The sequence below is a fragment of the Pleurodeles waltl genome, chromosome 3_1 (genome assembly GCF_031143425.1).
Source record: "Pleurodeles waltl isolate 20211129_DDA chromosome 3_1, aPleWal1.hap1.20221129, whole genome shotgun sequence".
Lineage (NCBI taxonomy): Eukaryota > Metazoa > Chordata > Amphibia > Caudata > Salamandridae > Pleurodeles > Pleurodeles waltl.
In genome coordinates, this window is record NC_090440.1 from 474,436,651 (window position 1) to 474,580,829 (window position 144,179).

Here is a 144,179-nt window from a genome sequence, read left to right on the forward strand (position 1 = left end):
GAGGACTGCGGGGAAGCTAAGGAGCACATCTACAGGCCAGTACATTGCGGTAAGGAGGGGTGATCCGGAGGGGGTAGCTGCACCTATGTGACCGGGACATTACTGGTCCTCTGGGCCCCTCCCTCCCCCCACTGCCTCATCAGTCCCACAACAGTCCTGTGCCCCTCATTGTGGAGGCAAGCAGCGCTGGAGGGCTCATGCCCAGTGCGTGCCGCAGACCCCTGCAGTCTTCGCCTAAGTAGCTCACACGGCGCCGTCTGCTGGCGCGCGCCGTGGGGGCTTGGACCGCACCTGGGCCCCACGGACTGTACATGAACAGCAAGCATCTAACTTCCCGGCGCCAGCGCAGTGACTGCCCGTGGCCCCGGGCATCGGCTCCCCTTCTAGAACTTTCCGGGCTGTGCTGCCCGCCTCGGTCGTCGACTGCGCCCCCCCTTTCATCGGGGACGCCCCCGACACCGGGCCCCCTGACACCTCTGAGGGTGAGTGCACTTTATTCCAACTGACACGCTACATTTCCCCCTCCAGGCGCACCACTTATAGTCACATGGGGTCTCAATGTTGGACGGACGCGAGGCTTGGCGGCAGTAGCATCTACCACTGACCACGCCACCACAGACACTGGTCACGCAACAACGGGAATAACTTTTCCTCGCTCCTGTCGGTCAATCTCACACTCCTAGCGCCAACGCGCACACCATATTGGGGACACAAAGCAAACGGCTAAGTTGCCGAATCGAAAGCACCAAACAGTGTGAAACAATTGCACGCAAGGTAACCCCGGGTCAGCCAAAATGGCCGGCAGAGCCAAGTCAGCCAAGAACCAGGACCGTAGCACCCATGGATCAACACCTATAGACCAGCAGCCCAGCCCGTCCCTACAGTCACTGGAAAACACCCTCATGTCGCACTCTGCTCAGTTCGAGAAAATATTACAGGCGATTATGGACACTAAATCATCGCTAGAAACCAGAATCGACGCAGTTGCACAAGACTTAAATCTCCTGCGTGTAGACCATCAGAATTTAGCTGAGCGAGTGAAAACGACTGAGGACGAAATATCCGAATTAACCCCAATGGCCCAAGGAAACCAAAAACAGATTCAGCGCATGGACGCGGAGCTGAAAGTGCTCTGGAGGAGATCGGAAGAAATGGAGAGCAGGGCACGCCGCAATAACGTACGATTCCTGGGTTTCCCAGAAAGCATGCGGCAAACAGAATCGTAAATTCCCCTGGAGCAGTGGCTAATCAAGAATGTGTTAAATGGGGCTCCATCCAAGTTTTTCTCCGTGGAAAGGGCATATAGAATTCCGGGCAGACCACCGGCTCCTGGTCAGCCACCCAGCCCGCTGATCGCCAGATTCCTGAATCATAGAGACCAGGATGCAATACTACAACAATTCCGCAATAAAGGCCCATTCAAGTTCGAAGACTCGACTATTAACGCATACCCAGACTACACACAGGAGGTGCAGAACCAACGCAACTCCTACGTTAAAATCAAACAACGCTTGCGAGAACACAACATAAAATATGCCTTGCTCTTCCCGGCGAAACTAAGGGTAGTAGCGGAGGACCGCATTCACATATTCACCAATCCTGAAGATGCTTGGACATGGCTGCATGCCAAGTGCCTAGCTCGCCCGCAGGAAGAGGCGGAAGTGGATGAGGAATGGCAAACTTCTGCCTCAAGGAAGCGATCCAAGAGACGCGCTGGGGGCCAGCCCAATGACTGGCAGGCGGCAGAAGAAAGAGCAAGAGTGCTGAAAGAGACGCCTCTACACATGCAAAGCAACTTTGCAACTGTTAGGACACCCCCAGAGCAGGGCTCGGAATCCAACACGGCCAGTGCCACATCTACAATAACTGGAGAGCTGGACGGGCCAAAGGTCACCCCCAGGTCCGCAGATGAACTTTAAGTCGCATATACCTACTCCGCTGGCCCGCCGGCTTCAAAGATGCTCAAAGTTCGAAGACCTCCAGGGACTTTGGGGCGCTGTTGTGGACCGGAGCGAACGCTCCCCCGGCATTGTGTATCTTCGATATAATAGCAAAGCTAAGTTATAGGGGGTGCGCGGGGGATAGACTGCGGGTGGCGTTGGAGGGAGTGGTCTCGCATCCCGGGGGTGCCCAATGGCATTAGCAGACTAAGGGGGTCATTCCAATATTGGCGGGCGGCGGGCGCCGCCCGCCAAGCGGAAACCGTCAATTGGCCGCTCCGCGGTCAAAAGACCGCGGAGGCCATTCAGACTTCCCCACTGGGCCGGCGGGCGCCCGCCAAGGGCGCGCCCGCCGGCCCAGCGGGAAAGGCCCTGCAACACAGAAGCCGGCTCCGAATGGCGGTGTTGCAGGGGTGCGACGGGTGCAGTTGCACCCGTCGCGATTTTCACTGTCTGCTATGCAGACAGTGAAAATCATGCTGGGGCCCTGTTAGGGGGCCCCTGCACTGCCCATGCCAGTGGCATGGGCAGTGCAGGGGCCCCACGACACCCGTTCCAGCCATCCTGTTTCTAGCGGTGAAAACCGCCAGAAACAGGCTGGCGGGAAGGGGGTCAGAATACCCATGGCGGCGCTGCTTACAGCGCCGCCATGGAGGATTCTCCCAGCCGGGGCTAATCCGGCGGGAAACCGCCCGGAAACCGCCAGACCCGGCTGGGCGACCGGAATTCCACATGAAGTACCGCCAGCCTGTTGGCGGTGCTTCCGTGGACAGCCACCCTGGCGGTCTATGACCGCCAGGGTTGGAATGAGGCCCTAAGTCTGCGGAAAGATGTGAGCCCCTTGTAAGAGCCACATCTGGAAGATATGAGAATCCCAATATGCAAATCCAACCGGATATGGGTTAGTTCATGTGTGTTTAGGTTTAGTAGTTTTATGCTAGTTGTAGGTAGCAACGGGGATCCATCATGGGGAGTTGGGGTTTGTAGTTTAGCAGTAATGCATGTATCGGAATCACTCAAAACACAAAATAAACAGCTGTACTTGCTATATCTAACAAATAGCAGCTGCAGAAGGGTAGTGACCAGGTGGGCCAACACCAAAGCTCAGATCTTAAGCGCAGAGACTTATCCCCCAAACTACGTATGATGCCTCCCGGTATAAACAAAAAAAACAGTATATTATAGTGACATGGAATGTTAGGGGCCTGTGGGCACTGAGCAAGCGGACCAGAGTACATGCACGGCTAAAGCGACTAGGAGTGCACATTGCCATATTACAAGAGACACATATGCTAGAAGGGGACTTACGTGACCTGCGCACAAAATGGGGAGGCCTACTGATAGGCACAACGTACTCAGCCTACGCGAGAGGGGTGCTGGTTTGGATAGCAGCGGGAGTCCCATTCCTATTAACGGCACATAAAATAGACCAAGGAGGAAGGTACGTAGTAGCGGAGGGCAGATTAGATGGCAGGCAAATAGCAGTGGTTGGCATATACGCTCCAAACAGTGGTACTACGGGATTTCTCAGCACCCTCACTCCAACATTATTGTCTCACCCCATGGCCCTGGCCCTCTGGGGCGGCGACTTCAACAGCACACCATCTGCAACATTGGATGGATCCCGTACCCAAGCGAGCTCACCAGTAAATAGGAAACCCACAGGCCCCCTACAGGACTGGGCAAGCGTAATGAGTCTACACGACATATGGCGACTAGGTCACCCAAAGCAAAGGGAATACTCATTCTACTTAGCACCACACAACACCCACACTAGAATAGATATAATATGGGGCACCCGAGATATAGGGGCACTGGTCAGCGAGTCGGAATATTTAGCAAAAACTCTGTCGGATCACGCACCACTGAGAGTAACACTGAACTGGGGTAGATCACGCCAGGCGATTCCCACCTGGCCGTGCCAAGCGGAAGCACTTCAGGACCAGGCATTCACCGAAACATTGAAAGAATCTATAAGTCAATACTGGGATATAAATGCCATGTCTGCAACAACACGCGCGACAGAGTGGGACGCCCATAAAGTGGTAGTATACGGAGTATGCATATCCTCCACGTAGGGAGTGAGACGCTCTTTGCAGGCGGAGACCGGCAAACTAGAGAAGGAACTTAGAGCAGCAGAAATAACGGTAGCACTAGGGGAAGTCCCTCACACTGTCCTAAAAGAGAGGCGCTCAAAATATAATGACGCCGACAGCAAACTCCGTTGTCATGACTATAACTATCACCTAATAAGGCTGCAAACAGAAGGGGACACATCAAGTAGAATGTTAGCTTGGCAGCTCCGCGAGGACAGACAGCAATCTCCAATAGGGGCCATACGCATGGGTGCTCACGCTATGGCCACCATGCAGGCAGAGATAAATGAGGCATTTAGGAAATATTATTCAAACTTATACACCAAACGCACCTCATGCACTGCTCCACAACTTGAGGCTTTTCTCGCAGACTCCCTACTGCTGCAATTATCACAAATAGATAGAGAAAGAATAGAAGCCCCCATGACAATGGATGAAATAGAATTAGCCCTTGCACAGCTGCCTAGAAATAAAGCGCCTGGCGCAGATGGCCTCCTGTCGGAATACTACAAAGCCCACCTATCTTGCTTGAAACCTCATCTTTTAAGGGTGTTTGTAGAGGCGTGGACTAATGAATGCCTGCCCACATCCCAAAGAGAAGCTATGATAGTGGTACTCCCTAAACAAGGTCGTGGTCCCACAGATGTCAAATCCTATAGACCACTATCACCTCTAAACGTAGACTGTAAAATACTAGGCAAAATACTAGCTAACAGATCAGCCCCCCTCATGCACTCATTGATACACACAGACCAAAATGGCTTCATTCCAAGGCGCAACACCTTTCTAAATATTCGCAGACTACTGAGCATAATGGGGGATACTCCCCGTGACACACAAGAGGAAATAGTGCTTTCATTAGATATTGAAAAAGCCTTCGATACGCTCGAGTGGGATTACCTCTTGGCTACAATGGCCCGCATGGGATTAGGACCCAACTATATCCGCTGGGTCCGGACACTGTATTCCAGCCCAAGTGCAAGGGTGGGGTGATTTCCGACAGCTTTTCGATTTTCCGGGGCACTAGGCAGGGCTGCCCTTTATCTCTGTTACTGTTTGCTATAGCAATGGAACCTCTAGCGGCAAGAGTACGCCTCATTGAAGACGAATGGGGAATAACCAGGAACGGGCTCTATCACACGATCTCGCTATATGCAGACGATGCCTTAATATATATCCGAAATGGCTGTGCACTCGTTCCCTTAGTGATATCCTTATTGGCTGAGTTTGGAGACCTGTCAGGCCTAGTAGTAAATTAGGAAAAGTCCTCTGGCAAAGCGGTCACCCGTGAATCAGAATGCTCCTCAGATAGGGCGTCTAAAGTGGTGTCCGGAAACGTTCAAATACCTTGGGATAAACATATACCACAACACAGAAGACCTGAGAGATGGAAACTTGGGGAGGGCGCTGACCTCCATAAAAGGCTCACTGCAGTTCTGGAACAAGCTCCCGCTCTCGCCACCGGGCAAGGTGGCGATCGCAAACATGTTGATCCTACCCAGACTGCTATACTACTTCGCGGCCCTACCGATAACCATTCCCAAAAGCTTTTTCCGAAACTTGAACACAGCGTTGCTGCAGCTCATTTGGGGAGGAGGCAGAGCACGTGTGTCCCTAGCCACGCTACAACGGCCGGTAGATGTGGGCGGGCTGGGAGCCCTCAACTTCGAACGCTATTATGCAGCTGCACAGCTGCAGTGGGTTCAAAATGGATCCACAGGCCAGCGCAGGCAGAATCCACATGCTTGGAGTCCTGGTTGAAGGGGACCCCCCTGATAGGGTGGCTGACATCTAAACACCCTAAGTCGGAACACGTTAGCCCACTGCTTGCGGTGGCACACACGTGCTGGGCTAAATTTGTGCAAAGTGGAGCGGACAAGCTCCCCTATTCCCCACATATACCATTGGACTACCTAATGGGGGGGATTACAGCTGGAATGCAGGCGTCGCGGGCATGGATGGAGGCGGAAATACAGACAGTGGGCGACTGCTTCGAAGATGGCAAGCTTATGTCATTTGAGGCTGTTCAGGCCCTCACAGAGATAAGCCCCGGCCAGTTCCTGACATACCACGCCATATGCCACGCAATAAAAAAGATGTGGGGGGCAGGCACCTCGGAACCAGTGGTCTCCCCTGTGATACATCATCTCTTACAATACAACGACCAAATAAAAATAGTATCCAATTTGTACAAAATCCTAAACAAATCTCCCGAGCCACAAGCGGAGAAAGCCCGGGAGAGATGGAACACTGTACTTCCCACCCGAATCCTACAGGCGGACTGGCCAAAAGCCTTGTATCACGCCCGTGGCGTCTCAAGAAATCCAAGATTCAGGTACACTCAATTTAACTACATGCACCAAACATACTTATCCCCTGCCAGGATAAAGCGAATGTTCCCTGGCTCTGAAGCAGTATGCCCCAGATGCAAAGCAGCGTCAGCATCCTTCTACCACATGGTATGGGACTGCCCCAACGTACAAACAGCCTGGTTGGAGGTGGTACGGGAGATCTCCGAGTTAACGGTGCTTGAGATAATAGCAGACCCCGGGTCTTGTTTATTGGGATTAAGGGAGAGACCTAAAAAACAAAAACACCTGCATAAATTCATAGATCTTGCCTGTTTATTGTATAAAAGATTGATAGCGATGCATTGGAAAGCCTCCAGTGCTCCTGATCGTAAATCTGGGTACACTCTAATACTGCGGTGGGCCCGCACTGAACACCAGGTACTAAAGAAACTGACGTGTGAGGGGCGGTACCACACAGGTTGTACCACCTGGGACACCCTGGTAACTAAACTTGAAGCCAAAAACAATGATATGCCCCCATGAATCAGTGAATACATACCTGTAACAAGCGCAATATAAATCTCCCCACACTTCCCACAATAGAGGCACAGCCTGCAGGGGGGGCAGCCACAACAGCACCAATATCTCCCTCCCCCCTTCCTCCTGTATTTATGCCCCACCAGCTCTCTAACGCAGGATCACCAACAATGCACAGGGCATGGTACCACTTCGGGAGCCTCCCGCGCCCACTAGCCTAAACGGGGCCCCTGGCAGAAAGCAAAGCACACAGGCCCGGTAGCATATGGTCCACGCTGGTCACGTGCGAACACCCCCAAAGATAGTCTACACACGTTAAGCTTCAGGCAATTGCAGCAAGAAATGATACTGTAGGATTGGTAGTGTTCCGAGATGTGTTCAAAAGGGGGGGGGGGTTTGTGGTTGTTAAATGGTTTTAATACTGGATAATGCTTTAAGTGATCCTGCTGCTGTTAATTGAACAATTTGTATCTCATACTTGAAACATAAAACCAATAAAAATATATATTTATTTTTTATCATAAACTTTATCACTCACATGCATCAACATGAATAGGTCTCTTTTTCTGTCTTGATATAATTACGATTTCACGTATAAGTGTTCCAACTGTGCACATCGAAGGAAATTTATGCAATGTTATTGTTTCTTCCCCAACACTCTCTCCTTACTTTTGAGCCAAATCCCAAAAATAATGTCTCACCAGTACTACACTCACTTTGGGTAATGTCTTTGAAGTTTTAGCAGACAAATATCTTACTCATGCAATCATACTACCTCATTAGTTCAGCCTTCTTCAATCACATACCTGCAACACACTTGATCAAGATTTCACTTTTGCTTAACAATCTCTATTTTCATCTGTAAAAGTTTCCCGCCAGTATGTGATGAGGTACAAAAGACTGAATTATTCCACTCCCTAGAGTAGTCCTCAAAAGGTGTTCCTGTAAATAAGTGCCTTCCTGCTGCTCCCAAAAAGTACTTTTGACTAGGGATACTCTTTGTGGCTACGTAAGGTTGCCTCCTTCACAAAAATAACCATAAACTACTTTATTAAAATCTCTTCATATTTTTATGGAAGTATAGTAATGTGCACCAATATATATATATAAAAATCCAAATAAAAGCACCACTTCTGTGCCTGCAGGTAGAAGACAATCTTGGTGCAGGTTCAGAGCACTATGTCCAATTCATCTGTTATGTGCATAGTTATAGCATGTAAACTGAAATTAAATGATCATTGTCAGTAAATACTTCATGGAGATGTTTAAAAGCTTGGGTGAGATGATAGAGCCTTGATGGTCCCCTGCATTTGTGAAGTCTGGCTTGGATGAGAAAGGGGGAGTATAGATGCCATTTGTTCTGTTTTGAAGGTTGAATGTGATCGAAGTCCCCTCTATGCTGGCTTTGTCAAGTCTTTGTATTAAAGTGTTGAAGGTAGCTGAGAGGTCCAAGAGAAGTTGTGCAGTGACCCCATTCCATTCTACTGTGCATCTTCCTGGGTGTAATCCTGTTTGGTAATCTGAAAGTATGGAGTTATCTTCAATGAACTGTGACATCTGGTCAAATGCTGCTCTTTCTATTGGTTTGCCCAGGAAAGGCCCATTTGTAATTGGAATGCAGTTATACGGGTCGTGCAAGTCCACGTTTTTTTTTCTTTAATAATAATGGGCACATATATGTATTTTTTACGTCTTCAGGAAATATTCATGTAGTTAAAGAATTAGTGATGATTCTTCTTACTGGTGTGGTAGCCAAGGTAGTCAAAAGTATGTTTTCGAAGATGTGTGGTGGACAACTATCAGAAGGGCAGCTTGGTTTTACCAGATCCACAAATTCACTGTGTGATACTTGTTTGAAGGAATGCTGAGGCTGGATTAGCCTACTCTGGGAGTCGATTTTTGAAAATGGGTTGAAGTTGGTGGTTTTCCTTTGTTTTAAATAGAAATGTGATGTGTCTGCTTTGATTTGATAGGTTGCTAGTGAGTTCCTGAGTAATGGGATGAGTTCCCTCTGTGCATTTAGCTTTACGAAATTCAGTGACAGTTTTATAAAATTCTTTATTTTTACATTTAGCATTTTGAATTCTGTCTGAATAGTATCTCTTTTTTAGGTTTTTTGATTGTTAATTTTTATTTCTCCAAGGTGTTTGTTTTCTTTTGTCCTGTTTTGTTGTTATTAGTGGTATTAGGATATCAAAAGCTTCCTGCGGACACTCATAAAGTTTTTGATTGTGTCTATATCTGTTTTGGATGTTAAATGAGTTTCTAAGTTATCAAAATTGAGTTTGTCAATAGGAATATGCATGTAAGGTGGTTGTGGGTCTGTTTCTTTGCAGTGCTATAAGTTGGAAAGCTAGCAAACGGTGGTCTGTCAATGTGACTGGAGTAATCTTTTGAAAGATAACTAGCACTAGATTTGCAAAAATGACATCTAGACACCATCTGACAGTTGGCATACTGGTTCCTGTGTCACACAGAACCTTCATCGTCTGCCAGAATTTCGTAGGCCACTGCCTGTACATTTTAGTGTTATCAGGCGTATGAGCTTTTGGTACCATCACTTTATCCCCTAGGGCCACTGGGGTTACCTCGGCACAATTTCCAATGCTAACTGTGCTATCAATCCTTGGAGTCGGCCTACTGGTGGGGGGCTTTGTCTTGGGACAGAAGGTATTCCGGCTCTTGTGCTCTGACTGGAGACAGTCACAGCACCAGAGGTTGGAACGGCCCCTGGGGATTCTTCACACTAAATGTTCCCCTCCTGTGGTCTGAAGAGAAATGAGACTCCCTCCCCTGTGAATTTTCCTGGTGACCTACCTTGTGTTATCTTTGTCTCCCACTTCCTTTTGCTCGGGGGCAGTAGCACTTTCCTGTTGCCCCACAAGGTACCTTAATTAACACTCTGTTGCTGATCTGGAGCTCATATTCTTTCCCAAGCTCTTTAGGTACAGTGACACTGGTTTCTATAAGGTGGTGGTTTAACTCTGTTAAACAAACACTTAAAATGTTTTTTTGTTTCTTTGCTGCCCTTCACCAAACCATCAGCACCACTGTGACTGCTTCTGGTTATCCCTGAACCACAGGCTATACTAAACAGATGTCAAACCAAAGTTACATATAAGGTCTATCTTCATGGGGCCATACTTCTCATGGTCAGCTACTTCTAGGGCCAGTGGGGTATACCTTTCCGCAATGGACATGTGCTTCCACAGACTAGCGCCCCTGCCTTTCTCTGGGACTGTATGCGTATGTCAGGCCACCTTATGTGCTGAAAACCGCTTATCTATATCACCCCACACCGCATAGCTAGTGCAGTATGTACTCGCGTTCAAAATCGCACAAGAGCGGCACTGTGCGGTTCACATGGGCGTTGCTATCTTGTTTTTCACTATGTTTATGCTAATTATTCAACTTCAATCTGTCCCCAATCTTTTTAATCCTACACCCTACACTTAGGGGGTCATTACGACCCTGGCGGAACAAGTCCGCCAGGGCCGTGGGACGCGGTGGCACCGCCGACAGGCCGGCGGTGCCCCGCGGGGCATTCTGACCGCGGCGGCTCAGCCGCGGTCAGAGAAGGGAAACCGGCGGTCTCCCGCCGGTTTCCCGCTGCCCCAAAGGAATCCTCCAAGCTGCGCCGGCATGGGGATTCCGACTCCCCCTCCCGCCATCCAGTTCCTGGCGGTTCTCCCGCCGGGAACCGGATGGCGGGAGGGGGAGTCGCGGGGCCCCTGGGGCATGGGCACGGCAGGGGCCCCCATAAGAGGGCCCCTAAAAGTATTTCAGTGTCTGCAAGCGTCAAAGCGGAAAACTCGGAATACCCTCCGCGGTCTTACGACCGCGGAGCGGTATTTCTGAGGGGGGAAGCCTGGCGGGCAGCCTCCGCCGCCCGCCAGGCTCGGAATGAGGGCCTTAATCTACGACAATGTTTTCATTCATTGTATTGGTGTGCCTTCTTTATAGCCACACCAACCAGTGGAGCCGGCTCAAGTTCAACCACTGGAGGAGCACATGGAGCAGGGGGGAGAAAACGTGGCAGGGACGGGTGCTGGTCTCTTCTATCTGCAGCTCAGCAAAAGCACACATAGGGGGTCATTCTGACCCTGGCGGTGTCACCGACCACGGGAGCACCGCCAACAGGCTGGCGGTGCTCCCTCGAGCATTCTGACCGCGGCGGTTCAGCCGCGGTCAGAAACGGAAAGTCGGCGGTCTCCCGCCGACTTTCCGCTGCTCGGGTGAATCCTCCATGGCTGCGGAGCGCGCTCCGCAGCCATGGGGATTCTGACACCCCCTACCGCCATCCTGTTCCTGGCGGGTCTCCCGCCAGGAACAGGATGGCGGTAGGGGGTGCCGCAGGGGCCCCCGTAAGAGGGCCCCACAGAGTATTTCAGTGTCTGCAAAGCAGACACTGAAATACGCGACGGGTGCAATTGCACCCATCGCACCTTCCCACTACGCCGGCTCCATTCGGAGCCGGCGTCCTCGTGGGAAGGTAGATTTGCCCTGGGCTGGCGGGCGGCCTTTTGGCGGCCGCCCGCCAGCCCAGGGCAAATCTCAAAATACCCTCAGCGGTCTTGTGACCGCGGAGCGGTATTTTGACGGGGGAACATTGGCGGGCGGCCTCCGCCGCCCGCCAATGTTAGAATCACCCCCATAATGTACATTAAAAATGATGGCTTGATGGAAAAGTGAAAGAATGGAAGGTTACAAGAAAGGATGGGTGAAAAGAGTTAAAGGAAAGGACGTGTGAGTGGATGAAAAAGGATGTGTGGGTGAGTACTGGTATTGGGTAAATGGATGGATGAGTGAAAGGATGATTGAAAAAAGGGTGGATAGTGTGGGTACTGAATGGATGGATAATGGATTGTGAATTTTGGTGAAAGACTGGATGAGAGAAGTTAATGCTTAAATCATGGTGGCTATGGATGTAAATGGGGTGGAATGAAAGTATGATTGGATATTTGTTTGGGTCAACAAAGAGGGGACCTCTTCTTCTGTAGAGAGATCAGTGACACCCTTCTATTCTTGTATAGCAAAAGCTTTACCTACATGCCTAATCCATCTGCCTTACTTTGCAGTAGAGTAAGTCAAGTTTCTTTACTTTCCTTACTGCCCAGCAAATCAATTGATTGGAAAGAATTAGTGGTGGTGGGTGAAACCAGTAAGTAAAGTGGGACTAGTAAGTGCTCGATTTGATTTCAAGTTTTGCGAAGGGGATACCCTGTGAGAAACATGTCAAATACAATCTATATAGCCAATGCTTTTACCTGTAGTGCAGTGCATTGTCCCCCTAGGGCTACTTACGGCAGACAGGATAAAATAAATTAACATTTTATACATGACACTTGTGATGTATCTCATTTATTCATCTGCCTCTTTGGAGTCAGGGTAGAAACTAAACTAAGAGACAGGCTTGTGGGGAAGAGCAGGGCCACTGGAATTAAGGACAGCAACAGCCGCCCAAGCTAAAGTAGTAGCGACATACCATGCCTCTAATTATTGGCACAACAACTTGTATTCCATAGTGCATAATGCCTTACTCATCATAATGAGAGGTAGTTCATTTGTATTTTCCACTAAAAGTGTCCATAAATAAAAAAAACTTTAAATCTGGTCTTAATCTGCCTTAATTCTTTTCTGCCAGACAGTGCTTAAGATAGTGGCCCTGTGACGCTCCTAATCATAAATAATCACATCAAATTCCAAAGTCCCTAGCGGGCCAGCAATGTAGTGCTACTGTGACACCCCTATCTATCATTTGAAGAAGTGTTCGTTCAGAGCATTGTTTACAATTTGTCTTTTGTTATTCTTCTTTTTCTTGATATTGCTACTCCTGCCCGATGACCACTACCAATCAGGCAGGAGATAGTGGCTCATCTGCAGCAGCAGAGGCTGTGGAACATTCAGGCATTATACCAGTGCCTGGTAATCCAGGAGGAGGAAGAGGCTGAAACAGCTGCTTCCGACCCAGGACCTAGCAGAGCAGCACACCAGCCCCCTGCCTCTCGGCCAGTACATCACCAGCGCCAGCAGTCAGGGTCCCTGACTGCACCTGCTGCTGTACCCTCCTGCTCCACCAGAGCAGTGCTCCGATGCATCCTGCAGTGGATAGACCAGACAGAGAGCCAGCTCACCAGCATTCAGCAGAGCCTCGACTAGCTCCATACCCATGTTGACAGTGCCCGTTTTAAGCCCTTTTTTATATTTTTTGTTTTAGCAGGAGGGACTTGTTGTGGGTGGATAGGGTCAGGAGGGAATTAGGCTGCACTTTGGACTTTTCGTTGGACTTTTTGGAGATAGGCTATTTGTTTGGGGGAAAGGAGTGGGACTGTTGTGGGTGGAGAGGGAGAGTTTTCTGTTTGTAAATAATAAAGGGGATATTTTTTTACTTCATTTACATCTCAAATCTTTATTTTTGCGTTTTACACTTTTAACTTGCATTGCTGTCTTTTAGTGTAGCCTGCTATTTGTAATCTGCTACAAAAGTGTATGTAATTTACGTAGACACTTGCTCTATTGCCCTCTGCAACTAATATTGACCACTAGGGGATGATTGCCCTTGCCTATTTTGCCTACGTAAACCCAGAACAAAGAGACAACATCTCCTTCAGTAGGAGTTAAATATTAACTAAACAAGTTCACTTCAATCCATAGTTCATCTTTTAAGTGAATAGATGAAGAGAGAGAGTCTTCTCACTGCAGGTTTTTTTCCCAAGAAGGCATCTTAAGGGGGTGGTAGGTAGGTACAAGTCGTAGCAGGCTAGCATGCTAAGAGGGAAGACAGAACTTCACAGTAAGTGCCACTTCTACCTATGCAAACTCCAACTACAGGATTAATTAAAGGGTTATCCATCACTGTCAACTCGATTGAAAGAAAACAGAGAGCAGAGAGTTAGTGGGTCATCATCATATTATCATAACTTTAGGAAGAGTGAGACTGGACTACCACAACAACAGTATTTGACACACAGTAAAGAAGACCTGATATGATTATAAAATTAAACAACATTATTTTTTTCTGAGCATTGGTGAGGAGCTGTAAGTGGGCTGAGACTCAAGAGTGTTTCGACCAGGTTAAGTGTTTATGGAACACACACACAAGGCATGAATGAATATGTTCATGGGGACAGTGTGGAATATTGCTCAGGCAATAGAAAGTAGAAGGTCATGTAGTAAGTTGATATTGCTTTCACCACATCCGCCCTAGCACATGTGTGATTCATTTATGGTGTAAAATTAGGACACACCTCAATAAATCACACAGCCCAGGGGAAAAGGGTCAGGGGTTCAATTAATGGATAGGAAAGTGGATTTGGGGAAAGATGTGACAAAGACAAACTATACAAAAGAAAACACTGCAGTATTCACTGGGGCGATGAGCAGCACGCCATCATCAATCTGTTGTGGAAAGAAATGAAGGAATAAGTAAGCATGACACAGTTCAATACATTTATTGGAAACAGTTCTTCTTCCCCAGAGAGGCCCCTGATAGTATATCCTAAGTGTTATGTCTTCTTGTTTTGAAACATGGAAGAATAAATGTAACCCACCCTATTCTAAAAATTATGATTATTAAAAGGAAAATGATACTGTATTGCCAAATTGGGTGATGCATCTTCATTCTTCTTGAAATGTCCATCACTCTGCTTCCTGTCTGAACCTGTCCGGTAGGTAAGATGGAATCTTGAGCTTTTTCATGCAGGAGAGGACTAGGAGAAGGTCTGTGTGTTAAAAAAAAAACAAATAGCTGTATTATAGAGCAAAGAGAAAGGACGAAAGAAAGCTAGGGAAGCTTCATGAGGAGTCAGGAGTGCACAAAGAAGACTCAGAGGCAGAGCAAGAACATAAGACGAGTTTCCCGTTTGAGCAAGCAATGCAGCACAAACATACTCAGCAGCATTTCCAAATCAACTCACCTGTCTCCAGTTTACAGAGATGAGTGTGTCATAGGCCTCAGAGTCTTCATGCGTTCTCTTTGAAGTCGAAAACGTTCTCCTTTCTAGTTGTTGAGGTAGTCCCGCCCTGAGTCCTTCTATCTTCCTTCTCCAGATTCAGAGTAACTCCATCCCAGTCCCAAACAGAGCAAGGAAGACCTGTGAAGTGCACTGCTGTTAAAGAACATGTTAAGAAACACAACTGGAGTATTTTTTGTGTAGATTTGTGTTTGGTAACTAAAGTGGCTGGTTTGTTATGAGGAACCAAAAAAAAGGAGCATACCCTGCAGGTAAATTTCACTACTTTTGAAAGGCCAATCATTTTGAGGAAAAAATGACTGCCCATCACCCTCCAAATATTGCAAATCATCGGAAACAAGGTTACAAATTTGTTAAACTCCCTACCTCACTGTCAGCCACCACATACATCAGTCATCACTCACAAATTCACAATCACAATCAATCAATATATCACCACTCATTGGTGCAATAGTTATTTAATTACCTCTTCCAATCCAAGAATGGTGATTAAACAAAATACCTCCTCTTTGAAGGTATCCACATATTGGAAGTAGGCATTAGCATTGGCAGTCTTTTAATCAATTATCTTCCATTGCAGCTCTCTAGATTATATAAAAATAGGATAGGCAATGGCATGTGAGGGAGGCAGGTATAATCTCCAATATCCTGAAGGGTATGTGGGGACTTCTTCCCTGCACACGGGACCAACTCCAATTCAGGATTGTATGCAACTATAAAATCAATGGTGGGGCAGCATAAATCGACACTAGAATAATATTGCACTAGCATATTTTTCTTTTTTTTTTGTAAAGAAAGAAAGACAAAAAGAAGCTGAAGGAGAAATAATTAAAAAGGTCTATGGTAGCACTGACATACTCAATACAGTAAGTAGAGGTCATCCTCAAACTCTGGTGGTTCTCCCAGATGTTAGTCAACCATTCTCTTCTTCCTCCTGTGGTGTTTTAGGAACTGTGTAATCAGGTGGTATAAATGCTGGTTCATTTTGATCCTCAATCTCTCAACATTTGGAGGTGAGAGACTGGTCCTTCTCACTGAAACAACTGCACCAGCTGCACTGAACACACTTTTAAGCACACACACTGGCTACAGGGCAAACCGAAAACTTTATTGCCAGCCTACTGAGCTCTGATCATTGTTGCATCTTACTACACCAATACACCAATGGATTTTGATCTGCATGCACCTCTTTCGGGTCATCCAGATACTCCTGGAACATCCTCTGAATCGTCATTGGTGCTGCCACCTGCTCAATTACTTTTTTCTTCATGACTGTACTGCGCTTAAGACATGTCACTCGAAACCAAGACAATGCAGATGTGGGGTCTGATTCCTCTGTTGCTGTTGTCGCCGGTTTTCTTGTTGGTGGGATTAAGCGGATGTTAGGCAAGACTGCCCTCTCTGGAAGTTGAAAGCGGCACTGCAGAACTGTGGAGTGGGACTCTAAGTTCCAGCTGTTCTTCTTCCACTTCTCCTGTTTGCTCACCAATGCACCTCTTGTGTTTCAAAACAACCCCCTGCAGAAAAAGGAATGATAGTGGAAAGAGTATTTGTTGTAGTGTGGATCACTGGCACAGATGTACTCTTTGGATGAGATGATGTTGTTTTGTAGTATTGCATTACAAGTCAAGCGATAGCTTAGGCTACTAACCAAGGCATGCGCTTGTGGGTTTTCGTTCACACACCCAAATATGAACATTTCAGACACTTTCTTTAGCTGCTCCTAAAACAGATGCAATAATGGGTTAGCTTTGCCCATTTTACTGTCCTCCTTGCTAACTTCCAGCGTGAAAACCTGAAAAGGGAGCAGCATCTGTGTGAGGCATTTGACTAGGCCCCATTTGCGTGCATCCATGATCATACCTTTCCAAAAATTGCATGAGCTCCTCTTTGAATGACAGTTATTGATCTGTTTGTACTGCTCAAACAAATGTTGCAACAAATATTAGGTTGAGCTCCAATATGTTGGCACCTCGTGTATCAGGGCTTTAACTGGTACTCTGTTATAATGCTGAATGATTTGCAACTGTATTCGTGCTTTGAAAGAATGGCTGAAATGAGTGCTGATGCCATAGAAGGTGATCAGTATGTTGCTGACTACGTCTTCTTTTTTAAGAAAGTCTTGCATAACCAGGCTGATGCATTGCGCCAAACACAGGACCCTGAAATAGCCACCATCTGCCATCACCTTGACTATGTTACTGCCGTTGTCTGTGGCAACAGATCCAACTCAAAGTCCTCTATGTCCCAGCCATTCAGATACCTTGCTATTAAATTCCTCCAAGATGTTTACAGCTACGTGGGATTTCTCCTTGGTGAACATGGCTACTGTTGCATGCCGCTGAACGCTTCTTCTTCAGTAGCTTTTGCTTTATCCTCACAAAAGAGATCCAGTGTATAGTGATGCACATGTAATCAGTCATGTGGCAACTGGTCCACATGTCTGTTGTCAGGTGGATAGTGTGGACAATACATTGCTGCTAAGCTTGTCCAACCAATTGCAGCACTTCGTGATGCAGCACTGGAACGGCAACTGTGGCAAAATAGGTCCATCTTGGAACCCTCCATTCGGGCAGAGGGCTGCCACAAATGCTTAGAATCCCACTCTTTCCACAAAAGAAAAAGGGAGCAGGAACCAGCTCTACATTTTTTGCCAGCTTCCCATTGTACATAGGTGCCATTGGGTGGTTGCAGTCATAGTGCCCGTCAAGCCTAAACATGACTGTAACTGTAGCCTGGATTTTCTTCTTTTGTGGGGCCACTGACACAGGCGACTTTTGAGATGTAGGTAGTCGTAGACTCAATGAGCATCGTGATGGTGCAGTCACCATATGCTGTGGTGCTTTCATCTGACTTTGAGTCTTTCTGTGCCATTGTGATGTCGCTGAGGTGGGTGATTCTGGTGCACTGTTGGGGACTGGGCTGCTTTGCATGAGGATGTCACCCTCTTCTTCCTCACCTTCCACCGTGATTTGACCAGTTGTAGCTGATTTGACCAGTTGTAGCTGATGTTTCCTGGGTCTCTTTACCTTTACTACCACAATCACGTTCCTCCTCCCACCGGATTGGGCAATGGTTTTTTTCGTATGGTGTGTCTATTCTTCAAATCTCCAGAACCATAATGTGAACCAGGCTTACCTCAACGGACACTTGCATGGCAAATGGAGCACATGGCAATGTTCTCCTCCTGTTTCCTAATTGTAAAAAGTCCCAAACTAGGGAAGAGTACTTTCTTTTTGGGCCACTGCCAATGTCTGAAGAATAAATTGATGTAGGTGGGTGTGTCAATTGCCTCTCTGCAGTGCGTACTTCTACTGAGGTGAGGCCTTACATATATGGGAGCTGGCAGTGCTGTTTGTGCCACATCCCTCGGAGCAGGTTGGATAGTAATGTTGGACTCCTCTGTACCATCTTCCACAATGACTGGCTCATTGTCATCATCCTATTCTTCATCATCCCCTTACATAATTCTGAGGCTTTCTGGAACTTTTCTTTTCCCTTACCTCTCCTGGCATCTCCTGGACTCTGCTGGGGTCCACTCCATGTCCCTGACATTGTCATCAGAAGTGGTGATTGGAGAAGATGGTAGAGTAGCACCCTTGCTTTTTCTTGCTGGATATCTGGGTGCAATTGTTTCTAAAAGATGAGGTTCTTGCTCAGCAGGAAGCTTGACCTCCTGTTCTGCTCCATCTTCAGGAAGATCTGGCTGCAGCTGCTGTCTAGTTTGCTCTGTTTCCTGAAGCAATTGGGTACTACTATGCAAAAGGGACAAATCCAATTCAACTTTACTGCTTGTAATCGTTGACATGATTGCATTGGCTGCCTCACTAACAGACATGGTCTTGGGATGAGGTGGTGCTGTTGATACAGACTGGTGCTCCCAGGTTCCTGTCCGGAGACCAGTGAGGCAGGTACACATCTCCCGAAAAAGGTTCCATTGCCATGCCACTGGCAGAAAGATGCTTCTTCTCAATGGCCACTTTCTTGGGAGCAACTTTCTCTGGGGCCATCTTAAACTCTGCATTGGCAGTGGCACTAAGATGCACAAGTGAAAGAGTTTTGTGCTTGTGGACCAGAGTAACTGTAAGGACTTCTCTTTGGCAATACTGCTGGTGATGTGAAGACTCTTCTCTTGTACACCTAAAAACAATCAAGGAAGAATAGCATGTAGTTAGTGAAATGTGGCATTGTTCCAGGTTGAAAATAGTACAGAGAAATGAAATCTTAGTGCAATTGGTTACCTATGTAATACTCCTATTTAATCAAACATCGTAAAGGCAAACCACACCACCACACCACAAAACAATACATTTCAAATCAGACAGCACAACAAGGAGATCTAGGCCCGTATTTATACTTTTTTTAGCGCCGCATTTGCGCCGCTTTTTGACGCAAAACGGCGCAAACCTACAAAATACAATGGTATTTTGCAAGTTTGCGCCGTTTTTGCGTCAAAAAACGACGCACATGTGGCGCAAAAAAAGTATAAATACGGGCCCTAGTGCTTTATCTCCATCTGTTTTAAAGAGGACACATGGAGTAGTCAAACAGTGGTGCATGGGTAAATGGAAACATCCTTTAAATGTCATATGGCAGCAAAGTGGTCCAGGGGAAATGGAAAAATCATTAACAAAATGTATTATGCTGTTGATTTGTCTGCCATGCTCCACAGCCAGGGTGTCCTGGGGGAAATGAAATTACACCTAAGAAATTGAATGCTATATTGCAGCTGTGCGTGTTTGGTGGATGGATGGAGGAATGGAATGGGTAGGATGGATGTGGGATGATGGAGCAAGGCAAAATGCAGATAAAAATGAACATAAAAATAGAAAATGATTTAAAAAAAGTAAAATAAATAAGAAATACATAAAGTAAAATTTAAAAAAAAAGTAAAAAAAAAAAAGTTATACAAAAACGAAATTATAAAAATAAATTACAAATGAAATAAAAATGGCATAAATATTCAAATTAAAAATAAAAATGTAAAAATTTAAATAGAAAAAATAAAACACTTAAAAAACTAATAATTACAATGTTTGTATGTAAGCCTATGTCAAAGATACACTTGCTTCATGCACGAAATGGCTGCCAGCCAGCCACATGGTCAAACAACAAGTTACGATAACAAGGAACCAGGAGGGGGCATGGTGAACAAAGAACACTTGCAATCCTATGGCAAGAGATATATGCTGTATGGACAAAATGGCTCCGGCCCGCCACATGGTCGTACAACAACAACAAGGAGCAAGGAGGCATGTCAAACAAAGAACACATGCAAGCCTATGGCTTGGACACTGGCTGGATGGACAAAATGGCTGCCAGCCAGCCACATAGTCAACCAACAACAAAAATAAGCAAGGAGGCATAGCAAACAGAGAACACATGCAAGCCTATGGCAAAGAGAGGGACACTGGCTGCATGCTCAAAATGGCTTCCAGCCACATGATCAAACAACAACAACAAGGAGCAAGGAAGCATGGCAAACAAAGAACGCATGCAAGCCTATGGCAAAGGGGCACTGGCTAGATAGACAATACAGCTGCCAGTCAGCCAAGTTTCCTTAAAAAAAAGGTGAAAAATCAATGAAATGCTAAATTAATTATAACTAGGGCCATGCTTAAACTCCATCCCACCCAACACTATAAAATTTAAAAATAAAATATCACATTAAAGTAAAAGGAAATACTGGTGCATTCCCAAGCAAACAAACACAACACCCTTATACAATTGTTTTTTAAATTACTTGTGTGATTCAACAAAAACAAAGGGCCAGATTTACAAGGCCCTAGCGCCTCCTTGCGCCACACTAGCATCATTTTTTTTACGCTAATGTGGCTCAGGGAGGCAATTTTTGCAGCACCAAATTTACAGAGTGGTGCAATGCATGCATTCCGCTAATTTGTGACCCCTTGTGTCACATTCTGCTCCCCCCAAGCATAATGAATGCAAGGGGGCATTCCGGCATTCCGGCAGTAGGAGGCCCAAAATAATCTTTACAATATTTCACTGCACTATTTTCAGCATCATTTTTAATGCCTGCTCAAAGCAGGTGTTAAAATGAAGCACCCATTTTACTCAAAGGGCCTCCTTGCACTTTGCAGCACTAGCATCAACATTTTTGACTTTAGTGCAGCAAGGCGCCATAATAGCATGAAAAATGTTGACGCTATTGGCCTAACGTGTGCCATGATGCGCCATATTGTAAATATGGCACACCCATGGTGTCAGCAGGTGGGGCAGGACGGATGCAAGAAAACTGGTGCATCAATTTCTTATAAATCTGCTCCAATGTCCTTATCCAAAGGTATAAAGACAAAAAGAGTGATCCTTCCACCTTGAAATCCAAGTGGAAGGTGACTAGGAGATGGACAAAGCACAGGGAGGAGCCTGTTGGACAGGAACAGGAAGCTGGAGTCTCTGACACACTTCCTTCCTGTTTGAAAAATAAGGCTTCACAAACTGAGAAACAAATTGCAGGGTCCATTGGAGAAGAAAATGTAGTCAAAATCTCTTTTTAGCTAGATTTAGTGACTCTGGAGCAGAAGATTTACTTCAGAAGTGACTTTGTGCTCGAAAGGGGCCTGTTTTGGCTATCTGGGTGGCTGTAGGCAATGCAAGAGAATACACAGTCTTGTGCTGATTTTCTAGTAGCCCAGGCCCAGGAGTATTGACATGCTCACGAGTGAGTGCCAAAACCCAGTCTCATGAGTGCGAACAAACTCTGCTCCGTGTCAGAGTGCAGTATTCGGGAACTCTGCGCTATTCTAGGTAGTGGGAAGTGTCTGAATTCCTCAAACTCCGCTGGTGGAGCAGAGTTCTTCACCCTGGCCTACTCCTTTTTTCTTTCCTCAGCACTTCATTGTCACTGTCACTATCTTCACTGGATTCAGAAGCTTTCTGGGACTTCAAGTTCATCTTCCACTGGCTCATCTTTTAGGCCAACAGGGCCTTCTTTTCCTTTAAGTCCAAGCTCATATTTTTCTTCTCAAGAGCGAAGGCCAGCCTTTTCTCTTTAGCAGCCAGGGCCAGCTTTATCTCTTTTAAGGCTATAATAGCCAGTCTAAGCCCTCCCTGCCTGTTTGTCCTTCAGCTCTCATAAAGAAAAACTGTGGGCTAATACACTGCTCTCTGCCCATGATAATGCAAGTGTGACTGCTCCTGTTGTTACACACTTCTCTGGCCCCGGAATTTCCTCAGTGTTGTCCTTTTCTCCCACTTCTACCTCATCCACATACTCCTATGAGGTAGATTGTAACAGTTGGAACTTCCTCCTTTTCTGTACTCCCTGCTCAGCCTTAGGCACCTTTCTTTGAAGATCTGCCTCAGCCATGCCATGCTAAGGTTCTTCTTTCAAGTCAAATCTAACTCCATGTTATCACAAACTTAAGGTGTAAACATTGAGTTAAGGAATACATTTAGAAAAAATCTAAAATGTCCCAATACAAACCAAAAGCCAATTTAAATTTCAAATTGTAATTTTTTTGCTGTCAATTTAAAAAGAGAGTTGTAATTTCAAATGTAATGACTTAGTGGCTCTGTAAAAATGCAAGTCCCGGATCCCACTGGCGAGCATGTCACGGGGCACTCGTCGCTTACGACTCAGGCCAACTGAAACTGCAGAGTGGTCTCGATCCTTCTAGGTTCTGCCTTGAAAAAGGTAAGGGCGGCCCTTTCTGGTAGCCACAGTGCTGCTGACAGTGTGACGTCAAAAGGCAGTCTGTGCCCTCCAAAAGGAGTCCCAGAGGAAAAAACCCCAAAGGGAAAAACCTCAATGGCTGGAACTCCCTGAAACAGAGAATAAGCACAAGTCTTCCAATAAAAAGAAAACAAGTACTGGAAGAAACTGGAACAGTCGAAGAATAAGGCTGGAGGAAAAAACAACTGGAGCGTGATCACCACCAAAGAAAGTGTTGCAGCGCAAGGAAAACAGGAGTCCCACTCCTTATATACCCTAAAACAAGAAGTGAAAAAATACGCCATGTTGGAATGGGAAAGGAGAACCATAGGAGAACATAGATGAAAGCGCCATTTTAGAAAAAGATTCTAATGCATGCAGGGAAAGAGGTAGAAGAAAGGCATGCTGGGAGAAGAAGAACGTGGCTCCTATTTGTAAAAATAAAGGAAAGAAGAAAAGGTGAAAGAAGAGAAAAGAAGAGAAAGAAGAGGTAACACCAGGTAAGTGAGGGTTTGGGGAGTTCCCACTCCTAAATTCGAGGGTGCGCCGCGCCCTGAACTCCCAGAGGCCCGATGCCCAATCTAGGGCCTCCTGCGAGAAAATAATGGAAAAAATGGGCACGGCACACCCTGCGGCTGAGAAAATGGACCACAGCTCCAGGCGTGTCCCAAGCCAATCTTTCCGATCGGGCTGCGGCAAGCCGCGGTGCAACAGAGCATAAATCAAAGAAATGGGCTGTTAGGTGAGGGGGGTGAATGCTAACCTCAAGAACAAACACAATCCTTGTTAATGTCACTAAATTGACATCATCTCATCCCCTGGTAGCTATGGCACAGAACAGAAAGGCTTAACTTAGGACAATATGTAAAGCATTTTTGTAGTGCCAAAAGAGAAGTAAAGTCAAAACACAATAAAAATCCCAAACCAAAACAGGAAAAAAAGTTAATTTTAATACAGAAAAATGATGCTAAAATGGCAAAAATTCTGTAAAGGAAACCAGAGAAATTATGTTTTTAAGTTTTAAATGAAAATAGTGTTAATATTGTTGACAACTAACCATGGTCAACTTGTCATTATAGATTGGGACCTAGGTGTAATTTGCAGCCAACCATAATGGAGTGTGGGTTGGATTCAGGGACCAGGTTTGACTTTGTTGCATTATTATTATTATTATTATTATCATTATCATTATCATTATTATAATTTGTATCTTATAAAGTGTGCAGCTACCCAAGTGGGTTTCTTGGCACTAAGCCACATAAAGTGAAGTGCCCCTACTCTAAACCTAGTAAAAAAGCCAGGTCTTTAAGTTCTTGCAAAATGCCCTCAAAGACGGACTTTTTCCCAAGGTCTCTGGCAGATCATTCCACAGCTTGGGGATTAGGTAAGCAAAGGAGCTGCCCTCCAAACGTGCTCAGTGAATTTTTGGCACTTTGCAAAGGGACTCAATCAATCAATCAATCAGTGTATTTGTATAGTGCGCTACTCACCTGTGAGGGTCTCAAGGCGCTTTGAGGAAGGGGTGGAGGCTGCTACTGCTTGAACAGCCAGGTCTTGAGGAGTCTCCTGAAGGGCAGTAGGTTCCACGTCTGCCTTAGGTAGATGGAGAGGGTGTTCCAGGTCTTGGCCGCTAGGTAGGAGAAGGATCTTCCACCGGTTGTTGTCTAGCGGATGCGTGGGATGGTGGCGAGGGCGAGGTTGGTGGAGCGGAGCTAACGATTCAAGGTGTAGAAGGTGAGATGATCATTGAGGTATGCTGGTCCGTCGTTGTGGAGTGCTTTGTGGGCGTGGGTTAGGAGTTTGAATGTGATCCTTTTGTTGACGGGAAGCCAGTGTAGGTTTCTTAGGTGGGCTATGATGTGGCTGTGGCAGGGGATGTTGAGGATGAGGTGTGTGGAGGCGTTCTGTATCTGTTTCAGTCTTTTCTGAAGAACTGCAGTGGTTCCCACGTAGAGAGCGTTGCCGTAGTCCAGTCTGCTGCTGACGAGGGCCTGGGTAAACGTCTTTCTGGTTTCGGTAGGGATCCACCTGTAGATTTTGCAGAACATGCAGAGGTTGTTGAAGCAGGAGGACGAGACGGTGTAGACTTTGTTGGGTCATGGAGAGCAATGAGTCAAGGATGAAACCCAGGTTGCGGGTGTGGTTAGTGGGCATTGGTGCGGTTCCCAGCGAGGGCGGCCACCAAGAGGCATCCCAAGTGGACGGGGTGGGGCCAAGGATGAGGACCTCTGTCTTGTCTGAATTTATTTTAGTCAACTGTTCTTCATCCAGTTGGCGATGGCCTGCATACTCTCGTGGAGGCTGGTTGTGGCTGTGGCGGGTTTCTTGGTGATGGAGAGGATCAGCTGGGTGTTGTTGGCATAAGAGATGATGTTGAGGTTGTGAGAACGGCTGATTTTGGCGAGCGGTGCCATGTAGACGTTGAAGAGAGTCAGGCTGAGGAGGAGCCCTGTGGTACGCCGCAGATGGTCTTGGTGGCTTCAGATAGGAATGGAGGGAGGCGGACTCTCTGTGTTCTGTCTGTAAGGAAGGAGGTTATCCAGTCCAGAGCCTTGTCGCGGATCCCTGCGTCATGGAGGCATGTGTGCAGGGTGTGTTGGCAGACGGTGTCGAAGGCGGCCGAGAGGTCCAGGAGGATGAGGGCTGCAGTTTCGCCTTGGTCCATGAGGGTCTGGATGTCATTGGTTGCCGCGATGAAGGCGGTCTCGGTGCTGTGATTGCTGTGAAAGCCGGATTGGGAAGGGGCCAGAGTGTTGTTTTCTTCCAGGTGGTGGGATAGTTGCATGTTGACGATCTTCTCGAGCACCTTTACTGAGAACGGAAGCAGGGAGATGGGCTGGTAGTTTTTGAGGTCCTTAGGGTCCGTCTGGGGTTTCTTGAGGAAGTCATTGATCTCGCCCTGCTTCCAGCTTTCCGGGAAGGTGGCTGTCTCGAAGGAGCTATTGATGATCTTATGGAATTGGGGGCGATGATGGAGATCACTCTGTTGTTGATGTAGTGCAGGCAGGTGTCAGATGGAGAGCTGGAATGAATGGTGTTCATTACTTTGATGGTGTTGGCGCCGTTGACGTGTGTCCAGGAGAGCAGGAGGTTGTTGTGGTTGGGGGGTGAAGAGTCGGAGGTATTGGTGGCTGCTGGTGGGGTCTTGTTGTTGAAGCTGTCGTGGTGTTGTGTAGCCATTTTAAGTATAGCTCCATGCACGTTAGTTTAACATGCTAGGCCGCTGTGCACTTTGCCCTAGATATATTTTATTCAGCCTTGCACTGTTATTTTACAATAACCAGTTTTTACGGTCTTGTTTTAATTCTTCTATCACACTGTTTAGCTTAGTTCAGCACTGTGCTCTCAAATAATGCATTCTTGATCGCCCTGTGCTTCAGTCAAGGCTACAGTCTGGTACATTGCCGGTAAACGTGGTAGAAGTTTAGTCTCCAGCATTAGTAGAAAATACACATCCTTACGTAGGGACATTTTCTTAGAGCATCTGCGTGTTAGTTATAAAAACACTCTCTAGTCCTAGTACACGTCAAGAGGGAGATTCCAGCCAGGGAAGCATAACTGTATGCTGAATGCCCCGTTGCAGATGCTGATGCAGATTACAGGCCTTTGCTCAGGTATGAGGGTTGATGTCCTCCCGGGGGAAACCTGAAAGGCAGGCTTAGAGCTTAACATGCTGTGTTCAAAATATAACTTACAGTGAAAATAATCTAGCGGCACTGTGATAGCCTTATTCTTGTACTTCACTCTCATCGTTACTATTTTAATATTACTGTGTTGTGTAGTTCTGGTTATTGCAGCTCATACTTTGCTATCCAAAATGCAGTTGTTTTATTAAACCAATCTTTAAAACTTACACTGCCTTTAGCGTCATTTATATGAGACTGTACTGTGAATGAGAGAACCGGTTGTGACCTGAGTGACCACGACTTCCCTGAGAAGTATTGACATGTCATGCGCTCGGCTGCCCAATTGTCTCTGCCATTTGGGGGAGATGAGGCACTGCTAGTAAGCCGGAGCAAAACCTGGATTTGGAGTGACAAGTGTCATCCACCGTGGGTCAGACTCAGTCCCCCACACTGTGGACGATCTTGCTGCTCAAAATCAAGTAGTCTCATTAAAATAATGAGAGCCTACGCAACAGTGGATGTCTGTGATCTTGCGGTGAAAGAAGGTGGCGAGGGAGTAGCAGTGGTCTTGAGAAGGTGGGATGTCGCTGGTGCTGGGGTTCGAGAGTCCCTTTACGATGTTTAAGAGCTCTTTGCTGTTGTGCGCGTTGTTGTCAATGCGTTCCTTGAAGGAGGGTCTCTTGGTGGCCCGGATGAGCTGGTTGTGCATGCGGATGGTGTTCTTGAGTGCTGTGTGGGTGGCTGGTGTCTTTTCCTGGCACCACTTCCTCTCGAGTTTGCAGCAGACTTGTTTGGATGTCCTGAGGTCAGTGGTAAATCAGGTGGCCTTTCTGATGGTGCGGTTGTGGGATGGTTTTTTGATCAGGGCGAGAGTGTTGGCGCAGTCGTCGATCCATTGCCTGAGGTTTCAGGCAGCTTAGTGGGAGTCGGTGGAGTCAACTGGTGGGGTTAGGACGAGGGCGGAGATCAGCTGGTCGTTGGTGATCTTGTTCCAGCTGCAGTGGGGGATCGATTGAGGGTGGTAGTGGGTGGTGGGTTTATTGAAGGTGAAGTGGAAGCAGCGGTGGTCGGTCCAGTGAAGATCAGTGGTGTGGCTGAAGGTGATGTGTCTGCTGGAGGAGAAGATGGGGTCGAGCGTGTGTCCGGTGGAATGGATGGGAGATGTGATGAGTTGATTGAGTCCGAGGTTGGCGAGGTTGGCGAGGTTGGCGAGTAGGGTGATCGAGTTGCTGTCATTAGTGTTTTTGAGGTGTAAGTTCATTTCCCTGAGGAGGATGTAATCTGTAGAAGCAAAGGCTTGAGTGCTGATGATGTTGGCGATGGAGTCACTGAACTGAGGTCGAGGTCCGGGGGGGTCTGTAGATGAGGGTACCCCTGAGGGTAGTCTTGGGGTCAGGATTCTGATGGTGTTCCTGTGGACGATGGTAATGCCTCATGCCGGTCTGTTGGTGCAGTCTCTGCGGGTGATCTTGTAACCATCTGGGATGGCTGTGGAGATATCGGGAGCTGAGGATGGGTTCATCCAGGTCTCTGTCAGGAATGCGATGTCCGGGGAGGAGGAGACGAGAAGGTCCCAGAGCTCGACGGTGTGCTTGTGAACGGAGCGGGTGTTGAGAAGGATGCACCTGAGGTGGTTGCGTCCGGTTCTGGCGGGTGAGGTGGTGGTTCAGTGGGGGGAGAAGTTTCAGCTCTGGCAGGAGAAGGGACCGTGGGCAAGCTTTGGTGAGGCCTGGAAGCAAGTGGTAGAGTGGCCGATGTTGAGGGCATTGGCGTCATAGTGGCGCCTGGTGATGGGGGGATCTCGGTGGCCAGGGTGATTGGCGCTGGGCGCGGTCTAGGCGCGGACAGGTGCAGACGGGCTTGTCTCTGCAGGCCGCCATTAAGAGGGGGAGGTGGGAGGGAGGAGCACCTGGGAGGTGGGAGGGGAGCACAAATGGGTGCACAAGGGGGGTGGGGCTGCAGGGGCCGCAGTGGCAGGGGAACCACAGGGGGAGCCCAAGGAAAGGAAACAGGGTGAAAGAAAACAGAGGAACAGAGAAAAAGGCACAAAGGAAACAGAGCAAGAAAAACAGAGAAGCAGTGACAAAAAGAACGTGAAAAACAGTTACAAGGCAAACAGACAGATAATACTTATGGCACCACTAGACCACCAGGGATGAGGTGCAGACGGGGGCCTGCGGGTGGAGGAGGGTCTCGAACTCAGAGTAGCAGCTGCAAGGGTGGGGACAGGGACGCGGGCACAACAAATGAGCTGTGCGGCGCGGGGAGCTTCTCCCGACCAAAAAAGCAGGTCAGAGGTTGCTCTCCTCACCGCGCAGTGGCCGCCATTAAAAGGGGGAGGTGGGAGGGAGGAGCAGCTGGGAGGCGGGAGGGAAGCACAAATGGGCACGCAAGGGGGTGGGGCTGTGTGGGATGGAGCGGCAGGGGAACCACGGGAGAAGCCCAAGGAAAGGAAACAGGGCGAAAGAAAATAGAGGAACAGAGAAAAAGGCACAAAGGAAACAGAGCAAGAAAAACAGAGAAGCAGTGACAAAAAGAACATGAAAAACAGACACAAGGCAAGCAGACAGACACTGCTTACGGCACCACTAGACCATCAGGGATGAAGCGCAGGCAAGGGCCTGCAGGTGGAGGAGGGCCTCGCTCGAACTCGCAGTAGCAGCTGCGAGGGCGGGGAGAGGGGCGCGGGCACTATGGTGGAGCTGTGCGGCGCGGGGAGCTTCTCCCAACAAAAAAAGCAGGTCAGGGGCTGCTCTCCTCACCGCGCAGTGGCCGCCATTAAGAGGGGGAGGTGGGAGGGAGGAGCAGCTGGGAGGCGGGATGGAAGCACAAATATTCGTGCAAGGGGGGCTAGGGCCGCGGGGACGCAGCGGCAGGGTAACCCCGGGGGAAGTCCAAGGGAAGGAAACAGGGCAAAAGAAAATAGAGGAACAGAGAAAAAGGCACAAAAGAAACAGAGCAATAAAAACAGAGAAGCAGTGACAAAAAGAACGTGAAAAACCGACACAAGGCAAACAGACAGACAATTCTTATGGCACCACTAGACCACCAGGGATGAGGCACAGACAGGGGCCTGTGGGTGGAGGAGGGCCTCAAAATCACAGTAGCAGCTGCGTGGAGAGGGGCGTGGGCACAACGGTGGAGCTGTGTGGCACGGGGAGCTTCTCCTGACCAAAAAAGCAGGTCAGAGGTTGCTCTCCTCACTGTGCAGTGACCGCCATTAAGAGGGGGAGGTGGGAGAGAGGAGCAGCAGGGAGGCGGGAGGAAATCACAAATGGGCACGCGAGGGAGCGGAGCTGCGGGGGATGGAGCGGCAGGGGAACCCCGGGGGAAGTCCAAGGAAAGGAAACAGGGCGAAAGAAAACAGAGGAACAGAGAAAAAGGCACAAAGGAAACAGAGCAAGAAAAATAGAGAAGCAGTGACAAAAAGAACATGAAAACAAGACACAAGGCAAACAGACAGACACTGCTTATGGCACCACTAGACCACCAGGGATGAGGCGCAGGCAGAGGCCTGCAGGTGGAGGAGAGCCTCGAACTCGCAGTAGCAGCTGCGAGGGCGGGGAGAGGGACACGGGCACAATGGTGGAGCTGTGCGGCGAGCTTCTCCCAGCCAAAAAAGCAGGTCAGGGGCTGCTCTCCTCACCGCGCAGTGGCTGCCATTAAGAGGGGGAGGTGGGAGGGAGGAGCAGCTGGGAGGCGAGAGGGAAGCACAAATAGGCGCGCAAGGGGGGCAGGGCCATGGGGGACGCAGCGGCAGGGGAACCCCGGTGGAAGTCCAAGGAAAGGAAACAGGGCAAAAGAAAATAGAGGAACAGAGAAAAAGGCACAAAAGAAACAGAGCAAGAAAAACAGAGAAGCAGTGACAAAAAGAACGTGAAAAACTGACACAAGGCAAACAGACAGACAATACTTATGGCACCACTAGACCACCAGGGATGAGGCACAGACGGGGGCCTGTGGGTGGAGGAGGGCCTCAAAATCGCAGTAAAAGCTGCGGGGAGAGGGACGTGGGCACAGCGGTTGAGCTGTGCGGCGCAGGGAGCTTCTCCTGACCAAAAACGCAGGTCAGGGGTTGCTCTCCTCACCGCGCAGCAGCCACCATTAAGAGGGGGAGGTGTGAGGGAGGAGGAGGTGGGAGGGAAGCACGATTGGGCACGCAAGGGGTGTCAGGCCGGGGGGGATGCAGCAGCAGGGGAACGACAGGGGAAGCCCAAAGGAAAGGAAACAGTGCGAAAGAAAATAGAGGAACAGAGAAAAAGGCACAAAAGAAACAGAGCAAGAAAAACGGAGAAGCAGTGACAAAAAGAATGTGAAAAACAGACACAAGGCAAACAGACTGACAATACATACGGCACAAGTAGACCACCAGGGATGAGGCGCAGGCAGGGGCCTGCAGGTGCAAGAGGGCCTCGAACTCACAGTAGCAGCGGCGAGGGCAGGGAGAGGGACACGGGCACAACGGTGGAGCTGTGCGGCGCGGGGAGCTTCTCCCAACCAAAAAAGCAGGTCAGGGGCTGCGATGCAGAATGAAGCAAGCTAGAAAGCTGGTAGAGAATCACCAGATCTTGTACATATCATGATGCAGAGTCAGATCTGGGACTTATGGCCTGATTTAAAGTTTGCTGTTTGGGGATTTACTTTATCAGGGTATGGAGTAAAGTAGTCATATTTTGAGAGGTCCACTGGCCCAGGGGACAACTTTAGAACAAGAAGCAATTGATGTCACCGGGGTTCCTATCAATGCATTGTTCCTTTGACAGACCACTCTGTCAACATGTTGCACCTTCAGAGGTTTATGTCAGTGGCTAATGCATATTATACTCCAGAGAGTTCAGGCATTGAAAAGGTAACTTTCTAAAAGTAGATGTTCTCAATATTTATAAAACATCCGACCTCACTGTTGATTTGGGCTGTTAATAACAGTTGAAAAGAGTTATTGAATGATGTTCCACAATCCTTGCCAAAAATAGCGTTATTGAACTTAATATTATATCCAGCTATTTCTCTGTGGAACAGGCAGCCTTCCGACCGTGAAAATAGCTGTTAGGTGCTAGAAACTGTAAGAGCACGTTTAACCTTAACTTTTTTACATGTCCTACTTTTCAATACTGTGCACCTTGTCATCCGTCAACAGGGTTTCATCTGTCAAACTTGAGTTCTTAAACTGCTCCTGTTAGGCTACACTGGTAGACTTTAAGCCATGTTTGCAATGCAACTATTCTGAATGGCACAATAAATGTTGCAGTCTACTATGGTATTTGATATACAGGCCCTGGAAACACCTTGTGCCATATACTAGTGACTTATAAGTAAGTTAAATAAGCCAATTAGGGTTTGCCAATTAAACCATGTTTAAGGAGGAGCTCAGGCACTACTTCTGGTTTGCAGCGGAAAGGTGCACAGAGTTCACAGTCAGCAAAAAAGACGAGCAAACATCTGGGGGTACACCACACAAACATGGTCAATCCCTATGAAAATATAAAAAATAGTGGTTAATCAAATTTCTATCTGGCCCCAATACACAGATATCACAATTAATATATAATATTGCTTCCCAGTGTTTTACTTTGGGCCAGTCAGCCTGGCTACACTGAAAATAGCTTTTGGGTTCTAGTTCCTGTAAGGTCATGTTAACTTTAAATTTCTACATGTCCTATTTTTGAACACCATTTGCCATGCTTTGTGTGCTCAAGGCCTACAAATAGGTGACTTAGTAATATTTCAAAGAAAGCTTTTCCCCTTTCAATTAGGATTTATTTTGACATATCAGATTGAAGGTTAACTGTGCAGTTGCCAGGCTGCAGTGGCAAGCCTGGAGTAAGACTTGCTTAGTCACACAAGTGGAAGGCATAGTTGTGCACTAGTCCTTAGGTGGCATTGAACTTTTCATTTCATGGGAGTATTTGGGGCACAATATACTAAGGCCATTTAGGAGAGTTAAATAGGCCAATTAGAAGTTAGCCAATTTTGACCTATTTTTGTGGTCAGAGCACATGCACTGGGTCCTGGTTAGCAGTGTCCTAAAAAGCAGCTACATCAGATAACAAGAATAGGGGTGACCATGCAAAAAGAAGTACTTTCTCAAAGGGATGTGGGGTCATGGATTTTCTCCAAAATATAATAATGTGGTTGATAGTGTTATATCTTCAAATTCAAAACAGATATCCTGCTGTTTGGGGGCAAAATGGCTGCATTCCAGAGCTACTTTATCTCTGATGTGTAAGTCACAATCTGTGCTGAGTTTGCAAAACTTATGGCTGATCTTATTTCAGTGGTAAAAGAAGGGACTTACATATGTGGCAGTCATTTCATCACTTGAGATTCTTACATTACCTTTGGTGGTTCATTCCTTTATCTAAGTTGGTAATGCATTTTATTATATTGTCACTGATGTTGTAACTGGAAATGTTAGACTGACAACCTGTGTGCTGCTTCATCCTAACGTCTCTGTAAATTGATTTGTAGGACTTCAATATGAACCTGTAAGAAGAGCCATGTTCTGCTGTCTATGGAATGTGATTCTGAGCTTTGTATTACTTTTCATTTGTTCACCCCAACACTTCTCCTTCGAAGAACATTTTCAACCATCATATCTAGTGGAAGAAACAACATTGAAAAATACATTAAAGTGAATGTAGTCTTGAAGGAAAATACTGCATAAGTTTTGAAGAAGTACAGGGCAAGTGAAATGTAATAAATACCTACTGTTATGTACTACTACTACTACTATTTAATAACAGAGTTATTGTGCTGAAAAATTGATTGTTTTGCCACCTTGGCTTACATTGTGGAACACCAACACTTCTGTGGATAGTAAGGATTTCCTGGCACACTTTGAAAGTTTTGAAATATTATATTGGTACCAGTTCAAAATCTTTTGAATTGTAGTTCAATGTATATGGAAATTTGGCGCTATAATGGACCATTTGGCTCTATTTGATTTAAAGATTTTTTGGAGACAGAAGTCTCCAAACAACTCTCAGTTAGGCAGCACGGCTCACTCACTTCAACCTGATCTACATTTCACCTGCAAGTTCTAACAGTTGAACCTTTACTTCGCACATAGATGTTCATAATGTTTGTGCAATTTGTTCCTTCTTTTCATGCATCATCCAACTTTGAAGACTGATAATGGAGGTAGTGAATAATTTCACTTTTTCTGTTCTGTGTGCATTACCTAATGTAATGGTTTTCTCACCCAGGGACTCGGAAGCTGTCATTGGTTTAAAATACCACCCTATCGAAAGTTGGCAATGGGCTAACAAGCAGTAACAAATATACATGATTGCAGCTCACAATTTACTTGAAAATTGCATCATTTGGAAACACTTTTGAAAGTGTCATTTTAGGCAAAATAGCGCCCGATATCTGTACACCGATAAGCAGCCAACAAAAAACATTGTTACTGCATTTAACTGAAACCGTGCAAGGCAAGTGAAGCGGGACGCATAGCTTACTGATTTCCTTTAACGCAGGAATGTCCGTTTTTCTCCTCTTTTTCTCAAACAGAGAAAAAAAACAGTAATTAGGTCGTAATTAGAGGTTAGGCATAAACTGTAATCACAGAAGGTGCTAATTATGTTATCTCCCTCCGTCTCGGCTCTTGACACTTGAAGTTATCATGGCGGTTTGGTATGGTAAGAGACGGCATTGCTCAGCCCGCTTTTATGCGCAATGGCTGCTTCTTCAAAACTGCAGACTAGATCGGTGCCAGAGGCTTTCGATACATGCGGTGCACCGTCAGAATGTTTTTTTTTAAATCTTTGCAATGATGCTATTCGTAGCATAAGTCGTATAAGTGGCATTCGATTAGTCCATAAGAGCGGGTCAATGACAGGTATTTTAATAAAGGCACATTTAACAGATGTGATTTATTGTGTTACTTATTTCACGTGGTATCTGTCATGATAAAGACATACAGTGTATAAAACCTATACAATTTCATAAATGTCACTCTATACACAGCTGTTTTGCACCCCCGTTGAAAGGGAGATAGGGGGTGAAGATACTCAAAGTTCTCTTGCATAAGAAGCCATGATATTCTCTTGGAAACTGACGAGTAAAATCGGGAATACGTTTAGTATTAGAGGGGTGAGATATTGAGAGTGAACTGGCGCTCTTAACTTCCCTGTCTATGTATGTACCACTACAGAATTCAATTACACACGGTGCTCAAAACATAGGTTCCACCCCCAACAAGAACCTCACTCGATAACCAAAAGGATATTTGTGTTATCTATAACAAATGTATTCAGTTAAGGCACACGTGAAAATTCTCTTACAACAGTTGTTTTTTTTTAGAGTAAAGAATAACCAATATATTAAATAATCTGAAACTCCCTAGGCTAAACTTTGGGAATAATATGTATATATTGAGCTTTCATTAATCCAGATCCTACAGTTTATTCAGAATAACTAATCTAATCCTCCATTTCATTTACAACATACATATAAATCTTCATTAACAGTCTTTATTCTGTAAATCATCCCAGCAGTTCACATAATTGTGTAAATTATCCAAACAAATCACATAATTGTCCATGTAAATTACTTATTGTTCCTCCCATAGGTAGCATAATCTTCCAAATGGATTACAAATCAAATAGATCACAAATCATCAAGTCCCAAATCAAAATAGATCTCAGGTCGTGGATTGCGTATTCATCCAAATAAATCATGAATCAGATATATCACAAATCCGAAGTCAGATAGATCTCAGGTCCAAATCAGATAGGTCAGGTCTAGCTCAGGTCAACACGTGTTTCATCCGGGGTGTCCCCCTTGACTTCCTCAGGACCTCCTTGTACGCTACTCCAGTTCTAGTTTGCCTTCATACATCCAATCCTTTGAATATATATGCAATTGTTTACTATCGTTTCGTGCGGGCAATTAGTTCCCCCTGGTCCGTAACTGAATACATTAAAATCGGGAATACGTGTAGGGCCCTAATCGGAAAAAAAGATCTGTACCTTGAAAGGAACAGTGGCCCTGAGATTAATGAAAGGACTCTGTTACCCTTGCATCACACATAATGATGCATGGGGCAACACAATCCTTAAGTAAGATTTACCAAGCTATGCAAAGCCACCTTGCATGCAACTGCGTGGCAAACTCAGAGTAAAGCAAGGCAGAGCAATTTGCTGCTTTACATTACTCTGTGGCAGGAAGGTGTTACATTGGTTGAAAGTTGGTGTTCCCACACAGCCGCCCACGCTTTTGTCTCATCCCTAGATTTACCAAGGGTGCCTCCATAGGCACTTGGTAGTTCCAAGTACATCAGCACAGACAGAGAGCAGGAATGTGCCATATATTAGTAAATATGGCACATTCCTGCCCTCTCCGTTTAACTTAGTGCAGCAAGTTGTCTTCCTGTGCTGCGCTGGTCAAATTTGGATAAATCTGGCCCTAAGAGAACATGCTCCAACACCAAAAGCTCCACTTCATTCACAACCCCATTAATGGACTGGCTTTAAAACAGGCAACTTACAAAATATGCCATTACATGCTGAGCAATCTTCATGTTTCCCAAACAAGCCCACTTCAAATCGCATATCTTCTCTAGAATCCGGAGACTGCCAGCAGGCCCGCACCCCAACACCAGCTGTACGCAGACCGACAAACTTAAATGTTATTTGTTGACAGAAAGTTTTTTATGACAAATTGTTCCTTATATTTTATTACACATCTAAATCATAAATCACTTCGAATAAACTTCAGTCATATCTACAAAACATAAAACACATCCATGAGATACAATTCGGTAACCATAAATTATTTACTCATGACAGGATCCCTTCCTGTCCTGAACCACCCTTAGACCACACAAGTGAACCGTACCTCACCTGTATCCCTAGGAGGGGCGGTTGCCCTGACTACACCGTTCCTTGTCCACATGCTCAGGGTTCTGCCCCCCCTCCAAACACCAATCTGCCTAGGGGTGTAACGGGGTGGCCAGGAGCGGGAGCCCCATGGCCCCCTCAGCGATCTGGGTTCCCTTAGCCCTTAATCTGGTGTGTACATCCGCAGGTTGGCTCAGGACTTCAGGATCCTCTCTCTGGTATTCTCCTGGGGCCCCAGCCTTGAGGACCCCTCTGTTGTTTCTGGTTACTTTAATACCTCACTTTCCGCCACAAGGGCGACCAGGGCCCCAAAGGTCCTTCACCCTCACCACCCGCAAAAAGGCTGCTAGTGAAAAACCACATGTTGGAAATGAACTGGTCAGTACTGGCATCAGACAAGTGCACCATATCTTTGTGAAACATGCTAGGTCCCTTCAATAGTCTGTGTGGAATGCTTGATAAACGCCCTGGACCTGGGCATAGTTTGACCATTTCTGCATTGAGTCAACGCACCAAGACATTAATTGTTCTTGATTTAATTCCTGAGCCCCACTTGCGGCGAGGCACCATGTGTGACCAAGCAATGGCTGCGTTCGGGTATTGTTTTGCCAACTTTGTGATTTCCATAAATATCGATTCTCTCAGTGCCTTGTGGCCCATTTGCACCAAATCATTGCCTCCTAAGTGAATAATGATGGTATCCGGGAACTGGAGTCCCTCGAATCCCCTGGCCAACGCGATGAGTTGTTGAAGTTGTGCGATTCCAATTCTGCCAACCCCACACCATCGGAAAGCCATGCCTTGGTCCGCCACCGGATTCGGCTCACGGAGCTGTTGTACCCTGTAGGCCGCCCGTCGAACAAACGAATGCCCCAAGACCCATACTACGTGTGGTGCCATTGAACTGAAATGAACGAAAAATTGCATGAGGAGACCATACCTAACAACCAGCTTAACGAGGAATTCATGCTAGACCAATTCAGGCCTGATGTACTGTCTATAACAATTAGAGGACCAGAGATCAATGCACTTCACCTCGGCCACTGGCAACCCCGCGCTGGCTGCCAACGTAGCTGCTCCAATCCAAAAAGAATGGGAGGAGTATCCCTGTGGGTCCCCCCCACTGCCCTAAGCGATCCCTTGAAAACCTTAGAGAATTGGTAGCGTGAAAGACATTCCCCGTTAGCGTGGATAAACAAAGCGGTACACTCTGCCGGTGGCCGGACAAACAGGTAGGCCCTTACCAGTTTTACCGGGCAACAAGGGGACCCATTAGCCGAGTCGAGCGTGACGCAGGCTCTTTTCTTAAGCTGGTCTGTTTTAGACTTATGCAGCACTATTGTCAAAAACTCTGAACTGACCAGCACGTCCCCCAGCTGCAACCCCCCTGCGTGATAGCTCCTAGAAGAGCCCACAAGCTCCCCGATGTGGAATGCACCGTAGAATGCTACCGTGAATGCTGCCGCAAATAAAGATGACTCAAACTGGGAGGAACACACCATGGGGCGACTGCGGAGAAGGTTCTCCAATAACACTGCTGTTATCGAGCACCTTGAGTCTGGCTTAGTAGTGTCCCCCCTGGCCTAACTGGCTACTGCCAGTCAGCCCAACTGCTGCGATACCAAAGAGAAGGCCGAGCCTTCTTGGTGGGGCACTTAAGTACACCCCCCACCGGTTTGCGGCGGCTAGAACCGGCCGGCGGTTATGCGGCAGCAATGTTCCCAATCTCTAGACTTCCGCCCTCACTCCTTGCGAGGCATGGGGCGGAAGTCGCAGGCCCGCCTAACGCACAACTAGTGCGTAAGGGTTCTTGGGCCTCGGCAGCCCTGTCTTCTAAAGGGGCGCGCCCTCCCATTTTGGGGGGCGCTTTTCCCTAGGTGGCACACAGGGAGTGATTCTGTAATTAAAGAATCACTTTTCTTCAATTGATGTGGCCATTTATCTTAATTTCAGACAGGGAGCCACAATTGGGGTATGGAGGATGGTATGCCAGTCAGTCAGGTCAGCAGGTGTCTTCTGTTGAGTTGAGGACCATCAGTGAGGTAAGTGGAGGTCTCTGTTCTTTCAGTAGTGCTGCTACCAGTGCGGCTCCACTAACCTCCTGAAGCTTTGCTGAGGAAGCACCTTGTTTCATAATCCCACTCAGCAAAGATTTTGTTTTTCAAAAAGGGAGTTTGTTATGGAAAAACAAAACAGGAATGTCCTTGACAGGCTTGCGGTTTTCTCTCAGTGTTTGGGGGCCATTGCCTTGTTTTCCTCTTTGAGACCACAAAGGCTTTTCCTATGGTCCTGAACACAAACATGAACAACTGAAAGACTGTCCTAAATAGGGTGGATGGTCTCTTGTATATGAACTGGTGGTTCAGTGATAGGCTTGTGTCAAAGTTCTCAGCCAGCCGAGCAAGCAGAGATGCCACTGCCAGACACATTGTGCTTCCCTCAACTCCGAAAAGAGTTGGACATAGACCACTTTTTGGCAGATGTCCCTGTCTTCTAAACTGTAAATAAGGCTCTATGGGGCTCATTTACAAGCCCCTTGTGTCGACATTGCATAATCTTTTCTGATGCTACGGTGACGCAGAACAACCCACTACCCCGTGCCGTATTTACAAACTGGTGCAATGGGACCATTGCACCAGTTTTTGAATGCTTGTGCACCAGGTATCATGTATGCAACAGAGGCATTCCCCTGCAAGGAGGACCTTAGAAATGGCAAAATGAAATCTATCTACTTATGCTAGCATACTTTTTTAATGCCTGCTCAGGGCAGGCATTAAAGTGACGCTGTGCTTTGTTCTATGGGCCTCATTGTGCTTTGCTAGACTAGAGTCAACACCTTTTACACTAGTCCAGCAAAGGGCCACAACTATGTCAGAAGTTCTGATGCAGCTGTGCTAACGAGCGCCATGGTGTACTGTATTGTAAATACAGAGCTACTATGGTGTCATTAGAGGGGTGCAGAGAGGTGCAAGCAAACTGGCACATTGTGAGCGATGCACCAGTTTCTTGTAAATGAGGCCCTAATTTCTTAACTCTTCTTTCCAATACGCTCAGAGTATTATTTGGAGTTGAGCACTACAGAGTATTCACTAAAACTCAACAAATGTCTCATATGCCCAACATTTTAATCCCCCAATTCATTTATTTGTAGGGCAATTGCTGTTTTCATGACAGAAGTGCTTCAGCTGGCTGTGCTGTTGGGAACAATTTCCCTCCCTACCATTAGTAGGTGAAAATGCTGGCTCATCAGTTAGGCTTGTCAAACATGTTATTTTGATGAACAATTATCCTGCCATGAAGGTAGTAGCATTTCCATCAAAATATCCATATAGAAGAGGTGAGGGGATTTTTAGATTGGATGGGGCACTCTCACTTGGGCCAGCAGAGGAGACTCCACCATCCCTCATTCTCCACTTCCACCAATCCTAACTGCCTTCAGAAGTTATCCCACAGGCCCCAGCAGTGTAAATATTTAATTTGTCTTTCATATCTCCACAATGCAATGTTTATTTTCTTGACAACTTTAACGGGAAAACAGCGATGTATACAAATACTTGTATTAATTAACCAATGATAATCACTAGGAGTATGAAACTTTGCAAAGTCTATTATCCTGTAATGTTGCATTTATATTTTTGAAACTCTGCAAATTTAATGTTAAGTAAATCTCACAAAGCTGAACAACCATTGGTAAAGGGAATACTTATTGCTGATGCTAATAGATCTGGTTGTAAATGGAAATGCAAGCCAGACATATTGTTTGTTAATCCTTTCTATTAGAGATTCCTCCAATAAGACATAGGTCATTGTTGTAGCAGGCTGCAATACCTTTGGTAGTTACTAGAAATCCCTGAAGTCAGACACAACACATATTTTTTGTAGCATACAGTAACTTAGGTCATTATCAGAGGTCCTTGAACTCAGACATATGTCTTTCCTCTAACAGGCTGCATTACTGCAGGCCATGTTAGAGGGCCCTGGATCAGGCCCCTGGTAGCAGGCTGCATTGCCACTGGTTATTACTAGAAGTCCCTGGAGTCAGGCACAGATCCTTTCTGAAGCAGACCACAGTACCTATGTTTGTTGATAAAGTTCCCTAGAGTCTGAAGCAAATCCTTTTTTTGAAGCAGCCTGCTTCAGTTACTACTAGAGATCTCTAGTGTTAGAAAGCCATCTTTTATCATGCTTTTGCAACTTAGGTCAATAATAGAGGGCTCTAGGGTCAGAACGATATATTTCCTCTAGCAGGCTTCATTACTAGTAGACTCAAGAGTAGCTTAGGGTGTTGCTAGGGGTCCCTTAAGTCAGACACTTACCCTTGCAGTAATGGGGCTGCACTACCCTTGACTGTTACTACAGGTCCGTGGAGTCAGCCACAAATCCTTTCTTCATCAGAGTGCAATAAATTACTTGTCCCTTTAATGTGTGTCTAGTTCTGCTGTCCACATCACAGTGTTCCAAACATGCCCCTTCACTCTGAGAAGGCTGGAGAATTATGAATGGAACATATGTACTTCAAAGTCGTTAGGACCCGAGCCCTCTGATGCTGGCTGCACCCCCTCCCAACAACCACTAGTCAATGACCGGCAATGGATTTGTTTTTGGGAAGAGGGCCATTTTTATTACAAATATCAGCGACTCAAGCATGACAACTTACATCACTACATTCATAAGTCTGGTCAACACAGGGTAAAGAAAATGCCTTTAACAAATCTGAAGGTCTTTTAATTACTGTACAGACATGCAGGAATCTAAAAACAAGACATCTCAATCATACAGTCTCATTGAAAATACAAAAGACAATGTCCATGTTAGCAGATCCACCTTTATTCAGTCTTCCAGCACTAAGGTCAGTCAATCTTTGTTCTGAGAGAACCACACAGATGACTCCCACCTGCATCCTTGAAGGGAGGACCCTACTCCTGGTAACCTTTGCCGGCACCCCAGGTGACTGCCCCTCCCACACCAGGCTGCACACTGGGGTCCTAAAATGATACCTGGGCTTGAGCTCCATGCCCTCCACCATCTAACTGTGCGCCCTTTCCACCCAATTGGTGTGAATGTTACTCCTCAGGATTCAGATTGCTGTCCCCCCTCAGTGCTGTCAAGGAAACTAGTTGGAGGACTCCCCCACAGCTATAGGGTGATCTTTGGGTTCACTTATGTGCCACCAGCAGCACCAGGGTCTTCCAGTCTTTCACCCCCCCTCCACCAGAGAACAATTGCGGAGCTAATGCCCAGATACCGTACCCATATCCAACAAGTGAATGCCATCTCAATTAAACATTTGGTCACCCCTGATCAAATTGTGTGAATGTTCCAAAGCAATACTGGGCAGAGTTTGGACATTTCGGCATTCAAGCGCCTGATGGACACATTCATGTCCCTAGTTTGCGTGCCTGGGCCCCACTGATGCTGCAGTATGATATGCAACCAGGCAATGACCGCATCCGGGAAAGTCTTACCCAACCATCCAAACTCCCACAAGAGGAATTCCCTGACAGCCCTACACCTCAACTTCACAATTTTTTTACCACCAATGTGAATGATGATCAGCTACAGGAACTACAGTCCCCGTGACTTTTCATTTCCTCCCTTTGTTGATGTGGCTGACCAATCTAGAGGCGGCCTAATCCACACTATTGAAAAAGGATGTCCTTCAGCTCTAATGGCTTCAACCTATGAAGCAGCTGCAAATGGTAGGTAGCCTGCCCCACAAAGGGTTGACTGATGACCCACACACCATGGAAGGTATACTGAAAGAGAAAAATTGAGAGTGAGAAAACAGAACAAAAAGATCAACACAATGCAAAACAGCACAGTCATACCAAATCAGGGCAGATGTAGAGCTGAAACAAGATCAAGACCAGCGCCCAATCCGCTTGGAAGATGAACCAGCTACTGCTCCAACAGTTGTTGCCCCAATCCTAACCAAATGCAAGGAGTAACCCTCAGGACCAATCCCAATGTTGGTAAACACAGTGCAAAAAAACCTTCCTTTAGCATGGATGACAAGCACAGAGGATTGAACCATGGGCCTAACCAAGAGATAGTCCTTCATACGTGATATTAGGCACAGAGCTGGCCCATGTGCCACTCTGAGCTCTGCTATGGCTCCTTTTCCAGCTGAGTCTGTTTTGGACCTCCTGAGGGTCAGCTTATCAGGGTGTAATCGCACATCTGCTCACTGCAGACCGCCTGGGAAATCAGTTTTGAAAGACCCCCACTAACCTATCGACCATAAAACTCCATAAAAGGCAATGGAGAATGCAGCCCCAAATAATGGGACCTCATATGCAGAAGTGCAGACTTATGGAGGCTAGCCAGTATGGCGCCCAGCACCTGCTTGTCATGGGACCCCCTCTTGTCCTTGATTGAAATGAGCCACAGTTCCCCGCTGTGAAGATGTATGCGGCAGGCCTCCCAGGCAATACTGCTGTGCACAGAGAATGCAGAAGACATCCTGCCGAAGCAGAGGCACTGGCCAGAATAACCGCTGCTGAGAGGATGCTGAAACACCTTGCACAGAGAACATTGTCCCACAGTCATGAAGACTCCAGGAGAAAGGAGACAGCATAACTTGTCACGTAGGTTCTCATTATGCTAATGAGGTTACTGGATTTGGGAGACAGGATCACAGGGATTGTGGGTAGTAAGTATAATCCCACACCACATGACGCTTGTTGGCCTAATCTGGGTTTTCCGGCTAGCTAGCAACGCCTCATTTCTGGCCAAGATGATTTTGGCAACCGGGTGCGTGACAAGGGAGACTCCTAAGGGGAATCGTGGTCGATCAGATCCCATCCCTTTCTCTCAGTTACCGAAAGTCTCATACAGGCAAAGGCAACAGAGGAAGAATATAGTTCAATAAAGATATATTGAAGTAACTGCATCTTAGATAAAAAGGCATGCATTACAATATGTAGGATAATAAAACACAATAAAAGCAAGCAGGTGACTAACAGAGTAAAACACAAGAACAGTCCTACCATACTGTCACTGGGTGTGATATATATACTTCTCCTACCTACACTATGTTTGAGCACAGCGTAATAAGCTTAATCTGCCCTTTGGGTTTCGCCCCTATGGGTACATCATCCCTCATATCTGGAGGAAGGAGCCTGCAGTCTAGAGAGACACCGTCCCCATGTGGAACAAGTAGCTGCAGCGGTGCAATCAGCAGTCAGCATACAGTTGTGGTCATCTGGCTGAAATCTCCCTCTAACGTGTCTGGGACAAAGGGGTGTCTTTATAATAAAACACCTGACATTCTAAGAACTAGTCCCCATGTATGAGAATGTGTTTTCTGTAAATGTTGGAGACACAGCATACCACATTTGTCAGCAACCCTATCTGATTGTAGACCTCGAGAAAGCACAAAGTGAAATAAATGTTCTACTAGGAACGTGATGCTTTCCTAGGTGAAAGTACAATGAGATAAGGAAAGTAAAACAGCAAAGCAAATGTGGCTATTGCTAGAACAATCAAGCATTGCTGAATAAAATGTAACTGGATTAAAGTGCACAGTGGCAGACCTAGTAAGCTAAAAAAACGTGTCTATGACATGGTTGAAAAAACTATACAAGACGATTACAGGCTAAATAGCCACAAGTATCTCAGCGGCAGGAGAGGACAGAACATCACCATGGTGCTCCGCTCATTAAGACATTGGCTCAATGTCGCAAGAGGAAATTCTGGTACTTACCCCCTACACCTGGCCTCCAGGTCAGTGAGTCATGAGTGAGGGGAGGGGGCCCAAGCCTTGTAGCTCCCAGCCCCTAATGCCTCATCCCGGTAAATCGGGGGACTCGCCCACTGTTGAATGTGGAAAAGAACTATGCAAAAAAGTTGACTGTGTTTTTAATTTCAGCAGACGGTAACAAAGAGACATACATTTGCATATTTGCTTTTACAAGTCCATAGATTTTTTTCCTGATCTCTATGTCTTAAATGAATGACCTAATGCTGGATTATGGCAACAGTCTGTATAATCCATCACATATGAATGTATGTTTTGCATACAGTCATACCCATACTAAGTTCAGTCATGCATTCATAGTGGTTCTAACGTTATTAGCTAATACCAGGCACTTGCATGTAACAACAAGAGTTAGAAATTAGCAGAACGTGAAAGAGTGAAATAAATGGAGTAGGAAATGAGCAGAACCACACTTATGCACTAATAATTTGAAAATGGTGGAAACCATTTTCTCTAGTGTGCTGCAGTATCTCACATCCTTACTAGAGGTATTTGGAGTCAAACACATCTTATTCCAAGCATGATGTGGTTCCTTGGAGCATTAATAGAGGTCTTTGAAATCAAATGTATGTCCTTCCTATCATCAGGCTGATGGATCTTAGGTCATTTCTAGCCGTCATTCGGATCAGAAAATAATCTTTTCTAAAGTAAGGTGTAGTACCTTAGATCATTATTTATTGTTCCAGCTGTTAGAATCAAATAATTTCTAGCACAGATGCAGTATGGTCAGACAAAATCTTTTCTGACACAGACTCCCTAGATTCAGACACAAATTGTATTTTGAAGCAGGGTGAAGTACCTTACGACTTTACTAGAAGTCAGAATCAAATCTTTTCTGCAGGGTGAATTCCCTTTTATCCATTACTATATATCCCTGAAGTCAGACATACATCCTTACTGTAATCAGACAGCAGTATATTATTTCATTACTGAAGGTTCCTAGAGTCAGGCACAAATCTTTTCTGAAGCAGGGTGCAGTAACACGTTTTTTAGCGGTCCCAGGTAGCAGGTATATGTGTTTACTGTAATCAGGCAGCAGTACCCTAAGTTGCTACTAAATGTTGCTGCAATCAGAATTTGTTCTGAAGCAGAGTGCAGTGTGTTAGACTGTTACTAAAAGTACCAGGACTCAGAGATAGTTCCTGTGAGAAAGTAGCCTCTTTCTAGCCTTGTTACCCCCACTTTAGGCCTGTTTGTGAGTGTATGTCAGGGTGTTTTCACTGTCTCACTGGGATCCTGCCAGCCAGGGCCCAGTGCTCATAGTGAAAACCCTATGTTTTCAGTATGTTGTTATGTGTCACTGGGACCCTGCTAGTCAGGACCCCAGTGCTCATAAGTTTGTGGCCTATATGTATGTGTTCCCTGTGTGGTGCCTAACTGTCTCACTGAGGCTCTGCTAACCAGAACCTCAGTGGTTATGCTCTCTCATTTCTTTCCAAATTGTCACTAACAGGCTAGTGACCATTTTTACCAATTTACATTGGCTTACTGGAACACCCTTATAATTCCCTAGTATATGGTACTGAGGTACCCAGGGTATTGGGGTCCCAGGAGATCCCTATGGGCTGCAGCATTTCTTTTGCCACCCATAGGGAGCTCTGACAATTCTGACACAGGCCTGCCACTGCAGCCTGAGTGAAATAACGTCCACGTTATTTCACAGCCATTTTACACTGCACTTAAGTAACTTATACTACATATAGGTCACTACCTATATGTAGCTTCACAATGGTAACTCCGAATATGGCCATGTAACATGTCTATGATCATGGAATTGCCCCCTCTATGCCATCCTGGCATAGTTGGCACAATCCCATGATCCCAGTGGTCTGTAGCACAGACCCTGGTACTGCCAAACTGCCCTTCCTGGGGTTTCACTGCAGCTGCTGCTGCTGCCAACCCCTCAGACAGGCATCTGCCCTCCTGGGGTCCAGCCAGGCCTGGCCCAGGATGGCAGAACAAAGAACTTCCTCTGAGAGAGGGTGTGACACCCTCTCCCTTTGGAAAATGGTGTGAAGGCAGGGGGGGAGTAGCCTCCCCCAGCCTCTGGAAATGCTTTGTTGGGCACAGATGTGCCCAATTCTCCATAAGCCAGTCTACACCGGTTCAGAGACCCCTTAGCCCCTGCTCTGGCGCGAAACTGGACAAAGGAAAGGGGAGTGACCACTCCCCTGACCTGCACCTCCCCTGGGAGGTGTCCATAGCTCCTCCAGTGTGCTCCAGACCTCTGCCATCTTGGAAACAGAGGTGCTGCTGGCACACTGGACTGCTCTGAGTGGCCAGTGCCACCAGGTGACGTCAGAGACTCCTTCTGATAGGCTCCTTCAGGTGTTAGTAGCCTATCCTCTCTCCTAGGTAGCCAAACCCTCTTTTCTGGCTATTTAGGGTCTCTGTCTCTGGGGAAACTTTAGATAACGAATGCATGAGCTCAGCCGAGTTCCTCTACATCTCTCTCTTCACCTTCTGATAAGGAATCGACTGCTGACCGCGCTGGAAGCCTGCAAACCTGCAACATAGTAGCAAAGACGACTACTGCAACTCTGTAACGCTGATCCTGCCGCCTTCTTGACTGTTTTCCTGCTTGTGCATGCTGTGGGGGTAGTCTGCCTCCTCTCTGCACCAGAAGCTCCGAAGAAATCTCCCGTGGGTCGACGGAATCTTCCCCCTGCAACCGCAGACACCAAAAAGCTGCATTACCAGTCCCTTGGGTCTCCTCTCAGCACGACGAGCGAGGTCCCTCAAATCCGGCGACTCTGTCCAAGTGACCCCCACAGTCCAGTGACTCTTCAGTCCAAGTTTGGTGGAGGTAAGTCCTTGCCTCACCTCGCTGGGCTGCATTGCTGGGAACCGCGACTTTGCAGCTACTCCGGCCCCTGTGCACTTCTGGCAGAAATCCTTCGTGCACAGCCAAGCCTGGGTCCACAGCACTCTAACCTGCATTGCACGACTTTCTAAGTTGGTCTCCGGCGACGTGGGACTCCTTTGTGCAACTTCGGCGAGCACCGTTTCACGCATCCTTGTAGTGCCTGTTTCTGGCACTTCTCCGGGTGCTACCTGCTTTAGAGAGGGCTCCTTGTCTTGCTCGACGTCCCTTCTCTCTGCTGGTCCAATTTGCGACCTCCTGGTCCCTCCTGGGCCTCAGCAGCGTCCAAAAACGCTAACCGCACGATTTGCAGCTAGCAAGGCTTGTTGGCGTTCTTTCGGCGGGAAAACACTTCTGCACAACTCTCCACGGCAAGAGGGATCCGTCCACCAAAGGGAAAGTCTCTAGCCCTTTTCGTTCCTGCAGAAACCTCAGCTTCTTCTGTCCAGTAGAAGCTTCTTTGCACCCGCAGCTGGCATTTCCTGGGCATCTGCCCATCTCCGACTTGCTTGTGACTTTTGGACTTGGTCCCCTTGTTCCACAGGTACCCTAGATTGGAAATCCACAGTTGTTGCATTGCTGGTTTGTGTCTTTCCTGCATTATTCCTCTAACACGACTTCTTTGTCCTTAGGGGAACTTTAGTGCACTTTGCATTCACTTTTCAGGGTCTTGGGGAGGGTTATTTTTCTAACTCTCACTATTTTCTAATAGTCCCAGCGACCCTCTACTAGGTCACATAGGTTTGGGGTCCATTCGTGGTTCGCATTCCACTTTTGGAGTATATGGTTTGTGTTGCCCCTATCCCTATGTTTCCCCATTGCATCCTATTGTAACTATACATTGTTTGCACTGTTTTCTAAGACTATACTGCATATTTTTGCTATTGTGTATATATATCTTGTGTATATTTCCTATCCTCTCACTGAGGGTACACTCTAAGATACTTTGGCATATTGTCATAAAAATAAAGTACCTTTATTTTTAGTATAACTGTGTATTGTGTTTTCTTATGATATTGTGCATATGACACTAAGTGGTCCTGTAGTAGCTTCACACGTCTCCTAGTTCAGCCTAAGCTGCTCTGCTAAGCTACCATTATCTATCAGCCTAAGCTGCTAGACACCCTATACACTAATAAGGGATAACTGGGCCTGGTGCAAGGTGCAAGTACCCCTTGGTACTCACTACAAACCAGTCCAGCCTCCTACAGTTCCTATCTGCAACCTGGTTGCAGTACCTTGTGCAATTACCGAAGGTTCCACAGCTGCCCACCACTGCCCTACTGGTGAATTATGAATACAGCAAATGTTCTTGAAGGTATTTTTGTTGGAAATGGAAATAAAAATGGCAAAAAGGTGACTGTGCTTGTCTTTTCAGCAGGTCAGATCATAGAAAGAGTGTGTCGTCAACATACATATGCATACTCGCTCTCATAATTCTATTGATTTTTGCTAATGTCCTAAATAAATATGCTAATGCTGGTTTGTGATGATATCAGTCATCATCATGGCTCTAAATACATTCCTATACGTTTTGGAAGACATCATCCTAACGTGCATAGCTAAAGCCAGGCATTTGCAAGAATCGTTCTGTGTTTACAACCTCACATGTGCAAGCTGTATTGCTGACACGGTCACTAGGCCTACCCACACAAGTGAAGTACATTTATATCAGGAGACTTGGGGGAGGGCTGGTTGGAAGGAAATATGTGGCTCCTCTCAGATTCCAGAGCTTTCTATCACTGAAAAGTGAGGAAAAGGTGTTTTTTTGCCAAATTTTGAGGTTTGCAAAGGATTCTGGGTAACAGAACCTGGTGAGAACACCACAAGTTAGCACATCCTCGGTTCCTCTAGGTGTCTAGTTTTAAAAAATGTATAGGTTTGCTAGGTTTTCCAAGTTGCCGCCTGAGCTAGTGGCCAAAATACACAGCTAGGCACTTTGCAAAAAACAGGCCAGTTTTCTTTGGTAAATATTGATATGTCCACGTTGTGTTTTGGGGCCTTTCTTGCCACAGGCACTAGGTCTACCGACGCAAGTGAGGTACCATTTTTATCAGGAGACTTGTAGGAATGCTGGGTGCAAGGAAGTTTGTGGCTCCTCTCAGATTCCAGAAATTTGCAGCACCACAATGTGAGGGAATAATGTTTCTTTTGCCAGATTTTTTGAGGTTTGTAAAGGATTCTGGGTAACATAAACTGATGAGAGCCCCACAAGTCACCCCATTATACATTTCCCTAGGTGTCTAGTTTAAAAAAATGTATAGGTTTTCTAGGTTACCAAAGGTGCCGGCTGAGCTAGATGCCAAAATCTAGAGCTAGGCACTTTACAAAAAACAGGTCCGTTTTCTTTGGGAAAATGCGATGTATCCATGTTGTGTTTTGGGGCATTTCCTGTTGCGGGTGATAATGCGTCCTTTTATGATAATTTATTACAAATCAGGACTCGTTTTAGGCCAATGAATCTTTTGACCCAGTTGAGAGACACCTTAGGACGAGATAGCTAATCAACATGTCAATCAATACGTCAATAATGTCATCAATATTTATCACAACAATACATTTCACTTTAGTCAAAGTCATTAATCCATTCAAGACTCTACCATGACCTTGCAGCCATCAATAACCACACCAGTTTAGCAGAATTTTATGAGTTTTATTCCCTATTAGTTACAATTCTAAAAGCAGATGCGTTAATCTCAAAACCAAGAAACACAATAGCATAGTCACGATATGGCAACTTTGATAAGATTTCATTAAGGCGAGAATCACAAACATCAGAACATAACACGGCGTGAACATAGATCAATTTAGCAGAGTGTCAATAACACTTCAGTTCAACAAAACACAGATTCGGTTGTTTGTCTATTTGCGTCAGTTTAGTGAACACCTGTCCTAACCACTGATTAGCAGTGGCATGTTGGGCTTCATGCAAAACAATTTAGAACACCAATTTGGAAAACATCTAACTATGGTCTCTGTCAAAAGCAAGCAGTTGGTAGCTAGAAAGGAAAAGCAAACAGACAAATCACAAATGCATTGTCATAATTACCCTCCAAAGTTTAGGTCAGCGCACAGGTTCAGTCTTCGTCTTCAGGACATCAGTCAAATCACCATCAGTCAGAACTCAGCTCCGGGGCAAAAAGGGGCACTTCCCTCATAAGGAGGTAAAGTGTAAAATGGGCAATCTAAGGACGAGGATGGTTCTAAGCGAACCCATAAGTCACCAAACAGAGTGACAACGTTTCTGGATAAAATCAATAGCATTCCCTAACCCACCTAAATGGCTCCCCGTGTCATGGGTTTTTATCCCTTTTTCGTTGTACATTCCCCTAAAATGTCATTGGTGGTTGGTTATACCCCACTATCTTTATCCAATTGGAAAATGCATTAGGTCATTAATCTTTCACCCTATATTAGTTTACAGACATTTCATTGGTCTACATGATTAACGTTTTCAGAGGTAGCGCGTCCGGTATGATTTCATCCTTCTGTAATTCTTTGCACATCTTTTGGTCAGTAGCTCCATTGTCGTCACCGGTTTAGATTACCTTGTACATTACATTAATCTACACTGTTGCACCTTGGCTAATATCATTCTACAAGAAATGAAGAATTCGTGAGAACGGATCTACTATGGTTACATTCAGCTTTTGTCAGTTAGCACAGTGAAAGATAGGAAAAATACTTTTAATATGAAAGCCAGGCAGTTAAGCTTCGGCTCATGCTACCTTAAGGCCTACAAGGATTTCAGCACAACATTCAATAATACAATCATTAATAATTAGTATAAACTTATTCAGTGTAACAATTTATAAACATTTTAGTCATTATTATTATTCCACATATACATTAGTGGCCACTCCCCGTGGTCACATTTCAAGTGCAAGTTTAAGCAAAATTCACTATTTACAGTTTCTATGCGGCATTATCACACATTAATTCACAAACATTTCATGTTAATATAGATTATATAAGCTACGCTCTCTCAGTCCCTCCTCTGATGACGTTCGTCATCACACAAACCTTTCCCTTTTAACCTTTCACTTTAATTTTTCACCTTGCGCATAATGCGCATTTCAACATCTTGGGGGTCATTACAACATTGGCGGTAAAAGCCGCTTACCACCGTGCAGAAGACCGACAACATACCGCCGCGGCCGCGGAATTCCGCCACAGCTATTATGACCCACATCTCGGAATCCGCGGAAATTCAGACACCCACACAACTCCGCCACACCAAAGGTCAGTGTTAAACTGGCGAAAACAATTCCTCCATCGTCACGTCAACAGAAACACGCCCATGCTATCACGACCCACGAATCCACGCGGCGGTCTTTCAACCGCGGTATTCCATTGGCGGTACACAGCGCTGCGCTCAAAATACACACACATCTCCAAAACACCGCCACATTGGAGAATTCGAAATACACACACCTGATATACATACAAACACCACTCCCACATACCCAACACAATATAAAACACACACCCACATCACCCACAAACCCCTACAACCATAATTCATGAACGAAGGCCAGAGAGACAGAGAGCACAGCAATTGAGAACCCAACCACACAGAGGCACACAACACCATCACCCATACAACATCCACGCACAAAACACCACACACCACTACACATCACCACACACATCAACACTTACACCACCCCACACATCACCCACATCACCACATGTCACGCCAAAGACACCCCTGGTTTTCCGAGGAGGCACTCAGGGCCATGGTGGAGGAAATCCACGGATAGAGCCACAGCTATTTGGATCACAGGTTCAGCACACCTCCATAGCCAGGAAGATGGAGCTATGGAACAGAATCGTGGACAGGGTCAACGCTGTGGGACAGCATCCAAGAAATCGGGAGGACATCAGGAAGAGGTGGAACGACCTACGGGGGAAGGTGCGTTCTGTGGTCTACAGGCACAACATCGCGGTACAACGGACTGGCGGCGGACCCCCACCTCCTCCCCCACAACTAACAACATGGGAGGAGCAGGTCTTGACCATCATGCATCCAGAGGGCCTCGGAGGAGTCGGTGGAGGAATGGACACTGGTAAGTCAAATCTTAACTATCATATCCCCCACCCTACCTGCATGCTACCACACACCCCCACCCTCACCCCCTCGCCTATCACTCCAACTCCTCACTAATGTACTAATAACACAAACCACTCATCCCAACACCAAGCCCTGCATGACACAACTAAGCATGGTCACACCTCACCAAAGCATGCACACTGCACATACCCAGAACAACCCCATAACCATCACACACAAACCCACACACAGGAATGCTTGCACTAGGGTACACGCACACCCACCCCCTGCACATCATTACACACACACATGCAATAATCATGCTCTTATATCCCTGCAGGACCACTAAGGAACGTCATCACACCGGAGGGTCCAGACATCACTCCACCCACAGAAGAGGCCCACAGTGACGACAGCAGCTCTGCCCTACTGGATCCTGATGACCAGCCCGGACCATTGTGGGCCTCGGGACAGTCGGTTCCCCTTGCACAGGCACAGCCCAACACTGACCTTCCACCCTCTGGTAACACCAGCACAGCACCCACCCAGCGGGCCCATACCTCCGTACCCAGGACACGTCAATCAGCTGTGTGTCCACCACTACAGGGAACCCAGGGTAACCCACCACCCCAACAACAACAGGGACCTGGGGGCAGTGGTAGTTGCACACGGTCCAGGGGACGGAGGCCCAGGAACACAGGGGAACTGGGAGGGATGCTATGCGACAGGGGGCGGACAGGCCAAGGGAAGCCACTCTCCACGAGGCCCTCTCCTCCATCATGGGAGCATACTACCACTCCCAGGAGACGATGGCAACGGTCCTGGCCAAGTTTCAGGAGACCCAACGCATGCAGGAGGACCAGTATTTGGGGTTCAGGGAGGAGCTCAGAACCCTCAGCTCCGCCCTGGGCACCATTGTAGGGGTGCTGAAGGACATACAAAAGACCATGAAGGACACTGTGGCACTCCAAGGGGCCCCTGACACTAGCATGGACGATGAACAGCCCACCACCGGCACTAGTGGACAGGACGCCCCACCACAGGAACCACCACACCAGCACCCCACCCCCTGCAGACGGACAACCACCCCGCAAGCGGTCCCTGAGATCCAGGAACAGGACAGAGCAAGATGGCAAGACCCCCGCCAGGAAATGAGACCACCCTGATTGTCCTCCCACTGTCCCACTTTGTTACCCTGTCCATACTTTAACTGCCCCAGCTCCACTTCCTATGCCCAGATGGGCAGTGCACCTGTGAGACTAATAGACTGGACTCTGCCATGGACATTCCTCTACCGTCCCCCATCGCAATTTTACAACCCCCCTCCATTTTTGAGCACTTAAATAAACACCCTTGAACCACAAAACAATCTTGAGTCAGTCTGTGATTTGGTAAATTTGTATTATCAATGACAGTGTCAAAATGCGTTTTCAATTGTAAAGCCAACATACCTACGTCACACATCACAAGTCCATGAAGGATGCAAGCAGATGACACACGTTGGTAACCACATCTGTGAAACCGTAATGGAAAGGTACAACTCAGTGACCAAATAGTGCTATGGAATGACAGATATGATAGAGGTAGAAGTGTGAAAGTGAATGTAATGGTAAAAAAGAAATGTTCTCACCTGTCTGTCACTGGAAATATTGTTGTATGACTGACTCCCTGTTGTCTATGTCTTCTTCCTCAGCTTCTTCCTCATCACTGTCCACAGTCCACTGGCTCCACAGGCTCCACAGCTGCCACAACACTGCCATCTGGACCATCCTCCTGCAGAAAAGGCACCTGGCGTCGCAAAGAAAGATTGTGAAGCATCGAGCAGGCGATGATGATCTGGCACACCTTCTTCGGTGAGTAGAATAATGATCCACCTGTCATATGGAGGCACCTGAATCTGGCCTTCAGGAGGCCGAAGGTGCGTTCGATCACCCTCCTAGTCCGCCAATGGGCCTCATTGCGTCCCTCTGCCCTGGTCCTGGGATTCCTCACTGGGGTCAATAGACAGGACAGGTTGGGGTAACCAGAGTCCCCTAGTAGCCACACACGGTGCCTCTGGAGTTGACACATCACATAAGGGATGCTGCTATTCCGCAGGATGTAGGCGTCATGCACTGAGCCAGGGAACATAGCATTTACCTGGGAGATGTACTGGTCTGCCAAATATACCATCTGTACATTCATGGAATGATAACTCTTCCGGTTCCTGTACACCTGTTCACTCCTGTGGGGGGGGACCAGAGCTACATGGGTCCCATCAATAGCACCTATGACGTTGGGGATATGTCCCAGGGCATAGAAGTCAGCTTTAACTGTAGCCAAATCCTCCACCTGAGGGAAAACGATGTAGCTCCTTACGTGTTTCAGCAGGGCAGACAACACTCTGGACAACACGTTGGAAAATATAGGCTGGGACATCCCTGATGCCATGGTCACTGTTGTCTGAAAAGACCCACTTGCAAGGAAATGGAGCACTGACAGCACCTGCACGTCAGGGGGGATTCCTGCGGGATGGCGGATTGGTGACATCAGGTCTGGCTCCAACTGGGTACATAGTTGCTGGATTGTGGCACGGTCAAACCTGTAGGTGATGATTAAATGTCGCTCCTCCATTGTCAACAGGTCCACCAGCGGTCGGTACACTGGAGGATTCCGCCATCTTCTCAAATGTCCAAGCTGACGGTGCCTAGGATGGACAACAGTGACCACAGAGTCAACAAAGTTCCAGGTATGTACCCACAGATACACAGAACACGACACCAGACACAAAACTCTTCCTGTATGTGTGTTGAGTGTAGGCCTAGGTATGTGTGACGCAGTAGTAAATGAAGCCATGTGGGCCCCTGAAATGGCGGCTGCCTGACCTCTAAACTGGGACAATGGGATGTGAGGCATGTGTGCTGGCGTTGTACACCGTCGCGGTAGGCGGTCGTAGACCGCGGCACAATGCTGCATTGGTTAACATTGGACCCTAGGGGTCCCAGGAGCCAATGATGAAGTGCGCCAGCGGTGATGATACGCACCGCCGTGGACGTCACCGCCGCGGACGTGACCGCCATTTTCCATCTGTTCAATCACTCGATACCTGATCTTCGACAGGAGAGGACCTACACTGCAAGTGCTGTTGTGACCTCGATATGGAAGAGACAATGGCTCGTGCGTCTGGGGAAAGGGCCCCTGCCTTCACTGCTCAGGAGTTGGAGAAGCTCGTGGATGGGGTCCTCCCCCAGTACACGCTACTCTACGGTCCTCCAGACCAACAGGTAAGTACAAAGGGAGCACGTTGTATGGGCTATAGCTGGGTGGAGAGGGCTGGTTGTAAGAAGGAAGGGGGCAGAGTTCAGGGAACATGAGGGACTGTGAATGCATGTGCCACGTGGCAAGGGTAGGGATGGGGGCCACTCACATCGACGGTGCAGTTGGTAATGACTTTTCTTCTTTCCCTGTACATTTCATGTAGGTCAGTGCCCACCAGAAGAAGGACATTTGGCATGCCATCGCCAAGGACGTCCGGACCCTGGGGGTCCACCAGAGACGGGGCACCCACTGCCGTAAAAGATGGGAGGACATTCGCCGCTGGAGCAAGAAGACGGCGGAGGCTCAGCTGGGGATGGCCTCCCAACGTGGGAGGGGTGCCCGATGCACCATGACCCCCCTGATGTTCAGGATCCTGGCGGTGGCCTACCCGGAGTTGGATGGGAGCTTTAGGGCATCACAGCAGACACAAGGGGGTGAGTACACTCTCATTCTGGGGACTTTGCGCGAAGTGAAGGTGTCTGGGTGCGGGAGGAGGGATGTGGGTGTACCTAGGCCAGGGCGACTTACGTAAGCTAGGCCCCTCTGTAATGCAGGCCATGTGGCACTCCACCCCACCTCAGTAGAGGGCCAAGTACAGGTATACATGCCCCTGTGGCATCCATGTGTGCAGATGTCCACCATAGCCATGTAGGCCAGATCCCAGGAATTGCATCTGTAGAGGCCAAGAGCATGGCGTAGTGCAGGGGGCTGCTGTGTCTGTATTGTCCACCAACGGTAGCGGTAAGCCATGCACTCAACCTGTCTTTCTTCTGTCGTCGTCCCCCTTTTTGTGCTCTCCCTGTTCTTTTGTGCATCAGCATCATCAGGCGGAGGTACAGTGGCTCCGGAGCACGAGGGAGCTGCATCCCACATGGCCATGGAGGGCCACACCACGGACTCCGAATACACCAGTAGGACGGAGGGCGAGGGGAGCTTCACCTCGGTCACCGGATCACCAACCAGCGACACGGACTCGTCCGCCGATGGGAGCTCCCTTGTGGTGGCGGCACCATCTGTGCCCCCCACTTCTACAGGTACAGCCGCCACCTCCCCTACCAGCACCACCCTCCCAGCAGCCCCTCAGCATTCGCCCTGTGCCCGCTCACACAGGAGGGTGGGCATCACCTTCGCCCCAGGCACCTCAGGCCCTTCCCCTGTCACCCCTGCTGCCCTCAGTGAGGAAGCCATTTACCTCCTCAGGTCACTCACTGTTGGGCAGTCTACCATTGTGAATGCCATCCAGGGTGTAGAAAGGCAGTTGCAACACACTAATGCATTCCTGGAGGGCATTCATTCTGGTCAGGCTGCCCATCATCGAACCCTGCAATCTCCGGCCTCAGCACTAATGGCAGCCATTGTCCCTGTGTCTAGCCTCCCCCCTCCAACTTCCTCCACCCAGACCCAATCCCCTGTACCCCAGCCTATCCCAAGCACACCATCAAACAATCATGCACACACCTCAACACACACAAGTAGCTCAGGCAAACATAGGCACCACACAACCCACAGGCACTCATGCAAGCATCACACACATACAGACACAGCAACATCCACTGCCTCCACTGTGTCCCCCTCCTCGTCGTCTCCCTCCTCCCTCCCAGAGTCGTCTACACTCTCACCTGCATGCACTACATCTACAGGCACTAGGACTCGCACCAGAACACCCAGCACCACACCCCGCTCACCTGCACTCACCACCCCCACTACCATTTACACGTCCCCTGTGTCCACTCCCAGTGTGTCTGTGACGCTCCCTCCCAAAGTACACAAATGCGGGCACCCACACATTCAACATCCATCCACCTCACGACAGCCTCCAGTACCTGCACCCAAATCACCTAAAGTTACACCTACTACAACCACCTCCTCTTCCTCCACTCCCAGAACCCCTCCAGCTACCCATCCCAGTCTTCGTCAGCAACTTTTCCTCAGCAACGTTGACCTCTTTGCCCCCACCCCTCCAATTCATAAGTTCCGTAGTAGCACCTCAGCCAAAAAAACTCCAGGACCTGTGGTGCGTGTTCAAGGTGTGTGGAGTGCACCGGCAACCAGGGCAGCCAGTGTGACACGGAGCCAAAGCACTGCCAGTCCACCCCCTGTAAAGCACCTAAAGTTGGAAAGTGGCCGACGGGACAGGGTGAAGACTACTGGCGGAACAACTGCTCACAAGGGTCCCAGGGGGATTGCAGAGTCAGCTGTGACTCCTCCAAAGGTGGTGAGGGGCCAGAAGAAGTCTGCACAGTCTGGGAAGAGCAGCACGGCGGACAAGGGCGCCATACTCCCCGGCGGCCGGGACAACACCGCCAGCACTGTCGTCACAGGTAAGGAGACCACCGCCGGAGTTAGTGCCCAGGAAGGCAGCAGTATCGTCAAAGGTCAGGAGACCACCGCCGGAGTCAGTGCCCAGGAGGGCAGCAGTATCGTCACTGGTCAGGAGACCACCGCCGGAGTCAGTGCCCAGGAGGGCAGCAGTATCGTCACTGGTCAGGAGACCACCAGGATAGTTAGTGCCCAAGAGGGCAGCCCGATCGTCACTGGCCAGGAGGCCACCGCCAGACACTGCCCAGCTGCCCAGCAGGGCCCCGGCAGCCACAGCCCAGCTGGGCAATGAAGGACCGCCAGCCCCAGCCCAGCTGGGCAATGAAGGACCGCCATGGCAAGCACCACTGAACAGGGCAAGCACTGCTGAACAGGTCAGGAACTGCAAACTCAAGCACCGCTGAACAGGGCAAAGACCGCCATGGCAAGCACCGCTAATCAGGGCAAGCACCGCTGAACATGTCAGGAACTGCAAACTCAAGCACTGCTGAACAGGGCAAAGACCGCCATGGCAAGCTCCACTGAACAGGGCAAGGACCGCCAACTCAAGCCCCGCTAGCCCATGGGCGGCAGGGGCAGTGATGCAACAGGGACCGTCACGGGGTGAGTGATGCACTCTGGGCACCAGTCCCCCACCAGAACCAGTGGAGACATGCATCCACTACCTCTGTCCTTCACAGGATGAAGCACTCTGGGCACCAGTCCCCCTCCTGAACCAGTGGAGACATGCATCCACTACCTCTGTCCTTCACAGGATGAAGCACTCTGGGCACCAGTCCCCCTCCAGAACCAGTGGAGACATGCATCCACTACCTCTGTCCTTCACAGGATGAAGCACTTTGGGCACCAGTCCCCCTCCAGAACCTGTGGAGACTGTTATCCACTTGAGAGACTGTGGCTTTGCACTCCCCAGGATGGTACAGTGGGCAACCCACCCACTGTAGAGACTTGAGAGTCTGTGGCTTTGCACTCCCCAGGATGGTACAGTGGGCAACCCACCCACTGTAGAGACTTGAGAGACTGTGGCTTTGCACTCCCCAGGATGGTACAGTGGGCAACCCACCCACTGTAGAGACTTGAGAGACTGTGGCTTTGCACTCCCCAGGATACATCAATGGGCATGGAGCCCCCTCGTGGATATGGCGTTGTGCACTCATCCGGCTGAGGTGCCCCCCCTTCCCTTCCCCCTGAGATGCCTGTTGTATTTCTATCTGATGCCCCAGCAGTGTTCTCTCCGTTTTGATCAGGTATCTAGTGGGGGCCTCGCCCATGCATTTTGGGCCCAGTGGTCCACGGACAATGAATGGTGCATTACCTGCACTACTAATCGTGGTGTATATTTTGTTTAATGTGTATATATATATATATATATATATATATATATATATATATATATCTCTGTATATATCTGCTTACTGTATCTTGATATATTACAATGGCTCCACTCATTTCCTTTTGTCTTTGCATTCTTCCGGGGGGGTTGGGGGTTGTTACTGTAATGTTTGGATATGCATTGGTGTGTGTGTTGTAGTGGGTGAGGGTCGGGGTGGGGGTGTTGCGTGTGTGTGTCCCTGTCTTTTGCCTCCCCCTCCCCTATGTCGTAGGTGCAGTACTCACCGTTGTCTTCGCCGCCAGCGTTGATGATCGTCGTATAGGAGCAGGAAGCCTAGTGCAGGAAGAATATGGAGTTCCGGCTCCATGGTGTTGTTGTTCCTCGTGGAGTGTGTAGAGGTGAGCGTTTTCCCTTTGAAATGGATGTTTCCGCCGTGTTTTTATCCACAGTGAATCCGCCCCGGAAAAGGTGGCGGATTGGTAGGTTGTGAGACGGTACTTTGTCTCCCGCCTGTCTGTTGGTGGTGACCGCCGCGCTGTTTGTCTGTACCGCCGTGGCGGTCGGAGTGTTAAAGTGGCTGTCTTTGTTGGCGGTTTCCACCACGGTCATAATTCCCATTTTTTTACAGCCGGCCTGTTGGCGGTCTTATCGCCGCTTTAACACCGTCCGCCAGGGTTGTAATGACCCCCATAATGCAGTCATTTTCTTTTAACTGTTTATCTTGAATGTCAGGTTGGGGCTTGGTACATAGTTCTGTTACCTCAAGACAATCATACTCCACTTCCTCTTCATTATTAATCTCGGTACTTTCAACAGGAAGTAGAGTTGTTGGGTTCAATACAGTACACCGTTTTAATGAGACATTAGGCGACCCCAAAATAATTGTCTCATATCGGGTAAGTCGGGCATTTGTCATGTGCTGAGTTTTAGTTTGGGTCAACAGAATTTCAACTGAATGTGGAACCATTACTGTTAAGGGATGTCCCATCACTATGCCTTCACACTGCGTGAGGCTCTGACCAACTGCTGCAACTGCACGCAAACAACCCGGTAAGGATGCTGCAACTGGGTCCAAGGTAGCTGAAAAATACGCTACAGGACGGTTTGCACCTCCATGGACCTATGTCAAGACAGACAAAGAACAAGCATCACGTTCATGACAAAACAGTAGAAAAGGCTTCATGTAATCAGACATACCCAAAGCTGGTGCCCTGCACATGCACTCCCTCAATTCCATGAATGACTCAAGCTCTTCCTTGGATAGGGTTATGGTATACGGTTCATCCTTAGTCTCTTTACCTGTCAGCTTTATCAATGGTTTAGAGATAATTGAAAAGTTGGGTATCCACTGGCGACAGTAGCCCACCATTCCAAAAAACATCCTGACATCTCTCTTTGTTGTCGGGGGGTTCATCTGCAAAATAGCTGTCACCCTTTCTTTTGATATTCTCCTGCTCCAAGTGTCCTAAGTATTTCACCTCTTTCTGACAGTACTGCAGCTTCTTTGGAGACACTTTGGGGGTCATTCTGACCCCGGCGGTCTGAGACCGCCGGGGCCAGGGTCGGCGGGAGCACCGCCGACAGACCGGCGGTGCCCCGCAGGGCATTCTGACCGCGGCGGTTCGGCCGCGGTCAGATGCGGGAAACCGGCGGTCTCCCGCCGGTTTCCCGCTGCCCTGCAGAATCCTCCATCGCCGCCATGGGGATTCTGACACCCCCTACCGCCATCCTGTTCCTGGCGGGACTCCCGCCAGGAACAGGATGGCGGTAGGGGGTGCCGCGGGGCCCCCATAAGAGGGCCCCACAAAGTATTTCAGTGTCTGCTATGCAGACACTGAAATACGCGACGGATGCCACTGCACCCGTCGCACCTTCCCACTACGCCGGCTCAATTCTGAGCCGGCGTCCTCGTGGGAAGGCTGATTTGCCCTGGGCTGGCGGGCGGCCTTTTGGCGGCCGCCCGCCAGCCCAGGGCAAATCCCAAAATACCCTCAGCGGTCTTTCGACCGCGGAGCGGTATTTTGGTGGGGGTATGTCCATTCTTTCCCAAATGGTTCAATAGGGCAATTGTGTCATACCTACAGTTATCTTTTGTTCTGGACGCAATCAGTAAGTCGTCAATGTACTGCACTAGAGTCGAACTGAAAGGTAGTACTAATGACTCCAAATTCTTCTTCAATATCTGATTGAAGATGGAAGGTGACTCAGAAAATCCTTGAGGAATTCTGCACCAACTGTACACCTTGTCCGGGAATTTGAAACTGAATAAAGATTGGCTGTCCTCATGAAGAGGCACCGAAAAGAAGGCTTGTGACAAGTCTACAACGGTGAACCATTCTGCATCACACGGAACCTGAAACATAATCACTGCTGGGTTTGGCACTATGGGGCAACACTTTACCACAACCTAGTTGATTTTCCTTAAGTCCTGCACAATTCGAACCTTCCCACAAGGCTTTTTCAGACCCATTATTGGTGAATTACATGGGCTGCTCAATACCTCTTTCATGACTCCTTGTTTTACAAAATCCGCAATTATCTGCGACACCTGAATAAGGACATCTTCTGCCATGTGGTACTGCGGCACCTGGGGAAACACTGCATTCAGCTTCACTTGTACTTTAACTGGTTCCACTCCTTTTATCAGTCCCACTTCCTTTCCTGTTAAGTCCCACACTTTCTCTGTCACTGTTCCCTGTAACTCAGCTGGTAAGTCAGTCACTGTAAGCATCTGGAATAAGGTTATCAAAGGGTAATCCTCATTTCCAGTTTCTGTATCTAACTCTGAGAACTGACCATCATCCTCTTCATCATCTCTGTTTGTCTGCACCTCAATTCCGTCACTGGAACAGGTGATCGAACATTTCGTCTTGTACAGCAAGTCTCTTCCCAGTAGGGATACTGGACTAGAATTGCAGACTACAAACTTATGCAGTCCCTGAAAGTTGCCAATCTCAACCTGCACCGGATCTGTAATCGGGTTTGTCAAGTACTGGTTTGCTACTCCTACCACTCTTATGGTACGCCCTGAAAGTGGTAATTTCGGAACCTCTGCACTTCTGACTGTAGACCGTGTAGCTCCGGGATCAACCAAGAATGAAACCTTGTGACCCATCACCTTTCCCTCTACATAGGGTCCCCTCTGGTCTACTTCTAGGGACGCTGCAAGCCTGCACTCTTCACTGTCTGAACTGTCATCCGACCATTCCTCATTCATTCTGTCTTCACCACACAATGGGAATTGCTGTACTGTATTATTTTGACTCACTACTTGACCTGTGACCTGCCGAGGAAGCATCACCTGTTGCTGTCCCATTGGAGCTAATGGTAATTGCATTTGCTGTCTAGGTACCATGGGAACCTGCTGTTGTACTTGCTGCATTTGCACTGGTTGAACACGCGGCATTTGCATTTGCTACATGGGCTGTAGCCCCTGCATCTGAGCCATGCTATTTTGGAAGTTCTGATTTTGACTTCTCAATTTTGGACCTCTCGCATTTTGAAATGTACCGACATTTGTGCTTTGTTGAACGACACCATCCTGCACCACATTCGAACATTCCCGCTTCCAATGCCCCACGCCCCGCACGCGTGACATGGTGACATCCTTTTCATCCCTTGTACGTCATTTTGAACTACAACAGTGTTCAAGTCTGGTCCGCGATTAACAAAACCTCGACCTCGGCCTCTCAGTTGTGCCTGAAACAGACCATTCCCTTGCGGTTGCTTCTGTATCATCTGCTGGATTCCATATCCCTGCATACCTGCCTGCGCTGCCCTTATCTGCATCACCATCACTTTCTCCTTCAACTTTCTCTGCTTCAGCTCAATCTCGTCACTACAGTATTTCGCATACTGCAACACCTCATCAATCGGCTTCGCTTGCCAACAGATCAAATGATTCTTAATCATTTGGCTAACCTCTGGTCTCAGCCCTTCAACAAATCTAAACATGAGATGGTTCATGTTTTTCGGCTCAATAGTGTCAGTACCGCTGTAATGTTTGAACGCTTTCAACAACCTCTCATAGTAAGCATGGATCGATTCTTTAACCTCCTGTGAGGTCCGGTCAATTTTCTGCCAATCCTTCACTTTTGGCGACACTTTCTGCTTCAAAAACTCAATCACCTTATGATAGTACTTCATTACCTCCTCAGATGGTGCTCCAGTTACCTTATCCCTTGCCGGCTCCTGTGTTGGCCAGTCCACACCTCTCTTACACTCAAGCCATAAGTCGGGCGGAACAATGATCTCAAACAAAGTATTTAAGTATTCCCAGAGACAGTTCGCAAGCTTCACAAACCTATCTGTCTGCTGATACCACTCTTCCCTCAGTCTGGGGTAATCATTTGTAAAAGACAGAGGCCCTCATTCCAACCCTGGCGGTCGGTGTTAAAGCGGCAGCCAACCCGCCAACAGGCAGGCGGTGCAAAAAATGGAATTCTGATCCAGGCGGGAACCGCCAACACAGACCGCCACTTTAACACTCCGACCGCCACGGCGGGACAAACAAACAGCGCGGCGGTCACCGCCAACAGACAGGCGGCAGACAATGTACCGCCCACCCTATCACAACTCACCAATCCGCCACCTTTTCCGGGGCGGGAGCCCCGCCGATAAAAACACGGCGGAAACAGACTACGAACGGGAAAACACTCACCCTGCACACTCCACGAGGAATCTGGACAGCATGGAACCAGAACTACACATCCTACCAGCAATTGTCTACCTGCTCCTCTACCAGGAGCACGAACGCCGGCGCAGAAGACAACGGTGAGCACTGCACCTATGACACAGGGGAGGGGGGAGGAGAAATGAATACGGGCACACACATACGCAACACACCCACCCCCCCCAACTACCTACACACCAAGGCAGAGCAACAACTCAGAGTGACACCCCCCCAGACCCCCCCAGAAGAATGCAAAGACAAAATAATATGTTATTGGAACTCAAATATATTCTAAGGCTAAGTAAATAAGTAAGTCGAACATCCCATAACTATATACACATATGTACATTGTCCCGTCAAAATTGGCTTTCTGTCATTGTACGTGGGCCAATGGTCCTCAACACATGGGCAAAGCCCACACATGAGACCCAAATCCATTGGAGAGAACACTGCAGGGGCATCAGATAGGAAAACTACAGGCACCTCAGGGGGCAGGGAAGGGGGGGCACCTCAGCCACATGAGTCCACGACGCCAGATCCACGAGGGGCCTCCATGGCCACTGTTCAATCCTGGGGAGTGCAAAGCCACAGTCTCTCAAGTCCCTACAGTGGGTGGCTTGCCCACTGTGCCATCCTGGGGAGTGCAAAGCCACAGTCTCTCAAGTCCCTACAGTGGGTGGCCTGCCCACTGTGCCATCCTGGGGAGTGTAAAGCCACAGTCTCTTAAGTCCCTACAGTGGGTGGCCTGCCCACTGTGCCATCCTGGGGAGTGCAAAGCCACAGTCTCTCAAGTCCCTACAGTGGATGGCTTGCCCACTGTGCCATCCTGGGGAGTGCAAAGCCACAGTCTCTCAAGTCCCTACAGTGGGTGGCCTGCCCACTGTGCCATCCTGGCGAGTGCAAAGCCACAGTCTCACAAGTGGATGACAGACTCCAGCAGTACTGGAGGAGTCTTGGTGCCCAGAATGTATCGTGCAGCCCTGTCGGACACGGATCCGGGCCTGCCCCTTCTGCCAATGTGTCAGCGGTGCTTGAGTTGAAGGGCCCAGCGGAGCGGTGCAGAGACGGCGGGGCCCAGCGGAGCGGTGCCTCAGAGGAAGGGCCCAGCGGAGCGGTGCAGAGACGGCGGGGCCCAGCGGAGCGGTGCAGAGACTGCGGGGCCCAGCGGAGCGGTGCCTGAGATGAAGGGCCCAGCGGAGCGGTGCAGAGACGGCGGGGCCCAGCGGAGCGGTGCAGAGACGGCGGGGCCCAGCGGAGCGGTGCTTGAGAGGAAGGGCCCAGCGGAGCGGTGCTTGGGTTGAAGGGCCCAGCGGAGCGGTGCAGAGACGGCGGGGCCCAGCGGAGCGGTGCCTGAGAGGAAGGGCCCAGCGGAGCGGTGCTTGAGAGGAAGGGCCCAGCGGAGCGGTGCTTGAGTTGAAGGGCCCAGCAGAGCGGTGCAGAGACGGCGGGGCCCAGCGGAGCGGTGCTTGAGTTGAAGGGCCCAGCGGAGCGGTGCAGAGACGGCGGGGCCCAGCGGAGCGGTGCCTGAGAGGAAGGGCCCAGCGGAGCGGTGCAGAGACGGCGGGGCCCAGCGGAGCGGTGCAGAGAGGGCGGGGCCCAGCAGAGCGGTGCTTGAGAGGAAGGGCCCAGCGGAGCGGTGCTTGAGTTGAAGGGCCCAGCGGAGCGGTGCTTGAGAGGAAGGGCCCAGCGGAGCGGTGCTTGAGTTGAAGGGCCCAGCGGAGCGGTAAAGAGACGGCGGGGCCCAGCGGAGCGGTGCTTGAGTTGAAGGGCCCAGCGGAGCGGTGCTTGAGTTGAAGGGCCCAGCGGAGCGGTGCTTGAGAGGAAGGGCCCAGCGGAGCGGTGCTTGAGTTGAAGGGCCCAGCGGAGCGGTAAAGAGACGGCGGGGCCCAGCGGAGCGGTGCTTGAGTTGAAGGGCCCAGCGGAGCGGTAAAGAGACGGCGGTGCCCTGTTCAGCGGTGCTTGTCTTGAAGGGCCCTGTTCAGCGGTGCTTATCTTGAAGGGCCCTGTTCAGCGGTGCTTGAGACGGCGGGGCCCTGTTCAGCGGTTCTTGTCTTGAAGGGCCCTGTTCAGCGGTGCTTGTCTTGAAGGGCCCTGTTCAGCGGTGCATGAGACGGCGGGGCCCTGTTCAGCGGTTCTTCACATGTGTCTCCAGGGCACCAGATCTGGCCAATACATGGTGTTCACTCGCCATCCGACTTCTCGCTTGCGGGGCCCTCCTGTGCTGGTGTTCCGTGCCCGTGGGTGTCCTCCTTCACCCCCGGAATGGGTCTGGTGGGGCCCTCCTGGGCAGCTCGCCTGCTGCCGGACTTGTCGGCCGTGCTGCCCTTGCCATCCTTGCCTGATCCTCTGTGTCCCTTGCCTCCCTTTGGAGATGTGCCATGTAGCTGCCCTCGAAGGTGGTGGACTCCAATATCCCTGGACTATGGTCCTTGTAGGTCCAGGGCTTGTGCTGGCTGAGGTGCTGATTGGACTTTTACGAGATGGAGGGGGTGGGTCAGGTGATGGAAAGAGGTTAAGTTTGGAGAGGAAAAACTTTTTAGGAGCAATGGGAAGGGTAGGTGCAGTGGGTATGGGAGTGGAGGAAGAGGATGTGGTTGTAGGAGAGTCAAGTGTGCTGTCATTGGGTGCAGGTGCTTGTGACGGAGGCTGTCGTGAGGTGGATGGCTGTTGGGTGGGTGGCTGCCTGCGTTTGTGTGGTTTGGAAGAAGGGGTGACAGACACACTGGGAGAGGACACAGGGGACGTGTAAATGGCAGTGGGGGTGGTGACTGCACGTGTGCGGAGTGTTCTGGTGGGTGTGCTGGTGATGGACGTAGTGGCTGATGAAGTGGTGCATGCAAGTGTGAGTGGAGACGTCACAGGGAGGGAGGAGGGAGACGAGGAGGAGGGGGACACAGAGGAGGCAGTGGCTGTTGGTATGTCTGCATGTGGATGTTGCTTGTGTGAATGCTTGTGGGATGTGTGGTGCTTATGTTTGGATGAGCTGACCTTGGGTGTTGAGGTGTGTGCAGGCTGGTCTGTAGATGTGTCTGGGATAGGCAGAGGGACAGGGGAGTGGGACTGGGTGGAGGGAGTTGGAGGAGGGAGGCAGGAGACAGGGACAATGGCTGTTGTCAGTGCTGAGGCCAGAGCGTTGAACGATCGCTGATGGGCAGCCTGACCCGAATGAATGCCCTCCAGGTATGCATTGCTCCGATGCACCTCCCTTTCCAACCCCTGGATGGCATTCAAAAGGGTAGACTGCCCAACAATGAGCGTCCGGAGGAGGTCAATGACCTCCTCACTGAGGACAGCAGGGGTAACTGGGTCAGGGCCTGAGGTGCCTGGGGCGAAGGAGATGCCCGCCTTGGTGTGCGAGCGGGCACGGGGTGAACACTGAGGGGCTGCTTGGAGGGCGGAGCTGGTGCGCTGGGTGGCGGCTGTACCTGTAGTTGCGGTGGGCACGGATGTTGCCGCCACCACAAGGGAGCTCCTTTCCGAGGACGTGTCGGTGTCGCTGATGTCTCCACATGTCCCCGTTGTGGAGCCCCCCTCGCCCTCCATCTCACTGGTGAAATCAGAGTCCGTTGCATAGCCCTCCGGGGCCATGTGAGATGCAGCTCCCTCGTGCTCCAATGCCACTTCTCCTCCGCCAGATGATGCTAATGCACACATGAACAGGAAGAGCAGACCAAAAAAGGGGGGAGGGAGAAATAAAGACATGTTGAGTGCATGCATTGGCAACACAGTTGGCGGAGAGGACAGACACAGAAGCCCCCTGCACTGCGCCGCGCACTTGGGGTACACTACTCAATCAGTGAGACTTGGCCTACAAGCCAATGGACGACATCTGCACACATAGGTGACACAAGGCCATGGATAGCCGTACTTGGCACCCTACAGAGCTGGAGGGCGGGGCACAGGGCCATGCCTTACAGAGGGGACTAGCCTACAGAAATCGCCCTGGCCTAGGGATACCCACATCCCTCCTCCCCCACCCAGACACCTCCACTGCGCGCTAAGATAGCAGAATGTGCTTGTACTCACCCCCTTGTGTCTTCTGTGATGTCCTCATGCGCCCGTCCAAATCTGGGTAGGCCACCGCCAGGATCCAAGACATCAGGGGGGTCAATAGACGAGTGGCACCCCTCCTACGTTGGGAGGCCATCCCCAGCAGAGCCTCCGCGGTCTTTCTGCTCCCGCGGCGGATGTCCTCCCACCTCTTGCGGCAGTGGGTGCCCCGTCTGTTGTGGACCCCCAGGGTCCGGACGTCCTTGGTGATGGCACGCCAAATGTCGACTTTCTGATGGGCGCTGACCTATGTGACACGTACAGGGAGAGAAAACAAAATATCAACATTTTCTGCATGCTCGATGTGAGTGTCGCCCCATCCCCACCCTTGCCATGTGGCACATGCTCTCATCTGTCTTTTGATGCATGCCTCATACGCTCCCTTCCGCACCTTCGTTCATTCACCCCACTCAACCCAGGCATTGCCCACCAAGCATGGTCCCAGTGCACTAACCTGTTGGTCTGGAGGACCGTAGAGTAGCGCATACTGGGGGAGGACCCCATCCACGAGTTTCTCCAATTCTTCAGAAGTGAAGGCAGGGGCCCTTTCCCCAGTCGCAGCAGCCATTGTCTCTTCCAGACCGAGGTCACAGCAGCACTTGCAGTATAGGTCCTCTCCTGTGGATGATCAGGTCTCGAGTGATTAAGCTGAGTGAAAATGGCGGTCACGCCCAGAGGCGGTGCATACCGCGGCGGTGCGTCCCGCGACCGCCGGCGCAATTCGTCATTGGCTCCTGAAACCCATAGGGTTCTATGTTAACCAATGCGGCTTTGCGCCGCGGTCTTCGACCTCCTACCGCCACGGTGTGCCACGCCAGCGCATTGACCTCACATCCCATTGTCACACTTCACAGGTCAGGCAGCCGCCATTTCAAGGGCCCACATGGCTTAATTTCTACTGCGTCACACAGGCCTAGGCCTTGCATTGCCACTCATACAAGCCATTCAATGCATAGCGATTCGTGTACTGTGCAAGCTGTGGGAACGTACCTGTGGTTTGCTTGACTCTGTGCTCCATGTTGTCCTTCCTAGGCACCGTCCGCTGGGACTTGCGAGGAGATGGAGGAATGTTCCCGTGTACAGACCGCTGGTGGACCTGTCGACAATGGAAGAAAGACATGTCATACTGACATACAGACTTGACCGAGCCACTATACAGGAACTGTGTGCCCAGCTGGAGCCAGACCTGATGTCACCCATTCGCCAACCCACAGGGATTCCCCCTCTGGTGCAGGTTCTGTCAGTACTCCATTTTTTGGCAAGTGGATCATTATTAACAACAGTGGCCATTTCCTCAGGGATGTCTCAGCCTATGTTTTCTAAGGTTTTGTCCAGAGTGTTGTCTGCCCTGATGAAATACATGCGGAGCTACATCATTTTCCCTGAGGTGGGCGATTTGGCTACAGTGAAGGGTGATTTCTATGCCCTTGGACATATTCCCAACATCATTGGTGCATTGATGGGACCCATGTGGCTTTGGTTCCCCCCAGTGAAAGTGAACAGGTGTACAGGAACAGAAAAAGTTATCATTCTATGAATGTCCAGGTGGTCTCTTTGGCTGACCAGTACATCTCCCATGTAAATGCCAAGTTCCCTGGGTCAGTGCATGACGCGTACATCATGCGAAATAGCAGCATCCCCTATGTGATGGAACAGCTACAGAGACACCGTGTGTGGCTAATTGGTGACTCTGGTTACCCCAACCTGTCGTGGCTACTGACCCCAGTGAGGAATCCCCGGACCAGGGCAGAGGAACGGTACAACGAGGCCCATGGGCGGACTAGGAGGGTGATCGAGCGAACCTTCGGCCTCCTGAAGGCCAGGTTTAGGTGCATGCATATGACAGGTGGATCCCTAATGTACTCACCGAAGAAGGTGTGCCAGATCATCGTGGCCTGCTGTATGCTTCACAACCTGGCTTTGCGACGCCAGGTGCCTTTCCTGCAGGAGGTTGGTCCAGAGGGTGGTGTTGTGGCAGCTGTGGAACCTGTGGAGAGTGAAGAGGAGGAAGACGATGGGGACGACACAGACAACAGGGACACAGTGATACAACAGTATTTTCAATAACACACAGGTACGAATCAACACCGCCATTTTACATGTACTTACAGTCTCCTGCCTCTCTACTGTCTGTGTTTCCCCCCAGTTTATGTTAACTGAGTTGTGACTTTCCCTTCCGTTTTCAGAGATGTGGGCCCCACTGCGTGACCTCTGCTTTGTTTGCCCATGGACTACAGCTGTGTGACAGTGGTATGTTGTCATCACAATGTAGCTGATCATTTTGGCACCGTTATGTCTAATACATTTGTTCAAAATACAAGCAGACTCCAGATAATTTTAGTGCAATAAGTGATTTTATTTAAGTGCTAAATTTAGGGACATGGTTGAAAATCGGTGATGGGTGATGGTGGAGTAATGTCCATGGCAGAGTCCAGCTTTTCAGTCTCACAGGTGCATTGTCCATATGCCTGTGGAAGGATGGAGCAGGGGCAGTTCAAGGTTGGACAGGGTGACAATGTGGGACAGTGGGATGACATCAGGGGGTATCCTTTGCTGGCGGGGGTCTTGGCATCCTACTCTGTCTTCTTCCTAGATCTCAGGTACCGCTTGCGGGGTGGTTCTTCTTCTGCAGGAGGTGGGGTTCTGGTGGCCTGTTGTTGTGTGGGGGCCTCCTGTCCACTAGCGCCGGCGGAGGTGGTAGGCTGCTCCTGGTCCATGCTAGTGACAGGGGCCCTTTGTGGTGCCACATGGTCCCGCAATGTGGTGACAATCTGGGTAAGAGCCACGACAATGGTCCCCATTGCAGAACTAATGGCTCGGAGTTCTTCCCTGAACCCCATGTACTGTTCCTCCTGCAGTACCTGGATCTCCTGGAACCTGGCCAGTACCGTAGCCATTGTCTCCTGGGAGCGGTGGTATGCTCCTATGATGGAGGAGAGGGCCTCGTGGAGAGTCGGTTCCCTGGGCCTGTCCCCCCCCTGTCGCACAGCAGCCCTCCCAGTGCCCCTGTTTCCCTGGGCCTCTGTCCCCTGGACCGTGTGCCCACTACCACTGCCCCCAGGTCCCTGCTGTTGTTGTGGTGGTGGGTCAACCTGGGTGCCCTGTAGTGGTGGACACACTGCTGATTGACGTGTCCTGGAGACAGAGGCATGGGCCCACTGGGTAGAAGCTGTGCTGGTGTTCCCAGAGGGGGGTAGGTCTGCTGTGGCCTGTGGCTGTGTGAGGGGAACCGACTGTCCCGAGGTCCCCGATGGGCCGGGCTGGTCATCTGGGTCCAGGGAGACAGAGCTGTTGTCATCACTGGGGGCCTCTTCTGGGGGTGGGATGGACATTTCTGGACCCTCCTGGGCGGTGTTGTGGCGTTCGGGTCCTGCAGGGGTATAAGAGTATGGTTATTGCTTCTCTGTGTGCCATAGTGTGCAATGGGTGGGTGGCCGTGGACCCCAGTGCTGGCATTCCCTTGTGGGGGCTGTTGTGACGGTGGCTTGTGGGGGAGATGGGTATGTGCAGTGGGCATGCTTTGGTGATGGTTGTCCATGCTTTGTGGACGCATGCAGGGCTGGGTGTTGGGATGGGTGGGTTGTGATGGTGAGCCATTTGCAAGGAGTTGGTGTGATGGGGGTGGGGGTGAGGGTGGGGGTATGATTTGGCATGCAGGTTTGTTGGGGGGAATGAAGTAGTGAAGATTTGACTTACCAGAGTCCATTCCTCCGCCTACTCCTGCGAGGCCCTCAGGATGCAGGATGTGCAAGACTTGCTCCTCCCATGCTGTAAATTCTGGGGGAGTAGGTGGGGGTCCGCCGCCAGTCTTCTGCACCGCAATGTTGTGCCTTGATACCATGGAACGCACCTTCCCCCGTAGGTCGTTCCACTGCTTCCTGATGTCGTCCCGATTTCGTGGATGCTGTCCCACAGCGTTGACCCTGTCCACTATTCTTTGCCATAGCTCCATCTTCCTGGCAATGGTGGTGTGCTGCACCTGTGTCCCGAAGAGTTGGGGCTCTACCCGAACTATTTCCTCCACCATGACCCTGAGTTCTGCGTCCGAAAACCTAGGGTGTCTTTGGGGTGCCATGGGGTGGTGTGGATGAGGTGAGGGGTGGTGTATGTGTTGTAGAGTGTGGTGAGTGTGGTAGTGTATGGTGTTTTGTGCGTGGATATTGTGTGGGTGATGTTGTGATTTGCCTCTGTGTGATGGTGTACTCTATTCTGTGCTGTCTCTCTCTGGCCTTCAGTCGCAATTGTGGTCATAAGGGTTTGTGGGTGATGTGGGTGTGTGTTTTATATTGTAATGGGTGTGTGGGAGTGGTGTGTGTATGTGTCTCAGGTGTGTGTATTTTGAATTGTCCAATGTGGCTGTGTTTTGTAAGAGTGTGTGTATTTTGAGCGTGGCGGTGTGTACCGCCAATGGAATACCGCGGTTGAAAGACCGCTGCGGGGATTTGTGGGTCAGAATAGCATGGGCGTATTTCTGTTGGCCTGACGGTGGAGGTTTGGTCATTGCCAGTTTTTCGCTGGCCATTGGTGTGGCGGACTTTTGTTGTTGTCGGGTTTTTGGCGGTTTGCCAGTTGCGGGTCAGAATGACCGTGGCGGTTTACCGCGACCGCGGCGGTGTTATGGCGGTCTTCTGACCAGCGGTAAGCGCCTTTTACCGCCCAGGTCAGAATGACCCCCAGAATGTCTCCCCTGGACCATGGTACATGGACTAAAACCCCTCCAGCGGTTTCTCTCATTGGCAATATTTTTACTGTCCCAGTATCCGATGAAGCTTTAGTCTGACTTGATCCCGGACTGACACTCTTCTCCTTGTCTCTTTTCTTTGCTCATCTGCCTTCCCACTTTTCTAAGGCTCCCCAGATCTGTGCACTCTGCAATATTTCTTTAAGATGCGCTTTTATTCCGACTGACCTCATATGGTCAAAATCTTTAGAGTCGAAGTCTAGTCTGTAACTCCTTTTCAAATGCTTAGTATTCTCAATGTCAATATTGTATTTGTCTGCCAGGTTTGCCGACCACTGGTGCGCTTTGCCCACTTCTTTAGTAATTTTGGGGCACAGATACCTTAACTCTGCTTCTGTGTACGACTCTAATCTGTTTACCCCTGTTGTTCCTTCCACAAGTTCAGCAGCTTCCACGCCCAGTCTCACAAAATTCAGGTGTTCATCTTTCTCAGACCTTTCTAACTTCTCTACAGTTGCTGCGGCTTTTGGAGCGTAAGTTTTTTCTAACCACTCATTCACTTGTTGCACCGTAAAACCTTGCAGTGAAATATTCCCTGCCTGCATCATTGGCGACTGTGAAGCATTCGTACTTATTGTCTGTTGGGTTAGCACACCTAGCCCTGCCTGTCTCATTGCCTCCAACGGGGCTTCAACCGGGCTAAGGTCTAACAAAGACCTTGGTCTTTCAGCTGATTGCTCACCCGGGGCCATTAACTGGGGAGTTCCTATGGACCCTCCTCTTCTTGCATCTTGGGTCATTACTCCCTGATCACACATGCCAGGGTTCCCTTGCGCATACAATGTCACCGGTGGACCAACAGTAATAGGTAATGATATCGCAGCTGGTGTCTGACCTGGTCCCAAACCCCGTGGAGCAGCAACTCCAAAGGTTTGATTCTCTGAAGCCGGGGCAGGTACTAATGGAGGTCCCGCTGCTGGATTGTACCCTGGTATCAGCTGTTGCTGCGGCTGAGGCAGCAATTGTGGAGTTGGCTCAAGCTGCACTAACCTCGATTTTGTATATATCGGGTCTGGTGGTACTATCAGATTTGTAGTAGTCTCTAGCACTGGGACGTCTGGATAGATTCTCTGTATCTGCGGTGGGGGTTGCAACTGTATCTGCATGTCTGGCGCAGTGGGTACACTGACACCATTCTGTATCAAACCTGTATCACTAGTCTGTACTGTATCAGTAACTCTCTTCTCCTGCGTCTGGTTCCCAAGACCCGCACTAGTGCTCGGGACATTGTCGCTTACCGCATAAGGTGGTGGGTGATCATGTTATATCTGATTTAGGAATTCTTCATCGTCTGAATCATCTTCCTCTACTCAAGATCTCTTAGTCTCTTTGGGCTTACTAGAGTCTTTGTCTGTTTTACATGTGGCTTTCTTCCCCTGCATCTCGTCTCCCTGTGCTATTGCTGGGAACAATTTGAGTCCATCAACTATTCCCGTCTCCACATTTTGCTCCCATTGTCCCATCTAGCCTCAGCTAAAGTCTTTTCTGCTGATTTTATTCTCCTTTCGAATTTCTGCTGTCTTTGTTTAATAGCCATTAAATCCCAGACTGCTAATGCCTCGTACTGAGCTGGCCTTGGAAGTGGCTTTTGTACACTTAACATCCACCTCACATTCTCTAGAACTCTCGTATTGAATGTTCTGTGGTCTGGGAACGCCAAACATCCCTCTTTTTCTGTCAGTTTGCGCCATTGTTTCATCCATAAGCAAGGCGCGACACCCTTTTCCTCCATGACTATATAAGCTGGAGTGCCCTCAGGCGGTGTAGGCTCCCCTTCACTCACCATAATGTATGCGTCTCCTTTCAGAGCGTTCTTAAAAGCTTTGATAAAATTCATCTGTATGTCCTTTTCTTTTATTTGTATTTAATCAGAAAGTGACTTTAATTCCAGGACACTCTTCACCCACCTTTCTCAACCTATTGCCTCTCACAGACGGCAGCCAATCCGTGCGCGACCCCTCTCGGCAACTGACCTATCTCAGCGCAGCACCACTGACGTCACACTCACACACTGTAGCTGACAAAGTCTTGCAGCTTGCCCGCCCCCTCACTGGATTCACACCAAACTAATGCAACATATTGCGAGCACCTTTAACAACAACAACAACAACTCAAATTTGCCGGTTTACTACAGGAAGGGTACACAACCGCTTTAGAACTTTACAGAGATTTCACTTGAAGCCTCTGCCGCTACTCTCTCCTTCTCAGTTCCCGCACCCACAAGCAGAATTCGACCCGCAAATCCTACTCTCAACTTGTCAATGGTTCGTTCTAGTGCACTTTAGAACTTGCCAAATCTCCATTGAAGGCTTCACACATACAATTTGACTCAAACTCGACTTGTCAACCACGCCCGATTGACCTAATTAAACCACACAAATTACAACATAAACCCAAGTGTCTCCTACACTTGTCAATATACTCCGGAGTCTTAGACCACGACGGGTCCGTACATTAACAACCAACCACGTGGATAATTTTTAGCACAAAGTGCCACACTCATATGAAGTACTCCGACTTCCCTACTCTCATACTGTGGAGTACGCCCACTCCTCCTAAAACAACATTACCTGGCCTAAATACACACAAATTTCACAAATCACGTGCAAAAAGCATACGCTGAGCAAGCGCAAATCCTACACCACACATGCTAAGACGCCGAGAACATTCCCAACTCAATTAGGCAGGCTCCGAGATCCCAGGAAAGTCATGGTGAATTTAGAAACACATCATACCTCCAATTTGCATTTTCTCAGAAAAACAATCTAAACAATAATTTTCCGTCCTAGAGCACTAAAGGGCCAAACCGTCGCTCTGCTACCAGAACTGATAACGCATCCTTTTATGATAATTTATTACACATCAGGACTCGTTTTAGGCCAATGAATCTTTTGACCCAGTTGAGAAACACCTTAGGACGAGATAGCTAATCAATATGTCAATCAATACGTCAATAATGTCATCAATATTTATCACAACAATACATTTCACTTTAGTCAAAGTCATTAATCAATTCAAGACTCTACCATGACCTTGCAGCCATGAATAACCACACCAGTTTAGCAGAATGTTATGAGTTGTATTCCCTATTAGTTACAATTCTAAAAGCAGATGCGTTAATCTCAAAACCAAGAAACACAATAGCATAGTCACGATATGGCAACTTTGATAAGATTTTATTAAGGGGAGAATCAAAAACAGCAGAACATAACACGGCGTGAACATAGATCAGTTTAGCAGAGTGTCAACACGTCAGTTCAACAAAACACAGATTCGGTTGTTTGTCTATTTGCTTCAGTTTAGTGAACACCTGTCCTAACCACTGATTAGCATTGGCATTTTGGGCTTCATGCAAAACAATTTAGAACACCAATTTGGAAAACATCTAACTATGGTCTCTGTCAAAAGCAAGCAGTTGGTACCTAGAAAGGAAAAGCATACATACAAATCACAAATGCATTGTCATAATTACCCTCCAAAGTTTAGGTCAGCGCACAGGTTCAGTCTTCGTCTTCAGGACATCAGTCAAATCGCCATCAGTCAGAACTCAGCTCTGGGGCAAAAAGGGGCACTTCCCTCATAAGGAGGTAAAGTGTAAAATGGGCAATCTAAGGACGAGGATGGTTCTAAGCGAACCAATAAGTCACCAAACACAGTGACAAAGTTTCTGGATAAAATCAATAGCATTCCCTAACCCACCTAAATGGCTCCCTGTGTCATGGGTTTTTATCCCTTTTTCGTTGAACATTCCCCTAAAATGTCATTGTTCGTTGGTTATACCCCACTATCTTTATCCAATTGGAAAATGCATTAGGTCATTAATCTTTCACCCCATATTATTTTACAGACACTTCATTGGTCTACATGATTAACGTCTTCAGAGGTAGCGCGTCCGGTATGATTTCATCCTTCTGTAATTCTTTGCACATCTTTTGGTCAGTAGCTCCATTGTCTTCACCGGTTTAGATGACCTTGTACATTACATTAATCTACACTGTTGCATCTTGTCTAATATCATTCTACAAGAAATGAAGAATTCGTGAGAACGGATCTACTATGGTTACATTCAGCTTCTAGTTTGAAGAAAACAAGGGGTCATGTCCTTTTGTGAGTCAGCACACTGCAAGATAGGAAAAATAGTTTTAATATGAGAGCCACGCAGTTAAGCTTCGGCTCATGCTAACTTAAGGCCTACAAGGACTTCAGCACAACATTCAATAATACAATCATTAATAATTAGTATAAACTTATTCAGTGTAACAATTTATAAACATTTTAGTCATTATTATTACTCCACGTATACGTTGGTGGCCACTCCCCGTGGTCACATTTCAAGGGCACGTTTAAGCAAAATTCACTATTAAAGTTTCTATGCGGCATTATCACACATTAATTCATAAACATTTCATGTTAATATAGATTATATAAGCTACGCTCTCTCACGGGCACTAGGCCTACCCACAAGAGCGAGGAACCCTTTTTATTGGGAGATGTGGGGGAATGCTTTGTAGAAGAAAATTGTTGGCTCCTCCCAGAACCCAGAACTTAGCAGCACTGAAATGTGAGGGAAAAGTGTTTTTTTGCAAATGTTGAGGTTTGCAAAGGATCCAAGGTAACAGAACCACTAGTCAGCCCATCCTGGATTCCTTTTGGTGTCTAGTTTTAAAAAGTGCACAGGTTTTGTAGGTTTCCCTAGGTTCCGGCAGAGCTAGAGGCCAAAATCCACAGCCAGGCACTTTTAAAAAACACATCAGATTTCAATGTAAAAAAGTGATGTGTCCATGTTGCGTTTCCTGTTGCGGGCATTAGGCCTACCCACAAAAGTGAGGTACCATTTTTATCTAGAGACTTGGGGGAACACAGAATAGAAGAACAAGTGTTATTTCCTCTTGTCTTTCTCTACATTTTTGCCTTCCAAATGTAGGACAGTGTGTAAAAAAGAAGTCCATATGAGAAATGCCCTTTAATTCACATGCTATTATGGGGACCTCGACTCTCTAACTATCAATTACCTTCAAATACATGTTTGCCTTTTAATATATCTGGTTGATGTCAGTGCAACATTGGGTTAACAGATGCCCAATGCTGCTGTTGATCAGGGGGCCACATGTAAATGTCTGGCGGGCCACATGCAGCCTGTGCCAATAAATTGCCTATCAGTAGTCTATACCTAGATATCATAGCTGCAGCAGTCAAACCCACTGCCACCAACCCATCAGGTGAGTGTCCCATAGAGTGTTGTAAACTAGTGATTCCTTACTCATGCAAAATAACCAAATCCCTGTGGACATTAGCAGATATAGCTACTTTTGCACAGCATCTGATATTGGTGTGTAAAATGTACCCAGAATAATCAGTGATGTGTGTGTCATGTGTGCATGTTTACATATAATTCATGTAGGACATTACGTATGGTGGTCACTTCCTTCTCAAGCTGCTGGATCGAGGACCACATATTTTACTACACACTTCAAGAGCCAGCTTCAGCAGCTGATATCACTAGGGATCTCAAGACCACACAGAGCTGTGGTTGTAGGTGGTGAGTTTGCTTTTGCATTGCACAATAGCGTTGAACACCTCAATACTACAGTGTGAGCTGTCACATGTAGGTGTACACAAACCAGATCATATAAGGAATATTTGTTGATGCAAAGATCATTTGACTCAACCCTTGTGTTGCACCACAAGATATCCCAAGGCAACTACTTATCCTGTTTCTGTCTTTCAGGTGCTGAGGACAATGAGTCACTTCTGGAAGAAGGACCATCCACTACTGGTGGGCGACAGGCAATCCAAGGAGAAAAAGGAGGAAGTAGAGGAGGATGAACAAGATCTGGTGCTGCTCGCAGAGGATGATGAGTCTGATCTCCTGGCCACCCAAGTTGGCCCACTGGGCAACACATCTAAGTCCACACCGGCTCTGGCCAGCATAGTGCGTTCCACTCCACCCCTTAGGACTGCCCATTCCCAGCGGTAAACCAACCAACCACAGCATTCACCTACCCCAGCACAACCATCAAACCCTGATGTCCAGGTCAGATGTGTTGGTTCCCCTACACACTCCTCCCATGCAACTGCATCCCAGGCCTTCTCTCTACCAACTGACGGCCCTATCACCCCTGGTAAGGAGCAGGTTACCCATAGGCACCAGTCTCCTCCACACAGCCTCCCACCTGACACCCCCCAACTGGTGGACCTGACGGTCATATTAGAGGCCATCCCATGTGAGGGTGCTTCCACATGGTCATGGTGGTCCGTGGGAAGAAGGTTTTTCCCAACAGCAGGCTTGTCATATAGGTTCTCATTAGCCTAATGAGACTACTGGATTTGGGCGGCAGAATCACCTGTAGTGCAGGAGACTGAGTCTGAACCCACACCATGTGACGCCTGTCGACCTAATCCGGGTTTTGTTCCAGCTAACTAGCAGTACCTTATCTCCACCCAAGAGTAGAAATGATTGGGGCACCCGGGCGCATGACATAAATGACTCCTCAGGGGAATCTTGGTCACTCAGATCTCATCCGTTTCTTGCAGTAACATGAGTCTCACATATGCAAGGACAATGAGAGGCAGAGTATAGTTCAATAAGGTTTTATTGAAGTAACTGCATCTTGGAGAATAAGGCATATATTGTAATAACTAGGATGATGAAGCACAATAAGATTAAAATTGTGACAAGTAGAGTAAAACACAAAAATAACGCTATCATATTGTCACTAGAGTTTATAAGGATAGTTCCTACCTAAGCTATGTCAGAGCACAGCATGTTAAGCTCTAATTCTGCCATTCAGGTTCCCCCCTGGGAAGACATCATCCCTCATACCTGAGCAAGAGGCCTGTAGTCTACATAAGCAGCTGCAGTGAAGCAATCAGCAATCAGCATACAGTTGTAGTCATCTGGCTGGAATCTCTCTCTAACGTACATGGGTCAAAGTAGTGTTTTTATAATAAAACAGCTGATGTTCCAAGAAAGGATCCCTACGTAAGACTGTGAATGTTTCTGTGAACAATGGAGGAAAAGTGGACCACTTTTGCCAGCAATCTATCTTACTGCAGCCTTGAGAAAAGCACAAATGTCTTGTTTGAGAACGCAATGCAGACCTAGGCGAAGACCAGCTAGACAGAGAAAATAAAACAAGACCGCAAATGTGGCTACTGTTAAAATAATAAAACTAAGCTGAAATAAAGCATATCTAGGTTAAAGTGCACAGCGGCAGGCCGAGGTTGCTAAAATAACATGTATAAAAACTACAGCTAAAATGGCTACACAACAGGCTGATATGAGGCAGAACATTCATGACATAGGGGCGACTCTGTCTGATATTTTTACTTACTGCAGGCCATGTGTCAATTCCCACAGATTTGGACAGGATGGATACATCTTGGCAAGGCATGTCAAAGAAGATAAATAACATCATAACCACCCATAGAGAAGAGAGTGCAAGACAACATGCCTTGGCCCTAAAGATGATGGAAGGCATGCTGAAACTGATCCAAAATCTTCCTGAATGGTCAACACATGGAGGGGACCAAACACATATCCCTGAACCACATCACACCCAGCCACCTGTACTGCAACCTGCACAAGCACCCCCTAACCTTTGCAGGCACCAACCCCCTTGCACAAGCCCCCCACTGCACAGGCACGTCCCCCTCCTGCCCAGTCACATCTGCCACCTTTACAGCCACCATCACCCCAGGTACCTCCTTCAGCTGTACAGCCACCATCACCCCGTGTCTAGGCACCCCCATCCCCTGTCCAGGCACCTCACCCACCTGTACAGACAGGTGCACCACACTCACCTGCAACTCACCTCCAATAGAGTAAATGCACATACTCACAGTGCTCCTCATCACTACAATTGTAGTCACTAGAGAGATCCCCCATGATCACTGTAAAATAAGTTACCCACAATATATCTCAATTAAAAGGGATTCCTCACTAGTCTATACTGAGTTGTGTAGTATGTGATGATGGTCAATTGGTTACCCCAGTGGTAGGTCATAGATGTGATGACAAATGTGTGTGAGACATGTAGATTTGTAAGACCATCTGTGGACGAAGGTATCATGTAGAAAACATAGCTAAATCACTCCTGATGTTTACTTACATCCTTTGAATACAGCATATACATTGAACTACACAAGACAGAGATGTTGTCTCAAAAATACTTAATAAATTATCTTGTAAAAATAAATGCAATTAAATAACCGTCCATTGGAAAGGGGGAAATGAAATCAAATATTAGTCTTCATACAGAATGGGCAGAGGGATTAGGAGGGATTTGGCCAAAATAAATAAAACACATCAGGAAGCGTCAGGGGAACCAGTGCATATAGAAGAGGGAAACAAATTTCCCACAGTCCAAATATGGTCCAGTCACTAGTAATCCCCCTCATCCTCCTTTTCCACAATATGGAGATCCTGCACCTCAGTGGCCTACTCCTGGCTGGCCTGTTTAGGGCCAGACACCCCACAGGAGTGTGAAACATGATGGGTATGAGGGGTGCAAGTGGTATGAGGGATACTGTGTGGGTAGACATACAGAGTGACACATGGAGGGTAGTTTGGTAGGGAATCTAGGCCAAGGAAGACAGCATGGCTTTACCCAAGGGAGTGATGGTGGCATGGAGGGTTGCCATATCTCTTGCATGTTCCTCTCAGAACAAATGCAGTTCATCAAAGATATTCAGTAGGATCTGAGAGGACATATTTATCTCCCCATCAGTGCCCCCCTCACGTCCTGGAATGCAGTCACAGAAGTGACAATACAGAGAGGGGTTTGGATCCACATGAGGGGTTGGGGTCTTGGGGCAGAGCTTTCCCTCAGTTCATCTTGCAATCCACTTCTCCCACCCCGCCCCCACTACCTGGAACTCCCTCCCCACCAACCTCCGCAAAACCAAAGACCTCCTACTCTTCAGAAAAAACCTCAAGACATGGCTGTTCGAACAGTAACCCCCCTCATCCCCCTCCACTAGCACCTTGAGACCCTCACGGGTGAGTAGCGCACTCTACAAATCTTTTTGATTGATTGACTAGTAGCAGAGGTTGCAGCTGTAGGCTCCGATGGAATGGGAGTCTTCAAGAGGTAGCGAGTGGATGATGGCAGGCGCAGTTGGTGATAGGGCCTGCTCTGGGGACACCTCAGCTATGTACAGTTCTCTTGTGTGTCAGCCGGAGGTGCCTAGATTCATGCACCCCACACCCCCCACAGTATCTTTAGCCTCCACCCAGTCTGTTGCAGTTGTTGTAGACTCTGTCCAGGCAGGTGAACTACCTCTGCCTGCTGATATATTGGGTCCATCCTCCTCCTCTTCATTGGATGGAAGTGGCTGTGGTTGCTGACACCGCGAAGATTTCCAATTCTGCCCCTAGTCCTGGTGCTCTTGGCCAGCCGGGTCCACTGAAATAGAAGGCAAAACATTATGTAGTTAGTGTACAAGTTATAACAAAGCACGTAACTACATGAAGCAAGGCAGACATTGTTCTCCTTTGATCTCAATAACCAATTTGATGTTTCTTGGAGCCAAAAGTATGTTTACTATTCACTGTGATGTCTTGAATTCACCCACACACCAACGCTTTTCACAATTTTTAAAAGTATACACTTTTGTATTGACCAAGCCTCACATTCAGCACTATTGCAATCAGTGTTTCCTGACATTGCAACAAATGTTAGTCTACGAGAGGAGATGGGACAAAGATATATCCCCACCTAAGCATTGACCTAGGATTATCCTGTAATATTCAGTCTTACACTTACTATCAAATGTCACCTGTTCTGTAGCATTATCTTACACAACACAAATGCTGGAATGGGTGTACCTATACAAACAAGACCTTGGATATGACCTTTGCTAAGATGTGAATCTAAGTATTTGAATATTCCTTGACAACATTAGACACTCTACATGGCAAGTGCCACATTTAGGATCTCTAGACTGCTTTGTTAATGCTGTACACTGGTTAACACATGGGCATATTTAGTGCAGCCACCTAAACGCAGCAAATGACATACAAGCCACTGTTGGAAAGACGTGTGCATTGCGCCCCCTTGGAAATGTTGGTACCATTTTGAGTGAGACAAGTACCACAAAGTCAGCCTTCACTTCTTAGCAAATAATATTATATTTCACCCAGGAAAGACACACACAAAGGGCATGCATGATACAACATCCAAAACCCAAAGGCCTCTTGTCCTCTTACTGGACATTGACTGTACTATTCCTTCCGCATTGCACACAGCAATTATAAGGCCCTTGGCTCACCAGTCATAGTGGTAGCAGTGCATTTACTAATTTAGATGCAACTGTGCGAAGCATTTCCCCAGTTGTGTTCAGCGCATTATAAGTCCCAGAATGCACTCTGGTTAGTGCATTAAATGTGCTCCAATGAGGCATTGGCCTTATGACTACTGCAGCAGTCGCTCAGATTACATGAATGGTGACATAAGAAACACACAAAACGCATGCATGATACAGTATACAACACTCAAAGGCCTTTCAGCCCCCCACTGAACATTGTCTTGGCCATTCTTTCTCCATGACAACCCAGCAGTTATAAGGCCCTCAGTTCACCAGTCATGGTGTTGGCAGTGCATTTACTCAATCAGATGGAAATGTGAGGGTAATTTCCCAAGTTGTGTTCAGAACACTACAAGCCCCAGAATGCACTCTGGTTAGTGCATTCAATGTGCTCCAATGAGGCATTGGCCTTATGACTACTGCAGGAATCACTCAGATTACGTGAACTGTGACCTAAGACACATGACAGCTCTGTCACCACTCACACCATACTACCAGACATAATGCTTGTCATGCACTTCCCCACTTTCCACAGCTCCTACACCTCCAGCTTAGCATTGAGGGTTGGTCAGGCTGCCCTTAGGACCCTCCTGGACAGTGGCATAAGGTGGGGCCTTTGCAACTGGGTGTAGGAGGACAGGCCACATTTCCAGGGCCTTGATTCAGTGCCAGCGTTTCAGGACTTCTCAGCGCCTGCAGCATGTTTTGGCCAGCCGGTGGTACAAGCTCACTGAACTGCAGAGCTCAGCAATGTCAACCCTGAGTCTAGTATGTGCTACATTGCTCAGCTGGTCCTCTGTCCTCCTATAAAGCTGAGGGTACTTATCAAGCATCCCCCAGCTAATGTGCTCAATTCATCTTCACTGAAAGGGAGTGCTTTGTCATCAAATCCCTCAGTCATGCTGGGGGCAGTTTGGTCAAACAGAGCTTCAGGATGAGAGAGGATCTTATTTGAAGGTGGGGAGCTGAGGATAACTTGGAAAAACCATATAATGGCTATCTGCAACTTCCTGCCATAAATGCCCTGGATTGAATGTCCTGTTTGTCATTTCCTGTATGAAAACATTGGGTTCCGACCCGTTTTCATGTTCTCCAGCCTAATTACGGCATTTCCACATCCAGTGGGGACTCTCCAGGCTCAGGGCAGAGATTCCGCACTTAGGATGGAAAACAAAGTTAAATTCAGAAAAGGAAGAGTGTTTGGGTACACACTACATCACACCCCAGCACACTTTGCCCCTTTACATTATGGCACATGCAGTACAGATTTTGCACTAACTTCAAAGTTGACTGCAGTGATTCACCAAAGTTGGAGCAGGTAGTGCTCTTTATCCCTAGACACATAGGGCCTGTTTCACAAAGGGCCTCCATGCTCATGGCAAGGGCACCTCAGTCATGGGGAATGAATCATTGCACTCAGGGCACAATGAAAGTTCCAACTGTGGGGGCCAATTGTGAATTAGGCCCTTCTATGTGTTTCTGTATTTCATCCTTCATCAAAGAGAATAGCACTTCCAACCCCCTTCAATACAGGGTGGTGCAGGCATCCATTTTATGGTCATTCTGAGTCATCCTCACCTCCAAACAGGATCCTCTGCCATGCCAAGCCCACATCCCCCAACATGGCTGAGGGACATGAGGAGAAGGCACCCACACATTCTGTGATACTAATATGACCATACTTACTGAGGCGGTGCTTGATACGTACCCTCTGCAATATGTGGGCCCAGAGGGACAGATGAGTTCTATAGTGCACAACGGGATCTGGATTTAATTTGCTGCCAGATGTAGTGTAGTGTGTCTTTGTACCTGCAATAAGAATAGATGTGCCATAAAAGCAAGGTAGGGGAGATGTTAGTAGAACATTACCAGCTCACACAGCAGCAGCCACTCCATGTCATATCTCACAAGATACCTGTTAAGTTAACATGAGAGAGTGGACAGTGACATATCATTATAGGGGTACATTAGACCTGCATGCTGGATGGATGCTGCATTACACACAATACACACTGCCAAGCAATTTTTGAATGTTTGACTGGGGGCAGTAGGTGTTAGTCCGATTCATGTGGGAAACAGTTTCTAATCGTACAGCCCTGCCAAGTTTCCAAGGTCTATTCATGATGTGCTGATCCAGCTCAGATGATTACATTGAATTTTGGGACTTGTAATATTTTTCATTCCATAGTGAAACAGGAACACAAGTCCCAGTTTCCACAAACATTTCCAACAGGCCTGGAGTGGCATATCACTCATGGAGCTGCCAAACATGGCAGCTATGAGTATGGACTATCCATGTCATTACACAGGTCCACTTGAACCATGGTGTACATATGACAGACATATGGTCACACTGCAACATGATTTTAAGCACACACACATACAAGGGGCCTGATTCACAAATGGCCTCCGCCTCTGTGGTTGAGGCCCCCCAATTGTGAAATCACAGTGCAGCGATTCCGCCTTGGGTACATAGACTCCCTCACAACTGTCCCCAGACAGGCCCTTTGCGAATTAGGGCCCTATTGTCAAATTGTCTAGGGAGGTCTCACATATGCACTGACATTTAATCCCTTGAGGCAATGGATCCCTCAGAGACGTTGTCCACACTAATCACTGATGTGCACATAAAATATTTCATGGCCAATCTTTTCAGTCATGTCAATGGCTGTTGTTTCCAGACGTTATATATGTTTACCAAGTAATTTCAGGATGGGATTTATGGACGGAATGTTAAATGTCCAACTATCATCTTTGACAACAGACCAGCTGGTCATACACTTGCATAGCCTTCCCTCTGTACTGTACAATGGCCCAGTTGCACAGGTTCAGACCTAGCTGAGGGTCCAGAGGTATGTGTAGGCCAGTTCCACACAACAGAATACTATAATCTTGCTCACAACTTGAGGGAAATATAGCAGCTCCCCCTCATATGGTCAAGAAATGTGAATCCTGACTTCAGGAGACCAGAACTGGGCTCTATGATGTCTGGTGTACATGTGTGGACCCAATTGTACCTCTGCTGAGCTACAGTGGTTGCACATCTATATGGTGTGAGAAGATGAGGAGAGCTTGCATATGCAACATCACCTGATGAGGAATATGAGGTAATATTAGTACATGTCCCTTTTGCACAGTGCATCATGAATGAAATGGTACATGCTTTAGTGCTATAAATTGGTTGTGCATATTAAAAACATGTATACATATCAGACTTGTGTGGTGTTTGGTACTTACCCAGTAGCCATATATTGCCAAATTCTCCTGCTTCCATCTGCAGAGGTGACCTGCGGAATACATAGCTGTCATGGCTACTGCCTGGGAACACTGTATGCACATCAGTAAAGCTACCATTGGCATCATAGACACTCTGCATGTTGACAGAGTGCCAGCGATGTCTGTTGCCAAATATGTGTGCCATATAGGTGCAATCAATTGCACCTAGCACACATGGGATGCAGGAAAGAGGTAGAAATCCCTAGCTACCCTTTGCTTTCTTGCCAGTGTATGGGGCAATTGCATGTGGAGATGGGCTCTCTTATTGATGCTGCTCAGTACCTGAGGCAAGCATCAGGACTGGCTTGCCTGAGAGATGCCCACAAAGTCACCCGAGACTTTCTGTAATGACCTTGTAACAAGAAAAAATCTCGAAAGGTTTATCCTTTGTCTAAAAATCATCTTTACTCTCCTCCTTCTTATCTTCCAACCATCCTATTTCATGGAAAGGAACAAACAAACAAAGACATTTAGCGACATGTTGACTGATCTGAAAGGGTTTGTTTGTAGCAGCTCTGCTTTTATGTTTGCAGCAAAGCTGGGATTGGCTACTGGACTAAGGAGTTTCAGCTAGAGGTGAGTGGGAGGCTCGCAGGCACTAACACAGGTATGGCAGGATGATAGCCAACTTCCTCCACCCAGAGTGCAGAATCTCCTTCATGAGTGTGGATATTCTGCCCTTAGGGCAGAAACTCCCTCCCAAGTGCAGAGATTCTACCCTGAGAGCAGATGTAATGATACTACTCGTAAATGCCCTTTGTGAATATTGTATCATAAACTTAGGCTTTTGATGTAAATGTAGCAAAAGGTCTTAGTTTACCTTTGTGAATTTGACGCCTTGTTTAGACCTGAAGTCTACATTTTAGACCAAAAGTCTAACTTTACCACTTTCCAGTATTCACAAAGGTAAGTTACTACTAATAAATCTACTAGTAGTAAAGTTGCTAGTGGTAACTTACATTTGTAAATGCCAAAAAGTAGTAAAGTTAGACTTTTGGTGTAAACTTAGTGCTCATAAATGACTAACATTTAGAGCAAAAGTCTAAGTTTTCCTTGTGAATCGGGTCATTAGACTTCAGGTGTAAAGTTAGCTTTTAGGTCTAAACTTAGACGTACCTTTGTGAATCGGGACCATAATTGTCTTCCTACCAGGGCTGGAACAAAATGCATTTATGGCAAGGTAAGGAGACTAATATTATGCAATGAGTAAAGCTTTGCCATGACATTCTCCACAGCAGGATAATTTGTGTAAATCAAAATTTCTTAAAAACAGAAACAACAGCCCAATCAGTTCATTTTTCTTTGCCATTGCACCTCAAGCATAATATGCCTACAAGTCCTAGACCCTGATTCCTTCATAACCTCTTTAACCCTTCTTGCCTTCTGCTTACCTGGGTGAGGAAGCTGCGCAGTGTGGATGCTTAAAATATCTCACTAATTATAAGTCTCTTGATCTCCTCAAGTCCTTAGACCTGAATTCATACTCTTTCAAAAACCCAAACACTGACAAAAATTTGACAATCCTTCAAGCTGACAAAAATGTTTTTGACATGGTTTAGGTTCTTCCCTGTATATAGAAATAGGTTCCCTCTGGGTAATAGCTTCTCAAAAACACAACAAAAGCTCTAGCATCAGAGACTTGTCTGAAAGAAATTAAAGAATAATATTTCAAACTTCATGGCTAATGCTTGCAAGGATGAGGATTAATTCCTATCTGATTCAGCCTTCTTTTTTAACACACAATTCACATTCCACAGAGATGAATACAGCAAATGTTGGATTCTCTAACTGTGCACTCCTTATGAGCCTTTTATTAAGAACTTTCACTGCTATTGGTATTCCATCCTGGAAGACATGACCTGTATAAATGGCTGACCTGTAAAGATTTACCATGCTATAGGAAATTCCTCTTTTCAAACTCACTGCTAGAACATTCAATACCTGAACTACAGGTGCTGAAACAGTATCTAAACTCCTCTCAAAAAACTAACAAACTCAGGCCCTGATTCTAAGCTTGGCGGGCGGCGGGAGCCGCCCGCCAAGCGGGAACCGCCAGAAGACCGTACCGCGGTCAAAAGACCGCGGCGGTCATTCTGGGTTTCCCACTGGGCTGGCGGGAGACCGCCAAAAGGCCGCCCGCCAGCCCAGCGGGAAACACCCTTCCCACGAGGAAGCCGGCTCAGAATGGAGCCGGCGGAGTGGGAAGGAGCGACGGGTGCAGTTGCACCCGTCGCAAATTTCATTGTCTGCAAAGCAGACACTGAAATTCTTTGTGGGGCCCTCTTACGGGGGCCCCTGCAGTGCCCGTGCCATTGGCATGGGCACTGCAGGGGCCCCCAGGGGCCCCACAACACCCCATACCGCCATCCTGTTCCTGGCAGGTGAACCGCCAGGAACAGGATGGCGGTATGGGCTGTCAGAATCCCCATGGCGGCGCAGCAAGCTGCGCCGCCATGGCGGATTCCCATGGGCAGCGGAAAGTCGGCAGTACACCGCCGGCTTTCTGCTTCTGGCCGCGGCTGTACCGCGCGGTCAGAATGCCCGGCGGAGCACCGCCAGCCTGTTGGCGGTGCTACCGCCGACCCCGGCCCTGGCGGTATTTACCGCCAGGGTCAGAATGACCCCCTCAGTGTTTCCAGGCCAACCTATGGGCCTCCACTGTACTTGGTGCTTGTGAATCTTTGATGAGTTCTGTGCCTCTGCTGATAAGCTTGGCATTGTCCAGACTCCCCAAACATCTTCCAGGCAATGACCTGCATCTGACAGTTCAGCACTAACTCATACCAGATACATCCTATGTACTGAAGTGGACGTAGATTACATGGCAATATTGCTGGTTCTCCTTCTAAGACACATAAGCTCTGGAAACCAAGCTTTTATCGACCATGTGAGGATTTGGCTGTGCTATATATTATGACATGCAGCCCTATGATGCAGTACACTCTCAAATATCATCTTGGGTCCAGTCATGCTTGTTTCCTTAAAAATGAGCTCAACACTGGGTAGCTGTGGTTGCAAGCAGTAAGGCTTGGCAAAGGAACGTAGGCCCAGATTTATACTTTTTAACAAAAAACAGCACAAGCGCAGTTTTGCTTCAAAAAGTATAGCATCATTCTTGAGCGCCAGCCGGGCGCCAAATCTATGGAATGGTGCAAGCCGACACAGAGGGTATGCTAACGTCAGGAAAATTATGTTAGCCGGATGGGGGTGGCGGTATGGGAAAATGGTGCTTTGCACCAAACAATGATTTTAAGCTGGTTAGAGTAAAAACAGATGACTCTAACCAGCCTAGAGTCATTTCTTGATGCAAAAGCATTCATACCACATGAATCCTGTCATGCCCACCACCCTCTTAGTGCCATTATTTCAGTCTGCCTCCCTCCCGTGTACAATTTTTGCACAGGAGGATAAATAAGGCGCTATGGCCTTAGAGTAATTTTTGGGACGGGAACGCCTACCTTGCATCTCATTGACGCAAGGTAGGTTCACGCATCCCAAAAATGACTTTAACTGCAATATTTTGGTGCTAGACTTGTCAAGTGCCCAAATATAAATATGGAGTTAAGTTTGCACTGAGTTAGCGTAAAACAATGACACTATTTCAGTGCAAACAGAGTAAAAATCTGGGCCTAAGTGTAAAGTATTTAAAAGCACCAAACAACAAAATAGGAAAGTCACACAACATAGAAGAAGTCAGACACTAATTTATAAAAATCAATTACATTTATAAGAATTTTTAAAGACCTTGATGAACAAAATCCATTGGAGGGTTCTGGAAATACATATTACAGAAGATATCACATTTAAATGCAACTGCAAACAAGCAGTGTTCAACAAAAAGTTTGTACATTTAAAAAGTTTGACTTCTCCAGTCAACAGGAGCTTAGTAGCCCACCCTAGAGGTGTGGCTACCAGAGGGCTACACGCCCACAAAAAAACACGAGTTTGGGGATGGGTTTTTCCTCTCTGCCCCTGTCTTCACTTTGTCTGCAGGAGCAAAAGGCATCCTGCTCAGGGGTGTTATCACTCCTTCTCTCACACAGGCAGCTTCCCCTTTGAAGCTTGCCTTTTGGGATATTACCCTGAATGGCCATCCTTGGAGAGGAGGTAACACCTCAGTCTGCAGCAAATGCCTTCGTTCCTGAGCCTGGGAGTCCTTCACATGTCTCCTGAGGTCGGCAGAAAGCTATCTGTGTGGCAGGGCTTCTGTTACGCCGCTGGATTAGCTGGAGTACAAAAGTGGCAACTTTCTAAATGTTGCAAAACATTTATTGTGATATAAAATTTGACCAGGGTATCAGGTCAGCTTTGAGGCCACAGTCAATATGATACCTTACATGGCCCAGTTAGATAGTCACATTCAGCAGTTAGCAAGGCTAGGGTAGCCAAAGGGGCTACAAATGTATCCACAGCAAAATGACAATTCTTAGGTTATGTTGAATTCACTTGTAACCACAAACAGCTATCTAACCCATGGGCATCCCATCGCAGAAAAAAGCACTGAAATCTACCTCATCTAAGGGTGTTGACCCAGCCTTATGCAAACAGGTGGCTTTTTAATTGTTTTCTCAAACTTATTAGGTTACTATTGGACCAGATTTTGACTGGGAAAGCGTTTCATAATTTTGCAGCCCTTAGGCAAACGACCGCCCCTTCCTCTTTCTCTCCTAATTCTTAGGATAGTGAGGAGGACCCGGGAAATGTTCATTAATGCCATGTTTTAGTAATGATTCAAGTTCTTTTTCAACATCTTCTTATAAATGAAAAGCAACTCGTCTAAGTCTCTGTGTAACAGGATGGACATCCTCATTAGTATGCAATTTTCCTTTCATAGTCTTTAACTTTCCTAAACCATGAAACAATGAAGGAAATTGACTTCATTTCGTGATGAGCATTCATGTTGTAATTCACTCAAATCAGGCCCTTGTCAGCAGCTATGTTGAAACTAGGAAAAGCAGGCATTTGTCGCTGTATATTGAAGCACATTGATCAGTGTTTGTACTTTTGTTTTCTTATATTTCACTGATGTCAGAGAGTTCTCCAAAGTGGAGAATTCATGTATGATGGGTGGATTCAATGCATTCTGAATCTGATAGCGTGTGACTTCATTGTCAGTTCTTGGTATTTTCTTTATGACTTCTTTCACACCATCACCAGCAAGTTTTTTGAGACATTTGATAATCCTCCTGTTATCAGTCTCTTCAAATGCATCTATGAAATCTTCAAATGCATCTATCCATGCATTCATCTATCACCAATAGTTTGCTTTTTGGCAGTGGTGGTTTGAGGAGGGTGTCAGCATTGTAACTGTTCATGGGAGCGGCTGATGTCGAGGGTGGAGCTCTGTCAAATGCTTTTGACTGTCCCTCTAAATCTGTATCATCACTAAAGCCCAATGATGTTTCAGCTTCTGGGTCATCCAGGACAGTCTTTGAGTTTTGACCTTCTTCTTGCTCCCCATTAGAGCCCTGTCACTCATAGAGACCTCTGAAGCTGTTCTGAGCTGCCACCCGGCAGGTTTGATGGTGCACTGCTTTTGGGAATTGTACAGCTCAGTAAGCAAAACCCGAGAGCTTCTTCTTGAGTCTCCCACAAGGTGCTGAGGTTGTAATGTTCCACTTATCAAGACTAGGGTAAAAGTAATAACAGTATTCTGCTTTTTTACTTGTTCTGTCAGCCACCGCTAATATTTGTAGTAATGTAGGACAACTTATTATTGTCTTTATCTGTACTTTATAAGCCTATTTCTATCTGCCTTCAGCGTTAATGCTCTGTATACTGTATAACTTTATTTTGCGTGGCAGGGCAGTACCTTTTTGTGGGATCTTGTTCATAATTTCTTGGCCAACGATGCGTAGACTTCTGTAAAGCTCTCTCCCCACTCACATGCTTCACACCGGCTGGAGTTGCGCTTTGACGCAACTCCAGCTGGTGTGAAGCATGTGAGTGGGAAGCTGGCGTCAACTCAGCACTTCGACGAAGGCACACATGGCATGCATAAGCAGTTTGCTTAGACCAAAGCAAACTCTCCAGGAGAGCACTTTCTTCATTGGGTTATTTATCCCCTATCTCATCACCAGTTGTAGCATATTCCCCGCATGGTACCCGTTGAATAACTAGGTCCCACAATGAGCTGTAACTCACAAGTCTTTATTCCTTTGCATGTACCCATGAACTCCACCATTCTAAACCTAGCTTTCATTACAATCTATTCTAGCGATTATGTCACACTGACACAGAGTCCTCGGGAAGCCAGAGAGGTTCCTTTTGTAAATCATGCAAGACACTACACTCGCTGTCTGAATACTTTCCCCCTGTCATCAATGATCCACCTCTTGCTCCCCAGTCCTCCATGCTGGCATCTGCATACCTCTCTCTCCCAGTTAACTATCTTTAAAATAGCTCTCTTGTTCCACGCCTCCATTTTTTCCAAACACCAATCCAAATTCACTAATGTTCCCTGATTCATCTTTATCTCTTACGAAATAGTTCTACCCCTTTCTCAGATGATAAGCCTTGAAACTTTGATGTGCTCTTTACTGAAGAGGTGCTAAAAAACTGCCTAAATTGAAGTAAACAAACATTTCTAAAATAGAGTCTTGCTAACTCTCTCAGACAGATTCTCTACAGTAAGATGATGTGTTTAATTTCTCTGAATGTCTGCTTTACCTTTACATTATGCAGTCCAATGTACATAACTGAAAACCTTGACGTGGGATCAGTCATGATTTGCCCCTGTGCATACAAAACGCACAAACTCTATGTTGTGGGTAACCTAGCACATCCAAGAGCTTAATTACAGTAAGGTGCTGTTGCTTGCAACTATCAAACTTATTTGGGTATATTCATTACATCCGTGAATATCAAGTTAGCAATCACCAATGCTTGCTGAATGTCTCATATATTATAACCATTGCTTGATGATTATGCACATTGTATCCCACCTGCTAAATGTGTGCCAACTGTAACTGCCAAAATATGTGTTCTTCACAATTTGATCTGTACTGAACATGTGCCACAATTAGGAGGATAATTGCTCATTTCCTTAACAAGCAACCCACTGTCTTTCCACCTGCTCCAACTGTCACTGCCATAACATGTGCTCTTCACAATGTGATCTGCATTGAACATGTGCCACAATCGTTTCCTTAACAATCAATCAACTACCAAAAGGCACATGTGCACATTTGATCATTTAAGGAGGCTTGTGAGTCTGAGGCCTTGCTTGGCTTCATACCTATTACTCTGCTGACCTGTTTCCAGTCAAGTCAAGTTCCTTGTCCTCCAGCCTTCCTCCAGTTGTGTTCCAGTGCAAGTCAAGTTCCTTGTCCTCCAGCCTGCCTGCAGTTAAGTTCCAGTGTTCCTCGTTCTCAGACCAGCTTCCAGACGAGTTCCAGCATTTCTCATCCTCTGACCAGCCTCTAGTTGGTGAGCTTCCTGAGGAGTCCCAGTTCTCCTCTTCCGTCTTCTACCTATGACCCTGTATTTCTTGTAAAAGAGAGAAAATAAGAAAGGTTAAAAAACACAATTTGTGTTCTTCTGAAATTTTCAAGCAAGTAACTTCATTTCAAGGAAAAGTCTATTAAATAAATTATGATGATAAGAACTAGCGTGATTTATCTTTTGAGTGGGAATCCAAGATACTGCTAAACAGACAGTAAGGAAAGACAAGCTCTTCCCTGAGAATTAGGAGATTGGAAATAGAGCAAGTTTATCAAAACTATTATTGTCAAGCGATTACACCAAAACACAATGAAGGCCTTTAGTCAAGTTGATTTTTTTTAGTTTGGACATTACTTCAGAGCCTCTGAAAATATTGTAAAAAGAGGAAGAGACTTGTTCAGCAATATAGAAATGTATGCACAATGTGCCAACAATAAGTGACATTATGCAATGTACTATAGTTTATGCAAGTTCAATATATTAATGAAGTAATTCTTTTGCAGCCCAGAATACTAAAAAGAATCCAGTATATTGAGAAATCAGAAGTCCTGATGCCCAACACGACACGCAGTCCAGGGACCAGTAGCCTGATTCTGCAGTCCACGAAGCAGAAGCTGGTATTTTCTCATTTTCTCTTCCCGAAACCCCCTTTCTCTTGAGGACTTGCGAGAGGGCAATGTACTCTGCATCGCAGTCACGTAGTCCTCCCCAAGATTGGGAATTGTCATTGTTCCATCAGAACATCTGGAATTCAGGTGAGCGGCTCACACAGAACACTCTATGATTAGAATTGTTAGTTCTGTATGCTCCTCTGACTGCTCCTTCATAACTGACATCATAGGAATAACATCCAAATATAGAATCAGGTGCACACATCTGCCTCTCAACCAATCCAGTATTGGTCTCATCGCCTTCCTAAAGCACCATGGTCTGACATCAAACTAAAGGGGAGGCATGTACATCATTTTTCCTCTGCCACTGGGACCTTAGGCAGACTCTGTGCTCCATGCACACTGAGAGAAAGGTAAGCATCTTTCAAATCCAATCTTATTAAATAGTAATTTCTCCTTAAGCCATCCCTTTACACATGGACTCTCACAGTTTGGAAATGCCTGTAAACTACCCTGCCATTTCGATTTCAGAGATGTATTACTGGTCTCATTCCTTTGCCTTTCTTTCCACTAAAACGATATTGATCAGAAATCTCTCATTCTCTACCAAATCTATTTTTATTTTTAGAAACAAAGCATCACTTTCCTTGTTTACCAGAGTCATTTCATATGAACTGAACTTCAGAATTTTTGGTATCAGAAACTAAGTAGATTGATCCACGCACTCTATTCTGAAATCCTGTACCTTTCCAAAACTCATGTATCCCCAGTTATCTCCTTCCATCTTCCTATGAATTGGGCTCGTTCAATTTCCCTGAACTAGAAGAAATTTTATTATCTACAAATAATTTGTGTTCCTTTAGCTCTTCTCTCTCCAGGCACAAGACAAACTGATTGCCTTTGTGGATAGAATCCAATTGATCCCTGTTGTCCATAACGGGGTCTGTATCTTTATCCAAATGATGCTTTGACCTCAAACACCTTGTGGTTTTTGTCCACACATGTACTGTACACAGACACTAATGGATGAATTTTCCAGTGATTGTGACACCCTTTCTCAACCTCTCCAATCACATGTCTACCTTGATTGCTCTATAAAAAATAGGAATTCCATCGTAAATTGTCTTACACACAGTTAGCTTTGCAAATGTATGCCTTTAATGCTCTGGAATGAGTTAGAAAGTAAATCAATATAATTAAGAAGAACAGGAAACAGCTTCTACACTAGATCGAATGCATCTTGAGACTCACTACATCAACCAGCGAAGCTCTCTACACCTAGTCTGGCTAATCTCCCTAAAATGTGGTACCCAAAGAGCGATTCCTTTTACCTAAGGCGGACTGGTGAAATTGCCCCTTCCACAAACACGGGCGCCAAACTCAATAGAACCCACCCAAATATCCCAGTAGATCGGATGCGCAGGGACCCAGGAACTAACATGGGAACTTTACATCTACCACCAGAAGCCTGCCCCTACGTGCTTGTTATTACGAATGTCCCTAAGCTCAAGTCCATCATCCCAGAATCATTCACAGAACTGAAAAATAAGGTTATTCATTGGTTGCATAAACATGCTAGATTCGCATTCCATATGATACCCTCAATATTAATGGTGAGGAGGGTGGGTTGGGTGGGTCCACTCAAAAACCCTGGTACTGGGGACTGTATTGTTATTAACTTTAATGCGCCTTCCCTTGTCGAACAGCTTTCCCTAAATGCATGTCATCCCAACCCCCTAGGGGGGGCCACTTCACTTTGCAGGCTTCAGGCCTTTTACCCCCATAAAGCTGCACCAGGCTTCAAGGGGGTGACAATGACATCCAGAGATTTTCCTAGGGCTCAGATGCCAACTGATTTCCAGCCAAGTTGCAATGCTGCCTCGCCCACACTCTCCGAAAACGATTGACTATTACACATGACTTTTCCTAATTCCCGAGGTTCAAGCAACTGGAACAAAAACTATCCTACAGCTGGGAAAAATGAAACTTATAAAACAGGGCAAATCAACTGTGGGGCCGAATATACTCCCATTAGCAACACTAGTGAGTCTACTCTAACTCCCGCTCTCGCCCAGTCAGACTATCTTAAATGTTCTAAAATCCATATCGGGGGAACAGATAAGGAGCGCAGGGTGATTGAGATTAACTTAGCTACAGACCCACTAGATCACAGCAAACCCGCAGACCCACCTCTACTCCAGGTATTTGAATGGCTTAGGCCACCCCCCGACCTAGATGGGCCTGGAAGCACCCTAGACACGACTGAGAAGGGCACAATGCTTCCCCACGGTACCCTAGCCCCAAGAGAGAATCCTGTGGCTGAAGCTCCCCATAACAAACCAGATGGCTTAGATACCATCCTCAGTTGGAACATTGCCGGGCTGGAGAGTAAAATGAACAACCCTGAATGGGGAAAATTTATAGACAAACATAAAATATGTCTCTTCCAAGAAACATGGGCGCTGGAGCCTAAATATAGAATCGGTTACAAAAGCTACTGGGTTCCAGCAAATAAGGCGAATTCAGGGAGACCCTCAGGTGGCCTGCTAATATGGCTCAGCTGTTCTCTCAAATGTCAAATTGAACCAATTGACTTGGGCTGCCCTGATCTAATGGGTCTATCAATACCATCCCTTAGAGAGAAACCACTTTTAATAATTAACATCTATAATAGGAGCCTGGGCAATAAATATGAGTCCAACGCACTGACTATTTTAGACAATTTTCTCACCGATAAATCACCCTCTCATTTTATTCTCATTGCCGGAGATTTTAACACCACTTTTGAACCCTACTCGCTGGCCCAGGAACTATATAAAGATGAAGATGCTCACTGGGGCATCCCCCAGCTGGTGTCAAGCAAAAGACCTAAAATCAACAGACTATCATACCAGCTCATGGACATTACATTGGCACACGGCCTCCGGGCTTGCAATGGCCGTTCCCGCTCGGATCTTAACCTTCACCCCACATTTAGGCGTGGGTTGCAGAAGAGCCAGATTGATTACATCTTGCTCGACATCCGCCTTTGGGGCCACATGGTCGATATGAACATCACAGAACATGAGGAAAGCGACCATGAACCATTGATTTTATCTCTCAGGAACCTACTACCCCTACTTGAAGCCTCCTGCCCCAAGTCCTATGGACAGCAGCTCGCACTGACCAACAACAGGCGAAATGTTAGATGGAAATCCCTGAACACTGACATAACCACTTTGGCAAAAGTGTACAGGCAGCTGGCGGATCATATGGAATATATACTTCAACCCACGAAAGATAGTGGTGGGCTTATAGCAGCCCACACACTGTTTTTTAACTCTCTAAAAACCCTACTTACTAAAGAGTCGGCAACAGAGCCTAAACAGAACTCTAACGCAAGATGGTTCAACACTGCATGCAGAGAAGCACAGCATAAGTTGCTGAGAGCCCTAAGAGGTGGCCAGATGGATTATATAAGGGAAGCTAGAAAAGACTACAAAAAGGAACAAGGTAGAGCCCGTAGGAAATGGGATGAATCAAGATGGGTCCTCCTCCTGGAATCTGCTAAAACAAACGACACCACGAAATTTTGGAAATTGGTAGCTGATGCCAGCAATGAACCACACCGTTCGCCTGGTGCCTCAATACTCCCTGCAGAATGGTCCGACCACTTTTCCCAATTATACCTGGGGACCACCGATGTTGCTTCCCGGGATCTGATCCATATCATGACCACCGAGACCCCCAAAATTGAATTCACTGTGGCAGATACCAAGGCTGCGATTGCCTCAATGAAATGGGGAAAGGCCCCCGGCCTTGATAAAATACCAGGAGACCTTTACAAGACGAATCCAGATGTATGGGCCCCATACTTAAACCTCATTTCCAATGAGATAGCTGCTGGAGCACCTGTTCCGAGCTCCTGGTTGGGAGCAGAGATAGTCCCCATTTTTAAGAAAGGCGACCCCTCTAACCCTGCCAACTATCGCCCAATCTCCTTACTCGACAACTTCCAAAAAATCTTTGCAAAGCAAATTTTGTCCTGTCTAGAAGACTGGATTTTAGAAACAAATGCCATCTCTGATCTACAAGCAGGGTTCAGACCAGCAGTCAGTACTATAGATCAGGTGCTAAGATTTTTAACAATAAAATGGAAAACTGTAGAAATAGGAAGGGGTAACCTTTACGTAGTTTTTATCGATCTCAGAGCCGCGTTCGACCTGGTCCCCAGAAACCAGTTATGGCTGACGCTAGCCAATATGGGTGTCCCACATGGCCTTCTGAAACTTATTACCCGCCTACCTGAAAATAACTATGCCCAAATCAGGAACGGCAAGAAGGGTGATCTCACAGAACCAGTGGCTATTGAGAGGGGAGTTAGACAGGGGTGCGTCCTGGCCCCAACTCTCTTTCTATTATACATAAACAACTGTATCAAGTACTTAGTAAACTGCACAAATGATTCTCCCAAGCAGGCTGGAACCAAAGTCCCCTGCCTACTCTACGCAGATGACACTATTCTTTTGTCTAAATCACCCATGGGAATTCAAAACTTGGTAAACCAGTTTGGTGTATACTGCAGAAACTATGGATTAGACATAAACCATAAGAAAACTAAACTTATGATATACAGCGCCCCGAACAAGAAGCTCAGCGCAAACATAAAGATGGATTTAACTCCCCTGGAGAGAGTAATGGAATATGACTACTTGGGCATTAGACTATCTGACAAGGGCAGCTGGGAGCCAGCCATAAGGAAAGGGGCACTAACAATTAGCCAAAGATGTGGAGTAATAGGACGCAAAGCTAGTACTGCCACAAGCCCCCCTTTGATCCTTATCTCTGAAATATATAAAGCACAAATCCGTGCTGCGGCCCTATATGGAGCAGAACTTTGGGGATTACACAGACAGATGGATACTCTCCAAATCAAATAAAATAACTTCCTCAGACACATATCTAGACTGGGGAGGGGCACGCCAATGCTCCCCCTCAGACTGGACCTGGGCTTAAATAGTATCAAAGACATAGCATATCTAAGACCACTCCTGTATTGGGTCAGACTATGGAAAACAGATGAACTTGAACCCTACAGGGCAGCAGTCAAAGAACTATTACCACCTCATCACGGATGGGAAAAAGTACGGTGGCTTAGGGAGATGAAAGCGGCATGGGCCAAATTGAGTCTATCCCAGTACTGGGAGAACCCCGAGATGATTCCTGGCAGTGCTAAACGCCTGATCAAAGAACATTATTGGGCAAAAATCAACGAGGAATCTCTCGGTCCAAATGGGTCAGGTCGGCTGACAGCAGAATTCCTGCTGGTCAAACACGTTCCCTTCCCTGAAAGCTCCCTGGATCTACCCATACCAGCCCGTGCTCGCTCTCTATTACTCCAGCTCAGGTACGGGACATTGGCGGTCAATAGCTACACGGCTGGTTGGTCGACTAACAGTTCCCCATCGGACAAATGCATAAATTGTCACTTATGCAAGGAAACTGCTGAACACGTCCTATTTTTTTGCCCTCTGTACAAAGGTCCCCGAGGGAAGTGGATTATTCCCTTGTGCAGAACACTCCAACCACTATCCCGCAACAGTCTATTCAGAATATGTAAATACGACACTTCCATACTGATAATCAGCGCTGTTTCTAAATATCTGGCAGCAGCATGGAAAATTCGTAATAGGACTATTTTAGATTTTAACTCACTGTTTGAAGAGCTGTCTAGAAAATAGTAAATCAGCATCCTGTTATATTAGCCTTGGGCTCTAATTGTAAACCGCGACTTATTGAGCCCAAAAGACCGTATCTCTGAATAAGTGCCACATTGAGCTATTTTAACTAAAGTGTTTTATAAATTTAAAATTATACTTAATTTTATAATTGTCAAGATGCAATTTATTGGATTAATTAACCCAAAAGAACTAATTAACCTAGAGCATCATCTACCACTGTCTGACTTCTTAAATTTTTAATCGGTTTTACTGTCTGGAGTTTCAATGCCTGATTTTATATAGAGATGTGCTACACAACAGTTTTTACGTTATTGTTATTTTACTGTTCAGGGTTATGAACAGGGTAAGATCCAAAGACTATTCCAAGCACCTCCTTCACCCCACCTATTTATGAAATCTTTCTCAGGCAGCTACTGGACCCCTACTTTTTTTACTATTGTTCCTTTTACTGTGTATTGGTTTATGGTTTTTATCTTTCTGTATGTATGTATATATTTTTAAACCTTTTAAATGGCCCAAATGTGGACCGAATAAACTATTGCATCTTGAGAGTATTTGTTTAACCTCTTCGCTGCCAGGCCTTTTCCCCGTCAGGTGCCAATCCTTTTTTTGTCTGTTTGGGGCAGTTTGTGTAGTCCTGCATAACATTTTGTCCACCTAAGCTACCCATGCCAAATATGCGTCATTTTTTTTCCAACGTCATAGGGATTCTAGAGGTACCCAGACTTTGTGGGTTCCCCTGAAGGAGACCAAGAAATTAGCCAAAATACAGCAACAAAGTTTTATTTATTTTTTAATGGGAAAAAAGGGCTGCAGGAGAAGGCTTGTGTTTTTTTCCCTGAAAATGGCATCAACAAAGAGTTTGTGGTGCTAAAATCACCATCTTCCCAGCTTTCAGGAACAGGCAGACTTGAATCAGAAAACCCAATTTTTCAACACAATTTTGCATTTTACTGCAAAGCACCCCATTTTTACTATTTTTTGTGCTCTCAGCCTCTGAAACCAATGCTGGATCCCAGAAAGCTAAACATTTCTGAAATGTAGACAAAATTCTGAATTCAGCAAGAGATAATTTGTGTAGATCCTACAAGGGTTTCCTACAGAAAATAACAGCTGAACTAAAACAATATTGAAATTCAGTTTAACTCTGTAACTTTTTCCTGCAAGGTCACATTTTTGTAAGGAATTTACTGTTACGTCTGCTGGACTCTTCTGGTTTCAGGGATATATAGGACTTGTCGGTTCATCAAGAACCCTAGGCACCCAGAGCCAATAAATGAGCTGCACCTTGCAATGGGTTTTCATTCTATACGGGTATACAGCAATTAATTTGCTGAAATATAAAGAGTGAACAATAGATATCAAGAAAACCTTTGCATTTCCAAAATGGGCATACGATAAGGTGATGAGAAGCAGTGGTTATTTGCACATCTCTGAATTCAGGGGTGCCCATACTAGCATGTGAATTACAGGGCATTTCTGAAATAGATGTCTTTTTTACACACTGTCTTAAATTTGGAATGAAAAAATGTGGAGAAAGACAAGGGGCAATAACACTTGTTTTGCTATTCTGTGTTCCTCCAAGTCTCCCAATAAAAATGGTACCTCACTTACGTGGGAAGGTCTAATGCTCGCAACAGGAAAGGCAACATGGACACATCACATTTTTACATTGAAATCTGACATGTTTTTCGCAAAGTGCTTAGATGTAGATTTTGGCCTCTAGCTCAACCGTCACCTAGGGAACCCTACCAAACCTGTGCATATTTTAAAAATAGACACGTAGGGGAATCCAAGATGGGGTGACTAGTGGGGCTTTCACCAGGTTCTGTAACCCAGAATCCTTTGTAAACCTCAATATTTGGCCAAAAAACACTTTTTCCTCACATATTGGTGAGAGAATGTTCTGGAATCTGAGTGGAGCCACAAATTTCATCTACCCAGCATTCCTCCAAGACTCCCAATAAAAATGGTACCTCACTTGTGTGGGTAGGCCAAGCTCCCACGACAGGAAATGCCCCAAAACACAACGTGGACACATCACATTTTCACAGAGAAAACAGAGCTGTTTTTTGCAAAGTGCCTAGCTGTGGATTTTGGCCTCTAGCTCAGCCGGAACCTAGGGAAACCTACCAAACCTGCACATTTTTTAAAACTAGACACCTAGGGGAATCCAGGATGGGGTGACTTGTGTGGCTCTCGCCAGGTTCTGCTGACCAGAATCCTTTGCAGGCCTCAAAATTTGGCCAAAAAAACATTTTTTCCTCACATTTTGGTGACAGAAAGTTCGGGAATCTGAGAGGAGCCACATATTTCATTCCACCCAGCATTCCCCCAAGTCTCCCAATAACAATTTTACCTCACTTGTGTGGGTAGGCCTAGCGCCCGCGACAGAAAATGCCCCAAAACACTATCTGGACACATCAAACTTATCATTCACAAAACTACCTGTTTTTGTGAGGGGGCACAAGTGTTTTTGGTTCTGTGCTCAGCAGCCATCTAGGGAAACCTACCAAACCAAGACATTTCTGAAAACTAGATACCCTTGGGAGTCCAGCGAGGTGTGACTTGAGTGGATGCCCCATTGTTTTCTTACCCAGAATCCTCAGCAAACCTCAAATTTAGCTAAAAAATCTATTTTTTTCCACATTTCTGTGTGGGATCACCCCCCTGGGACAAGTTTCCTCCCACCCAACGTTCCCCTCAGTCTCCCGGTAAAAATGACACCTCACTTGTGTAGGTGGGCCAAGTGCCTGTGACAGGGAAGAGTTCCATCACAAAAATGTGGGAAAAATGTGTGATTTCCAGCTAAATTGGAGGTTTACAGGGCATTGTGGATAAGAAAATGCTATGATGTGCATGTGAAGCACACCATCCTGGAATCACCCAGATGTTTAGTTTTCAGATGTGTCTAGGTCTTGTGGATTTTTCTACATGGCAGCGTCCCAAAGTCCAGAAAGTGCATCCCTCACCATTCCAAGTGGGATGGTTTTGAGAGTTAGTCAAGCTCTCATGGCCCAAATATAAAACCAAAACCTAAAATTATCAAATGTCCTCTTGCTTGCCATGGGATAAGATGTTTTAATGTGCAGGGGGAGAACTGAAAGACTGTTACCCCCTTCAGTTGGGGTAGGGGCATAACTAGGCCCATACTGGTTGGTAGCCACCACTGCACTATTTTTTTTAAAATTCCCTGGCATCTAGTAGACTTTCTGCCCCCCCAGGGTGTGAATCGGCGGTAATTGCCCCATCTGCCCACTGGTGGGCAGAACAACTTTGGCCCCATTTATTTGGGGTGGGGGTATGGCCATACTCCCACCCTCTTATTTTGAAAAATAATCTTCCCTGGTCTCTGGTAGGCTTTCTGCCCCCCTTGGGGGCAGATGGGTCTTCCATAAATAGGCCAATCTGCCCCCAAGGGGGGCACATATGGCCAACAGTAATGTGCCCCCATGGGGAGCGACCCTTGCCCTAGGAGCTGCCCCCCAAACAAAACACACACACCAATCCCTAGATCCTAAGTGGTTTCTGCCCCCACCCCTGGGGCAGATTGGCCTAATAGAAATAGGCTGATCTGCCCCCAAGGGGAGCAAAAATGCCTAAAAGTAATTTGGCCCCGGGGAGCGACCCTTGCCTAAGGGGTTGCTCCCCACATATAAAAAAAAATAAGTAAACAAAAAGACAATTATCCCTGGTGTCTAGGGGTTTTCTTCCCCAACTGGGGTCAGAAATGGCCTAAAAATAATTTAGCCCTCTGGGGAGTGGCCCATGCCCTTATGAGTCAGTATCACCCCAAAAAAATTCCCTAGTGTCTAGTGGGCATTTCTGCCGCCCAATCTCATCGCGCTCGGGCAGCAGAAATGCTTGCAGAGACATGAAAGGAAAGGCCTTTCCTTTCATGCCTCTGCCGGCCCCCTCCTCCTGAGTGCAAGAGAAATGCTGAGCATTTCTCTTCTGCATCGTACTGGAAGCATGCTTCCAGCGCAATGGGAGGTGACCTCTGATGAGGTCAGCACGCGATTGCATGCTGACATCATCAGATGTCACTGGGGGGATCAGGGGTGGAAGGGAAAACGATTCCCCTGCCATCCCCTACTGGGGGGTGTGGGAGGGAGGCCCACCGCTCCCCAGTGGGTCAGGTGCAGGACGAGCTTGTTTCATCCCCAGCACACGGGAACTGTGTGCAAGGATTAGACCAGCTTGTCCCAGGCACCAGAGGGGTTAAGACAGATTGCACTTCTAAAATGACATGAAGGCCCTTAGCTGAATTGAACAGAAAGTAAATGCACTATTTTAAAAATGCACATGATCAGTCACAAAAGATGTGTACCTCAATGAAGCCTATGAATGACTTCATCAGTCATGCTGCAGACACTTAGGTTCAATGGCACCCTCTCTGAAACATGGAAAGTGAACAGAGACAATGCCATATCTAGGAAGACAAGCATAAATCAGGCACACCTATATTACTGCAGGGGAAATGTAAAAAGGCTTTCCTCCCTCGCCACCTATGCAGATTCACGTCCAGGCTAGGATTGGGACTTTATTCTTGGCACTGTGCAAAGTGATGTCTCAGCAACAGGAAGAGTTTTTAGAGATAATAATATTTTCATACTGCCCTATTTATAACAAGGTAGAAAGAGAATGGCAGAAGGCAGAAGTACTAATATATAAGTAGTGGAAGAGGTTTACTATGTTTATGTAGTGGGAGAGGTGCTAGTGCATAAGTGACACAAAGTTTTTTTAGCATTTACGTGAGCATATTAATTAGCAGTGAGCCTGAGGCCTGTGCCCACTCAGCCAGTTACATTTCACTTTTATTCCTTTTATTATTTTGGCAAAGCTTAATTTTAGTGGTGATGTTTTTCATACTTTTATCAGTTGCCCTTCCATACAGAATTTGTATTCATTTGTTTGCATAACATTTTCACCCTGTGCTTAACCCAAGGCTGTACACAATATTTCCTGGGAATTGCTGGTATAAAGAGTATGTTGTCTACCCTACACAGAAAAATACATGTTGTCACATCAGTGCAGTTAATAGAATAAGAGATATGTCATTAGAAAACATCACACCAAGGTAGAGGACATTCCAGCCAGCTTGCCATCTCATGCTGCAATTCGTCTTAGTTTCTGATTAAAACTTTTGGTTCCTCTTCGTCTACGTGGGAGGACTCCCAGCAGACTAACAGATCTCTTCTTTAGTTCTAATCGCAGGTATGGGAGTTGGGCTACCTTCCTGGGACTGGAAGGGTAGATTAGGGCTACCACTGCTACTTTTTATGTAGAATGCAGTTGCTTCAATAAAATATATATTGAACCAAGATCCTTCTTCCGTTTGTCTTTGCATCTATGAGACTTACATTACTTAGAGAAAGGGGCAAGATCTGTTCCACCACATCTTCCCTGAGGAGTCTAAGATTTATGTGATAGGCTGCCACAAATCACTCTTACCTTTGGTATTGGTGAGGTGCTGCTAGCTAGCCTGAAGGGTTATGCCAATATCTGTCACATGGGGTTGGATCAGACTCAGTCCCCCATATTTGGTGGGGCTGCCACCCAAGATACAGCAGTCTTGTTACTATAACGGGAGTCTACAACAGGGCACTGCCAACGTTGGATAGGCGTGAATTTTACAGATTTCCCAAGTATCTCTGTCTCATTTCATGCAAAGGCACCCTGACTACCTTATACGGAAACATCTGTGATATCCGGGAATCTGCTTCTTAGCTTGGCAGGTAGTACCTATTTGGCGCTGTAGGTTGTTTAAGCTTGAACTCTTAAAAAGATTCCCCAGTGGTGTTTCTGTCTCTGAACAATTCAATTCCATTTTAATAAATGGTGGCCAAAACAGGGTTGTAATTGTTGTAAACATGAGACTCCCTCTCAAAACACATCTATTAAATAATTGCCTCACAGATGATGGCGAAAAGGTTCCATTTGTCATTGAGACTCACAACGCATACAGAACAGATTTTTTTTTATTCTTGGGTAACTTTTCAAGCAGTAGATGGAAATACACACACATTTAATCACTTCACTTCAGCAAATGCCCCTGCACAATACAGACCATACGTGTACTTAGAAATACCACTATCTTATCAAGAACACCAAAATTGGCTTGATGGTTCCCCACCCCACATTCCACAAAATGTTAGACTAGGTCCTTTAAGTAATGACAGACCTTTTTATACTTAGCAGCCATGTTCTTCTTTCTCCCAGCATGCCTTAGGACCCTTTTCCAAAATAGTGTATTTTCTCTATGTTCTTCTATGATTCTTTCCCAATCCAATATGGTGTCTTTCTTCTTCCTGTTGGTCATTTACTGTTTTAGGGTATACAAGGTGTGATTCTTGTTCTCCTTGCGCTACAACACTTCCTTTGGTGGTGATCTTTGTTCCTGGTGTTTTTTCCCCAGTTTTTTTCCCTCGCTTGTTCCCGTTTCTTCCAGTATTGTTTTCTTGTTTGAAGACTTACCTTTTTGCTTCTTTTTTGTTCCAGGGAGTTCCTGCTGTAGAGGTTTTTCCTTTTGGTTTTTTTTTCTCTGGGACTCCTTCTGGAGGGCATGGACTGCCTTTTGGTGTTCCTTCGTCATCAGCACCGTGGCTACCAGAAAGGGCCACCCTTATCTTGGTCAAGGCAGAACTTAAAAGGATCAAGTACAATCTGCAGTTCCAGTGGGCCAGAGACAGAAACAACGAATATCCTGTGACAGACTGTAGCGCCTGACGAACCAGACTTCATTGAACAGTATGGAGAATACCTCAACGGCTGCTGCAGCACCCAACCAGTCAGTACTGTTAACCATTCAACAGCAAGCCCAGGAACTGCAACAACTACGAAATGAAAATGCGGCTTTATGACAAGTCCTGGTATCCCAAACCACAGATGTTACCATTGTCTCTGCTACAACGCACGTTTTTCAGGAGATCCAAATAAGCTATGAGAATTCCTCGATGCTCTGACAGTCTATTTTGCCTTTCGACCAACACAATTTGCGCAAGAAAACAAAAGTGGGTTATCTCATCAGTGCCTTGTCTGGTCCTGCCTTGGCCTGGGCGACTCTGTTAGTAGCCTCCAATGACCCTGTGCTGTCTGACTATTCAGCTTTTGATCCTGCATTTAAACAAATGTTTGAACGCCCAGGATAGGAGGCATCAGCGGAGGAAGCTTTATGTGATATTCAGCAAGGTACCCAAGGTGTTTTCCAATATATATAACACGCTTTAGACAACTGGCAGCAGAGACGACATGGGTAGAACATACCCTGGTGACTCTGTTCCGTAGAGGTCTACGAGATGAAATAAAAGATGAACTAGTACATTCAGCTAGATTGGAAGATTTATGATGATTGATGGATTTAGCACTCTCCATAGAGTATCGTCTACAGGAACACCATCTAGAAAAGTGGAAAACTCATGCACCTTCTCATGCAGGAAACCCACATACAATCGTCCATCGTTCAGAAGAGTCTCGACCGGAATTAAGAGAAGCAATGGAAGGGGAACCAATGCAAATAGACACCACTCGTGGCCCTGTCATGGCTAGTGAGCACTAAAATAGATAAAGAAAAGGATTATGCCTGTACTGTGGAGCTGCTGGCCACTTGGTTCGTGTTTGCCCAGTCCGTCCTGTGAAGTCCTAAGAATACGCCAATTCCCATCCTCTTCGAGAAGGGAGGAGATGGGATTCTCTGAGATACCTTCAATCTGTTCTTCCAAAGAAAATGTGACTGCCCTGTTTTTGTTACCAGTTACCCTGAAGGTCCGGAAGAAAGAGCTTTGTCATTATTAGACTGTGGAGCCAGTGAAATTTACTTGGATGAGACCTGGGCCAAAGTCGGGAAGAAAGAGCTTTGTCATTATTAGACTGTAGAGCCAGTGAAATGTATCTGGATGAGACCTGGGCCAAGAAACAAAAACTTCCACAACTACCGAAGGATGTTCCAGAACAGGTTCATACTGTAGATGGATCCTTATTAGCATCCGGTCCTGTCATCAGTACTACTCTAACCCTATGTCTACACTTTGGAAAGCATCAGGAACATGTCTCCTTTGATTTAATCTCTTCTCCTAATCATACAATATTCTTAGGAATACCCTGGTTCACATGGCACAATTCTTATATCAACTGGGAAACCAGAACTTTTTCTCTGTCTTCCAAATTCTGTCAAGACCATTGTTATGCCTCTGAAACCTTTTGGGCCCCAAAGAAAATGTTATGTACAGAACCTGAATTACAGTGTTCCATAAACTCTATTCAAGCGGTACCTAGCCATTATCTGGATTATATAGACGTGCTCCAAAAGCCCACGAAACCAGTACTACCTCCACATAGAGACTACGATTGTACCATTCTCCTGGAACTTGGAGTGGTTGTCCCCTTTGGAAGAATGTACTCTCTTACGAAACCTGAAAAGAAGATATTCAAGGGCTACCAGCAAGAAAATCTACATAGTGGTCTCATTGCACCATCTTCTTCTCCCACAGGGGCTCTCCTCTCTTTGTGCCCAAAAAGACAATGGACCTACATCCCTGTATAGACTTTTGTGTATTAAATAAAATCACTATAAAAGACAGATATCCACTTCATCTCATCAAAGACACATTGGAAGCAATGAGGTGGGGGGGCACAGATCTTTTCAAAATTAGACCTTCGGGGAGTGTACCATCTTTTAAGAATTAAGGAAGGTGATGAGTGGAAGACCGCTTTTCGTACACCTTTTGGTCACTACGAATATAGTGTAATGCCCTTTGGTTTAACAAACGCCACCTCTATTTTTCAAAGATTCATGGATTCTGTTTTTTCTCACGATGGTGTGATTTATTTAGATGAAATCCTAATATATTCCAGACACCCCAAATTTCACACCAAGCACGTAAAGCAAGTATTAGACAGACTTAGGCAACACCAACTCTACTGTAAACCAGAGAAATGTGAATTTGACAAGACAGAGGTAAAATATTTAGGATATCACATTAGTCAGATCGGTACCTCCATGGATCCAGAGAAAGTTCAGGCCATTTTAGATTGGCCATCCCCCTCGTCCATCAAAGAAACTCAGGCCCTCTTTATGACATTGGCAGTAAATCCCACTTACCGCCATGCTGACTGGCGCCAACATACCACTGCCCTGCATCATATTATGACACACACACACCAATCTGTCACTATTCAGCCACAGACACAAGTCCGCCACACCAAAGGTCAGGATAAACTGGTGGTATCAAAACCCACAACATTAGGCCAACAGAACAACCCCCACCACATTATGACCCATGAATCACCACAATGGACAATCAATGGTGGTAAACCACTGGCGGTACATACCGCCATGCTCAAAATACATACACACACACATACAAAACAACAGCACATTGGTCAATTCAAATAACACACAGCTGACACCCATACACACACCACTCCCACACACCCACACCACTATAAAACACCAACCCACATTATCCACAACCTCTTATGAATACAAACCATTGGCACGAGACAGACACCACAACTACAGACAAAACTAGAGCCATACTCCATCTACACCTACACACCACCCATGCACCCCACATCACACACCCCATCACATCAACCTACACACCCTCACCTACACAACTCACACAACACCAATTGCACCACAAAGACACCCAAGATTCTCAGAGGAGGAACTAAGGGTCATGGTGGAGGAAATCATCCAGGTAGAACCTCAGCTATTAGGAGCACAGGTGCAGAAGATATCCATTGCTAGGAAGATGGAACTATGGCAGGGGATCGTGGACAGGGTCAACGTCGTGGGACAGCACCCCAGAACAAGGTATGACATCAGGAAGAGGTGGAATGACCTACAGGAAAGGTACGTTCCAGTGCAGCAAGACACCAACTTGCTGTACAGAGGACTGGCAATAGACCCCCACCTCCTCCCCCACAACTAACAACATGGGAGGAGCAAGTCTTGGACTCTGGTAAGTCAACTCTTTACTACTATCACCCCCCTACCTGCATGCCATCACATACCCCCACCCTCACCCTCACTCCCATCACTCCACCACCACCCACACCCCCCACCATCACATCTCACTCATCCCAGTGCCAAGCCCTGCATGCCATACCAATGCATGGACACCACTCACAGACCTGCATGGACACCTATCACGAAAACATGCAGACTAGAGAGAACTAATCATCCCACCATACACCAACGTACACAAGTGAAAGCTGCCAGGGCAAATACAAACAAAGATGGCAACCCACTGATGCACAATATGTCACACACAGAAACAATAACACTGCATTTACATACCCACAGGTATCCCAGCCAATGTCAGCGGTGAAGAGGTGCCAGCAGTATCCAGTCCCCCAACTGAAGGGGCCCACAGTGATGACAGCAACTCTGGTCGCCTGGATCTCGATGACCAACCTGGCCCATCAGGGACCTCTGGACAGTCGGTTACCCCAGCCCAGTCACAGACAACCACAGAGCCTCCCCCATCTGGAAACACCACCACAGCACCCACCAAGCGTACCCATACATCTGTCCCCAGGACACGTCAATCAGCAGTGTGTCCACCACTACAGGGACCCCAGGGCACACCTCATACCCAAGACAATCAGGGACCTGGAGTCAGTGACAGTGGACACACAGTTCAGGGGGGCAGAGACACAGGACAACAATGAAACTGGGAGGAGTGCTGTGTACCAGGGGGAGGACAGGCCCCGGGAACCGACTCTCCAGGAGGCACTTGCAGAGTTCCTGGGAGCATGCCAACATTCCCAGGATATGCTGAGCCAGATCCTGGACAACGTGCAGGAGAACAGGAGACTGCAGGAGGAACAGTACCAGGGGATCATTGAGGACTTGCAGGCCATTAACACCACCCTGGTCTCCATAGCAGGGGTGCTGGCAGACATGGCCAACATTATGAGGGAGGCTCACAACAGCGGCCCACTGCCACTAGCCAGACATCTGAACTGCCTTCCACCTCCGCTGCCACTGGTGGACAGGAGGCCCCGCCACAGCACTAACAGGCCACCAGCACCCCTTCCCCTGCAGAAGGTGAACCACCCCGCAAACATTGCCTGCGATCCAGGCAGAAGCCAGAGACTATTGCCCAGACCCCGCCAGGAAATTAGACTCTCCTGATTGTTACCCTTGTGTCCCACTCTGTCACCCTGACCACCTTGAACTGCCATTGCTCCCCTTCCTATGTCCCATTGGACAATACACCTGTGCACCAAATAGAGTGGAACAATACCCTGGACTTTCCTCCATCATCACCCCATCCCAATGCAGTTGCCCCTCTCCTTCTTAGCACTTCAATAAACATCCTTTGAATAAATGCAAGTATGGAGTATGTCAACTGTTTTAAGTATGTATTTGTTTAACCATGTTCAAACATTGCAATTCAACTGTACAGTTATGTTCACATAGGAAAGACCTGTAGTTGGCTTCAGTGATCACACCTGGAGCGATAGTGGGGCACCAACACCTGCAAAATGAGTTGCCAAAGGGTACAGAGAGTGGGCATAGACGTGAGAAATAACAGCATGCCAGTGCCAAAGATAATCTAAATAATGACAATGAAATGTGAAGTAACATTGTCTTACCTGTGTGTCATTGGAAGGATTGTTGAATCACTGCAGTTATGTTGTCCTCATCCTCATCCTCTGCCTCCTCATCCTCACTGTCCACAGGGTCCACTGCTGCCACACAGCCATCTCCAGCCTCCTCCTCCTGCAGAAAAGGTACATGGCGTCTCAAGGCACGGCTGTGCAACATGCAGCATGCCACGATTATCTGGCAGACCTTCTTGGGTGAGTAGCACAGGGATCCCCCAGTTAGATGGAGGCACCTGAACCTGGCCTTCAGGAGGCCAGAGATCTGTTTGATTATCCTTCTTGTTCACCCATGTGCCTCATTGTAATGTTCTTCTGCTCTTGTCCTGGCATTCCTCACAGGGGTCAGTAGCCAAGATAGATTGGGGTAACCTGAGTCACCTGCAAATATCGAGGGACAACATTTAGGCACACACCATCCTATATGGCCCACACATACCCACATACCAACATCTACTGGGTGGGAACCAGGGCTCACCTACTAGCCACAACCCGTGCCTCTGTAGTTAGGCCATCACATTCGGGATGCTGCTACTCCTCAGGATAAAGGCATCATGCACCACCCGGATACTTAGCATTGACATGGGAGATGTACTGGTCCGCCAGACACACCATCTGTACATTTATGGAGTAGAAACTCTTTCGATTTCTGAACACCTGTTCATTTTGCCAGGGAGGGGGGGACAAATGCAATATGAGTTCCATCAATTGCCCCAATTATGCTGGGGATATGTCCCATTGCATAGAAGTCAGCCTTCACTGTGGCCAAATCCTCTACCTGGGGGAAAACGATGTAGTTGCACATGTGTTTAATCAGGGCAGACAACACTCTTGTCAGCACTACTGAGAACACTAGCTGTGACATTCCTGCTGCCAAGCCCACTGTCACTTGGAAAGAACCAGTTGCCAAGAAATGGAGCACAGATAGGACTTGGAAAAGAGGGGGGATCCCAGTGGGGTGACGGATAGCAGATATCAGGTCAGGCTCCAGTTGGGCACACAGCTCTGTGACTGTGGCCCTGTCAAGTCTATAATTGAGTATAATGTGCCTGTCCTCTAGTATTGCCAAGTCCACCAGGGGTCTGTACATGGGTGTATGTCTCCATCTCCCCTTTTCATCCGCAGCGGTTAGAGTCTAAGGGACAAAAGAGTGAGGAGCCAGTCACAAACTAAACATCGGAGCCACAATAGTACAATGCATGATGTTAAATCGTAATGGTTAAGTGGTATTTGTCCTGTATGTCCTATTTTTAACTGTGACAAAGTTATTGTTATCCAGGGCCTGCCCCCCCCCCGAAATGGTGTCCGCCTGTCCTGTGTGGAAGGACAGGTAGAAGTGAGGTAATTCCGTTGACGTTGTGCGCTGTTGCAGTAGGCGGTCGGGAATCACTGTGCAACTCCTCATTGGTTAACAGTGGGCCCCATGGGGCACTGTGGCCAATGGTGATGTATGCCAGCGGTGACAGTATGTACTGCCACGGACGTGACTGACATTTTCTATCTGATCACTCACTTGCTACCTGACCTTCAGCCGGAGAGGACCTACACTGCATGTGCTGCTGTGACCTGTGTCTGGAACCTACCATGGCTTGTGTGACTGGGGAAAGGGCCCCTGCCTTCACCTCGGCGGAGTTGGAGCAACTGGTGGATGGGGTCCTACCCCAGTACGGACTACTGTATGGGCCTCCAGAACAACAAGTGAGTACACTGTGAACACAATGCATGTGGCATGAATGCATTGAGTGGTGTGTGTGAAGGCCTCGTGCGGCGGGGTGGGTGGATGTCCCCTGGGCGGCGTGCAGCTTGTGTGCTGGACCATGTGTGTGCAAATGGTGATGTGCAAGGGTATGGTGGGCCATAAGTGTAACATGCAGAACGGTCTGACTGATACCATTTCCTGTGTGTCTTTCTCTGCAGGTCAGCACCCATCAAAAGCAGGGTATGTGGCGTGTCATTGCCAAGGACATGTGGACCCTGGGGGTCTACGGCAGGCAGAGCACCCAATGTCGGCAACGGTGGGAGGACCTAAGACGCTGGGCATGGAAGACAGCGGAGGCCCACCTGGAGATGGCCTCCCAACGAGGAAGGGGTGCCCGTCGAACCCTGACCCCCCAGTAGGACCGCATACTTGTGGTGGCCTATCCGGAGCTGGATGGGCACTTGAGTGCATCACAGCATCCACAAGGGGGTGAGTACAGTGCCCATTGTTACAACTTACGCATGGAAGGGGGGTACCCGGGTGGGGGATGTGTGTCAGTGGGTGCCCCTGTGCCTGGCCTGACATTGCAGAGTAGGTCCCATGTTGGCCAGGGTTTGGAAGTGATAATCCTGCTACCTAGCTCTTCGGCATCCACAACTGGTCAGGGCTGTGTAAGTCCCAGGTGTGCTGCATTTGGCGGTATGTGCCCCTCCCCATACCTGGGTGGCTAGCATTATAACTGGTAGTGCAATGCATAGTGCGTGGGGCTGTTCCCCGTGTGTGACGGTGGTGTGTATGCCAATGGTGGTGTTGGTGCACCCACTGACAACAGTGTATCCTTTGTCTCTCCCCCACTTTTTGTTTTGTCACCATGTCCTTATGTGCATTAGCATCATCTGGTGGAGGAGCAGAGGCACCGGCGACGGAGGTAGCTGCATCTCACAGGGCCCGGGAGGCAGAGTCCACCGATGCTGAGGGCACCAGTGGGACGGAAGGCGAGGGGAGCACCACAGTGGAGACAGGAGGGGTCAGTTCGGACACAGATACCTCCTCTGATGGAAGCTCCCTGGTGGTGGCAGACACTTCGATGCCCACCCCAGCTACAGCCCCCACCCCCCCATAGCGGCACCGCCCTCCCAGCAGCCCCTCAGCGAGTTGCCCGTGCCCACTCACCGAGGAGGGTGGACATCTCTTTCGCCCCGGGCACCTAAGGCCCTGCCCCAGTTAGCCCTGCTGCCCTGTGTGAGGAGGCTATTGACCTCCTGAGATCCATCTCTGTAGGGCAGTCAACCATTGTGAATGCCATCCAGGGACTGACAGCCCAGATGCAACAGACTAATGTATTTCTGGAGGGCATTCACAATGGCTTGGCAGCCCAACAGAGATCAATCCAGGCTCTGGCCTCCTCTCTTATGGCAGCCATTTTTCCTGTTTCCACCCTCCCCCTCCAACTTCCTTTTCCCAATCCCATTCCTCTCAACCCCAACCCACCCCAATCACACAGGCAGATGAGAATGCACACAAGACAACACACAAGAGTGGCACAGGCAAACACAAGCACCACACATCATCCCACAGGCACTCACACAAACACCATCCAAATGCAGACATACCAACATCCCCAATTTCCACAGTTTCCCCTTCCTCCTCCTCATTCTCCTCATCTACCTCCCTCCCAGTTGCATCTACACACACACCTGCATATACTACATCCTCTTCCACTACAAGCATAACCACCACACCTAGCAAAACACACACCTCACTGGCAGACACCTCCACAACAGCCATGCACATGTCCCCTGTGTCCTCTCCCACTGTGTCTGTCCCCCCTCCCAAGGTACACACCAATTTGCGAGTGGGTTACCATCCACTTGAAGTGGATGGTAACTGCGATACCATTTGCGACCGCATATGCGGTCGCAAATGGTATTGCAAGCCCCTCCGAATCGCAAATATGCATTTCTGCATAGCAAAGAGGCATTTGCGCCTCGCAAACGGCGATTTTCACCGTTTGCAACGCGCAAATCCTTTGCTACATCTGGCCCTAATTCCTGAGTGGCTTTGATGCCAGGATGACCGAGGAGTCGTGAAACATTTGTAGTGCTTGCCTTTGCACTATCTTAGAAGGTAGGAATAACACCCCTTCCTCTTTGCGAATGGACCCAAAACTATTTTTTCAGGGCAGGTAGTGGTCCAAGGGACCACTACCTACCCTGAAAAAATACCGAAACTAAAGGTTTCGTTTTTTTTTTAAAGTGCAGCTCGTTTTCTTTTAAGGAAAATGGGCTACACTTAAAAAAAAACAACTGCTTTATTGATAAAGCAGTCACAAACATGGAGGTCTGCTGACGACAGCAGGCCTCCATGTTTGCGAGTGCCTAGACTCGCTATGGGGCCGCAATTTGCGACCCACCTCATGAATATAAATGAGGTGGGTCATTGCGACCCCATAGTGAGTCGCAGACGGTGTCTGAGACACCGTTCTGCATTGGAAATTGCGACTTGCAATTTGCGAGTCGCTCCGACTCGCAAATTGCAAGTCGCAATTTCCAACTTTGCTACATCTGGCCCTTAGTCCTTTGTTCTTTTTGGTGGCCTACATTTAAGCAAGATACTGAGAGTTATGTGGTATCTTGTCCTATCTGCGCCCAAGCAAAAATACCCCATACAAGTCCTGCTGGTCTACTTCAACCTTTACCGGTTCCACTAGTTACTTGGCATACTATATCAACCGATTTTTATGTGTTTATTACCACCCTTAGCAGGAAACCGAGGTATGGTGAATGTAGACTCATTTACAAAGATGACTTATTTTACTGTCTTGAAGAAGCTACCCACATCCAAAGAATTAAACAAAGTCTTCATCTGAGAAATCTTTCTTCTCCATGGCCTTCCTCAAGTTATTGTTTCAGATCATGGCCCTCAATACATATCATGGCTTTAGAAGCATTTCTGTAAAACCCTAAATATCGATGTAGCCTTATCTTCTGGATTTCATCATCAAACTAATGGGCAGACGGAACGTCTGAATCAAGGGCTCGAGCAATATCTCTGATGTTTTTACAATACCACTCAGAGTAACTGGTCCACTTATTTACTCATTGCTGAATTTTCCTACAATAATACCGTACATACGGGGTCATTACAACATTGGCGTAAAAGCCGCTTACAGCCGTGCAGAAGACCGCCAACACACCGTCGCGCCCGCGGAATTCCGCCACAGCTATTATGACCCACATCTTGGAATCTGACAAAATTCAGACACCCACACAAGTCCGCCACACCAAAGGTCAGTGATAAACTGGCGAAAACAAATCCTCCTCCGTCACGCCAACAGAAATATGCCCACACTATCACGACACACGAATCCACGCAGCGGTCTTTCAACCGCGGTATCCCATTGGCGGTATACACCACTGCGCTCAAAATACAAACACTTCTACAAAACACCGCCACATTGGACAATTCGAAATACACACACCTGATACACATAGACACATCACTCCCACACACCCAATACAATGTAAAACACACACCCACATCACCCACAAACCCCTACGACCACAATTACAGAGAGAAGGCCAGAGAGAGACTCTACAAATAACTACCAAGCATCCACAGGCACACCAGACCATTACCCACACTACTTCCACGCACAAAACACCACACACCACTACATAGCACCACACTTATCACCACATATACCACCCCACACCTCACCTACACCACCCCATGGCACGGGAAAGACACCCCAGGTTCTCAGAGGAGGAGCTCAGGGTCATGGTGAAGGAAATCGTCCGGGTAGAGCCACAGCTATTTGGAGCACAGGTGCAGCACACCTCAATTGCAAGGAAGATGGAGCTATGGCGAAGAATAGTCGACAGGGTGAACGCAGTGGGACAACACCCAAGAAATCGGGACAACATCAGGAAGAGGTGGAACGACCTACAGGGGAAGGTGCGTCCCGTGGTCTCAAGACACCACATCGCGGTACAGCGGACTGGTGGCGGACCCCCACCTCCTCCCTCACAACTAACAACATGGGAGGAGCAGGTCTTGGAGATTCTGCATCCTGAGGGCCTCGCAGGAGTAGGTGGAGGAATGGACTCTGGTAAGTCAAACCTTTAACTACGTCATCCCCTACCCTACTTGCATGCTATCACAGACCCCCACCCTCGCCCCCTCCCCTATCACTCCAACTCCTCACTAATGTACTAATAACACAAACCACACATCCCAACACCAAGACCTGCATGCAACACCAAAGAATGGACACCCATCACTAAAGCATGCCCACTGCACAACCCATAACACCCCCCTCAACCATCATCACACAAGCCCCCACACAGGAATGCTAGCACTGGGGTACACGGTCACCCACCCATTGCACACCATGACACACACAGATGCAATAATCATGCTTTTACACCCCTGCAGGACCACTACCCAACGTCACCAGACAGGAGGGTCCAGACATCTCCACCCCACCCACAGAAGAGGCCCACAGTGATGACAGCAGCTCTGTCCAACTGGATCCAGATGACCAGCCCGTACCATCGTGGGCCTCGCACAGTCGGTTCCCCACACACAGTCACAGGCCACCACAGAGCTTCCACCCTCTGGTAACACCAGCACAGCACCCACCCAGCGGGCCCATACCTCCGTCCCCAGGACACGTCAATCAGCTGTGTGTCCACCACTACAGGGAACCCAGGATAACCCACCACCCCAACAACAACAGGGACCTTGGGGCAGTGGTAGTGGGCACACGGTCCAGGGGACGGAGGCCCAGGAACACAGGGGAAGTGGGAGGGCTGCTGTGCGACAGGGGGCGGACAGGCATAGGGAACCCACTCTCCACGAGGCACTCTCCTCCATCATGGGAGCATACCACCACTCCCAGGAGACGATGGCAACGGTCCTGGCCAAGTTTCAAGAGACCCAGCGCATGCAGGAGGAACAGTATTTGGGGTTCAGGGAGGAACTCAGAACCATCAGCTCCGCCCTGGGCACCATCGTAGGGGTGCTGAAGGAAATACTGAACACCAGGAGGGACACTGTGGCACTCCAAGGGGCCCCTGACACTAGCATGGACGATGAACTGCCCATCACCACCGCCGGCGCTAGTGGACAGGAGGCACCGCCACAGGACCACCACACCAGCACCCCACCTCCTGCAGACGGAGAACCACCCCGCAAGCGGTCCCTGAGATCCAGGAACAAGACAGAGCACGATGCCAAGACCCCCGCCAAGAAATGAGACCACCCTGATTGTCATCCCACTGTCCCACTTTGTAACCCTCTCTATATTTAAACTGCCCCAGCTCCACTTCCTATGCCCATATGGGCAATGCACCTGTGAGACTAATAGACTGGACTCTGCCATGGACATTCCTCCACCATCACCCCTCACCATGCTACAACCCCCCTCCAATATTTAGCACTTAAATAAACACCCTTGAAGCACAACACAATCTGGAGTCAGTCTGTGATTTAGAAAATGTGTATTAGCAATGACAGTGACAAAATGCGTTTTCACATGTAATGTCAACATACCTATGTCACACATCTCAAGTCCATGAGGAATCTAAGCAGATGACACACGTTGTAAACCACACCTGTGAAACCGTAAGGGAAATGTACAACTCAGTTACCATATACTGGTTGAAATCGACAGACAGGATAGAGGTAGAAGTGTGAAAGTACTTGTAGTAGGCAGGAATGTGTTCTCACATGTGTGTCACTGGAAATATTGCTGGATAACAGAGTCCCTGTTGTCAATGTCTTCTTCCTCTCCTTCGTCCTCATCACTGTCCACAGGCTCCACAGCAGCCACAACACCTTCATCTGGACCATCCTCCTGCAGAAAAGGCACCTGTCGTCGCAAAGCCAAGTTGTGAAGCATACAGCAGGCCACGATGATCTGGCACACCTTCTTTGGTGAGTAGAATAGGGATCCACCTGTCATATGCAGGCACCTGAACCTGGCCTTCAGGAGGCCGAAGGTGCGTTCGATCACCCTCCTAGTCCGCCCATGTGCCTCATTGTAGCGTTCCTCTGCCCTGGTCCTGGGATTCCTCACTGGGGTCAGTAGCCATGACAGGTTGGGGTAACCAGAGTACCCTAATAGCCACACCCGGTGCCTCTGGAGTTGACCCATCACATAAGGGATGCTGGTATTCCGCAGGATGTAGGCGTCATGCACAGAGCCTTGGAACATAGCATTTACCTGGGAGATGTACTGGTCTGCCAAACATACCATCTGTACATTCATCGAATGATAACTCTTCCGGTTCCTGTACACCTGTTCACACCTGTGGGGGGGACCAGAGCTACATGGGTCCCATCAATGGGACCTATGATGTTAGGGATATGTCCAAGGGCATAGAAGTCACCTTTAACTGTAGGCAAATCCTCCACCTGAGGGAAAACGATGTAGCTCCGCATGTGTTTCAGCAGGGCAGACAACACTCTGGACAACACGTTTGAAAACATAGGCTGGGACATCCCTGATGCCATGGCCACTGTTTTTTTAAATGACCCACTTGCTAGGAAATGGAGCACTGACAGGACCTGCACTAGAGGGGGGATCCCTGTGGGATGGCGGATTGCTGACATCAGGTCTGGCTCCAACTGGGTACACAGTTCCTGGATTGTGGCACGGTCAAACCTGTAGGTGATGATCAAATGTCTTTCCTCCATTGTCGACAGGTCTACCAGCGGTCGGTACACCAGAGGATTCCGCCATCTCCTCACATGTCCCAGCAGACGGTGCCTAGGAATGACAACAGCGACCACAGAGTCAAACAACTCAGAGGTATGTACCCACAGTCTACACAGAGCACCATTCATACACAAAATGTGGCCTGTATTTGTATTCTGCGACAAGGCCTAGGTCTGTGTGACGCAGTTGGTAATTAGGGCATGTGGGCCCCTGAAATGGCGGCAGCCTGACCTCTAAAGTGGGACAATGGGATGTGAGGTAACTGCGCTGGCGTTGTACACCGTCGCTGTAGGCGGTCGAAGACCGCGGCGCAATGCTGCATTGGTTAACATTGGACCCTATGGGTCCCAGGGGCCAATGACAATGTACGCCGGCTTTGATGGTACGCACCTCCGCGGACATGACCGCCATTTTCCATCTGTTCAATCACTCGATACCTGATCTTCGACAGGAGAGGACCTACACTGCAAGTGCTGCTGTGACCTCGGTCTGGAAGAGACAATGGCTCGTGCGTCTGGGGAAAGGGCCCCTGCCTTCACTGCAGAGGAGTTGGAGAAGCTCTTGGACAGGGTCCTCCCCCAGTACACGCTACTCTACGGTCCTCTAGACCAACAGGTAAGTACACAGGGAGCATGTTGTATGGGCTATGCCTGTGTGGAGAGGGCTGGTTGTAAGAAGGAAGGGGGCACAGTTCTGCGTGCATGAAGGACTGTGAATGCATGTGCCACATGGGAAGGGTAGGGATGGGGGCCAATCACTTAGACGGTGCAGTTGTTAATGACTTCTCTTCTTCACCTGTACATGTCATGTAGGTCAGCGCCCACCAGAAAAAGGATATTTGGCGTGCCATCGCCAAGGACGTCCGGACCCTGGGGGTCCACCACAGACGGAGAACCCACTGCCGTAAAAGATGGGAGGACATTCGCCGCTGGAGCAAGAAGACGGCGGAGGCTCAGCTGGGGATGGCCTCCCAACGTGGGAGGGGTGCCCGTCGAACCATGACCCCCCTGATGTTCAGGATCCTGGTGGTGGCCTACCCTGAGTTGGATGGGCGCTTTTTGGGCATCATAGCAGACACAAGGGGGTGAGTGCACTATCATTCAGCGGACTTTGCGTGCAGTGAAGGTTTCTGGGTGGGGGAGGAGGGCTGTGGGTTCCCTAGGCCAGGGCGAGTTCCGTAGGCTAGGCCCCTCCGTAATGCAGGCCATGTGGCACCCCAGCCCACCTCTGTAGAGTACCAAGTACAGGTATTCATGCCCCTGTGTCATCTATGTGTGCAGATGTCGACCATAGCCATGTAGGCCATATCCCAGGAATTGCATCTGTAGAGCCCAACAGCGCGACGTAGTGCAGGGGGCTGCTGTGTCTGTATTGTCCGCCAACGGTAGCAGTAAGCCATGCACTCAACCTGTCTTTCTTCTGTTCCCCCCCACACTTTTTGTGGTCTCCCTGTTCATGTGTGCATCAGCATTGTAGGAGGCTGGACTGGCTTGTAGTGAGTACCAAGGGGTACTTGCACCTTGCACCAGGCCCAGTTATCCCTTATTAGTGTATAGGGTGTCTAGCAGCTTAGGCTGATAGATAATGGTAGCTTAGCAGAGCAGCTTAGGCTGAACTAGGAGACGGGTGAAGCTACTACAGTACCACTTAGTGTCATATGCACCATATCATAAGAAAACACAATACACAGTTATACAAAAAATAAAGGTACTTTATTTTTATGACAATATGCCAAAGTATCTTAGAGTGTACCCTCAGTGAGAGGATAGGAAATATACACAAGATATATATACACAATAGCAAAAATATGCAGTATAGTCTTAGAAAACAGTGCAAACAATGTATAGTTACAATAGGATGCAATGGGGACACATAGGGATAGGGGCAACGCAAACCATACACTGCAAAAGTGGAATGCGAACCACGAATGGACCCCAAACCTATGTGACCTTGTAGAGGGTCGCTGGGACTATTAGAAAATAGTGAGAGTTAGAAAATTAGCCCTCCCCAAGACCCTGAAAAGTGAGTGCAAAGTGCACTAAAGTTCCCCAAAAGACAAAGAAGTCGTGATAGAGGAATAATGCAGGAAAGACACAAACCAACAATGCAAAAACTGTGGATTTCCAATCTAGGGTACCTGTGGAACAAGGGGACCAAGTCCAAAAGTCACAAGCAAGTCGGAGATGGGCATATGCCCAGGAAATGCCAGCTGTGGGTGCAAAGAAGCTTCTTCTGGACAGAAGAAGCTGAGGTTTCTGCAGGAACAAAAAGGGCTAGAGACTTCCCCTTTGGTAGACGGATCCCTCTTGCCGTGGAGAGTCGTGCAGAAGTGTTTTCCCGCCGAAAGAACACCAACAAGCCTTGCTAGCTGCAAATCATGCGGTTAGCGTTTTTGGACGCTGCTGTGGCCCAGGAGGAACCAGAAGGTCGCAAATTGGACCAGGAGAGAGAGAGGACGTCGAGCAAGACATGGAGCCCTCTCAGCAGCAGGTAGCACCCGGAGAAGTGCCAGAAACAGGCACTACAAGGATGCGTGAAATGGTGCTCACCCGAAGTTACACAAAGGAGTCCCACGTCGCCGGAGACCAACTTAGAAAGTCGTGCAATGCAGGTTAGAGTGCCGTAGACCCAGGCTTGGCTGTGCACAAAGGATTTCCGCCGGAAGTGCACAGGGGCCGGAGTAGCTGCAAAAGTCACGGTTCCCAGCAATGCAGTCTAGCGAGGTGAGGCAAGGACTTACCTCCACCAAACTTGGACTGAAGAGTCACTGGACTGTGGGGGCCACTTGGACACAGTTGCTGGATTCGAGGGACCTCGCTCGTCGTGCTGAGAGGAGACCCAAGGGACCGGTAATGCAGCTTTTTGGTGCCTGCGGTTGCAGGGGGAAGATTCCGTCGACCCACGGGAGATTTCTTCGGAGCTTCTAGTGCAGAGAGGAGGCAGACTACCCCCACAGCATGCACCACCAGGAAAACAGTCGAGAAGGCGGCAGGATCAGCGTTACAGAGTTGCAGTAGTCGTCTTTGCTACTATGTTGCAGTTTTGCAGGCTTCCAGCGCGGTCAGCAGTCGATTCCTTGGCAGAAGGTGAAGAGAGAGATGCAGAGGAACTCGGCTGAGCTCTTGCATTCGTTATCTAAAGTTTCCCCAGAGACAGAGACCCTAAATAGCCAGAAAAGAGGGTTTGGCTACCTAGGAGAGAGGATAGGCTAGCAACACCTGAAGGAGCCTATCAGAAGGAGTCTCTGACGTCACCTGGTGGCACTGGCCACTCAGAGCAGTCCAGTGTGCCAGCAGCACCTCTGTTTCCAAGATGGCAGAGGTCTGGAGCACACTGGAGGAGCTCTGGACACCTCCCAGGGGAGGTGCAGGTCAGGGGAGTGGTCACTCCCCTTTCCTTTGTCCAGTTTCGCGCCAGAGCAGGGCTAAGGGGTCCGCTGAACCGGTGTAGGCTGGCTTATGCAGAATTGGGCACATCTGTGCCCAAGAAAGCATTTCCAGAGGCTGGGGGAGGCTACTCCTCCCCTGCCTTCACACCATTTTCCAAAGGGAGAGGGTGTAACACCCTCTCTCAGAGGAAGTCCTTTGTTCTGCCATCCTGGGCCAGGCCTGGCTGGACCCCAGGAGGGCAGCTGCCTGTCTGAGGGGTTGGCAGCAGCAGCAGCTGCAGTGAAACCCCAGGAAGGGCAGTTTGGCAGTACCAGGGTCTGTGCTACAGACCACTGGGATCATGGAATTGTGCCAACAATGCCAGTATGGCATAGAGGGGGCAATTCCATGATCTTAGACATGTTACATGGCCATATTCGGAGTTACCATTGTGAAGCTACATATAGGTAGTGACCTATATGTAGTGAACACGTGTAATGGTGTCCCCGCACTCACAAAGTTCAGGGAATTGGCTCTGAACAATGTGGGGGCACCTTGGCTAGTGCCACGGTGCCCTCACACTAAGTAACTTTGCACCTAACCTTTACCAGGTAAAGGTTAGACATATAGGTGACTTATAAGTTACTTAAGTGCAGTGTAAAATGGCTGTGAAATAACGTGGACGTTATTTCACTCAGGCTGCAGTGGCAGGCCTGTGTAAGAATTGTCAGAGCTCCCTATGGGTGGCAAAAGAAATGCTGCAGCCCATAGGGATCTCCTGGAACCCCAATACCCTGGGTACCTCAGTACCATATACTAGGGAATTATAAGGGTGTTCCAGTAAGCCAATGTAAATTGGTAAAATTGGTCACTAGCCTGTTAGTGACAATTTGTACAGAGAGAGCATAACCACTGAGGTTCTGGTTAGCAGAGCCTCAGTGAGACAGTTAGGCACCACACAGGAAACACATACATATAGGCCACAAACTTATGAGCACTGGGGTCCTGACTAGCAGGGTCCCAGTGACACATAACAAACATACTGAAAACATAGGGTTTTCACTATGAGCACTGGGCCCTGGCTAGCAGGATCCCAGTGAGACAGTGAAAACACCCTGACATACACTCACAGACAGGCCAAAAGTGGGGGTAACAAGGCTAGAAAGAGGCTACTTTCTCACAAGCATCATCAGGCGGAGGTACAGTGGCACCGGAGCACGAGGGAGCTGCATCCCACATGGCCATGGAGGCCCACACCACGGACTCAGAATACACCAGGGGGACGGAGGGCGAGGGGAGCACCACGGCGGTCACAGGATCTGCAACCAGCGACACAGACTCGTCTTCTGATGGGAGCTCCCTTGTGGTGGCGGCAAAATCTGTACCCCCACTTCTACAGGTACAGCTGTCACCCCCCCTACCAGCACCGCCCTCCCAGCAGCCCCTCAGCCTTCGCCCCGTGCCCGCTCACCCAGGAGGGTGGGCATCACCTTCGCCCCAGGCACCTCAGCCCCTGCCCCAGTCACCTCTGCTGCCCTCAGTGACGAGGCCATTGACCTCCTCAGGTCCCTCACTGTTGGGCAGTCTACCATTTTGAATGCCATCCAGGGTGTAGAAAGGGAATTGCAACACACAAATGCATTCCTGGAGGGCATTCATTCTGGTCAGGCTGCCCTTCATCGAACCCTGCAAACTCTGGCCTCAGCACGGATGGCAGCCATTGTCCCTGTGCCTAGCCTTCCCCCTCCAACTTCCTCCACCCCGACCCAATCCCCTGTACCTCAGCCTATCCCAAGCACACCTACAGACCAGCATGCACACACGTCAACACACAAGGGAAGCTCAGGCAAACATAAGCACCACACATCCCACAGGCACTCATGCAAGCATCACACACATACAGACACACCAACATCCACTGCCTCCACTGTGTCCCCCCCTCCTCGTCTCCCTCCTCCCTCCCAGTCTCGTCTACACTCACACCTGCATGCACTACCACTACAGCCACTACATCCCGCACCAGCACACCCACCACCACACCCCGCTCACGTGCACTCACCACCCCACTCCCATTTACACGTCCCCTGTGTCCTCTCCCAGTGTGTCTGTGACGCCCCCTCCCAAGATACACGAATGCAGGCACACACCCACCCAACAGCCTTCCACCTCACAACAGCCTCCAACCCATGCACCTGCACCCAAATCCACAAAACTTACACCTCCTACAACCACCACCTCTTCCTCCACTCCCAAACACCCTCCATCTACCCATCCCAGTGTCTCCCAAAAACTTTTCCTGGCCCCCCTTAACCTATTTCCCACCACCCCCCCTGTCCAACTCATAGGTCCCGTACTAGCACCTCAGCCAAAAACTCTCCGGGACCAGTGGTGCCTGTTGTTACAGGTATGTGGAGTGCACCGGCCACCAGGACAGCCAGTGTGGCACGGAGCCACAGCACAGCCAGTCCCCCCCCCTGTGAAGCACCAGAAGTTGGACAGTGCCCGGCGGGTGAGGGGGAAGACTCCAGCCAGCAAAACCACTCACAAGGGTCCCGGGGGGAGTGTCGACTCAGCTGTGACTCCTTCCAAGGTGGGGAAGGGGCAGAAGAAATCTCCAAAGTCCGGGAGGAGCAGCACGGCAGAGAGGACCGCCATCCTCCCCGCTGCCCAGGAGGCCACCGCCAGCCCCCTCGTCACTGGCCAGGAGGCCACCGCCAGAGTCACTGCCCAGGAGGCCAGCCCCATCGTCACTGGCCAGGAAGCACCCGCCAGAGTCACTGCCCAGGAGGCCAGCCCCATCGTCACTGGCCAGGAGGCCACCGCCAGAGTCATTGCCCAGGAGGCCAGCCCCATCGTCACTGACCAGGAGGCCACCGCCAGAGTCACTGCCCAGGAGGCCAGCCCCATCGTCACTGCCCAGGAGGCCACCGCCAGAGTCACTGCCCAGGAGGCCAGCCCCATCGTCACTGGCCAGGAGGCCACCGCCAGCCCCATCATCACTGGCCAGGAGGCCACCGCCAGCCCCATCGTCACTGCCCAGGAGGCCACCACCAGCCCCAGAGTCACTGCCCAGGAGGCCACCGCTAGCCCCAGAGTCACTGCCCAGGAGGCCACCGCCAGCCCCATCGTCACTGCCCAGGAGGCCACCGCCAGCCCCATCATCACTGCCCAGGAGGCCACCGCCAGCCCCAGAGTCACTGCCAAGGAGGCCACCGCCAGCCCCAGAGTCACTGGCCAAGAGACCACCGCCAGCCACAGCCCAGCTGGCCAGGAGTGCCCTGCAAGCCACAGCCCAGATGACCCATGAAGGACCGCCAACCACAGCCCTGCTGGGCAATGAAGGACCACCTTGGAAAGCACAGCTGAACAGGCCAGGGACCGCTGAACAGGGCAAAGACCGCCATGGAATGCACCGCTGAACAGGTCTGACACTGGCAACTCGAGCACTGCTGAACAGGCCAGGGACCACTGAACAGGGCAAAGACCGCCATGGAATGCACTGCTGAACAGGTCTGACACTGGCAACGCAAGCACCGCTGAACAGGCCAGGGACCGCTGAACAGGGCAAAGACCGCAATGGAATGCACCGCTAGCCCATTTGCGGCAGGGGCAGTGACGCAACTTGGACTGTCACGGGGTGTGTGCTGCACTCTGGACACAATGCCCCCTCCAGAGCCAGTGGAGACTGTTATCCACTTGAGAGACTGTGGCTTTGCACTCCCCAGGATATAGCAGTGGGCAAACCACCCACTGTAGAGACTTGAGAGACTGGCTTTTCACGCCCCAGGATTGAACAGTGGGCAACCCACCCACTGTAGAGACTTGAGAGACTGTGGCTTTGCACTCCCCAGGATGGTACAGTGGGCAAACCACCCACTGCAGAGACTTGTGAGACTGTGGCTTTGCACTCCCCAGGATTGCACAGTGGGCAACCCACCCACTGTAGAGACTTGAGAGACTGTGGCTTTGCACTCCCCAGGATGGTACAGTGGGCAACCCACCCACTGCAGAGAATTGAGAGACTTTGGCTTTGCACTCCCCAGGATGGTACAGTGGGCAACCCACCCACTGCAGAAACTTGACAGACTGTGGCTTTGCACTCCCCAGGATGGTACAGTGGGCAGCCCACCCACTGCAGAGACTTGACAGACTGTGGCTTTGCACTCCCCAGGATGGTACAGTGGGCAACCCACCCACTGCAGAGACTTGAGAGACTGTGGTTTTGCACTCCCCAGGATGGTACAGTGGGCAAACCACCCACTGCAGAGACTTGTGAGACTGTGGCTTTGCACTCCCCTGGATTGCACAGTGGGCAACCCACCCACTGTAGAGACTTGAGAGACTGTGGCTTTGCACTCCCCAGGATGGTACAGTGGGCAACCCACCCACTGTAGAGACTTGAGAGACTGTGGCTTTGCACTCCCCAGGATGGTACAGTTGGCAACCCACCCACTGCAGAGACTTGAGAGACTGTGGCTTTGCACTCCCCAGGAGACATCAATGGGCATGGAGCCCCCTCGTGGATCTGGTGTGGTGCACTCATCCGGCTGAGGTGACCCCCCTTCCCTTGCCCCTGAGGTGCCTGTTGTATTTCTATCTGACGCCCCAGCAGTGTTCTCTCCATTTTGATCAGGTATCTTGTGTGGGCCTCGCCCATGCATTTTGGGCCCAGTGGTCCACGGACAATGAATGGTGCAGTACCTGCACTACTAATCGTGGTGTATATTTTGTTGATAGTGTATATGTATATATTTGCTTCCTGTATTTTGATATATTACAATGGTTCAACTCATTTCCTTTTGTGTTTGCATTCTTCCGGGGGGGTTGGGGGTGTTACTGTAATGTATAGATATGCATTGGTGTGTGTGTTGTAGTGGGTGAGGGTCGGGGTGGGGGTTGGGATGTTGGTTGTGTGTGTCCCTGTTTTTTGCCTCCCCCTCCCCTATGTCGTAGGTGCAGTACTCACCGTGCTCTTCGCCGCCGGCGTTGATGATCCTCGTATAGGAGCAGGAAGACTATCGCTGGCAGAATATGGAGTTCCGGCTCCATGATGACCCTCTTCCTCTTGGAGTGTGTAGAGGTGAGCGTTTTCCCTTTGAAATGGCTGTTTCCGCCATGTTTTTATCCGCGGTGAATCCGCCCCGGAAAAGGTGGCGGATTGGTAGGTTGTGATACTGTGGCGGTACATTGTCTCCCGCCTTTCTGTTGGCGGTGACCGCCGAGCTGTTTGTCTGTACCGCCGTGGCGGTCGGAGTGTTAAAGTGGCTGTCTTTGTTGGCGGTTCCCGCCACGGTCATAATCCCAATTTTTTTACCCCAGGCCTGTTGGCGGTTTTACCGCCGCTTTAACACCGTCCGCCAGGGTTGTAATGACCTAAATAGTGCCTTAAAAGCCACTCCTTTTTTCTGCTCATATGGATTTCATCCCAAAACGTTTCCTGCCAATCCTAAGACCTCTTCTACACTTCCTGCAATCACCTTCTTTTCCCAAAAACGACATAGAATTCAAACTCCTTATACAGTCTAATCTTTTGTTAACTAAAAAGCACATGAAAAGAATGGCTGATAAGAAACGATGTGAGGCTCCATCTTATCAAATCCTAGATAAAGTCTGGCTTTCTTCCAGATTTTTGCCCCTCCATCTATCACAAAATAAGTTTAAACCCCACTATTATGGAACCTTCTTAATTCTTCCAAAGATTAATCCAGTATCCTTCCGTCTTCGTTTGCCTCGAACATTGAAAATCCATCCAGTATTTCATGTCTCTCAACTGAAGCCCTATAAGCCTGACCCTTTTTACAGGCAATTCAACTGTCCTCCCACTTTGTTGGTGAATGACGAACCCGAATATGAAGTTCAAGAAATATGTGATTCTCGCATATTCCAAAACCATCTCCAATATCTTATTCATTGGAAGGGCTATCCTCTTAGTGACTGTTCTTGGGAAGATGCTTCTTCTGTGCATGCCCCACTTTTGATCCGTCGACTTTTTGTCTGTATCCGCACAAAATTGGAAGGGCTATCCTCTTAGTGACTGTTCTTGGGAAGATGCTTCTTCTGTGCATGCCCCACTTTTGATCCATTCGTTTTTTTGTCTGTATCCGCACAAACCCAGGGCTCCGGGGATGGGGTCCTACTGTCACGCCACGGCGGACAGCAGGCCAAGCTGAGTGTTTGGCTCAGGGCGTGGCCACGGTTCCTGGCAGCAGGGCGTGCCGTGCCCCTTCTGTTCTCAATTTCTTTGCACAAGGCCCCAAGCCCACTTTGGAGAGGGCATGGGGCCTCGGCGAGTTTTGGGCGCAGCACGCCTTCGATATTTGGCATGAGCACCCTCCCCCCAACCCCTCACTTACCTGGTGCAGCCTGTTGCGTTCCTCTTTTCTTCTTTTTTCTCTTCTTTCTCCTTTTCCTCTCTTCCTTATTTTTATAGCAGCCCTGTTCTTCTTTCTCTCAGCATGCCCTTCTTTTTCACTGCATGCCTTAGGACCCTTTCCCAAAGAGGCATCTTTTCTCTATGTTCTCCTATGATTCTTTCCCAATCCAATATGTTGTCTTTCTTCTTCCTGTTGGTCATTTTCTGTTTTAGGGTATATAAGTTATGTGATTCTTGATCTCCTTTTGCTGCAACACTTCCTTTGGTGGTGATCTTCACTCCTGGTGTTGTTTCTCCAGTTTTTTCCCTCACTTGTTCAAGTTTCTTCCAGTATTGTTTTCTTGTTGGAAGACATACCTTTTTGCTTCTTTTTTGTTGCAGGGAGTTCCTGCTATAGAGGTTTTTCCCTTTGGGGGTTTTTAGTCTTGGACTCCTTCTGGAGGGCACGGACTGCCTTTTGGCATTCCTTCGTCAGCAGCACAGTGGCTACCAGAAAGGGCCACCCTTACCTTGGTCAAGGCAGAACCTACAAGGATCAAGTCCACTTTGCAGATCCAATGGGCCAGAGACAGAAACGACGAGTAGCGAGTGACACAACTGCGTCGGACCATAAAGAAAACCATTGCAGAGGTCACAATTGTGTGCTGGAGTCTTCTCGAGCTTCTCTAGGTGACAGTAACTAACTTTTTAAATGTCGAAACCACGGACATGTGAGTCTCCTCCCAGATAGGGTTTACTAAACGAAAATACAAATTGAGAAAGACATAGAGCACACACTTAAAGTCATATTCTAGGAAAAAACTGATATTATGTTTGAACATCCTATTGGCAGAAAAAGATTGGTCACCAGAATGTGTCCATAAACTCCTACTAGGGGAAGATGTCATTATGCCATCTTTCTCGGTCCTTGTTCCTGTAAAATTAAGACAGGGTTATGCAGTAGCTTGGGCTTTGGCACAAGCCACAGCTCTGTATAGCCACCATGTAGGATGGGACAAAGACTCCCCCTACCACATAATACTGGTAAGATCAACACCATTACCACAACCACAATACCCCATTAAACATGAAGCTGAAGCACCAGTGAGGGAAATACTCACATAGCTTCAGTACAAGAGTGTGATAGAACCCTTCATATAGTGCATAGTGGCTGAATCACCATCACCGACTGACTTTTCCAGAAGTAAAGATCTTCATCCTTCCTGACCATTCAAACCTGTAAGGGCTGCAGCACTTGAGCTCTTGCTCTCCTCTCTAGACGACTAGTTTCCAATACCCCATATTTATTGGCCATCTGGTAGTCAGAGCCATCAACCACTGCACTTATCTATCTCTATGCGTTCCTCATCTGTATCCTCCAAACATTTATTCCCTTCCACTGCTGGCCTAATCTCTTTACTATTTCCCTCCCTAAGGTTTTTGTCTTTGCAACATCCAACCCTTCCTACACTTCTGCATCTTGCATCATATCCTTTCCTCCAAAACTCCACTCATTCCACGTTCCACCCGCTTTCTTCCAGTAACGCGGAATTTTTATTTGCCACTGAATACCTCTGTTTTGACCCCTTGTTGCCACAGCACTCTCTCAAAATCAATCTTTCCTTTTTAACATTTTCTCCGGTAACTTTCTGTCTTCAATGAAGCAATGATTTTTATTGTGCTCTGTGAATTTTTGCTTCCAGCAGTGCCCTCTCTCCTTCCCTCAGTTATTTGCGGTGATCCCACCTGCAGCCCTTCATCTGCACCATGCTCCTTAGCCACCTTTCCTTTGTACAACAGTGACTCATATTAGCAGTCTTCTTTCTCCTCTACACAGCCATAATATCCCTTGCCAGCAGCGCCTCCCTACATATAGTGGCAGCTGTGTTCAAGCTGTGTGGCCATCGTACAAACCTTAACTGCTGCACCAACACCACCTGCAACAGAGCCAACATACTCCTCTTACCAAGGCCCTTCTCCTGACTACAATCCATTCATGGATTCCAGATCCATGTCCATGTCTTCCCACATGAAAAATCTACCTAGCCTGACTATTTCAACAAAGAATCTCTGCTCAAGACAATAGGTGGTACATACTTCTCTATACAAGCAGCCAAAATATGGAATTCATTACCCTGAAATATAAGATCCATGGATAACTATCTTACCTTAGAATACTACCCAAGAGTTAGTTCTTTCCTTCATAACCACCGTATTCAAACAGCAGTGGACTGCATATGCCTGTGTTGATAAATATTTATAATCTGATTATGTGTATATTCTAGATATGTATAGTTCTTCAATAAATATGTATTGTTACTATTTCATACTAATAAATTATACACATACTCTTTAAGCCTGTTTAACAAATGTATATTTACTATATTTAAATATATATATGTATATATATAAATGTGTGTGTGTGTGTGCATGTGTGTATATATATGTGTGTATATACATATATGTGTATATTATTCTATGCTTAAAGTACTCATAGGTCATTGCATAACTCCTAGATAAGTTGTTATATTAGATACTTATGAACCCCTGCTTTCCTTTTTATATCACAATGAGCAAATGTTATCTTAGCTATTTAACAGCAACCATTTCGCTATTCATAAATTGAGGAAAGATAAATGAATGTTAGAAAAATACATTTATTAGTTAACTTCAAATATTACAGATCTTGAAAGTCTGTGTTTACATATTATTATACCCATTATTATATTCCTTGCACATATGTTCGCTTACTATGTATTTGCATTTATATTTATTACTCTATTCCTACTGCTCTAGAGAAAGATAAATAAAATAAAATCAAATCTATAAATACATTTCAAAATATAAAGAATTACATAAAAAATAAAAATTAGGTAGGCATGGCTACGGATGTCAAGATGGCGGTCGCATTTCGGACCGCTCCTTCATCTGCCTCGATATGCCCTGCCGACCCTGTGCTGTTTAGTCCTTGCTTGGCCTCCTGCCTGTATGGGAATCAGCTGAGGCAGCGTGGGGGCCTGGGCTTTCTGTGACTTTGCGACAGAGCCTGGGGAGGGGCTCTGTCGCATGGAGCCGGCACTTGAGGCCTGCCTCAGGGCCCCATTGAGTGGGGCGGGCCGTTGGTGAATCTGTGGCAGCCTCCTGGACCGGCGCGCTGCACCTGTGGCGGCACTCCTGAGGAGGGAGGCACTGCCCGTACCGATCCGCGATCCTGCCGCAGGACTGCAGCGAAGAAGACTGGAGGTACCCAGCCCCCGCGGGCTGCCGCCTGAAGCCCGTGCTGCGGCCCAGAATACAGGGCTAGATTTTAGCAGCGGAGGAGGGGGCCTGGGCGGGTCCAGTGCCGCAACCGCAGGGAGACCTGCCCCATGGTGTGTGGATCCCTGAACCTGCGCTTGCCTGGAGTGATGGTGGGCCCTGCCTGGCAGCAGGAGCCGGTTCAGCTGGTGGTGCCTGAGCCTGTGCCCCACCGGCATTGGAGCTGGTCCCGGCTCGAATCGTGGCAGGCCCGGACCGCACGTTAAGAGGGCGACCCAACGCACCCGGAGAGGGCCTTTGTAGGGTGGGGGTCCTGCCGATCCCCCCACCAGTGCTGGGGCCAGGCGTAGTCTGAGGTGGCCCGGAAGTGACCCGTGGTACGGAGACCAGGAGCCAGTGTGTACGGACCCTTGAGGTGCGGCGTGGCCTGTGGCAGGGTGACTGACCCTGAAAGGGAGATCCTCTGGCAACCAGCAAGACCAAGGTTGGTGGCAGGACTCAGGCCCTTCCATGCCGGGCGAGGTGCTGTTGCATGGATGGGCCTGAGTAGACTCAGATTCTGAAGAGGAAGCAGCCGCCTGCCGCCCAACCCCCCACTTGCCCGCCACAAAGTGGTCCTGGGACGACCGAAGTGTGGCTGCTGCGAGTCCCCCACTTGCCTTTTAGTGCCTGGATCATTGGAAGGGGTCTTGGTTGCATCTGCGTTGCCCCAGACTGGTGGTGGACATGGGAAAGGACAAAGCTAATAAGCAGCTGCCGGCGTCGCAGCAGCGCATTGATCAATTCACCAGACACGCGGCCTCTGGAGTGGCGGATGAGCCGGTGCTAGAGGCTTCCGCTGCAGAGGGGGTGAATACGATCCTTCAGGCCATCCAATCGTTGCAGTTGGCAGTTGAAACCAAGGTCGGTGAAGTGAGAGAAAATGTGGGCCTCTTGCGACAGGATCTGTGGGCACCAGTGGGTTGTAATAAAGAAGTTGAAGACTGAGTCTCCCAGGCGGAGGATGAGATTGCGGACCTCAAGGCCAAAGTTGCCCTGCTGAAGTCTCGCACGGGTGAGCTTCACCATAGGGTGGAAGATGCCGAAAACCACTCCAGGTGTAACAACCTGCGCTTTGTGGGGTTCCCAGAGGGAGCATTGGGGAGCCACGCGATCCATTTCCTGGAGTGCTTGATCAGATCAGCGGCTTTCCCCCTGGTTTGCCATTGATAGTGCCCATAGGGTTTGGCGTCCCGGCCCCCGCTGGGCGACCCCCGGCGGGCGATGCTTGCATTATTGACTCTCTGTTTTCACAGTTTTGGGTGACAGGTGCTTCTGGGTTGGAAGTATGGGGGCAGTTGGGGGAACTTGCAGGAATGTTCACTTATAGTTTTTTATGGTTCTTGACTAGTTGGTCACGGTGAGAAGTTCAGACGGACACACTTCACACAATACTACTGATTCCTTACACGTGCCAGAGCTGGCAAAGCAGGTCCTCTCCTGGAATGTAAATGGGCTCCTGGATAAAATTAAATGATCTGCAGTCTTTTGTACCATCCGCCGCTTTGCTCCGTCCATAGTCTTACTCCAAGAGACCCACTTGCTTGGGACTCAGTGCCCTATGCTTATGAGGGGGGCTATGATAGGGTTTACCACATGGGATTCTCCAGGGGCTCTAGGGGTGTGGCTGTTTTGTTGCACCGTTCCTTACCTATGGTGGTTGCTGTCTCCCGGTTAGATCTGCAGGGACGACATGTGGCGATCTCTGGATTGCTTGAGGCGCACCCAATTAATGTCCTTAGTGTTTACACTCCTCCAGGTGTGCTGGAACAATTTCTAATGAACCTCAGCGACGTGGTGGCGGGATTTCCCCCGGCCCTAACTATATTGGGGGGGGGGACTTCAACTCCTTCATGAACCAGGAGATGGACATCACCAGGCCTTTGTCTTCAAGCTGAGTTACCAGGGCGACAGGGCTACTCAGATGGGTGGAAGGTCTCGGTCTCTGCGATGTGTGGTGGGTTTTGTACCCCCAATTGCGACAATATACCCACACGTCGGCGGCGCACCTCACTCATGCCAGGATAGACCTCTTTTTTGAGCCAGCCGTTGATGTACCCTGGGTCACGGGGTTGAAGTGCTCTCCCATGGAGTCTCGGACCATGCGCCACTCATTCTTCAGCTGGATGATATTGTTGCGGTCAGGCGCCCAGTGTGGCAGCTCAATGCCTGGAATCTGCAGGATAGCGATTATGCTCAGGCCCTCAGGGAACGACTCTCTGATTACTTTGCTTTTAAACTTGGATAGGTGCCGTCTCCGGGTACAATCTGGGCTGCTTGCAAAGCGACCCTTAGGAAGCATGCCAAACATCTCCTTTGGGTGTGGGAGGGCGCGTGTAACCAGAAAGTGTCGGCGCTTGAGGCTCAGACAGTGCATCTGGAGGGCCAACTGACCGATTCTGCACATGCTTCCATCACAAGGCAGTTCGCATTGGTTAGGGAAGAGATTAGACACGCTACTCTTGAGACAGCGAAGCATATGTCGCGAGCCTCCGTGGCCCACGTGTACGTGTGCGGAGACAAAAATGGAAAGCAACTGGACCGATGGCAGGTAGAGTCATTCCAGAGGTCGGAGACTCGGGAGCCATTTCCCGGACGCCGTACGAAATAGCGCAGAGTTTGGCCACCTACTGCACAAAACTCTACGAGGAGTGGCCTAGGCCCCAAGTGGAAAAGGATACCACCTTGTTGGAGAAGGTGTCCACGGATCTCGGTGGTGGCAATTACGGACCTTGATGAACCCATTGCTCCCACCCACCAGCTCCGCTCTGCCAAGCTTGCCCTCGCCGCCGTCCCTCACATCCATCGAACTACAGCTGGTGGCAGATCATTTTCCCACCTCGGCACCAAGACCTGGAACACCCTTCCCATCCACCTACAACAGACCCAGGACCTCCTGACCTTCAGGAAACTCCTCAAGACCTGGCTATTCGAGCAGTAGCAGATCCTTCCCCCCCCCCCTTTTTCCGCACCTTGAGACACTTGCGCATGAGTAACGAGCTTTACAAATGTTTGATTGATTGATTGATTGACCTCAAGGAAATTCGGGCTGCTATATCAGAGTTGGCCGCGGGCAAGACACCAGGCCCTGACAGTTTCCCAGCGGAGCTTTACACCAAGTTTCGCAACATCCTAACTCCCCACTTGCTTGCCATGTTTGAGGAGGCCGAAAAGACTGGGGGTTTCTCCCCGGGATCAGACCAGGCCACTATAGAGGTGATTCCTAAGACTAGCCCCCGCGCGATATTGCTCTGCGTACCGCCCCATCTTGCTTCTGAATACTGAAATTAAGATACTGTCCATGGTTTTAGCCATTAGGTTGCAGTGAGTGTTGTCTTCGCTGATCCACCTGGACCAGTGCGGTTTTATGCCGGATAGGAGTACCAGGCACTGTATTAGGCGACTACATGTGGCACTGCCTAATCGGGCCCTCTTGACCTCTCCTCTGGTGCTCCTCCTCTTGGACTTCCAAAAAGCGTTCAACACGGTGGACTGGTCCTACCTTCAGCTGGTGCTTTCGAGCGCCAGGATTGGTCCACAATTCTGAGCACTGGTGGGACTCCTCTACTCAACGGCCAGGGTGCAGGTAAATGGGGCAGTGTAGGACCAGTGTCCTGTCTGCAGGGGAACCCGCCAGGGCTGTCCCCTGTCCCCGTTCCTGTTCGCTTTAGCGATGGAGTTGCTTGTGAAGCTAATAAGGGAGCACCCCCTGAATGATGCCTGGGCATGGCCCACTGGGAGGGAGGACCGCATTGCGCTATACGCAGACAATGTACTCTTGTTCCTGGCCAACCCGGCTAGCAGCAGACCTAGGGTGATGCAACTGCTGGGGCTGTTCACCGAGGCTTCAGGTTTGATAATTAACCCCAGTAAACTTCTGTTGGTTCCGTTAGGCCCTACCAGGGACTGCTATGATTGGCAAAGTGACATTCCCATCCGACGCAATAGCTTCCGGTATTTGGGGGTGCATATAGCGCTGCTACCCGAGCTGGCATGATCTCTTAATGTTGCGCCACTAACCCAGAGATTCAAGGAGGACCTCCAGAGATGGCGGTCTCTGCCCCTTAACATCCTGGGACGGATAGTGTTGTAAAAAATGATGGTGTGTCTTCTATTTGCAACAGAACTTCCCCTACCACATCCCCAGAAGATGGTTCAAAGAGATGGAGATGGTTGCGCAGCAACGCCTATGGCACAGTTTATGTCCCGGCTGGCGTTTCACACCTGTCAGGGCGATGTGTACGAGGGGGGTCTTAGGATGTCTAACCTCTATCTTTACCAGCTTGCGATGCATCTACTCGTAGTTAACGACTGGTTGGGGGGAGTTGATCGGATCTTGCATACCAGCTAGAACTCTTGACTATAGGCTTTCCCGGTCTGTTCGGGATGCTGTACGGTGACCTTCTGCCGTGTAGAGTCCCAGAGGTGACGAGGGTGGTGCTGATGAGGTGGAGGGCTGCGCTGCGCTGCAGGTGACAGGGTGGTGGCGCCGTCTTTCTCAACAGACTCCGCTGTGGCAGGGATCGTGGGCCGGGAGTGGTCTTGGTGTTCTATAAATGGGACCTCATAGGCATTTTGCTGCAGGGTGACATACGGGTCGGTTCCCACATGCGTTCTTTCCAGGAGCTTCAGCAGCAGTTTTCGCTCACTCGGACCCAGTTTCATAAATATCTGCAACTCAGACATGCATTACACATGCATGTTCAAGCAGGGACGTTTCTCCCTGAGTTTAGCCCTGTTGAGCTCAAGACACTTATGGGCACCCTGGGTAGAGGGGGAGTGTAGCGCATATATCGCACCTTAGTCGCTATTACAGCACAGATGTTTGACAAGCTCCGAGAGCGGTGGGAACAATTGGTGGGTCCAATGGAGGACGAGGACTGGAGGGGCTCTTTGATGGCCCGAGGACACTGACCATGACCTCCTGTCTCCGGGTGGTGCAGACCTACTTTCTCCACATGGCTTACCTTGCTCTCAGGAGGTTACATAGAGCAGGCCTCCTGCCCCAGGCTGACTGTCCTTGTTGTGCAGGCATTAGCGCTGACTTTTTCCATATGGTGTGGACTTGCCCCTACGGGGCAGCCTACTGGCAAGCTGTGTTGATGGAGAGCTCTAGAGTCCTGCAGGTGGAGGTCGAGGTTGCCCCGTTGCCAATTTTATTGGGAGTCGTTGAGGGGGTGAGGTCCAGCAGAGCGGACCGGGCCTTTGTGTAGATGGCCTGTTTAGTGGCCAAAAGAGACATTGCAGCGAATTGGAAAGCAGAAACAGCTCCCGCAGTTGTGAAGTGGCGCTGAGGGGTAACTGGTGCGCCCAGCAAGAAAAACTGGTTTATGAAGCGAGGGGCTGACCTGCTAAACATGACAGAGTATGGGGAAAATTGATGGGGACCTGGGGAGATTGTGCTGCAGGCATGTCTTCGATGTAGGAATGTTGTGTGTCTTGTCCTTGACTACTACGACGGCTCTTCATCATATACCTTTGTTATATGCTTCAGACTTGTGCCGTGTTCAGTCCACAGAGTGCAATTGTGACCTGTTGGGTTTTATGTTGTTTTATAAAAGTAATAAAATTGCTTATCAAAAAAATAATAATAATAACTTAATTAAAAAAAGATAAATAAAATAATAGATAAATAAAAAATAATATACATTTTACTCACTTGTAATCTTTACTCTGTCTCGCCATCACCCTACGTCTCTATTATTCTTTCCTCCATCCCCACTCTGACTCATCCTAAACTCATTCTACTACTTTCATCTCCAAAATAACCCTGCCTAAGCTCTTCCTTCCTCTACCACATCTAGCTCACCCCAAGCCTCAGTTTACTACCATGATCTCCCAAACAACCCTACTAAATTCTCCCTCATTTATTTTACCTTTTACTCATCCAAAACCCCACCAACTACTATGATCTCCCTAACTCTTTCCACAGACTCTTCCCTCCTCCAGCTCTCCTTTACTCATCCCAAGTCTAATCCTATTACTATAAACTCCTAATTAACACTTCTGGATTCTTCCCTCCCCTATCCTTCCATCACTTTAATCAAAACAACTGACAAACTCACATGTCCTATGCTCAAATTAACTCATAATAATAATAATACTGTACTCATATTCCTCTATACTAATCCACCACTAATTACTCCAGAATCCAGAGTAGCACGCTGCTCATTTAAAAGTGCTTTGACATTAGGGGTAGTAAGTGCTATATAAATACAATTGCAATTTCTATATCAAATGAGTATTTACATTGATGGTTCAGCCCAACAAGCAATAGACACAAAACAACAATAGTCCACCACTTGTGCGGCTGTGACTGGATTCAGGAGAGATGGCAAGTTCCACGCCCAAATCACACACATGCAGATCTCAGGGGACTGCACTATACAACTGGCAGAGCTTTAGGCTTTCTTATTGGCACTGGACAGCACGGATCCTGATCTCCTAACGCTGATTGTGTATGATTTGCCTTATTGTACCCAGTCCTTTAATGGATATCTGCATTACTGGTGCCTCAATTAGGTCATAGATTCAAAAGGGAAAACCATCATAAACAGACTCCTGTGGGGGTAAGGTAGCAGATCTGAAAGAGACACTACAAAAATACCCATGTAGTACATACAATGGTTGATCAATCTGAAGGTATATACATTTTAGGATACACTTTGGTGATGAATCAGCCAAGTCAGCAGTAGCCATGGCTTCTGTTGCTGTGATTACTGGTTTTAGGACGACCAAACAGTATGTCCTTTGCTGTGACATCTGTCAACAAATAAGCGAGTCCACCATAAAACACCCATCGCAAACACCCCTCCTGATTTCTAACAAACCACTACAGTGTGTGTACCTGGACCATTGTGGTCCCCTTGCACTGATGGTGCTAATACGTCTTAGTCACTGTTGATTCTTGCTCCAAATTTCTATGGGTATGGCCACAATGATCAGCTAATGTTCAAACTGTTATTAAAGATTTGCATGTCTTCATCTGGACATCTGCAGTTGTGGCTTTCCATTCGGACCAGGGCCCTGTCTTTGCCCCCAGGGCATTCAGGGACACCATGGCAATGCTGGGAGTCCAACAACATTACTCATCTCCACATCATCCCGAAGGAAACACTGTTGCAGAGCGGAAGAACTAAGATTTAAAGCAAGCCTTAACAGCTAGAGTACTAGGTTCAGGTCATAGTTGGCTTACCTGCCTGTATGGAGTCCAAAGAGCACAAAATAACAATCTGCACAGAAGGTCTGTGGGAGCATGAACCCTCTATGAGGTTCTGTTTGGCATATTTATGTGTGTCCCTGATCTTGAAGGCCCTGGAGCAATGGCATCAGACACACCTTTTGACATACATGAAAAAGTCACTGTCTTGCAGGAATTACAGGAGTTCAGTGATGAAAACTCATCAGCATGTGCTGCCACCTTGAAAATAAGGGATTCACCAACAATGTCCACTGGCTGGATTCTGAAAGTTGAAGATTTAGTGTGTGAAAAAATTGCTGAAAAAAGTAGTGGTTTGGCCCTTCATATCAAGCACCTTGATTCTAGTCCTGGCAATACAAGGTACCGGAAATGTCATTCTACCACTGCTGTCTGGTTCCAAAGAAAACGTTTTTGTTTCAGTTCACAATGTCAGGTTCCACCATGTTGCCAGTCCTACACAGTAGACTGCGAGGAGCCCTGGGCAGTTCCAGAACTGCTAATCAAGATGTGCCTCTTCAAAAGTTAACCTACAGTGATAAGACTTCCCTCGGCTTAAGGAGGGTAGAAAATGAACTCTCATCAGTACCTGTCTCTGCCTCCACAAGAAATGTCCAAAGTTCTGAGCAATATTACTAAAATTCAACACAAACAGAGGGAATAATTTACAACGAACTACCAAGCACTACATCTACCAGTTCTCCAAAACTGGCTCCAGTGTTTGCATGAACTGCTTCTAGATATTTTGCCAACATCAATGATTATTTTTCAAACTCTTCAGCATCTATAACTGCGCCTTCATCAAGAGCACGTAAACTACTCAATTGGCTTGAAACTATCTGATTCATCCATAGAAGTATGTATGGGTACTGTTAACTGTGCTTGCCTTCCTTCTTTAGGTTGGTTTTGTCATCATTTTCTTTATGCTGATACATGGTCATTATCTCCCTGAACACTCTGCTGTTGAACTGGTGGATGAGGTTTTGAAGCCTCACCTGTCCTCAGATAAGGTCTGCAGAGACTTGCCTGGGGTGAACATTTCAGCTATAGTGATACCTGATGGGATTGTTTGGGATAAAGTATCATTTGATATATTCAGACCAATGGAAATTATTCAAATTCCATATGTATTCAAAGTCTCTATGAATGATATAATAACACCTGGGGTTGGGATGTGAAAACAGTTTAATCTATTCTTTCTGAGCTTGACTATCATACTGTATTTGAAAGTTAAGATGTTTACCAAACTTCAGTAAATTAAGGGCAAATGTTCTATTACAATCATTCAGACACCATTTTATAAATAAAGCCAGTGCCCCAAGAAATGTCTACAATTACACACAATGGGAACATTGTCAAACTCCACCTGTGGGGAGTTCTAAAGCGTATGCAGAAAAGTTTGCATATTTTTCCGGGCATGATGTCACAAATGCTGAGTCTTATTATATTACATTACCTCCTAAAAAAATCAGAATGCCCTGTTAACAGATACCAAATTAATTGATTCTGATTCCTTTGGTTCCAGGTTGCCTATTGAAGGCTATGAATATTGGTTGAAGTTGATTGACTTGAAGAGTGTGTGGGGAACTAGAATGTGGCAAATACATGGGTGGAAAGCTTTGTTTAGAGCATGCTTTATCCTTTTGCAAATTATATTCTTAAATGAAACTGTACAAGAAACAAGTTGTTTAGGTTAGCAAAAATTAAGGAATCGAATGTGCCCAGTATTCTCTCACCGAGGAACAGCTCGACGTGTGGGTCAGAGATGGAACATTTAATTTGAAACTTTGAGGTCCAAAAGGGTGGTTATTGAGGGCAGCAATGGTTGTCATGCACAATTTGTAAACTCCACTCAGGGTTTTATAGCAAGCCGTCCTGACCCTTGTTACATATCATCACAACACTCCAACACTGTCACTATATATAACCTGGGCAAATTATGTCAACACTGGTTGAAATATTCCGCATTAACAGCTATCAAAGAACACCTTAGTCTCGTGTCAGAAAACACACTCTTACAAGATTTCCTGTTAGGTCCAAGAAAACCAAGCACAAAGCGATTCTTATATACAATATGAAACAGAATATGGAAGATTTCACAAAAAGAAGTCGCTGCCCAGTTAAGGCAAATAGATCAGAAAAATATACAGAGAGCTCTAGCCGTCATAGATAATAGTATGGACACTTTATCCAACCAGGATTACACCCTAAATAACATGGTTTTATCTGCAACTGACATCATACAAAATGACCTGTTATTTCTACAACATGGACAGAATCAGCTTAGGTCCATTAATCAGTTAAGTTGGAGGTTTCAAGTTCAGAAAAGTGGTTGCATGCCCTGACAACACGGCAGCTCCAGGGAAGTGTTTGCCATGTTTAATATGACACGACATCAAAAAATAGTGGCTAAGAAAGAAGCAACATACATTTTGTTAAACCTCAAAAAGTTTGAAAAGTTGCCTTTCACTGTAGCCGAAAAGCCATCTGCAGTTTAGTTAATACTAGGCATTATTAATCTGCCTAAAAAAGCTAGGAGATAGTTTTATCCATGAGGTGTGGGAGCTACCTTTTACATGCAAATGTTATAAAGGCATGAAGATGGTCTTTCTTAGTGGAAGCAAATGTAAGTCATTCGATGGTTTGTAAACAGTTGTCTTGCATGGAGCATGTAATGCTTCAGCTGCAAATTTAGCTTGTTATCTGAAAGATGTCCTTGTCCCTTTGAATCAACTGGCATTCCAGGCACTCTCGAATAGGAATTATGTGATGGTGAATGAAATCAGCTGTTGTGGTATGCGAGCTGGAGTTGCCTATGTACTTTTGGTATCCTAAATTGTTAGATGTTGCGGAAATGTGCTTTGTGCTTTTTCCCCCCCACGCGAGAGATAAATGTAGCGGACATTTGGTCTCATATTGCTACTTCAAACGTAAATTTTGACAAGCTCAGCAGACTCAAGGCTCTTTTGTTTCAAAACCATGTGGTACTTACATCTTCCTGCGTGACGTTTGCTCTCCAAGTGGCAAGGTCATCCGCAGAGATAAAGTGTCTGTTAAATACAAACTTTCCAAGACATTTTGGTGTAGTCATAGGTCACATTTTTAACGTGTCTAACACTGCTTGGATTGTACACTTCTTTAAGGCTGTTGGTTCTGGTTTTCCCAGCATCTTCTCCCCTATATTTCATATAAAACCTTCATCCATACAAACTATATTTTGGGTGTCTTTGGGGGATTCCCTGTTACTTTGGCATTAACTGGTGGCATTTTGCTGTTGCTACTTTTCATTCGCAATGGCTGTCCCATCTCATCAAGGAGGACTGAAGGCACTTGTTTCAATGAAATAAATATTGAACCAAGATCCTGCTTCTGTTTATCTTTGTACCTATGAGACTTGTATAACTAGGAGAATAGGGTATAATCTGTCCTACCACGACTTCCCTGAGGAGTCTGAGTGTCATGCAACAGGCTTCCAGAAATCACTCTTACCTTTTGTATTTTTGAAAGGTAAGAGTGATTGATGAGGTGCTGTAGCTAGCTGGAAGGGTTAGGCTGGCAGCTGTCACATGGTGTGGGATCAGACTCAGTCCCCCATACTTGGTGGTGCTGGCGCCCAAAATCCATTAGTCGTGTTACTATATCAGGAGTCTACTATAGCTGATGTAACAGTTCAAAGCCATTTACAGGGATAGAGAAACAAGGGTAGGAGAAATTTGGTTGTTGGCTGATTTGGTTTTGAACCCTGCTGAAGCAACAGCCATAGTCCTTGTAATGTTGAATCAAATAAGTGAATAAAACAACCTGTGCTTAACCCTCTGGTAGCTTTGCACAAAATTAGTCAGGTTTAATTTAGCTGCAATGTGTAAAGTATTTATGCAGCACACAGACAGTAATAAAGGGAAAACACTGCACAATAAAAATTTCACACCAATGTAGAAAAATAGACTTAGGGGGTCATTCCGACCCCGGCGGTCAAGGACCGCCGGGGCCGGGGATGCAGGAGCACCACCAACAGGCTGGCGGTGCCCCGCAGGGCATTCTGACCGCGGCGGTTTGGCCGCGGTCAGACAAGGAAAACCGGCGGTCTCCCGCCGGTTTTCCGCTGCCCTGGGAATCCCCCATGGCGGTGCAGCTTGCTGCGCCACCATGGGGGATTCCGACCCCCTCACCGCCATCCTGTTCCTGGCGGCTCCGACCGCCAGGAACAGGATGGCGGTGAGGGGTGTCGTGGGGCCCCTAAGGGCCCCTGCAGTGCCCATGCCGATGGCATGGGCACTGCAGGGGCCCCCGTAAGAGGGCCCCACTTTGTATTTCAGTGTCTGCTTTGCAGACACTGAAATACGCGACGGGTGCCACTGCACCCGTCGCACATACCCACTCTGCCGGCTCCATTCGGAGCCGGCTTCCTCGTGGGGAGGGGTTTCCCGCTGGGCTGGCGGGCGGCCCTCTGGCGGTCGCCCACCAGCCCAGCAGGAAAGCCAGAATGGCCTCCGCGGTCTT